The sequence below is a fragment of the Spea bombifrons genome, chromosome 2, assembly GCF_027358695.1.
Source record: "Spea bombifrons isolate aSpeBom1 chromosome 2, aSpeBom1.2.pri, whole genome shotgun sequence".
Classification (NCBI taxonomy): Eukaryota; Metazoa; Chordata; class Amphibia; order Anura; family Pelobatidae; genus Spea; species Spea bombifrons.
In genome coordinates, this window is record NC_071088.1 from 14,301,848 (window position 1) to 14,446,026 (window position 144,179).

Here is a 144,179-nt window from a genome sequence, read left to right on the forward strand (position 1 = left end):
CTCCCTTGACATTTGTAATAGTCACCAATGAATTGGTAGAGTTGATAGATGTTGACACAATCTGACAGCAAAATGTACTGCAATGCATCATGTATTCAAGGCCATTTTGGTTTGTAATTAACCAATATTCTGAAACAACATATCACAAATGCCTCTAATTTTATAAAAGCAGTTGACTATTTTAGTACTCATATACTGTGTGTATATATATATATATATATATATATATATATATATATATATATATATATATATATATATATACATATACATATACATATTGAAGTCGAGGTCTCGTGAGGCTATAATAAAAATTGGGGGCCTGGTACAAACATATCTTTTTCCACCCTATTATATTTTTTAACCTCCTGTGCATTTTAACAAACCGATCCAGTCTTTTCAGACTCCTGATCTGCATACTTTAAGTTTATTCCTTTGAGCATTTTTGGTTTGTCTCTCTCCGCAGTGTCCTCCTTTTGTCATATATTAAAAAAATATGTTCTGTAAGGATCATTTTCCGGGCATTGTGTTTGCCCTAGTGGCAGAAAAGATTTATATAGACAAATTGGCTGTGAGACTCTTGGAGGGAGGTTGCCTAGATTTGGACTAGCAATGTTTTATGTGCAGACCCTGCACCTTGCAGACTCACCACAGAAGGATTTAGAATTCCACCAGAATTCTGTTTGTTAGTAATCTAACAGATGACATTCATTCCTAGGGACTTTGTTGAATCCCTAGTATATATATTTTAATATGTCCATCATATCCACTTTTTTCTTTTTTTTTTTTTGCTATGACCTAGGTTAGTAGTCACTTTCCAGAATATCCAAATGGGGTGTCTCTTCAACCTAGTCTAGACCCAACAATGTGCGTTATAAATCGGAATCATTAAGTTTATCATGTTAATCATCCACTTTACATTTCTTGATACAGTATAACATTATACCTCCACCTTCAATTCAGGTAATTACCTTTAAACCAGGAATAGTCATTTATAAATCCTTTTCATTTGTTGGGGTTGTACAGCATTGTATCTGTAATACTTAACTACGTAACATCATATGGCTCATTTTTATTTTTTAGTCAGCTTCATATTTTTTTAATGACCCATCTAACAGGCCTTAAGAAAATGTATACTGATCCCAAAAGAAATAACGTATTTGCATAGAAACTAGTGTACATTTGTTGAATTTACCCGTGACAACTTTAGGAATTTAGGAACAAAAGGTACTTAACCCCTTAATGACAAGATGACAAGTGTTTTACTTGTAGTACACTTTGGGACAAAGGCTGTTTTAAAATGTTTGTGGCGTTGCTGTTGTCCTGCCCCTCAATGTCTTTCCTTACGCTAGGAGAGCAATTCTTGTTCTTTTGTTATAATATGGGGAGATTCCCAGTGCCTTCCTTGCCCTTCCTCTGCTACTGCAACTCAATCTCCTTCTCTATTTTGAGGGGTCAATTCTTTAAATATTTTTGGTGGAAATTCAGTGTCCTGTATTGTGGGACTGGATGTGTGTATCTGCCGGTATGTTTACTCAGTGCCCTACTACTGCTGCCTTATAACCTTCCTAATGTTTGAAGAAATACAGCCTCATAGCATGCTGCTGGATGTATGGATCCATTGGTGCAGTGGTGCTGTCAGAGATCTACCCCTTTGGAAACATCCCCCAAATATCATTCTGAATCAAAATAAGCCCCCAAATCCGAACAGAACCATTGGAAAACAAAGTTTATTGTCCAAAAACAAAACAAAATAGATAGTCCTCTCAATGAAAATAGAACTCTATTGTTTTCTTACGTTGGGGTTGTTCCTTTAGTGTTAGTTAAAAATCAGTGCTATAAAAAATAAAACGTTATATTAGTAATAGGATTTACAAGTTTTTACAAATCCATCTTCTACAGTACACAGGACAAAATTTGGTTCTATAGCATACACTGATACACCTTTAAGTCTAAGAACCTCTTTAGGCTATCGCCACATCTGCTACCCAATGAAGAATTCCTCATGTGAAGGATCTGAATTATTGCACAGATGGTTAATAATTATTCAGTACAACAATTCTCCCCCAAAAAAACATGTTGTCCCACAGGACTAGCCATAAATATTAATAAAAGTCTTTGTTGCAAGAAGCAGTGGCAAGATAAGAGAAAAAAAGATACAGGATATGTGTAGCAAAGCCTGCCTAAGGGGAAATTAGACAATCCAGGTCAGAAAAGATCATTGGTTTTGGGATGAAGGCTGAGAAAAAAAAAACTAATATCAAAAGCTAAGAAAAAAAATAGCTACTGCATTGTTTAAATTTGTTTTAACACTTAAACTAGAATGAAAGTGTGCAAAACAAAATGTTTTATGATAGAAATCATCACTCAGCGTGATGCTTCAAATCCTGCCATTCTTTGATTTGTGGTAGTTGAAAGTCCACCAAAGTTAATACGATTCAGGAATCACAGCAGAGATGCCTCTTTGTAAAATTTGCCAACAAATTAACAGATGCGTGTATGTTTATCTTAATTTAAGAACAATACAATTATATGAGCCAGGGAAAAAAAATACACACACATCAAAGTCTTAACATTTCTAATGCCAATAAAACATTGATGCTGTAATAAGCTACTAACTGAATAAACAAAGGAAACAAACAAACATAATTCCACTGGGGCTTTGGAGTGTGTGCAAACGTTTAATTGATAGTACCAGCTTTAGAGGGTTTACTAACCAACCTCATTGTCATTGTAAGGTTAAAATCACATGCCAGTTTGCTGTTCTTCTACAGAACTTGTTACAGGATGCTTTAGTGAAGCGTTCATAACAAGTGCTAGCAGGACATGCATCTCAATTAGGCTGTTGGTTTTAATTGCTAAATCAAGGAGACTCTCTGTAAAGAAAACTAAAGTTAACTATTGTTAGATATTGCAATTACCTGATGCCTGCGTGATAACAGGAGCATGTCAGCCAGTTGATCTATGGTGAGCAAACTGGCAAATTAACTCCTTAAGGACCAGGCTGAAAAATCTTTTACTCATCTAAAAAAAATGAATAAAAAACCTGCTGAATAGATTCTACTATTTGTCCTGAGTTTAGAAATACCCAAGGTTTTTTTTTTGCTTTTGCTTTTTGCTATCTCCCCCATGTACTATTTCAGGTATCTTTGAAGCCGGCCAATGACATTTACCCAAACCATATATTTTTGAAAACTAGACACTCCAATATATTTAAAATGCTGATATTTTAACCCTTTCCATGTAATTTATTTTGTGTTTTTTATCACACCCGTTGTACGTCAGGCATGGATTTACAGCTCCTGGTACACGTCACTGTCAAACAACCCCGATATGTGTTCAGCAACATCTCCTGAGTACAGTGATAACCCATATGCATGGGTTTGTCGGGTTGTTTGAGGGCTAAAAGGCCACATTTGGCATGTGGGCTTTTTCCCATTTTGGTCAGTCTGCGCCCACGCCCTATTTTTGGAAATGGCCACTCCAATTTACCCCATGAAACCATTAGTTTTTTTTTAAAGTAGACACCCCTTGGGTATTTGAAATGCTAGTATTTTAACTCTTTGTGTAACATATTTATACAAAGTGTTATTCCCAAATGTAACCCGTACATTTGCTTAGATTCCTATGCTACATACGCGTCCTTTGATCTTCTGTTTTCTGGAAGATTGTTTTTGTTTCTTCAAAACAAAAACTGATAACTAATTGACCAGCAACAGTAGGGTTTAGTACTTTGTAAGTGCTGACCAAGTATTTTTTTAATCTACTACACAAGGAAAATTTTAGGCTTATTGATTAAAGATTCTTTCAAACCACAAAGGTTAAAGTTGCAAAATGGAAGTTGGAAAACGTGTCTGACACTGATTAAATACAGTACAATATGGCCCTATTCAAGCCACTGATAACCAATATATTACTAAAACTGTCCAAAGGACAAAAAGACAAATTAAATCCATTAATCAAATATATCTTCTATAAACATTTGGTCCAAAGAGATGAACAAATGAAAAAATACTATTTTTCTTTTTTGCTGGCTTAGGCCGTAGTGGAAAATCAATTACAATAATCATGACATACACGTTTTTGTCTTTCGATATCTTGGTAAAGAACTAAAATCCAACTATTTGTGTGTGTGTGTGTGTGTGTGTGTGTGTGTATATACACGGTCGAAGCGGCACTAGCAAGGTGTACCTAATAAAGTGGCCAGTGAGTGTGTGTATATATATATATATATATATATATATATATATACACACACACACATACATACACACTGTATTCCTCAGAGATTTTGGTCCATATGAGCATGATGGCATCACGTAGTTGCACCACATCCTAGAGGTGCTCTATTGGATTGAGATTTGGTGACTGTGGAGGCCACTGGAGTTTAGTGAACTCACTGTCATGTTCAAGAAACCAGTTTGAGATGATGTGAGATTTGTGACAGGGTGGATTATCCTGCTGGAAGTAGCCATCAGAAGATGGGTACACTGTGGTCATAAAAGGGATGGACATGATCAGCAACAATACTCAGGTAGGCTGTCTTGTTTAAACGATGCTCAATTGGTACTAAATTGGCCCAAAGTTTGCCAAGAAAATGTCCCCCACACCATTACACCACCAGCCTGAACTGTTGATACAAGGCAGGCTGAATCCATGCTTTCATGTTGTTTACACCAAAGTCTGACCCTGCCATCTGAATGTCGCAGCTGGAATGGAGACTAATCAGACAGGCAACATTCTTCCAGTCTTCTATTGTCCAATTTTGTTGAGCCTGTGCGAATTGTAGCCTCAGTTTGCTGTTACTTTACTGCTAAAGTTAGCACTTTGAGAGACTGGGTTCTCTGAATTCGGAAGTGCGGGAATTAATTGACTTCAGAGAACACTCTATTAGAGGCGTTTCCAATTTGTAAAATGTTATTGGATGCCCCCCCTCGGAAGTAGAGATCACAATTCCTACCAAACTACTATTAGGTTCACCACATTCTACCATTCACCTGTTGCTAAGCAGCTAGCCTTCTGAGTTTCCAGAAATCTATGCGCTACAAAATTTGTTCTTGAGATGTAGCAGCAGTCACCCATTCCACCCTTCATACAATGCTCAGCCAGATGGCATATAAGGGGAACATGTTTGAGATAAGACTGTGTGCCTAAGCAGGACCAGACACCTAAGGGGACACCTAAGGAGAACCTAAACTAATTTGCTAAGCTGATAAAAGATCCACCCAAAGCAAAAAAAACATACCCAAGTATATTGGTTAATGGAAATATAAGAGTACAGGTGATTATAGCTCATATAAATCTTCTTTTAAAAGTTCTGGAACAATGATTAATAATTTATCTGTTGGAATTTAATTATACCTAAACAGGCTGGGTAAATTAAAGTTTAATTGCGTTACTTTCTTGCCATTGTTTCAGTCTCTTTCGATTGCTTATTATTCATGTAACATGCTACCATACATTGTAATGCGGTCTTATTTACGGGAAGAAATTGTAATCCTCTTTTCTGGCTTAGGTTAATTTCAATAAAATATTAAATCCATTTTCTAATCTAAATGAGTTCATTAGGGGAGACATGGCACCGAGAAAACCCAATTCCCACAGATATCAGCTTCATTACGTTACAGCGCTGAGCATTTCCAGGATGGCTGTACTACATTTATATGGATTTATCTTTTCTGATGTAAAGAAGCATCTGTACTAATGCAACGCTTTCTCTGCATGCAAAGCATGGATGTGCTAACCAGAAGAAGAAAAAATCTAATCCTGGAGTCCACAACATCATCCCCAGGATGGTTCCAGTTATGATTAAAGAAACGTATTTAAATCAGTACTCATTATGTATTCTAGAAATACAGAAGCTAAAGATCTTCGTCTGCACACAGAACAGATCTATAAATATGGACTTATTTACTTGTTTTATTGAATCAATGAATTACGTAATAAATTGGATTTAGTGCTTATTTGATTGATATCACTTAACATTTTTGAAAAAGCAGAAATAATTGCCTTTGCTTTGTTTACATTATATAACTTGTAAAGTTTGTCTTGTACTTTATTTAGGGTATTGTAAATTAATATATTTGTGGACGTTTCTATTGACTACTGCGTCTAACAATAAACTCGTAATGCAATCATGATCTACATACTGTTATTGGTATTTATTTAAAGCACCTAATCACACATTTTACAGTTCAGTGCCTTAAATATACATTTGTAAATTAAAATACCCAATATTTATGTATTATTTTTATTGTTAATAAATAAATAATAATAATATATTTAATTAATAAATCACCAACAAATTGTGCAGCACTTCTTACAATACATATATTCAGACAATGTCCTAACAGAGTAAGACAAACCGAGGGGCAAGTTTACAATTTAGAAAACAATTTAATGTGCATTTCCTTTTTTGCCAGGATTTGCATGATTATTACTTATTATTATTATTAACCTGCCCCCCAGATATGCCTTATACACCCCTATATGCCACTCTGCCTCCCTGATATTCATTTTAACCCCTAAAAAACAAATGAATGTGGGGTATTATTGTATTTGAGGATGCTGCCAAACATAAACCAGGATTTTTCAGCAGTGGCACACAATCTGTGAAATAAATCCTGAATACAATTGTAAACATTTTTCAATTTTTTTTCTCAACATTTTCTAACATTGTTTCTGCTAAATGATGGAAAGTACATGTAAAAATAAAATATGCATGTGTAGTAACACTGTATGTAAAGGGGGATCATCATGGTTACCAAACATATGGATAAAAAATATCCACCAAGATGTGAAAAGCCCTGGTCATGAAAGGATTAATGTAAGGGGGTGACATTAGTCTGTATCTGTGAATGAAATTTAACATTTCCTACTGTACATTAATTTTTTTACAGGTCCCAGCTGAAAAGACGTCAAACAGCCGCAGTGACTATCTCCAATCCTTAAGTGTTATCTTCTCCCTACAATTTTATTCTGTTCACATTATCTCAATTTTGCATCAAGGTTTAAGTTATTAAATAACACTCAAATGGTGTTTTAGTATTCAGTCCACAATAATAAATTTATGTTCTTAACTAAGAGACAAGAAATTATGTAAAGGATCTTGTTTCCTTCTGTTTGCGTGACATGAAGCGAAAATCCTAAAAAGCCAAGAGTATTACTTTTATTTTGTAGAGGTTGTTCTTAGTTCCACAAATAGTGCATAATGCCTTTTAGCCATAAGAAATACGCTCTGTGTTATACATGATGTCTCAAAAGAGAAATATGCATAATCCAATCATGATGCCATCTGGAGTATTTTCACTGAACTGCAGTTTAGAATATGCAGAGTGCTAGTGTTAACCTCTTCAATCCCAGGGGTTTTTGGCACCTCAAGTCCCAGAGCAATTTTGCCATTTTTGCGCTATGTTGGTTCAGCGATTATTCTCTTTTCCTGTGAATAGTGTACCCATGTAAACTATATATTGTTTTTTCAAGGAGAGATAGAGCTTTCTTTTGATACCATAGTTGGATGATTAGCTGGAAATTTAGAATGAGAAATTTAGTAAAAACTAGCGAAAATTAGAAAAAAAACCTAATTTTTTTTTTAATTTTCCCTCTGAATCCTCACAAAATTAGGTAAATTGATGGGAAATCCCATCCAAGTTTATCGATTCAGGTGTCCTGATTTCAGAAATACCTAATTTTTATAGATTTTCCATACTTTCCCAGCACCAGGGAGCATACTATAAGGTGTACATTTTTTGTACAATTTTTATGCCTATGATTTAACGGGTTTGGGGGTTGTGAACGGGGGCAGGAGGGTTATACTGGATAGATGTTATGCTAGGGCAATGGGATGTAAAGTGTTTTAATTTTTTTATTATTATATTTTTTATATATGTTTCACATTTTTTTATTACATTTTTTTATTTTTTTAATTAAATGTTTTAAATTTTTTGTAACAATGTCACAATGACATCACTTAGCTCACTTTATTATTTTTTTTTAAGTATTATTTATATTATTATTTTAATTATTTTTTATTATTATTTTTTAAATGAATAAACTTTTTTTTTTTCCTTTTTCTGTTTCAGGACGGGAGGGGGGTGAGAAACATGGTTTCTCACTCCCCTCCCAGTGATCCCCCTGCACCGATGACACTGTGATATCTATGCAGGTCCTCAAAGACGTGCATAGGGATTGCAGCATCTGTGTCTCATTGGAGGACAGGATATCCCCTACAGAGTGTGCTAGTTACAGCACCTAGCGTTACTTATGTGATGTTGAATAAAATGTTTATATATATATATATATATATATATATATATATATATATATATATATATATTGTAAATGTCTCTATGTATGTGGAAGCATAAAACATGGGCTATTGCTCTAAATCACTGTGATGTCACAATCCTATGTCATCGTGGTCACCACATAAACTAGGTATTTCTCTAGTGAAATGTCATTTGATGCTCCAGCTCTTAGAGATTTGGATTCAAAGAATTGAATTTTGACAAAAGGAGTAGGTAACAGCAAAATGAGGGTGTTTGATCTTCTTCCAACTGATGTGGAAATGGTGGATGCTGAACATTATTACAGGAGAGCCCTGAAACAACTCTGGCATGGAGAAGATGATGGCCTTGCTGTTACCAAAAAAAGAAAGATTGAAATCAGTGAGGAAAGCAGGAAAGCTATAAAGCGGCAGTTGGAAGGTGAAGAGGATGACAGTTTGACACCAAAAGGGAAGAAGGGAAAATATTTTGGAGAAGGCACGACTCCTGTGAAGCGGTCCAGGGATGGAGATGATGGGGACACTTTTACGGCAAAGTGGAGGAGAGTGTGCTAGTTACAGCGCCTAGCGCTACTTATGTGATGTTGAATAAAATGTTTGATTTAATTTAGTTCTCTTCTGTGAATGTGATATCTGATCCATGTGTACTTAGTATATATATATATATATATATATATATATATATATATATATATATATATACTTAATATGTATATAATAAATGAGAAACCATAACTAGAGATCTATTCATCCAAACTGGTCCACCTTTGAGAGGAATTCAGTCCCATAGCATGCTGCTGGGTGTGTGTGTCCATTAATGTAGTGCTGCTGTAAATGGTGATGGTCCTGCATGCAAACAAGTGTCTGGATGTCTTCCTTAAACTTGAGATGCTGCTTCTGTAAGTGAAAGGTGAGTCTAGATTTTTCACAGGGATCTCCCCTTTGGAAACGCCCCTGAGTTGTTGCAAAATCCAAAACGCCCTTAGAATTTAAACCATACTCTAGGTAACATTGTTTTGATTATATCTACTTTACTATGAAAATAAATGAAAGATTTTTTTAAAACACAAAATCTTTTACTCATTTACAAAAGCTAATGAAAAAGCCTGCTAATTAGATGCAATCTACATGCATTTAAAACAGGAATTACAGCTGAGCACAAATCTGGTAAAATGGCAAACATCTCCAGGCTTTAAGGAACAATATACCAAGAGAGAAAAAAGGTATTAAATTGATAAACTGGTTTTGACCAACCTAATATATATATATATATATATATATATATATATATATATATATATATATATATATATATATATATATATTGTAATATATATTGTAAATGTCTCTATGTATGTGGAAGCATAAAACATATGCCCCATAAATACCCCATTAACCATAGCTGTCCCTAAATTAATTCCATGTACTCCAGATAAATTACCTAATAAATTGGTATGGTTGATGGGGTCTTTAGTAATAATTCAGGGGTAGTTATGATTAATGGGGTGTTTAGGGTTAATTTTAGGGGCAGTTATGGTTGATGGGGTACTAAGGGTTAATTTAGTGCTGCAGACTGAGGGTTAATTTAATTAATTTAATAAAGTTAACTTAAGGTGCAGTTAGAGGTAAAGGAGGAATTTAAATCCTGGGGGCAGTGATGATTAATGTATTTATTTATAAAAGTATGATGATATTCTCTGAATGATTCGAATCCCTGTAAGATTCGAACGTTTGAACGATTCTCTGCCTTCAGTGACACCACTAGAGTAGGCAGGCAAAAGGGTTCATTGACTTTAATGGAAGAGGCGGGGCCAATCGTTAGTGTGCCTGCAGGGAGGGACTGGGAAACAGTAACTCCTGTGAGTTACATTGAGTGATCCGAAGATTCGGATTATGAATCGGATCATTTCAGTGAACAAGCCGAAATGATCCGATTCACTTTAATGATCCGAAATTCCCATCACTATGTGGCAGGGATCTCCCCTTTGGAAACGCCCCTGAGTTTTGTTGCAAAATCCAAAAAAAACTAGAATTTAAACCATACTCTTGGATAAAGAGATTCATTGTCTGAAAACGAATGAGGCAAAACGGAAAATTTCGTCCAAATCCATTTGTCTTGCTGTGCACAAGTCTACTAAACCACACAAATCCACATAAATGATATATTTTTGCTTTTTAGGGCAAGAAGGGCTTTCACTAGGTAACATTGTTTTGATCAAATCTACTTTACTATGAAAATAAATGAAATATTTTTTTTAAAAGCAAAATCTTTTACTCATCTACAAAAGCTAATGAAAAAGCCTGCTAACTACATGCAATCTACATGCATTTAAAACAGGAATTACAGCTGAGCACAAATCTGGTAAAATGGCAAACATCTCCAGGATTTAAGGAACAATATACCAAGAGAGAAAAGAGGGATTAAAATGATAAACTGGTTTTGACCATTATTATTATATATATATTGTAAATGTCTCTATGTATGTGGAAGCATAAAACATGGGCTATTGCTCTAAATCACTGTGATGTCACAATCCTATGTCATCGTGGTCACCACATAAACTAGGTATTTCTCTACTGAAATGTCACTTGATGCTCCAGCTCTTAGAGATTTGGATTCAAAGAATTTAATTTTGACAAAAGGAGTAGGTAGCAGCATAATGAGGGTGTTTGATCTTCTTCCAACTGATGTGGAAATGGTGGATGCTGAACGTTATTACAGGAGAGCCCTGAAACAACTCTGGCACGGAGAAGATGATGGCCTTGCTGTTACCAAAAAAAGAAAGATTGAAATCTGTGAGGAAAGCAGGAAAGCTATAAAGCGGCAGTTGGAAGGTGAAGTGGATGACAGTTTGACACCAAAAGGGAAGAAGGGAAAATATTTTGGAGAAGGCACGACTCCTGTGAAGCGGTCCAGGGATGGAGATGATGGGGACACTTTTACGGCAAAGTGGAGGAGAGTGTGCTAGTTACAGCGCCTTGCGCTACTTTTGTGATGTTGAATAAAATGTTTGATTTCATTTGGTTCTCTTCTGTGCATGTGATATCTGATCCATGTGTACTTAGTATGTATATATATATATATATATATATATATATATATATATATATATATATATATATATATATATACTTAATATGTATATAATAAATGAGAAACAATAACTAGATCTATTCATCCAAATTGGTCCAACTTTGAGAGGAATTCAGTCCCATAGCATGCTGCTGGGTGTGTGTGTCCATTAATGTAGTGCTGCTGGAAATGGTGATGGTCCTGCATGCAAACAAGTGTCTGGATGTCTTCCTTAAACTTGAGATGCTGCTTCTGTAAGTGAAAGGTGAGTCTAGAATGTGGCAGGGATCTCCCCTTTGGAAACGCCCCTGAGTTCTGTTGCAAAATCCAAAAAGCCCTTAGAATTTAAACCATACTCTTGGATAAAGAGATTCATTGTCTGAAAACGAATGAGGCAAAACGGAAAATTTCGTCCAAATCCATTTTTCTTGCTGTCCACAAGTCTACTAAACATCTTCACAGCTATTTTTTAATGTGCTACATCCCTCACAGTTTTATCAGGTTAGAATACATAAAATAAGGAACTATATATCTAGCCCATACAGGCAGTACACACTGTTCCTTTAATAATCATCCCCGTGTATGCTGAAAAAAACATAAAGAAGAGACTTGTGAGTTTAGCAGAAATTTAAAAAATGCCATTACATATAATCCAACGGACCAACTTATTCCTGCTTTGAGGGTTTTGTGGTTTAATAATTTTATTTTAAGATTTTTCTTTTTAAATTATCTTTAAACATTATTGTCAGAACTATAGTTTGCCTTATGTGAGATCTGCAGCAAGGCCAGGCTTGTGGAATCATTTTCCAATCCGATTATACATCTTTTCTGTTCTACCTTACCAAGGTTTGTGGAACAAACCAACAACAATCTATGACTTAATAGATGAGTGATAACAATTGGCAAGATTTATATATACTTGACTATGTACACATTTGGACACCATACTATTGGTTCATTTAGTGTATCGAAATATAAAATGTAGGATTTATGAAAAACCGACTTGCTCGTACTGTATGTTTCACTTACATGCAATGCATTGCAACAACAATACAAGACACATCTGTCTTACAAAGTCATTTTACATGGTTACTTATTAATCAGCTGGATCGAGAGCCGACGTTTGGAGACCAAAAATCCTTCACAAATACTCTGGGAAAAAGTTATTGATCCCAGCAACCACGATGTGACCGATGAGATCAACAAATTATACCCACATAATTGGTCTTTTGTATGACGGTCAGATTTTGCCCAAATTCTTCTTGTTTTCAATCTTTCTGTTGCATCGGTCTGACACTGACTGAGAGATGGCACTATAAACCCACAAATGCCTTGACTGCTTATCTGAGCAATAAAGAGCTAATCTTCCATTCTAGAACCTAGAATACATATAATATTAGATATGATATTCAAGGTCAGATTAAAATGATTTGTCTAAATATTAAATGCTGTTAATGGTGATAAAAAAAATGTATGGTTTACAACTATCTTGAAATTGAAATTAACCCCTTAATGACATTAAAATGCATTGTTTTCAATGGGTTTTGGGACCGCCCATTGTCCTTAAGGGGTTAAAATAGTAGAATCGAACGAACCTGGACGCCATACTTATAAGGCAACCTAATGCATACAAATCAATCACAGCTCTTTGATCCAGGGAGGTTAGCGTACATTCAGATTATAAAGACATTATTAATATATTATTGTTATACCACAAAAAGTTATATGTACAAGATATGTCAGAATCAAGGGCTCGGGACCGATTTTTGGATCTGGTAAAACTGCCTACATTAACTGAGGACCAAGTGTACCCATAGCACCAGAGAAAGTAAAATGCATCCTGGATACTTTAAAATTTAGTAAAGCCTATAGAATTACATAAGGTCCTTACTAATAACGTCCTTACTAATAACATGATTTAAGCGTAACATATGCAATTCCATATCCTCATCACAGAGATTACCCTCAGATTTCCCAATGGCATGCATAATTGTGCTACCAGAAGAAGGGAGAGACCCGCTTCTCCCCTCCTCATACCCATTTCTTTGCTGAATGCTGATTATGAGCTGTAGAATAAGATCCTTGCCGTCAGAGGAAAGTTGTGACTTGTGTGATCTCCTATCCATCCAGATAAAGCGATCGATCGAGTGGTGTGGTCCATAATTGTGCAAATAAATTGTGTTTCTGAATTACATGCACTTAATATACAACAACCCGCTGGCACTTATCTTGGTCAATAACTGGAATGTTTCAGTTTTCAACCTATAAAATGGGACAAGACAAGGGTGCTCACATTCACCTACTTTGCTTATTATAACACTGGAACCATTCCTGAGTTGCCGTTCACAGCAATAATAGGAGTCACAATTCATGAGGTAGAGATGAAAAGTAACATTTTCAGACAATATAGTCCTTTTTCTTGGAGAGTCCACTAAGAGTATACCCCCCCCGCCTTATTAAGTATTTTAGAGGAATTTTTTAGAGGTATCTGGGTTGTGAATTATGTGTCACTCTTGCTTATTGCAGCTGAGCACTTTACAAGTCAGCTGTCTTTCTTGTAGGCTCTATCACCCACTTGGGTATAATTTTATCACAAAACTCGGCTCAGATTTGGGATTGAAACATTCTGCCGATTTTCAGTTGTGGTCCCAATTACCACTTCCCTTCATTTGGGTAATTAACCTTATTAAAATGTTGTTTTTTTTGCCTTAGATACTTTATAAAAATCAAATGATCCCACTTCTATTAACCAACCAAGCCATTAATGCATTTAATAGGGTAATGTCAAGCGTTATTTGAAAGAAAAAGATGAAAAAAGTAATGCAACCAAGGTCAAAGGGAGGGATAGGCTTAACCTCAGGTGGTATAATATAACCAGTATACTCCTTGTAGCTGGAGATTTCACAGATAGCTAGATATACTGATTGATTGAGAAAGGGACTAACAATTTATTTCCTATTTAATGTTTCCTCACAGAACACTGTAATCGCAACCCATTGATATATTCCACTATACAAGTGTTTCAAAAGATGAGAGCATATCACTTCTGTAATAAATATTCATCTTTATTCTTTCCCTTCATAAAAAGCCTACTTTTCAGGATGCATCTGTGGACCCCTAGAATCTGCAAGGATTATTTTTACTTTTTTACTATGTATTTTTTTATCTCCTTTTATATTGGTAACATATTGTACTAATTGATTTCTGGGGTATATACAGGATATGTAATCGATACCAATTAAAGTAGTCATTTTTAGTGCACACAGTAACACATTTCAAGGGTAACAACATGGTAACAAGGTTCAAAAAGAGAGGATTTTAAGCAATTAATATACTTGTGCATTCGTCTTCGGGCGAACATGAAAACGAACACGAAGAGTGCGTTTTCGTGTTCGTTCCGAAGACACGCCGTAGAGAAGACGGCGGCGGTAAAACGTAGGCGAAGACGAAGACACACACCACGAAGATCTTCGTGATTGTCTTCGTCTAACCATCCCCCCCCCCTTCTAACTTACCTTGTCTTCGCTGCATCGCGGCTTCGCGGCAACGCGGCAGTTCCCGGAAGTGGAAATCCGCAGGTTCGCCATCACGGGTTACAGAGCAGTGAGAATGAGCCTATTGGTCGCCTACAGGGACCTCCTCTGGCATCAACCAATTGGTTGATGCCAGAGGAAGACCCTGCAGGTGACCAATAGGCTCACTCGCAAGGTCTTTGTAAGTTAACCCCTGACAGCGAACCTATGGATTTCCAGTGGCATCTGCAGGGTAAATTTCAGCATTGGGGTTTTAAAACCTCAATGCTGCAACTTACCCGGCACATCCCACTGGTCTCCCTCCCTGTTCAATTTGTTAAATGTCCGTACGAGCGACTTTATTGGTCGCTCGTACGGACATTTAACCCGGCACAGACTAACTAATTGAACAGGGAGGGAGACCAGTGGGATCTGCAGGGTCAGGTTTTAAAACCTCAATGCTGCAACTTACCCGGCACATCCCGCTTGATTCACTGCACCACAGCAATAAAATGTATACATCTTTTACATAGTAAATTACCACTGTATGCAAAGCAGCTGTACTATAACTGTGATGATCATGTTAAAGGTTTTAAATGTAAAGGTTGTGTCGATTTTGTTCCATTACATAAGTTATGGTGGGTAAAGGTGACAGTTAGGAGTATTATTAAACACTCATCTACAGACACCAGACAAGCCAGAAGGTTTGTTTTTCCCTCAGAAATCTCATGGTGCTGCCACAACCACAAGGGATTCTGGGTAGGCGCATGCAAATAAGGCCAATCCACTTTATACATACTTTGAAAGTATTTTCATGGAAGTTGAATCATTTACTGGTGTGTAACAAGTTAGTGAGCAATATTTCCCCTTTTGTTTTCTAAAGTCTAGATTTTAGACGGGTCATTGAATGAGGTCCCCAGAATGTGGCGCCACCATGTAAATGCCAAAAAGCTATGAAAGTAATATATAAAACCAACTAGTTTGCAATTAAAATTAGCTCATGTGTTTATTTTTTTTAATAATTAGATTAAAAAATATTTATCTCTGTGTTATCGCTGTATTTGCCTCGAAAAAAGAGCGCTTCAAAAGTTTGTCTTCAGCGGCATCCCATGTGTTTTGGTGTTTAAGATTAATGTGGTTGCAACATTATTTCCTTTATCATAAAAATTCTCTCTAGCCCTGAGATCAATAAAATAATTGATCTGTCCAGGAGGTGTAAAAAATAGTTCTATGTTTTGATGAATATGAATACAATATATATTGCCTTTTAAGCAGTAACAAATGTGTGATTCATTGTAATGTTCCAATTAATTTTCTTTCATCTCATCATATTAACTTTGAATGCATACAGTTATTCAAAGCTCAGATGGCTTGTCATTGTAGCGAGGAATATGTTTAATTCCTATCTGCTGTGAAGATTTGTGTCTTTATGCTGTACATAAAGTTTAAACATTAATGAGGATACCTTATTCTCTTGATATATAAACGAGATGAGAGTAAAATGTAATCAAAATAAATCCCCAGACATCACTAAGTTTGTACATCTCGGAAGAAATACATCACAAAACTTTTTGTTGTTGTTGTCACAAAACCTGGGATTTTCAAATGATTTAAAATATTTTAACCAAGTGTGAGTAATTTCACACATTTTCCATGTTTAATTGCAGGGTGTGCTTTTTTAAAGTCTTTTTTTTTTTACACTAGAAGTGTAATAGTTACTAGGTACCTGGGGGTAGTCAAGATTTTTCAATCTTTTTTTTTTAAAAATGTTTAATATAAAAGGGATTTTTTTTCAAATAGTATTAATGTTTCTATAAGCATATTGTGGTTTCTTATCTTGCTGTAGTGCCCAGAAGACGCAAAAGGGTTAATAGTGTGTTGAAGGCATGTTGGTGTAAGGGTTAATATGTGGTTTTTCAGCTGTTCTCTGTATAAAGTATAATAGGAAGTATTATAGGACGTTTGACGTCAAGATGATGTTATGTGAAATGTTCCAGTTTGGCTGAACCCCGTTGAATATGTCCTTGGACTAGGAATGCTGGGAGTTTGGGAACCTAGACTGACAGGTTAGGGATACCGCATGCGAATCCTTTTTCTTTTTTGATTAACCACAGAATTTATAAATAATAGTTAATGGGCACGATCACGTAGACAGATATTTACATAGAATTTCATGTATTACTAAGAATATAAAAGTGGGCCGCTTCCAGCAATGACGAGACACGGATGAGTGTATGATGTCTGGCGTTGGCCCTGCAGCGCTGCGAAGGAGTGTATAAACTTCGAGGGTCTCCCAGTGCGGGATGGGACGTAAGCGTTATTTATTCCATTCTTCTTTCATTGCTGATTATTATGCATGTATTTTTATTTGGTTAATAAACTATTTGCATAATTCCATCCAGTGAGCGAAAATGTCACCTCTGTAACCTCAAACCTGTTAACCCCTCCCTGTCCGCCTACTTTACATAAGAGTATCACGCGTTAATATTTCATCTACTGTGGAAAAACAACCTGTATATTAACAACACCCTTACCACTCATATTTACAAAGCCTTGTAAAGTTTGCTGGATTATCCTCAAAACAATGGTTTTCACGCCTGTATTTAATGAAGATGATATTTTTCTGGATCTCACTTTAGGTAGTAGAAGGTCCCATATAGACACAAAAGGGTTTCCTTAAACCAATTGATGGCAAAGAATAATCTTTGAAACTCAAATTTTGTAAAATTTGTATATGTTTAAAGATTATATTTTTATTTTATGAATTATTTTTTTATTGTTTTTTTGTTGATTTTAAGAAAGAATGTTAACAAGTTAAAAGCAAAAGCAATTAACATATAATTTTAAGATATTTTTCTTGTAAAAGTTAATTTTTTTTACAAATAAAAGTAAAAGGGTGATGCCTTTAAACAAAGGAATACACATCAGCTCATTTTGGTTTCTTAAATGACATGTCTTCCTCCCTGATAAATTACAGCTATATCTAAATTATAAAAGAAAATTGCTTCATTTTCATAAGTCAGAGGCAATGAACTTCATCATTTATACATTTATCACAGTATCCTTTTGATGAATGTTTGCTTGAAGTTAAAGATCAGTATTAATAATTCATTGGGTTTAAACAAATATTTGTGTTTGTGTTGTCTAAATTTGAGCTAATAATTGCATTGTTAAAATGCGATTATAAATATACAAAATATGAGGGTCCTAACCTCTTTCATTCAATTTTTTTAACAGGTCCTTGGCATTAAAAAAAAAACTAAAAATCTAATCATAGCAGTCCTAACAATTGCAAAAAAGCAATTTTCTCTTATAATTGTCTCATGTTTTCAAACAGTATTGTTATTAAATAAGTATGAATTATGGAAATATGCAAGGATTATATGACATAGCTAAATTTGCTAGAAATTGTGTTTATTATATTTCTTACTAATATTTATTCCGAAGCGGAACAGCATTACAAACAGATGATTTATTGAAATAGGTCAGAGTATAATTTCATAGGTTTAACATGTTATAAAACCATTTGTATTTCTTTTAACCCCTTAAGGACAATGGGCGGTCCCTAAACCCATTGAAAACAATGTATTTTGAGCCCGTACATGTACGGGCTTTGTCATTAAGGGGTTAAATATGTTAATAAAGCACATATATACAATGCATATTCAGTTATCCATCATTTCCAGGAAAAGGCTTTCGAAGACGTACTTCTTATACATATATAATGAACGTGATAGGATTCTCTTTCAACAGAGTTCCAGCTAATTTTTTCTCTGCTGCTATCACGCTACCACACAATACCGTAGTAATATTTATGTACAGCAAGCCTGGACTAAGGAGAATGATGATGCTCTGGTTGTAAATTAACCCTGGTCCTTAAGGGATAAAAAATTTAATTAGAGTTTCTGCTCATCATTAAAATCGTTTTTTTTTTTCGCTCTTCCTTTTCTCTCTCTCTATTACTCCTTATCTACAACATTGTCTATCAGCCCCTACCTCTCTACAACACTGTGGACCTCCTTCACGACTCATTATCCATCAATCCCTTTCCTGCCACTTATACAACACTGTACAGTAACCCTACCCAGTACACAACACTATCCAACAGTCCCTCTCCCTCCTACACATAACTCATCTTCCCTCCCTACATATAACATAGTTCTCCATTCCTGCACATCAGGGAAGACAGTTTCTGCACATGATCAGCCGGGTCTTCCTTTAATCTCACAAAAAGGTCCGCTCTACCTGTACACAACACAATCTGGCATATCCTCACCCCCTACACACAACACATCCTGCAAACTCTCCTTCCCTCTCTGCAAGCAACACAAACACATGGCCTCACTCCTTCCCTCTCTCCACACAACATGATCACGCAAGTCCTGGCATTTGAAATGTTGGAAGACATACATGTAGATTCCACACAATGCCAACACAGGTAACCGTTCACAACTTTGCAGGGTAAACACATAAAATGTGAATAAATGTCATAATTCTAGTAAACACATTCTATCTAAAAAAAAATATGTATTTCCACAAGCATGATACCTGTTTGACCCTCTGGTGCACACAATTTTGTGGACTACAAAACCCTCAAATATAATTAACCTATTTTTAATTAAATATAATCTAAAAAATATATTAGTTGATTTATATGGAAATCATTTTATAGGCAAACAAATATTACGGTACATTTGAAAGTAGACGCCATCAAAACAGGGGCATATCTTTATACAGGAAAATACAAAAAAAAATTTGATGTGGATTTCATTGTAGGAAAAATAGTTAATGTATGTCTCTTCAATTATAATTAACCTACTATCTTTGTCATACTACTTGTCATATTCAAAGATTAATTAAATCTATATTTAAGCAATTAGACTTTGGGTAAAAGTAATCTTAAAATATCATTAGAACTATAGTCGATGGTTATTACACAAGTAGAGGATTACAAATTAATACGGGCAAAATAATTGATTATACTAGAGTGCAAAATTATACAATTTTGGTCATTGTAGAATTAATGAAATTATGAGTGGAAAGAACAATAAATCCAATTTTAAAGGTAAGTGTCTGGTCACGGCAATTGGACTATTAAACTTGCTTTGCCTTTAATCCAGTAGATTTTATTACCGGAGGAAGATTAGACCAGAAATAGAATGCCAATCCTCCCATAGACTGCAGTGAAATAAAAATGAGATAAAATCCTGTGATAAATTTTAAGTCAGGTAATAGAATCTAGCAGAATATCTATTCCTTAAGTCCCTATTTATTTCATGTGGTGCTTTTTTACGTCTAAAACCTTATTTTTTCATGTCAGAAATGTTATATTCCAAAAAGAAATATGCCAAATTTATCTCATGAGTCAAATAAGAATTATTGATGAACCTATTCCTAGCAAAATATTGAAGGTTTAGATGCATGCTCTTTATAAAATAACAAGTCATGTTAAATGGGAAAAAAAGCTCTAAAACTAAACTGTTAAAATATATGGTTTTAGTCAGTCTAAAAGATCTTTATCTCCTAACCAGATGGGGACTTTATGAACTTTAGAAGGTAGGCTCATCATGGTCACTGTGAACGTGTGGTGCCTCCTAAAGTCAGCGTCGTACAGGAGATCTGTGCTTAATATAAAAAGTTCTAAGAACATGTCACTGTATGTACGTAACGTATGTGTCCACATGCATGTATTATACACACAACATACTGTATTTGGCGTTTGGAGCCATCTTTAACACAGGACAAATCGGGAAGCTGTTCTGGATTCAGGCTTCAGGTGGATCCCACCAGTAGCCACCGCAGTCTAGTGTAACAGTCAAAATGTGTTCCTTTTTGTTTTTTGGGAGGTAAATTGTGCCTTTTTGTGGATTCCACACGGTTTGCCTGGTAGGCCAAGTTTGGGTCCTGATAAAAGTTTCTATAAAGGGTTATAGGTCATCATTAGCAGCCAAGAACTTGCCCTGAAAGTCAAAAGCGATCGTTCATAAAAGAAAATTATAATAGTTCCCTCCTTTCCACCCGCTCTCTCTTTCTATATATTTTTTGTCAAGATTGTGTGCTTTCGCATTTAGTTTATTTTTTTTATTATTATAATTTATCTTCCCCTTTTTAACATCATTAACAACATTAAAAATGATGTACTAAATAGATTTACATACGGTAAGTAAGATGATATATGGTGTATATCAGCATCATGCATCTTAAGTGACCTCCTTCTTTTCCGAATAGATGAAGTGCTTTGCTGTTTTCTGTAGAAAGCTGTCAATCTGTTCCTTTGATGTTTATTTCCTGGACATGTATGATGAGATCAGGAGAAACTTTGACCTTGTATCTTAAACAATGTTATGCATTTTGCAAGCGAGAAACAAGTAATCAAAGAGCGCTCATATATCAATAGTCCAAGAATAAATAAATGCACGTTTCCCTTTCCTTGTATCATTTATATGAAAATAAATGACTCCTTATAAATCACTTGGAATGCAGAAGAAAACCGTCGAGTAGCCATGCAGCTGTATAAAAGAACTGTTCATTAAAAAAATAACCATAGCGCCAAATACAATTTGGTTGGAAATTCTAGGCATTGATTATATTTTCGTAATTATTATTCCCAGTCTATAAAATATTAAATTAGGGCCTAAGCGCATGTTCCTCATGTTGCCTATAGTTCATAGACCCGCCATTCTTGTCTTTAAGAGTATTATTTAGACTTATCATGGTAATTGTGTGAAATTCACATGCGCACATGAGACTTAAATATTCTTACTCTAGGTTTTCTGTAACTGAGTAGACTCAGTCCTGATTCAGCCCCTGGTCATGTACTCAGGGTTACCAAATGCCTATAGCATGCATATGTTAATAACCTGTTAGACTCATCAACCACCCTCTCAGTAAACTTCCTTATATTGCATGACATGTAAGCCTCGAAACCGATCAACAATTTTCAAGGCCATAAATCTGAGATCCCTTGGATTTCTGCAATGTGTTTAGAAACAGTGCGTATCATTAATCTTGTTTATATGCTTCCCTAAAATTTTTATATGAGTCTCCTTGGACATCTTTTTGGTTGTGCTGCATACTGATCTGTACCTTACACGGATGTATGAGTAGCTTAATAGGTCGTTTAGTGGAATAGTTTATATAACGTCACTTTAAAGATTTTTTTTAGAAAACATTGCAGCAATGGATGCTACTAAGGCTTTTTGTGTATGTTTCATATCTAAAAAAGCCATTGGCTGCACTCCACTTTTTTTTTCTTACTCCAAGTATTTGACACAGGGTATGCCATTGATTTGGACCTTTGGCATGAATTATTTTAGGCTCATGAAAATTAATGGGGAAAAACATTTTCTCTTTGCTATACACAGTAATGTAAATTAGAATTCATTAAAATCTGTTTTTATCTAATTTTGTTTTATGAAATGTCCTTTATCTGCAGTCGTGGAGGCGGCCATTGTTGCCAGTCAAGTGATATTTGGGTGACTTTCCCTACTCAAATGCCACACTGACTACATGGCAATGCCAACAAAGTCCTGCCCGCACAGTGAATTCCTTTTCACTACACACTTTCATTAGAGTGTCAGGTTGGGTGACTAAGACCTGGCCATTCTATTATTTACCAACTTTTTCTGTTTTTTTTTTCTTTTATCTGTTACTAATATTATTTTTGGTGTGGTTTCCACTGTAAATATCCATTATAGGTTATCATCTGCACACACCCATTCACATGTACTTCCATGAATCAAAAACAATGTTTTATTGAACATTAAAGCAATATTGCATTTTTTGTTAATCTGGGCAGTCTTTTAGAACTAACCTTGATTGAATTTACATAAACTGGGTTTCAAAGTCATCACAACAAAAGTGTAAAATTATATAATAGTTAAGAATTGTTGTTTAACTAGCTTTTATTGGTTGGAAAAACTCAGACTGTACTTGGTCTTTTGACCTTCTTCTTGTTCACAATAGCCTTGCCCATATCATATGAATTAGACAAGCGCACGGCAAGCAAAATCGATAAAAAAAAATATTTTCGTTTCAATTTTGCCATTTTTGTTTTCAGGCAATGAATTTTGTTTTCTGGTCGTTCATTTCAGATGAAATTTGGGGTTCTATTTTTAATCCAAATGGCATTCTGGGGGCGTTCCCAAAGGGGGAGCTCCCTGACATCTTCTGGACTTACCTTTCATTCTAGAAATTTAAAAAAAAACATTCCTAAACATTACTATTCATTATGAAGAGCCAACACTGGCATATTTTTCCAACAAGAAGGGCTGAGCTAGACCTGTATAATGTATAATTTAATGAATGACAAGATTGAAGAATTCTTACTGACTTCATTATACATTCTACAGGGCCAACCAAGCTCTTTCCACACCAGAAGCTCACTGGGGTTGAACCTTCATAACACATAGTGAAACAAAGGAGTTTAAATACAACTCTAATGCATACTCTACTCTCCCTTAAATGACTAGATCCCACCGTCATTCATTGTTTGGGCCATGCATTTTTTAATGAACACTGCTTAGTGATGTCACCAGATTTTCAACGTTTGTGTTTCAGTTGGTTTGTAGTGTTGTTCTCATAGGCAGAAAGATAGTCAAGACAAATCCAAATTTAGGGGCTTGTGACAGACATAATAATTAGGCAGACGGAAATCAAGAATTGTCCAATAAAGCAGGGTCAAACGCAGCAGATAAAGAGAAGCAGTGTCATGACTATCACCCAGGACTTTCTTCTGTGAATAGTGAACCAGTTCTGATTTGGTTTTGATTGAGGTTAAGATACTCAGAAGCACTGACCCCTGAGGGATTGTTGTGCTGAGTTGGCTTGCGGTGGGGTTAAGATTATTTTAGTGCATCGTCAAAGTGATAATTCACAGGTCAGTTGCAAGAACATCATTACTCTGGAGGATAACTTGGAGCTCTGCAAATAAAGACCATTTTGATCCTTGAAAGAAAACCTAGTTAATAACCTTATGTCTCCTTCTATGTACCCAGGGTCCTCATTGCCCCTCATTATCTTTCATGTCATTTGACCTTAATTGTTAACTGATTAATAATCCCATTATGAAACTGGAAATGTTTGCATTGTCAGCAAAAAAATAAATAAAATTGAATTGAAGCGGTGTCCTATTTCTTGAACAAAAAAATATCATGAAAATGAATATGCGAGAAAAAGCAAAAGATTAGGAGATGTCATCTGCATATCCTGCATTATTTTTTTTTTTTTTTTTTGAGAAATGTATTTGTTAAAAAGTGAAATTCTATTTGCATGTTTATATTCCATCAGCAGTTTTCAAGAGAACTGAAGCAGTAGCAGAAGCTTTATAGGATTAGAGAGGGGATTTGTGTTTTGTCTTTATAACTCTTCTGAAATATTTTGTCAAGTAGGTTACTTCCTAAGGGCTTAAAGCATAACGTCTTTAACTGCTCTCTCGCTGTCATCTGTGGTAATGTAATACTTCAACGCTCTGAATTTTAATTTCAGCCTAAAATTGTATAAATATATATAAAAAAGTAATTACATGCTATATATATATATACACTATGCAGTTTAAACAGATACTAATTACATTCCGATTGAGCCCCTTCATGATCATGGTTATTTAACACCCTAAAACTTAGGATTTTTTCACTTTTTCTTTTAATAATAATTTCCCTTTTTTGCATGTTTAGTGTACACAACGCAGGATCACAGTCTACAGATCTCACATTTACCGTGTTTGCTCGATTATAAGACAAATGTAATGGTATGATGAGGCAGGACCCCAGATGGCGGAGGTAGCCAGGCCAAACAGGAACCAGAAAGTCAGAGAACCAACCGGGTCAGACAGGTAATCAGGATAAGCCAAATCAGAATCCAGAGACGAGGTCAACAAGCCGAATCAATACCAGGTGAGCAGGAATCAGGAGCCGAATCAGGAGACAGGAACGAGGTCAACAAGCCAAGTCAAACCGGAGCAGTAGTCACAAGCAATGCACAAGCAAATAGCAAAATACACCAACCAAGGGTGATCCAGAAGAGGAATTCCGGGTTTAAATAGGGAGAGGAGGAGGCGTGTCCTGCATTAAGAGGTCAGCCAAGGTTATAAAAGCATGTTACAAATGTAACGTGCAATATTAACTGTTGTGGTACCCGTTTACCGCGTGGTCGGCCATGCGGTGAAGACGCCGACCAGGTAGCGGTGGTACTCGCTGCCCGGGAAGCCGCCTGAGGAAGCGTCGTGGGAGCAGCCATGGAGCGGGGCCGGAGAGGCAGGTAAGTCCTTACAGTACCCCCACTGGGTTTCCGGGGGTACCTGACATGAAACTGACGAACCAGACGAGGAGCGTGGACTTCAGAGGCGGGCACCCAGGCTCTTTCCTCCGGTCCGTATCCCTTCCAGTGTACAAGGTATTGGAGGGTACCCCGGAAGAAGCGTGAATCCAGGATGGAACGGATCTCATAATCATCCATGGAGGAGACTGAAACAGGACCAGGACTGGCCAGCGTCCGGGAAAAACGGTTAAATATCACCGGCTTCAGGAGGGAAACGTGAAATGTACGAGGAATACGGAGGTTGCGAGGCAAGTCCAGTTCATAGGTAACAGGGTTGATACGACGGCGGACGGAATAAGGTCCAATAAAGCAAGGAGCCAATTTTTTGGAGGGAGTACGTAGGCGTATATGTCGGGTTGATAGCCAGACTTTGTCCCCGGGCATGTAAGTGGGGGCTGGTAACCGTCTGCGATCATAGTACTTCTTTTGATCCTGAGAGGCAGCAATGGACGCAGAACGGACAGAGGACCAAACTGAAGTTAGCCGCTTAAGATGATCATCCAACGCAGGAACACTCGAATCAGGGGATACCGCAGGAAGTACAGTCGGGTGGAAACCATAGACACTGTAAAAAGGTGTATGCTGGGTAGAGCCTTGTACCGCATTGTTTAGGGCGAACTCCGCGAGTGGAAGAAGGTCAGCCCAATCGTTCTGGTTGTCATTAATGAAAGCCCGCAAATACTGCTCAAGGCGTTGATTGGATCGTTCAGCCGCTCCATTGGTTTGGGGGTGATAAGCCGTGGAAAAGGAAAGGGTGATACCCACAGCTTTGCAGAAGGCTCTCCAGGAACGGGAAACAAACTGGACTCCACGATCGGAGACAATCACCTGGGGAAGGCCGTGGAGTCGTACAACGTCTCTGATGAAGATGACTGCAAGCTCCTTAGCTGTCGGTAATTTGACGAGAGGCACGAAATGAACCATCCTGGAGAATCGGTCAACAACAGTAAGTATAGTGGTGTAGCGATGAGAGGAAGGTAGCTCCACTATGAAGTCCATGGCGATGTGGGTCCAGGGACGACTGGGTACTGGAAGGGGCAATAGCAGACCGGAAGGGGGAGTCCTGGGGGTCTTGGTCGTAGCACAAGTGTGGCAAGATTTAAGGAAGTCTGCAACGTCCTTTCTCCAGGAGGGCCACCAAAAACTACGGCCCAGAGCCTGACAGGTGCGCCGGAGACCAAGGTGGCCCGCAAACTTTGTGGTGTGGTGCAACTGGAGTATCTTCTCACGGTATACAGGGGGCACGAACAACTTGTCAGAAGGGGTCTGGGCTGGAGCAGTGGGTTGACTGGCTTGAATTCGTTGCAGAAGGGGAGAGGAAACGGCAAGAGTGACAGCAGAGATGATACGGTTAGTGGGTACGATGGGTTCCGGGTCAGGTTTCTCCTCAGAGGCAGTACAGAACATACGTGATAAAGCGTCGGCCTTGGTATTCTTGGACCCCGGACGATAGGAGATTATGTAATTGAAGCGGGATAAGAAAAGGGACCATCGTGCTTGTCGAGGCGTTAGTCGCTTGGCATCGCCAATATACTGGAGGTTCTTGTGATCCGTGAGGATGGTTACAGGAATACGGGAGCCCTCCAGAAGATGACGCCATTCAGAAAGGGCGAGAATCACTGCCAGTAGTTCACGATTGCCTATGTCATAGTTCCTCTCTGCAGGAGAGAATCGTTTAGAGAAGAAGCCACAGGGGTGTAGAGGCCCTTCGTACGTTTTGCGTTGGGACAATACTGCTCCGGCCCCGATTTCCGAAGCATCTACTTCGATTACGAAGGGTTGAGATACATCAGGATGTATGAGGATCGGAGCGGACACAAACAGGGTCTTTAGTGTATGGAACGCTTGGACTGCAGCGGTAGGCCAGTTATGGCAGTCAGCTCCCTTCTTGGTGAGATCGGTCAAAGGAGCTACCACTTTGGAAAAGTCCCGGATGAATCGGCGATAATAATTTGCAAAGCCGAGAAATCTCTGTAGGGCTTTAAGTCCCTGTGGTTGAGGCCATTGCAGAATGGACTGGAGCTTGTCAGGATCCATCTCGAACCCTGTACCGCTAATGACGTAACCTAAGAAGGATACACGGTTGACTTCAAATTCACATTTCTCTAGTTTTGCGTACAACCGGTTTTCACGAAGACGTGTCAGGACCTTCTTTACGTGAGTTCGATGTGAAAGCAGGTCAGGTGAATGGATTAGAATGTCATCAAGGTAGATGACAACGAATTGGTGCAGATAATCCCGAAAACAGTCATTTACAAAGTCCTGAAAAACAGCCGGGGCGTTACAGAGCCCGAATGGCATTACTGTATATTCGTAGTGACCAGAGCGGGTGTTAAAAGCTGTCTTCCACTCGTCGTTCTGACGGATACGAATGAGGTTGTACGCACCCCGTAGATCTAATTTCGTGAAAACTTTTGAGCCTTTTAGACGGTCAAACAACTCAGAGATGAGTGGCAAAGGGTAAGTGTTTTTTATGGTGATTCGATTAAGACCTCGATAGTCGATGCACGGACGTAGACCTCCATCCTTCTTGGAAACAAAGAAAAATCCCGCGCCGGCGGGAGACGTGGAGCGGCGGATAAAGCCTTTTAGGAGATTTTCACGGATATAGGTCTCCATAGCTTCGGTTTCAGCCGGGGATAACGGATACACCCTACCCCGTGGGGGTACGGTGCCAGGAAGCAGGTCGATGGGACAATCGTAAGGACGGTGCGGGGGCAAGGAGTCAGCTTCCTTTTTGTCGAATACATCAGCAAAGGTCTGATATTGTGGAGGTAAGATGGTGGTACCTAAGGAGGCAACCTTCAATACACAGGGTTGAGGTGAAACGCAAGTGGTACACCGCCAGGAGGTGATCTCACGGGTGGACCAATTGATGTCTGGGTTGTGTAGCTGCAGCCAAGGGTAGCCCAACACTATGGGAGCAGCCGGAGAAGATATTACGTGTAGAACCACAGTCTCTTTATGGAGAACCCCTATTTGGAGACGAAGCGGTGTAGTGTCATGGGTCACCGCTGCAGGTAGGAGAGGCCGCCCGTCGATTGCCTCCACAAAAACCGGAGAGGCTTTCTCCTGCAAGGGAATGTTGTGGAGCCTGCAGAAGTCGCGGTCGATAAAGTTTCCGGCGGCCCCAGAGTCAATAAGGGCCGGGGCTAGAATGGTTCTCTCCTGGACAGTGAGAGCAGCAGGCACAAACATACGCGATGTCCGGTCGTGGGGAAAAACAGCAGGAAGGCCTAGAGGAGACTCCCCAATCCTCCTTAGGCCCTGTAGTTTCCCGGCTTCACGGGGCAGGAGCGCACGTAATGACCTTGTTTGCCACAGTACATACAGAGGTCCTGTTGGCGCCGGAGGGTTCTCTCCTCCTCGGAGAGATGTGTGGAGCCGATCTGCATGGGCTCTTCAGGCGGAAGAGAAGCAGAGTCAGAAGCAGCGAGACGTGGCGCAAAACGCACTGGACCCCTTCTTTGGCGATCTCGCTGTACCTGGCGTTCCCGGAGGCGTAGATCAATGTGGCCAATGTAGGCGATGAGTTCTTCCAAGTCCGTGGGCAGGTCTCGGGCTGCTACTTCATCTTTCAGGCGGTCAGACAGGCCGTTAGTGAAGGCAGCAACCAAGGCGTCGTTGTTCCATGCCACTTCTGCAGCCAGGGTACGGAATTCAATGGCATAGTCCGATAAACTGCGTGTACCCTGACGCAATGAGAAGAGACTTGACGAGGCAATATGGCCGCGACCTGGCCTGTCAAACACTTGACGGAAAGTGGTTACAAAGTCATTATAATTGTTGACCACTGGAGAGTTGCGTTCCCAAAGAGGAGTTGCCCAGGCCAGAGCCCTGTCAGTGAGTAGAGAGATGACATACCCCACACGAGCTCTGTCGGAAGGAAACAAGTAGGGAGACATCTCGAAGTGAATGGAGCACTGATTGAGGAATCCACGACAGGTAGCAGGATCTCCTCCATATCTGGGAGGAGGAGGTAAACGGAGGGTATGAAGACCTGGGTCAGCAGGCGGTGGAACAGCAACAGGTGCAGCAGCGGGCACAGGAGGAGGACCACGTGCTGGATCAGTCCTCGCCAGGAGGGTTTGCAAAGCCTGAGCAAACTGGTCCATGCGATGATCCAGACTTTCAATACGGGCTTCACAGGTAGACATCTTCTGGCCATTCTCCGCGGGGTCCATGGTGACCCTTGGTACTGTAATGGTATGATGAGGCAGGACCCCAGATGGCGGAGGTAGCCAGGCCAAACAGGAACCAGAAAGTCAGAGAACCAACCGGGTCAGACAGGTAATCAGGATAAGCCAAATCAGAATCCAGAGACGAGGTCAACAAGCCGAATCAATACCAGGTGAGCAGGAATCAGGAGCCGAATCAGGAGACAGGAACGAGGTCAACAAGCCAAGTCAAACCGGAGCAGTAGTCACAAGCAATGCACAAGCAAATAGCAAAATACACCAACCAAGGGTGATCCAGAAGAGGAATTCCGGGTTTAAATAGGGAGAGGAGGAGGCGTGTCCTGCATTAAGAGGTCAGCCAAGGTTATAAAAGCATGTTACAAATGTAACGTGCAATATTAACTTTTGACCACACGGTGGCGCTGTGGTACCCGTTTACCGCGTGGTCGGCCATGCGGTGAAGACGCCGACCGGGTAGCGGTGGTACTCGCTGCCCGGGAAGCCGCCTGAGGAAGCGTCGTGGGAGCAGCCATGGAGCGGGGCCGGAGAGGCAGGTAAGTCCTTACAACAAGGTTTTTTTTAGAGCAAATGCCCATCGTCTTATAATCGGGGTCGTCTTATAATCAGACCTAAAATAGGTCTGACTATGAGACGACTAAGATCCAGATCCCCCGCAGCTGCAGGGGACCTGGATCTTCCTGTCCCCCCCCCGCCCCACTTACCGGTACTTCTGAGTCCCTGGTGTGCAGCTGGGGCAGCGTGTAGATGTCTTCGCGATTCGCGTAGACAATTTCCGCTGCAGCAGGAAGGAGGTGTGGCTAGCAGCGGGGGTTGTCTGCGTCCATCGCGCAGACCTTCCCCAGCTGTCAGAGATCAGATTTCCCCGCAACGGTGCCGGGAACTCTGATCTCTGACAGTCGGGGAAGGTCTGCGCGATGGACGCAGACAACCCCCGCTGCTAGTCACGCCTCCTTCCGGCTGCAGCGTAATTGCATGGGATCTACACGCTGCCCCGGCTACATGACAGGGAAGTCAGAAACACCGGTAAGTTTGGGGGGGGGTCGGGTGAGTGTTAAATGGGGGGCATAAGGCATTTCTGGAGGCAAAGTGCTCTGTGAAATGCCTTTTAACCCCCTTAATGCCACTCTGCCTCCAGAAATGCCTTTTTAACCCTCTATACGCCACTCTGCCTCCTGAATGCCTTAAACCTCCCTATATTCCACTCTTCCCCATAATATGCCTTTTAACCCTCTAAATGCCAGAGTGGCATATAGGGGTATAAGGCATTTCTGAAGGCAGAGTGGAACATAGGGGGGTCAAAAGGCATTTCATGGGGCACAGTGGCATTTAGAGGGTTAAAAGGCATATCATGGGGCACAGTGGCATATAGGGGGTATAAGGCATATCATGGGGCACAGTGGCATTTAGAGGGTTTAAAGGCATATCATGGGACACAGTGGCATTTAGAGGGTTAAAAGGCATATCATGGGGCACAGTGGCATATAGGGGGTATAAGGCATTTCTGGGGCAGATGTGCATAACTGGGGGGCAGGTTGGAAAATAGAAGGAAATAAAACCAAAATATTTTTCTCAATCATAGCTTTTATTAAAAAAAAATAGTTTAGATGAATTAACATTTACTGGTAAAACTTTTTTCCTATAGGGTCGTCTTATATTCAGGCTTTTTCTTTTTTTTCCTAAATTAATATTCAGATTTGGGGGGTCGTCTTATAATCGAGCAAATGCGGTAATTAACACACTAGAAAAATATGTTTGTATATATTTCGTAAAATAAAATAATAATATTGGACCTAGAATTAGAATTGTGGATATTTTCCTATGTCACCATTTTTCTATAGCCTATTGATGGACTATAAATTCATAGACAAAAGTGTTTGCATTTCCTAAATCTTTTAACTCTTTATTGGAAGGCATTAGCATTTCATTTTTTACTAAGCACTCTTGATGAAAAGTGTTGTTGCCAACTCTATGTAATGTTTTTTTTTTTCCTTTCTGTAATTGAAGGGGGAACACGATTGTAGAAACATCATCACATCAAATTTGACAGGTGCAAAACAATTTGTATGTAAATTTAAAAGCATTGAATGCTGTCAGGAAGCTAAAAAGGGATTTAAGAATGTAATTAGAAATGCAGTCAAAAAGCATATAGTAAAATGGCTTCAACACGTCAAGAGATAAACTATTGGGAATACACAAAGAGGAATTACAGTCCTTAAACATTGCTAGGAAGAAATTGCAAACACCATTCATTATATGCCTTTATGAATAGCTTTTTGTTTGTTTTAACACTTTATAAGCCAACCTAATATGTGATACGTTTTTTGGCAAGGTGGACCCCAGGAACCAAGAACATATCTCATGCTTGGTGGGACTGTAGGGTCTCAGCTCTGCAATCATGGAGTACAAGTTTCATAGTGCAGGGGAGGCTGCTGGTTGGCTCCTGAGCTGACCACCAGACCTCTTTCTGGGTTCACTAATTCATGTGATTGGATGCATGGTTTGCCATAGTATAGGCATCTTGTCCTGAAACAATACATAGGTTTCCCTTAAATAACAATACATTAGGTTAAAATGTAAGCTTTTTATATGGTTGTCACTTAAATCTAACTATAACAAAACTTGGCTCCGTCTCCCAAATAGAAAAATATCTCACAATCCCGTGATCTCAAAGGGTTAAATATACAAAGATATATTAATGTAATACTATTTTAATATTTCATTATTACAGCTATGAACATGTAGCTTACTTCTTTTGATTCCACTCTGTCTCATAAATATACTGTATTTTACTCTTTAAAAACGTATTTTTAGGAATAAAATATTTCATCTGATTCTAGTTTAATCAATGCTAGCGAACCACTGGAGTTAATACATCATTTTGCACTGGGGAAAAAAAACAGTTTTGTCTCTTTCATTGTAAATCCTATTGATAAATTTGCCTGAACAACAACAACAAAAAAACACACAAAACCATATTACATCTTTTGTAATACATTATTTGTTGCAAACTTTCCCAAACTCCAGCCCTGGGGACAGCCAACTGTGTACATCTGTTGAAGTATATGTGGATCAATATAGGTCTCTTTATTTGGATCCACCTGAGCTAGCTCTCATCCTTAAATTTCCACAGATGACTGGAACGGTGCACAAGCTTCTTTAGAACATCAAAGCATCATCAGTCTGCAACATCTAATTCAATATATAGCCACAGGAGAATCAATCAAATTAGCATTCTCACAAAAGCCTTCTTATTGTTGGGCAGGGAACAAATAGAAAGACAAAACTAAAACAACACTTTATTGAATGTTTTATGCTTTTTTACATACATGATAATCATTACATTCATCTGAGTCTAGTAACAGTTGAGCTATGTACCAGCAATGCACAACGTGGCTTAGATAGTTATTTTGTGCTTTATATTAATAAATTAGAGAAAAGTTTGAAAAAAATAAAAAAAAATGACTGTCAAAATAAAATGAAAAATAACAACCTTAAAAAAGAACCCTTTCTACTAGAAATATAAATAATAAAAAAACTCCACTGCTCTCAGCACAAAATTCAATAATAATAATAATTTTTAAAAAAATGTATGCTTCAAAACATTAAAATATGTAAAAGGGGTGTTACTGTTATTGCTGAACAAAAAAGTGCCACCTTACCTTAATCTTAGGTAAAAATGCAAGAAAAGCGTATTTTTTCAATGTTTCTATTTTTGTTTAAATATATTATTCATATAATAGTATATTATTCATATGAAATAATGGACTATATATTTGGTAACAAAACAATTTGGTAACAAAACAAAATGAAGATATTCCATTAAAAATCCAGCTACAATAAACATTTACAACATTAACAATCTCTACACTTCTGATCCCTTTGATGTTACTTGGACAGGGCAAAATTTGGTTTTCTTTCTAAATGACCCCAATCTTTTCAATGTGTATATGTACACACTATAATTTTGGAACCTTTCAATTAGATGTTTCTAAAGTATTTATTACATTGATTTCAAAAATCGATTTAATGAATGCGTGGAAGGCTTACACATGGTCAAAATGCAATTCCATTGTTTTCATGTGAGTCTACACCCGATGAAGTGAGCCAGCCTCACAAAAAGCGTAGGTCGGGAATATACAGGCCTGCTTTCACATGAAGCAAAGACCCAGTGTACCATGTCTTCGGCCGGCAGAAGCAAAGTAATGTACCGCAGTTCAAGGAACTGTGAGCAGCATCATAACTGGAATATTAATATGGATCTGCTCATTAAAGAGAGTGTTGGCAGGAGACTCTACAGGAGTCTTGTATTTTTAACTCCATAACTTCATTATGAAAGGCCACATTTGGTAATAAATATAATTTCTCCAGTTAGAAGGGCTGGCTTGGTCCATAATGCATTAATCAATGGATGATGAGGCTTTGAAGGAATCTCACTGATTTAACTATACATTATAAAGTTTCTGCCAAGCTCTACTGCAGCAAAAGCCAACAAACACTCCTGTCAACTTTTCCTTTAGTTAACAGATCACTTTATATCCAATAGAGCCTGGTGCAAGCTTCCTCCCATCCCTCCAGTAATGGAGTACTTAGTGGAGGTGACAGCGTCGCCACAGACCTCTCCACAAAAGGCTCTTCTGCACCAACAGGTGTTGTGCCATGGGGAAGGAAACGTTTGCATAGAAGTCTGTGCTGGCTGTTGCACAGACCTCCTGGTTATGTTGAATCTTAAGGGGGCCCAATTGACAGCTGCCAGGGGCCACTAAGGTAAGCCCGGTTTTGCTCCACATTAAAGTTGGCCCTGCACGACTCACATATAGAAGAAGTCAATGGTTGTCCATATCTTTGTTCCCTGATAACACCCAGAATTACCATACCGGTCACAGAGAATAATGTCCCACAAAAGTCTGTGATACCTTTACACAGGTCACCATGCACAGAGTATACCGTATTGGCTCGAATATAGGCCGCACTTTTTTCCTCCACTTTAAGTCTTTAAAGTGGGGGTGCGGCTTATATTCGGGGTCTAGCGCCCGACGCCCGGACATGCAGTTCCGGGCGCCGGGCAGGCAGCAGGGTTAGGATACAGATCCCCCGCAGCAGTGCAGGGGACCTGCATCCTACTCTCTGATACGCTCAGAAAGCCTCAGACAGGTTGTTTAAGCGCATCGTGCAGACGTTCACCGGCAGCAGCGATGCGCGTAAACAGCCTCCGCTGCCGGCACGTCTGCACGATGTGCTTTAACAATCTCCCTTGCCGGGAATTCCCACGGGGGGAGTCCCCGCAAGGGAGATTGTTAAAGCACATCGTGCAGACGTGCCGGCAGCGGAGGTTGTTTACGCGCATCGCCGCAGCCGGTGAACGTCCGCACGATGCGTTTTACCTCTGCCCCCCTGACTTACGAGAGAAGACTCCCAGGTGTCTTGCGCAGCACTCAGCGGTTGTGCCGGCACCGGAAGTTGTATACGCGTATTGCGTAGATGTCCCCCGCCGGCCCCACAAGACACCCGGGAGTCTGCTATGGTAAGTCGGGGGGGGGCAGAGTGGCAGCATATCTCGGGAGGGTGGACAGTGGCAGCATATCTCGGGGGGGGACAGAGTGGCAGCATGTCTATTAAAAAAACGTTTTCTTTAAAAAAGCACCAAACTTTTAGGGTGCGGCCTATATACGGGGGCGGCCTATATCCGAGCCAATACGGTATATAGAAGCCACATATATAGATACATAAGCACCTGGAAGCACCTTGGCTTCAAAACAGATTCATAGATATAGATCCTCTTTGCAAGACAAAAAGTTCTACAAACTGTCACATGGAAGGTAGCCCAATAGTTCGAAGGTGCAGCAACCTGAAAGATCAGGATCCCAGATGAGCACAAGATGTTAGCACTACCTAACCCAGACTGCTTATCGACAAGGGATCCCAGACCTTCATGGCACAAACATACACTGTGACCTCGATATCAGACCTCCAGATCATCTAACCATTTTGTATTCATGCAGCTATATTTTATAACACATTGGCAAGAAGAAAATATCTTACTACAGTGGTCGAAATGCAATAACCCGGGTTTAAGAACTTGTGTTCATAGCATTTTGTCGATGAACCCCCACAAAGTATTCTGCAAAAGGGACTTAGAACCCATTAGCAGATGTTTTAACACCGTGTTTCCTTCTCAATATTGTAGGGACACGAAGTATATTAATACTCATATTTTTGATCAGGGTGTTATTGTATTTGCTGTCAAAGCATTGAAATTGTTTGTTTTTTTGATATTATACAGTTGCAGGATCTATTGAACCTGGCAAATTATAGCATCCTATTGTGTGCTGTGGATAACAATTACTGTTCTATGCGGTAAGAACATTATTGATTCTGCTCACTTTTAAAAGTGAATGAACAACGTGGAAAATTAAGGTGGAAGGCAAGGACAAAAGTTTTATAAAAGCCAGTTGAATGACCTCAATTCCAAAGCATAAACATTTATGAAAGCATTGTTTTCCGAAAAGCTGCACTCACATTATGTCATCCACTTTGTGCCAACCTAATGCCCTAAGATACTTTTTTTTTGTCACAATGGTCATGAACCCTTGTCATAGCGATGTTCGATTTTAGTTTAAATAATATTTTGTGATGTGCATTAAACAGAAATAGCAACTACAAGGTCTGTGTGCCAGTACAATTATTGTTCTTATCATCATGCTGAAGTAGGAATTATTTACCGGTTTCTGGGAACATTACAGAGACACAGACATCTGGAATCTCATGGCAGATGATAACCATCTGGTCTGCCCATTTTTTTTCCTGTTGTTAAGACTCAAACCTCTATTTTACCTTGGTCTCATCTTACATTCAGGAAAGCCTTATGCCTATCCCATGCATGTTTACATGTTCTTATTGTATTAACTCATCTGTTACCGTCTGGTGGTAGGCTGCTCAAAGTATCTACCACTCTCTTAGCAAAGTAAAACTTATTTAATTGCATCTAATAAACATATTTGATAAGATATCTCAGTAAAGCGGTATTACCCTAAATGTGTTTTTTTTTGTAGTTCCTCAAACTGAAGTGTATCTTGTTTTTTATGGTAACCAGGAATGATGTAAAATTATAGATGTCCCACAGTGCCATGCTTGCCTCAAACAGCTTGTGAGTGCCACCTTTGCTACAAGAAGCTTATCAGTGTCATCCTAACCCCCAAAGAGCCAGGCTGTGCCATCTTTGCCCCTAAACTGTTTGTGTGTGCCATTATTGCCCCTTGCCCCCTACAACATACCCTCTGGTGCACGTATGTAAACATACTTATATACATTTACACATGATAACACACACTCATATTCACTAACAAACACGTACACACTTATTCTTACACACACTATCTCAAATCAGTTACATATACATGCTCACACACACTTACACATACGCATATATGCTCACACTAAACACACACATACACCTTCATGCTCACACACACTTATACATAGACAGACATGCTGCTGCTTTACACTTACACGTAGACATTCATGCCCATATAGACTTATACATAGACATTCATGCTCACATACATACATATGTAGGTACACATAAAAATAAGCTACAGCGTCCAGGTGTAATTAGGAGGTTTTTTTTTAGGAGATCACAGCTGTTTTAAGAAGCACTTTAAATGTAAAATGTTTATCCATTAAACAATGTGATGTGAGTTATGGGAAAATAAAATATCCCATATCCATTACCAAGCTCTTGCCCAGCATAATGCCCAGCATAATGCCCAGCTAAGGGTAAGAAGAAATCTTACTGCATTACCTTCACACTGTGAAGGGGCAACTTTCCTTGCATTAAAAGCCCTACTGATTTATGTGAAATGTTTCATATAACCTCATGTTGTCTACTGCTGTTTAATGTATAACCTCCAATTGTCTTGATGTTTTTCAATTGAAGCAGAAGCTGTTTGTGGAGCAGAAATTGATGTACACTTCTGTTTCACTGACTCTTTGTGTGCGGAGTGCATTTATATGATGTCACAAAATGTTTAAACCCTTTTAGTGTTCAGTCAGAGATGAAGTCCTACATGGGTGAATCTCATCAGATGTGATGTTAACCTCTTCAGTAAGGCATATTTGGGGAGCAGAGTGGCATATCTGGGATATAAGGCATATCAGAGGGCACTATGGCATATAGGGGGTATAAGGCATATCTGGGGGGGCAGAGTGGCATATCTGGGGGGCAGAGTGGCATATCTGGGGGGGCAGAGTGGCATATCTGGGGTATAAGGAATATCAGAGGGCACATTATTTTAAATAAATGAAACATTTACATTTATTTTTTTATCCGATTAATCGGGGGGAAAAAAACGGCCAAATAATCGTTAGTTGCAGCCCTATTCCTGTTAACTGTGTCTCAGCTAGTTCTTGGTGGAATACAAACTCTCCCAAAGAGCTATTTTACTTCTTCCATGACAGCAGGCAGCAGCAGAGCTTCCCCAGGACCCTTGAAGAAAGTTAGCCAGCGACGATGGTCAGAGCGTCCTCATTGTAATCCAGTTCCCATCACAAAAAAGAAATATAACAGGATTAAGAAACAAATACTTTTTGGATACATTTCTTATCATTGACCCTTTCATCTTGATAACAATTTATCTAAAAGTTACTAAAAACCATTGGTAACTTAGAGAATATCTTTAAGAGCTCCTAGGCTAGATAAAATGGGATTTTAAAGAAGAACATCTAAGACAGACAGGTATTCCATCTTTTCGTTACGATGATCCCATTACACTTTCATTTGGTTTCTGCTGTTGTAATCAGCATGGAATGTATTACGTTTAACCAACATTCTGAAGCTCCTGTAATGGAGGGCTTAATATGATCTCATTACCTGGGAAAGCTTATTGATGGTGGTATGGGGGGATTATACTGCCCTTGCATTTTCCGTACTAGTTGTTGCTACATAAGACAGCGAAGTAGAGTTGTAAGGTCATTGTTAATCCACAATAATAGTAGTAGTAGTCCAACCCTAATACCCTATGTTTTTAAATTTGTTCCCAGCTATTTAGTATGTGGCATTTGTGAAGCTTGATTACTAAGATTTAATCCAACTGTAGAAAACCAGCATACATTTGTGCTCCGCTTGTCTTTTAGTCACCTTTAAAGTATCCGGGTCCCTTTGCTCTTATTTAAAACAAATGCGAATATTAACCATTATTTTTTTATTTTATTTTTAATTTTTCTATGTATTTTAATTGTATAACTCTTTATAAGCCCCCTATTTTCTTAGCCTTAAAAAATGTGGTTCACAAAATGTTAAGTAATGTCAGACTTTGTTGTAAACAACTCTTAATTAAACATTCTCCCGTGTACGCCGAGTACAGCAGTGGAAACAAATAAGCATATCTTGATTAAAATGCAGTATAACAAAAAAAAAAAAAAAACATAATTACTTCCTATGGGAAAACTAAATTAGGCTAACTCATATTCTGCCATGGTTTTACTATTTATGAGTGGTGAGAATTGCCGTCTTCATTAAAATACATATTCAACACTATTACGTCTTTAAACCAAACTAAAGCCACTGATCTTTTAATGCCTTAAATTTAGACACTTACTGTATAGTGTACAATAAAAGGCCACTTTTTATTCTAGTATCCAACCAACGGTATCAAACCTTGACATTGTCTACAGGGAAATTCAACATTTTCTTTATTGTGTTTTTTTTTTTATTTATTTTTTATTTTTTTGCACTTGATTCTTGAGTTATGGGTTTCTTAGTTCTAAGGCAGCACTTCAAGGTTGTCACTTTATCGCTCTCTAATTTGCATTTTAAGCTCTTCAACAGTTTATTTCTATAAATAATGCATTAAACTCCCATAAGATGACCGGCGGTATATGTGAAGAAGCAAATTAAAATCCAAGTAGTGCTTGGAAAAAAAAAAAAAAAAAAAAAAGCATGTTACCCAGGATCTTAAAATCAAATGAAATGTGTTATTCCATTATCTGTATATCTGGGAATTTTCATATTACTGTTTCATTACTGTTTTTTTTCTTGTAATATTTAAATGACTTAAAATCACAGCCTTGTGATTTGTTATTAAGTAATGAAATGTAAATCAGACACAATTTTCAAGCGTGAAAATCCCTTGGTATCTTGATACGAATATATATGAAATGAGTTATTTTGCAGCACGTTAATATAGTATGTTTAAATGATGCTTTGGAAGAGATAAACAAAAGTAAAATGTGCCCATAAAATATACTATAGTTGCAGAACATGAGAAATTGGATTTTCGTGTACTTGTAAAACACAATATTCTGTGTATTCTGGTGTTCTCCCATTTTGGTTATTTCTGTATAACACGACTTTGTATAATTATAAGTACTGAGGCTTAATTACTAATCATAATGTAATAATAACAATTTTTTTAAACTCAAGACCGCAATCTAACTTGGTTGTTGGCCATGTCTTAGACTCTTCTGCTGGAAGGGCATTTAATGTATCCACGACCTTCAGCACATCTTGACCTCTGACCCTCTAGTTTTAGACTATAACTTATTCTCTTTATGTATGTATAACCCTATACATAAAGTAAAAACGTGCATGACAAAATGTCATCGCAAAACACTAGCTCACACAAAGTTTCATAGGTAAAACAGAAAGAATAAAGGGAAAAATGAGATAAAATAACGAATAATTCCTTTAGATTGTAAACTCTCGAGTGGGGCCCTCATAAACCCACCAGTCCTGTATTAATTAAACAATGATTGAAACATTTTTTTTCTTAAAACCAAGTAGAGGAAGAGTTCAGGATAGATATCTGCTATGTTTTGTGTTAAACAGTAGTCAAGACAGATATGCATATCTAAGCAGCGGCGGCAGCGTGCCAACCGCTTTGAAATTAACATTATTCCTGCATAAAAGTTTAAAAAGTGGAAAAAAAAAATCAACATCAACAAAACAAAATCCCAGGAATAAATGAAAATGTGAAATTAAATCACCGTTGCATATTTTGAAATATTTGTGCTGTTCTACATCTTCGATAATAAATAAATGTAACATGAACATTGCTATAAAACATTCTAAAATAAAGGCCAAGAGACTAAGTAAAGTACATTAGTATTTAAATCCTTTTTCACCGTGTACATACGCTGGAAAAAGCTTCTTTAATCTTCCCAAGAGTGATTAACTTACGCCGCCATTTGGTATTGGCAAAATATTCTCTCTGCCTCCGGAAATGATTTTACCCCGGCCCTCGTAAAACATGTTTTAGCTGATCTGAGAAATCAAAGTAAATTAAAGTAGAAGTGTGTAGTTTCTTTTTAAAATGCATATTTAAAGGACAGGGACAAGAACCAAAGCCTAGGTTTCCATTACAGGCAATCCTAATACATATAAACCGTCCAAGGGACTGCCAACTAAAGCGAAGAAGAAAGCAAATATAGTACTGTGCAAAAGTTTTAGGCAGGCGTGGAAAAATGCTGTTAAGAAAGAATGCTTTCAAAAATAGACATGCTAATAGTTTATTTTTGTCATTTAACAAAATGGCTGTTTCTCACCCAGCTTTATTCCTCCTACACAGCTGTTTCACTTAATGATGGTGCTTCAACCTACATATTAAATCGATGATCATTAGAGCCTGCCTTGGATCAAACACCTATTTATATACCTACACAATCACCGACTTTGTGCAAGTCTACCTAAAAGAATTGAAGATTGAATCGATTTAGATTTTTCTTCTGTTCACTTACTGTATATTTGTGAAATACTTGTGAAAGTATTCTTAATTTACAGAATTTTTGCATACCTGCCGTATTGTATAGAAAATGAACCCAGATTGTAAAAAACAAAACAAAGATAAACACAAACCTCCGAGGGTCACATCAACCTGCCATTAATCATTCATTCATGGTTTAGTTAATCAGTACCCAATTCATGGGGCGCTTTTTTTTAATTTATCTGATCAGGTTCTATAATGCATTAGAAATGATATTCGCTCATCAATTGGAGACTCTCCAGCTTTTAACTATTTAAAGTCTTAAGAACATTTGTGTTATTCCACTGATGAGATCCTAATCAAGGCTGTCATTGAGTCACGCCAATTTGCATCCCACTGCGATACTAGATGACACTATTTATACAGAAATTATTTTGTCTACATAACGCTGTGCTGGGTGTTTTATGAGGTGAGTTGGGAAGTCTCTGGGTTTCGCCTGGCGACTCCGGGTGAAGCGCTGTATGGGGATACATGTATTAAAAATCTACCTCATGTAACATGGAAGCAGCCATCTTTCTGCTTTTAGGAGCTAAACAATTATTCCTTCCCATTTTCCACACCCCACTTTGAAGGTACTCATTGTATTAGGGGTCCGAAGATGCAACATCCCTGACGCCCAAAAAAAATATTTTGGTACACAATATGCTGCCGTACAGATGCAGCCATCTGGCACACCAAGCAAATGCACTATGGCCTGATGGCCGACGGTGCCGCATACCCCCCCGGTGCTGATCGGGTGCTACATTATGTGGTCACCAAGTGGACATGCCTGGCACGGCACCGCACGTTCTGACTTAAAGTGCCTGGGGGGTTCTTCATCGCCAGTCTGGAGTCTGGCACTCCAGTGTCACATTTTATGACCATCTGACCAGAGGTTTATTTAATACGTAGACATTAGTGTTTCTACATTCACCTTGCGCTCAACTTTTATTTTTCACTTATTTACGTTAAGTTTGCTCGATATTTTGTATGATATTCCATGAAGCCATGAACACTTTTGGCTTCCAATCTTTAATACAAATATATTCTGTTTGATTTGCTAGCCTTTAAGAATTCATTATATCCACATTTTCTAGGACTTTCAAACTATCTGGCCTTCGATAACAGAATTTTATTTTCTGTTTCATGGTTAAACAGGAGATTAAGCTTTGATGTTAATTGCATAAATTGACTTTTCAGCTGTACATTCGTACTTAGTTTATGATTTTATTCAAGTTGTTGGATTTTAGAAATGAGATCAGCAATTCCTTTCATCATGTTTTAGGCACCTATTTAATTACGATGCTCAGGAGATATACATTCATACAGATCCCCGTGGGAGATGCCAAATGATTCATTTTCAGCTAAATGAAGTTTAATCAGTTTAGGGATTTTAGCTCATATTTCTTTTAATAGATTCTCATTTAGTTTTAAAGGATCGGTGTGAAGATTATTACATGGTTCAATATGGTTCAATAAGTGCTGTTTGGGAAAGAAAAAAAGTGCAGGCGCTTAATCGATAGAATTTTTCCATAAAGAATGGGCTTGAACTAAGTGTTCTGAAGTTCCTGTTAAAAGATTTTTTTGGGAGCATTGGTGACGTGGTTAGCAAGGCTACCGAGTCCACATATTCTGCTATGTACATACGATGATGGAAAATCACGCTTGTCCAATAGGAATCACGCAAAACTTAATTAAAAAGCCTTTGTATTATCATAAGGCCAATGCTTTTAGCTTATCTGCTATTTCTAAAAGTACATAACACGACTGCATATGTAGTGAATATAAGTAAGGGAAATCTGGCTTTATATACTTAGCAAAGTATATACTTCCATTAGACACGTGCAAATGGGCCAAAATGTTTTGGATTCATTTTTAGTTTGTTTTAGGCCCATTCTTTTTAAGACAACAAATTGTGTATCCTGCCAGTTCGTTTTTGGATGAAAAACGAGGGTCATTTTAAATTTAGGAAATAAATTTGCTGTCTTAGACTCTCGCTCTCTCACACTCTAATTTGCATTTAGTCTCTCTTTCTCTCTGAATGTCTCCCTTCCTTCTTTGTCGACCAATTACGTGTCTTGCAGCTCCACTCCTGTGTCTTGCATCTTCTTGTTCTCCTTTCTCTCCTATTTTTCGCTCTTCTTTCTTCAGCCGAAATTTCAGTGAGGTTATCTCCGCAGACATACCCTCACTGAAATTTCCACCAAAATGGCAATCCTCCAATTGCAGGAGAGGAAGTCAGCAGAAGCTCAGCCATTTTAGTCAAAGCTCACACCAAGTTATTGTAGCACAAACCCACTTCCACTTACTGGCAGGACCTTACCTGGTCTGTAGCTCATGGAGTAGAATCACAAGTAATTTTAGCGGCCGCAATCTGCAGTCATTCACCGATAGTGATCTATAGAGTCGAGCCAGTACTGGAGTTACAGAGTAGCGCAATGCTAGAGGGAGATCAGGCATGTGGTGGTTAACGGAACACAATGTGACCCTTACTCCCTGACTCATGTAGGGTAACCCAACCCCATGCATTAAGAAACACAAAGAAAGAAAACACAGTGTACATAAACAAACACACACACATATATATATTTGATAGATTACAAAAATGCTCAATACGATGCAAAACAAATATTGATAAGGGTCTCAGAAACCGGAGTAGAAGTTTAAATGATAACTGATACCCGATCTCCTTTTAGATGCAATCATTCACGCTACTGGAGTCACATATCACACTTAATATAATACATATCCAATAGGTGAATATGATGATCGATATACGGCTTACCTTTTTAATGGAAATTTAAAGAAAAGTGATAAAATAAAATAAAAATCTCAGTGACTCCGTAAATCAAAAGCGTTCCTTGCTTCCTTAATAAAACTGATTGTTCTTCAGGATCATTGTAAAGTTTTATATGCTTGGCAGAAGTATTTGCAAATGTTTTCCTAGTGGTTTAAATCATTTGATTTTTAAGTAGAACATTGAATATTTGATGTTGTTTTATTGTGATTAAACAGTGTTATACTGACAACGGCTTTGTACGATTGTATATTATCAATTGTTAATTAAAAAATGAGTTGCACAGAATGAGCTCAAAACAATATTTATTAAATGTCACCCCGGAGGAAGTCATTTGTAAACCTCCATCTACTTAGTTTAACTTTGCAATAAATGACAAACTTGTGTATGGGTTTGTTGCTTTAGCCTTTTGAGGGGTCTTATTTGAGACTTCTTCGATGTTCTAATGCAAAAAAAACAAGTTGGACCACGCATAAAAAACTGGTAGAATACCTAGATCTTCATCACTCTGATTTAACTATACCTTATGCAGGGTAAGTCAGCCCTCTGTGCTTAATAATCTTATTTTAGGTTGCCACAGGGGAAGAGTAGCAATGTGGATGTCCAGCGGCAAGCCTAGGACAATGGCTCATAGGAGCCCAAAAACAGACAACATGTGTACATTAAGGAACCTACCCCATACGCATTTATCAACGTAGACTGCAGAGAAAACCAAAGCAAGACCCTTAGAAGGGACCCAGCCATGGTACAAATATTATCTAAATATCTTTTAACTCTATACACTTTGATGGTTTTTAAGAAGAAACAAGCTTGTAGAAGTGGCCCAAAATCTTCAGATAAGAACAGCCTGGGGAGCTGCCCCCTGCCTTCCTTGCCAGCCCTACCCTGGGTTGCCCAACTAAATAAATTGTGAAGTAAAAACTTTAAGTTTCATGTCGACTATTGTTCAGGCTGCTTTCTTAAACTTTCATAAGACACAACAGCGATATTCTAGAACGATAAATATTTCCACTCACAGCGGGTACAACATAAAAGTGTTCATTGACCTTAAACAAAATTAATTATCTTGTTTGGGATTTGGATTGATGCTGCAGTCGTTTGATCAATACAACCACACCAGTCTTATTTACTTATAATAATGATTTTGAGTAAATACCAACAAAGCAATGAAGACAGAAGACCACAAAACCCGAATATGCGGCATAACAAATAAAGAAATATAAAAGTCAACTTTATACTAGAAACACACATTTTTCTCCATGTAAAAGCCCTGATGGTTTTGTTTAAAAAAAAAATGGACATAATGGTTATTAAGGGGTTATGCTTTTGCGCATCTGAGTTTGATCTGTAGTACATTTATAGATCATTTATACTGTATATACTTAAAAAAGAGAATACATTCGATTCAAAAGGAATCTAAATATAACAATCAACTGGAAATTGATATAGGAACAGAATTTGATGGCAGATAACAACCATTCAATCATAATCAGCGCTTGGTATTATATTCAGGATATTTTTTGCTTATTCCATGCAAGTTTAACATCTACCATTGCTGATGGGAGGCTGTTCCATTCATCTATCACCCACTCTGTAAAGTAAAACTTCCTTATATTACATTTACGCATCCGACATTCTAATGTTAGAATTTTTTATGGCCTCTTGTTCTAACATTTCTCATCTTTTGAAATAATCTTCCCTCCTGTACTGTTTTAAATCTCCTCTCTCATATATATATATAAATATATATAATATATAAGACTATATATTTGTAGTGATTTTATTTTTTTCAGCTGTATGACTTTTTGGATCATTTGTAACAAAGTATCGGGCAAGTGCAATAGAAAGTTTTATTACCTCCCGAGGAAGCTGACTTTTTGGACGTTTGAGGACTCCTTTATCTTTCACTTCTATCATGAAATATTAAATGTGTGAATCTCTACACACCCCAATGCACTGCTCATATTTTAAGCTTTATTATACTACTTGTTTGTTGTGTCATTTTGTTCACAATTATATGCACCCATTTGGGTATTTGGAGGAATACTTTGACAGTTTTTTTTCCTCGTGGTAGTGATTATATAAGTTGTGTGTGAAAATTTAGAGAAGTTTTAGCAGTTAGGAACTATTTAATTTTAATTGAAAATCGATTTATATAGGACCAACATATTCTGCTGCATACCACTGGAAATCTACTTTCTCCTTGTTTAGAACCATACCTACAAACTATCTGCATTGGTTCTAGGTATTACTCTGGGTAGGCGAAGGGGCCTTGGCACCGTCCATTTGTAACATACTGATGCTGGCTAAGGTACGCAGGGTTTGCCATGCTTCCTTAACCAAGTTTCTTTCCTCCTACCTCCCAAAAGTAGCTGGCGGGGGAGAGCTCCAGGTGAGGAATCGAAGGTCAGCTACCAGGTATGCTTATCACAGATAATGTTTCCAGAATTATTATATTTTTCGTGTATTTATAGATCCATACACACACACCATAGAAGTTTAATGCTTTTTGTTGAAGCTCTAAATATGGAACATACTAACACTCCTTCTAATACCTTATATTAAATAGATTAAGACTTGCAACCCAAGGTAGCCACATGAGATCTAAGATGGGCTCTTAAAAAATGATTTTTCAGCTTCATTAATGAAAATTAGAGTTATTTTCTTTGGCTTTTGGCAGGATGCCTATTTCATAAATAAGCAGTGACGGATACTTGGATGTATTGATTCAGCTGGAGGCGCAGAAATGTGACGCACACAGCAGAAGTAGAACTGTTGTTTTAAAATTAAGTGGCCCTTTAAATATTTTATTTCATGTTTTCCTGAATCAAAGAACAAACTCATCTTGTTTGTCTTTGCAAGGCTCTACAGCTTCTGAAAATCTAATAAGATGTTCTTGCCTATTTCACCTTCAATATTTGTCAAGTTGAGCTGTAAGACGACAATTAACAAAAATGGGGGGGAAAAAAGGATGATGCAGTTGATAAAACTTCAAAAAGAAGAAAAGCCGTATGTCTAAAATGAAGACTCCAAAAGAAATAAAAGATGTATAACAAATAACAGAGCCTATAGGCTATGTGATAATTCATTTCATTTATATTCATTTTCATGCATTGTTGTATGGTCAATTTGTAGTGCCATATCCTAGGTTTTTTGGGGGTTTTTCCTCGTGGCAGCAAAATATTTCAAGCCTGTAAACTTTACGATCAGTTTCAGACTCAGGTTCTCTTCGATCTGTGTTTTGTTTCACAATGTTCCCATAAGCAATGTTTCTCTGCAGATCTGTAAGTACTGTAGGTCAAAAAGGTTTCTGAGCACATTGAAATGCAGAAAATTGATGCACATTTGGTGGTTGTTACACAAAAAAAAACCCCAAAAAACAATCAAATCGCCAATACAACTGATTTATCTTTCAACCCATTAATATTGTTGGTCAGGGCAGGATAATATCAAAGAAAATGTATTTGTTTTGATGTTGATTTGAATTTTTTTTCTTCTGTAATCACTTATACATAGATCTTTTTTTTTTTTTTTGATCAAGCATGCCAGCTCTCTCCTGGAAGCACACCTCTACTTATTTTTCCAAATATTTTTTTTTTGACCAAAAGCACCTCCTAATTATTGAGATAGGGTTTTTCAACCACACCAATTGCTAACAGCTGTATAAAATCAAGTGCATACGCGGCCAGTTCCATTGTCACCTTTGCCGCAAGCCAGTTAGTGAAATTTCTGCCCTGCTAGATCTGTCCTGATCTGCTGTGAGTGCTGTTATTGTGAAGTGGAAGCGTCTGAGTGACAGCAGGCGTGTACAATCACAGAGTGGGCTGCGGAGTGGAGCGTGTAAAAATTGCCTGCCTTCTGTAGCAACAAACACTTTCCTTCCGGAGCTTCATGAAATGGTTTTCCATGGCCGAGCAGCTGCACACAAGCCGAAGATTCACTCAGATTCACTGACGGGAATCCGGGTTTGGCGGACGTCAGGACAACGCTGCCGGAATGCCTAGAGCCTACTGTAACACTTGGTAGAAGAGGGATAATGTCTGCGGCTGTGTTACAAGGTTTGGGCCCCTTCGCTCGTGTGAAGGGTAATGTTAATGCTACAGCATACAAAGACATTTTGGACAGTTTGGGGAAGGGTCCTTTACTATTCCAGCTTTCAGAAACTATAAACAAACTAAAAACAAGTAAAATAGGAGCAAATGCAAAGCTAAGCTTAGGGAGGTAAAGCTCATTGTTAGACATTTAAGAGCAAGAGGGTCACTTTGGGCGTTATACAGTAAAATAGTGGCCTTCAAAATCTTTCTCAGGATGTAAAGTGGTTATAGCCACAAAATACTTTATAAAATATATTGAAACCGATTTTAACAACGAGGTGCAAGAAGAGCATGGCTGGCCCTGTATAATGTGTAGTTAAATCAGTACATTCTCCAAAGTTTCCTCGCCCATTTGATTACACATTATACAGGGCCACCTCAGCCCTTCTAGCTGGCAGAACCTGCCAGTGTTAGCCCTTTGTAATAAAAAAGCGAAGTGGGGGATTTGAAACCAAAACTCTCTTGCAAACTATGATTTCTTTTTTCAGAGGGTACTCTGGGGTTGCCATATTAGTCTTTAATAATACAACAGCAATGATTTCTACATGCCAGTCTACAGACTCAGCTCAGTGTCAGTGTCAGTTCAGTGAATTGGATGGCAAGTTCTGTATATAAAGGATGTTTATTGGAACAAAACAAAATAAAACCTACCACTACTAAATTTAATGAATTTAAAGAAAATTTTTTTTTTCAATGAGACTTCCTTTTTTTTTTTTGTTAGTCAGAGGGTCACCCTGGTGATTTAGACCTGAGGAATTCTATTTTTCACAGCAAGTCAGCAAGATATGTACAGGATACAAGAAAACTACAGTAAAGACGGTGTGCAAGAGCTTGTTTATCTTAAGAAAGGCCCACAAACACAGGTTGGTTGTTTCAGTATGTAGACTCTCTTGGCCTTCACCCTAAAGAATTCTGGAATAAAGAGAATAAAACAACGGCTTGGATTTTGATAGAGTTTATATTGAGAACATTTAGGTTATAATCAATCCCCTTACAATATGGTGCATCAGGGTATAAATGGGGGTTTATGGGGTGTTTGCAAACATTTTGGTTTCTGTTTTGTCTGGTCGAGGAGGTTTTCACCATACATTTGATACACAATCAGCTTCACACTAACTGTCCAAAACGATACATATATATATATATATATATATATATATATATATATATATATATATATATATATATATATATGTCTATATATGTCTATATATAAAAACACATACAGGTAGCTCATGTTTCATATTTTCTTTTATTACGATTCAATAAAGTAACACTGCTTTGCTTAATATAGAGATTTGCTTTTTTATAATTTAGAAAATACTTTTTATAATTGCAAGGAAATATATTAAACTTCTAAATGGTGGTCCTTTGCTTATTTCTCAAAAAAAATAAATCAAAGGTCTAAAATAAAAACAAATAAAAAAAAAATAAAACAAACTGATTCCAGTTTTTACCAATGGCTCGATCGAACTAATAAACATAATTCCTGGCCACGAATTAGACAAAAAAAATTCAAAAACAAGATTTTCCACACGACTTAAGTAAACTTAAATGTCACAAACTGAAAGTTAACATTTTCAGTTGCCAGCTATATTGCTAATGTTTTATGTCCCCACTGACTTGTTAGACAAGTTACATAATTATAAAACGCTGGTGATACGGTGCAGCTGGAACACCCATCAAAATGAAAGAGTTGTACGTTACAATGAAGCTAAATTAATCAGTTATTTTTTGAACACGGCTATTACACGCATAGGAAACACGAACAGTACCAGCCGGTGTGATGCTATGGATTAAAAGTGCATATTTAGTAGGTTGCTATTGACATCGGAAACAGGCAGCTGATTACAATCCAGTTTCATTGGATCTGCGCAAGAATTCTGACAAAATTAAAGTGTCACCAACATCGCACTTACTGAAAGCCATTTAAAGCGTGAAGTACTGGAAACTAAAGAAAAACCTGTAAGTATCTGCGTCATTCGGTATCCTGGAGCTCCAAGAACCTATATGAAAATACAGCATGAATCTCCCATGGACTGTACCAATAAACTGTTATTAAATATGTCTAACGATTATCACTGATGCATTTAATATTCTATATAATAAATGTCTTTCTTTCCCAGTAAGTGAAATATATATATTCTACTATTCCTGTTTTACCATGCTCAAAGCATTGCTACATATTGCATAGGCATAGGCCTTATAATTACATTAGAAACAATATCATATATCTTGAGTTTTGATTAAATATTAATTTGACTTTTTTCTGGGCATTTTACCAACATCTGAACAACAGTATTTATGTTACAATTAAAGATAGAGAAACGGGTTCAATTTGCGGAAAAGACTGTTACAATTAACTTGGATTAGGGAGTTTCAATTTAAGAATAAACTATTGTAATAAGTTCTGCTGAAGTTAATGGCGCTTAACAGGAAAAAACCTATATGTTTCCATCTTTTTTTCTTTGTTTCCTTGCAAATGGCTTTTAGTTAGTGGGATATTGTCCTATTACGGTTCTAATGCAATCAAAATACTGTGAACAATCTTGAACAGCTAGAATGAACAGCTAGAATGAAATGTGGAGTAAGAAATGTTCTACTTCAAAAATAACTTCACACTCATTTCGAATGGAGACGGGACTTCAGTCCTTAGGCACTGTCCACATTTTGAAGAATAAAAGCCACTCTGCATGGAATGTAAACCTAAAATACAGAGAAAACAATGAATTTCAAAGCACATTGACACATATAGTTCAAAATTCACAGTACTCTATGCAGCTCCAAAACATGTACATGCTATAGTGTGAAGTTTTAAAGATCTGCCACTAGAGGGCAGTAAATGATTTATAACATTTATTAAAAAGTTCTTAAAATCTTTTTTTTCCCCAGCATTGCCAGGTTATAAGTACAGCACTTGCTACAACGTTAAAGCATTTGGCACTATTAACTGCGATAGCCCAGTTATTTGAAGATATGAAAAAGAAAAAACTAAATTATAAAGAATATAACAGCTAGTCGAAAGATTGGTACAAATATTTGAATGAATCAAGATTATGTTTGCCATTTTTTTAGGACCAGCATACTGGTTTGTTTTCTTGCTCAATAAGGAAGAAAGAAAGATGAATCCATTGCAAACATTCCCTATATAATTGTAAACCATAAAAAATAATAAAGCAAGCAGAATTTCTAAAATTCCGAATCGCGATGTAAAACTATGGAGGGTGGCCATGAGGAGTGACCTCTAAATATAAATCCAGTTGTGATTGAGTAAATGATTATAAGGAGACAAAGTAAAAGGATAAGACTGTTTTTGACAGTTCTGGGTAGAATCCAGCAATAAATCACTAATATATGTTAGCTGATTAAACAAGACACCGGAAGAGAAGGCAGGGGCGAAAAGAAGATTGCTGGACAGACAAAAGAAAGATTAAAGAGCTAAGCCAACCAGACTACAAAACAGGTAAATGAACCTTTACAAGAATCCTACTGACCCATCAAGCATACTGTTTAACACTAATGATGGCAACATATATTTCAGCTGCTGGGAACAAGCATTATATACTAAGAATCATTAAATAGCACATAGCATCAATCCCATCTGCTACAGCAAAAACCCTAGAAACACAGTCACATATTTCCAAGTCTCTGGGCAATACACTCTTTCTTGACATTATGGTCAAATTAAATGCAGAAGTAGCAATTAAGGCAGCCACATAACAGAATATTTTGGTGAGATGTATCTGCTGATCACAGCCAGGATGTGGTATTTTAACGATGGCATATCTTCATTTTATTGGGATCAATGAGCTGGACGTTTAATTATGTTGGTCTCCATTTATTTTCATCCATTCCCCGATGAGCACCAGCAGAGGCTCTTTTTCCCCCCAAACCGACTCTCGTTATAAATACTGGGGTAACGGGCGTCACTGATTAGATTTCCTTTAGGAGGAATGGGGGAAAAAAACCTTTTTGTCCACCATTAAAAAGCTTTTGATGACATGCATAAAAAAGATGTAATTTCAAATATTTAACTGTACAACACCAGTAAAAATACTGCCTTCTGTGAGATTCAAAGTGAATGTGGAAGCTGGTGAGGAAAAACGAGGGGTGGGAGAATACAGAATCTGCAAAGGGTGAAGGGAGAAGGCTAAAGGAAAATGAATTAAATTGTCCTGGGGAATTCTCCCTACACCATTTGAAAATAATTACTTTAAATAAAAGTCCAACAGGTGAAGGAAAAACGAGCAAAGAAACAAACAAACAAAAACTTACCAAGAGCGAGTAAGCACGATTATTGTAGGGAATATTCTCTGTAAAGAACTCCGTGGTGTGGCTTATTCTTTGGTGCCCACCGTATTCTGCAGCATCAGTATCCAGAACTATCATATACTTACAATTTAAAGATTAAGGACCATATGTTTGTAAGGTGGATGACACAGCCAATACAAATTAGAAAATAAAACGAGACCAATTGTGTGTTCAGTAAAATAAATGATCAAATGTAATAATTTTGAGTTAGGAAAATATCATGTACAGTCTTTATCATGTTGCTTAATAAACTTCACAAACGGACTATCCCAATCCCTTTCCAACTATGAATCATGGACCACCCAGTGCTTCACAGGATCTTCATATTGGTTTCTGTCTTGATGAAGCACAATACTGAGTAACTAAGCAGGACTGTGCAAAAGTGCAAAAGAGTAAGACATGTTAATAGTTTATTTTAATAATTTAACAAAAATTGAGTGAAAAGGAGAAAAATCTAGATCAAAATGAATATTTGGTGTGAGCACCCATTGCCTTCCAAAAAGCATCAGTCCTTTTTACACTTGCACAAAGTAATGGATTTTGTAGCCACATATTTAGGTTCATGATAAAGCAATTATACCAAACAGGTGCTACTGCACATCAATTTAATATGTAGGTTGAAACACAATCATTAAATGAAACAGAAACAGCTGTGTAGGAGGAATAAAACTGGGTGGAGAACAGCAACAAGACATAAGGTAGTTACACTGTATCTGCAAGGTCTCTCCCAAGCAGAAACTTCAAGGCAGACGAGTTTCTAGCACAAAGGAACGGGCAATGTTGAGAACCGAGTGCAGAAAACTAAAAATTTGTAATATTGAGTTTGGTCGCTGAAGGTCTGCGGACAGTAAAGTATGGTGTAGGTTCCTTACAGGTTTGGGGCTGCATTTCTGCAAATATAGTTGGGGATTTGGTCTTAATTGATGGTCTCCTCACTGCTTATCCATCGTGCAACACCATCAGGGGGGTATCTGACTGGCCTCAAACTTATTCTGCAGCATGACAACGACCCCAAACATACAGCCAAAGTCATTAAGAAATATCTTTGGAGTAAAGAAGAACGAGGAGTCCTGGAGGTCATGGTACGTCCCCCACAGAGCCCTGATCTCAACATCAAGTCTGTGTGGTGTAACAAGAAGAGAGAAGCAACTCAGGCTGCCTAAATCTACAGAAGAGCTGCAGTTAGTTCTCCAACATGTTTGGAACAATCTACCAGCCGAGTTCCTTAAAAAACAAAACAGTGCACGAGTTTACCTAAAAGAATTGATGCAAAGGGAGGCCACACCAAATAATGACATTTGATTTAGATTTTTCTTCTGCTGACTCACTTTGCATTTTGTTAAATGATAAAATGTAACTATTAACTTTTGCACAGTACTGTGCTCTATTTCACAACAAGAAAGGAAATCTTACCTTAATTAAACATATTTCATTTCACTTGATACGGGTTATAATGCTGTATACATTCTGGGTTTCCTTGGAAATATATTATTATATTTTGAAACAACAGTATAATCTGTCTATAATTTGTCAAGTCTTCTTGTGCGTTAAAGATCATTTATCAACAATAAATCAAGTGGAATGTCACCTGATACTTTGGGTTTCTAAAAAGTTAATAAAAAGGAAACAATTTGGTATTTTTGTAACTCAGAAGCATGTGAATCCCTGGAATATACATGATACATACAATATGCGTTAATAATGGAAAACTCACATTAACTCCAGTAACTCAAGTCTCCTGAAACATGACCTTACGAGTTTGGTTTCCATTGCAATCAATGGGGCCGTAACTCGCCTCAACCAACAGATCTCACTTATCTCAGCATGTCTCCTGTAAGCTTCATAGACTAGTAAACACTTCTGCGTCTTTAAATCTGTCTCAACAGTCCACGTGTTCATCCAAGTACTGAAAACAGCATTTGTAACGTAAAGAAAAGTTGGGTAATCAGCTGAAAATACACGACTAGTTTAAACCTGAAAATAAACGTTATTCTAAAAGTGTCAATTAATCCAAAATAACAGAAAGTCAGTGCTTACAGCAACCAAACGAGTCAACAACTTTCAAGAGCATTAAAAAGGTAAGCAAAATCAATTAAACCTTATCTTTGTATACCATGCTTTCATCGATAGTGGCCATATCAATACGATGTTAAGATGCTTCAAGGCAACTATGTTTTCACAGCATGATGCCCATAGCAAAAATACAAATAAAGTACAACTTTCCTTGACCCCCATGAAGCTGGCAAAAAAGTTTGAGAAAAACAGGATTACTGAATATTTTTCAGATCTAGGGATTTTATTTTAATTACACGATACGTGTCCAGCAAAGCGATTGGCTACAGACTTCGTACTCTCTTTGTACTTTGTACAGACTTAGCACTTGTCCAGTTTAAGGTATCATGGCCACTTTTATATATGTATCTAGCGGACCATGTATTACAGACCTATCGGATACGGGATATTGTTACTTGAGGCTCAATGAACAGCAGTAAAGAAATTATTCTCCCATTCTACCAAACAGACCATGGTGCCTTTATTCTGTTAATATATGTTAAAGAAAAACTCACTGCTTTACCTTTTTCATTGTATTTTACTTTTTCCAAAGTACTTTAATTAGCATTCCTCTTTGACGAGGCTGTGACATGAATCTGCCCCTTTAACTATAATCAAGCCTGCATGAACACCACTCAAAAATGATGTTTGGCTGAGTACACTATGTTCAGTGACATTTGTATTGCCCAGGAACATACCCTATATATCCCGACACATCCCTAAAAACATATTTTCAACAGCTTAGTCAAGCATAACCACACACATGGATCTCCCCAGCATAATTCAAACACAGCAACTCTTACCAACGAAGCACAGCGCACCCAAAACCTACAGGATTCAAACACGCATTACACATCAGGCAAAGTGCGATGCAGCGGCTTAACCAAGGACATAAAGCATTGGTGTGTTCTCACTAACAGTACACCTGAAACAAATCATCATACAGAACACAAAAAATTCATAATCATCACATCCTACTGTAAAAAAACCAACAAAACATTTAACAGGGGCGGAGAAATAGTGGCCTTCCGTTGAATGGAAAGGGATATGACAAAAGTCCAAGAGGGGGTCAGGAAAGCGAGGACTGGGGTTAATCCTCCTCATCGGGAATGCCAATGATGGCGTAACTCCGAGCAAGCCGAGGATCAGCCTGTGACCGTCGTTATTTAAAAAGCCTTGAAGCAGGTTTAAGCGCATGTACATCACATCATCTTCTCTGTTATGGTTGATAGCTATTAATATTGTAACTGAGACATGCTTTAAAGGGGATGACAACTACAATATTAAGTGTGCATTTACTATAAAATGTATATATACTTACCTGTCGGCTCTGCTACAGAATGCACTGCAAACAGCACTCAGTAAAACAAACATGAGCATTGTGGGTACTTGCGTCCCACCTGGTTGCCATATTTTGCAGCTTTTTCTTTACCTCCGTAGTTTTGAATATGTCATAACGGGGAGACGTCAGCCAAGTGCTGCTATGACCAATAACGCAGGCAAGATATCTCAACCAATAAAGCTAAGCTCAGTCTTTCACTTAAACTATGGATACTTTGAATAAATTGTTATATTAATGTAGTTCTGCACAGAAAATCCTACTATATGGCATTTATATTTCCAAATGTTAAAAATATCATGGGCTATAAGGTCAGAAATTATTGAGAATACATTCTTACAGAGAGATGTTAGAGAGGATAATTAACGCTTAGACTGGGCTTGGTACTGATCGAGTAGTAAAACGCTATAAAATTACACAGCATTATGGAATATGACGGCGCTGGATAAATCAATAAGTAATAATTGACTGGTTATGCATCCCATATTACATATATGTATTTATTATATAAGGGTGGGTGCTTATATAATAAATACATATGTAATATGGGATACAGTATGTATGTGCATATGGGGTCCCTCTAGCCAGAATGCAGCTGATTTTAAATGTAACAAATTTCAAGCGGGTATATTGACAATATAAAAAAAACTGTAATCATTAACATCAATATGTGCAAGATATAGACCCCCTTCTTTTAACAACTTCCTTAGGTCTAAACCACACAAAATGAATACCCGAATAAACACTTTTTTTGGACTAAAGTCCAACATATATATAAAGTTCCCATAAATTCCATAAATTATCTACTTATAATAATATGGGGAGATTGGTTTACCGCTACGTGGCAGAATAGTACATGTCAATATGTCTAGGTGTTTATGGCTCACATAAAGACAGGAGTCCAATGGAAAATTGAAACAAGATCCTTCCCCCATTCACAACTAAATGAGACGAACCCAAGGACCTAATATTACAATGGGTAGAAAAATGGGCAGATTAGACAGGACGAGCAGAATTATTCCATGTTTCCATGTGTGCTAGGGACAGTACAGCCCAGAGGAAACAATATGATTCTTGTTTGAGATCAAATGAGATAGTATGGATGGCATTATCCATAAGGTTAATTACTTATTGAAGACTATTGCTTATTCAGACAATCTGAATACTAATGTTCAAACCAAATGATACATTGTACACAAGGAATGCGTAATGAAACCTACAGCTTCACTAGAACGGAATGCAAATGATATTACGCGGATCAATTTTGCTTTTTAACTCAATTAACTGAGAACCATAGAAAATCTAGAATGGTTTAAAGTTTATGTAGGTTATTAACTGGCATAGTTAAAATGCAATTTGCCTCTTTGCTACAAAAGTCTACGATATAATGCAGAGTGATGCATCAAAGCTCTATTCAGCAGTAATAGGATGACCTTGCAGGGCTAATGATATAGCCGTGCAAAGAGGGATGTTTGTTCTGTCTTGGAAAACCTGCTAACATTAAACCTTTCAAAATTGCAACAAAAAAACAAAACATTGAATTTGTTATCCTTTATTTTAGAACAGATCAAGCTTACCTGCTACATATGACCGAAATACCTAAAGGATTTAGCAAAGGCAACCAACTGGTCCTATTCCTAAGCCAATGTTATACAATATAGATGGCCACTACAATGGTGGAGAGGTAGAGGTTAAAAAAAATATCAGGTATGACTAGAGAATTTAAACATATACAGTTTGATGAAAAGTCAAGAGGACATACTCTTTGATTTGCCCATTACTTGGGTCTTTTCTAAGTTGTCATCACTTCTTCACACTCAATACCATCAACCCAAATCCTGAAAACAAACAATCTGTTTTGCCCACCTTTGGGATCTCCCCACCAATGACTCCTCCAAATCACCCTCACTACAATCAAGTCATGCTCGCCCAAGCCTCCCCTTATCTCGTCTCCATCCTTCTCAACCCATTCATAGATTGTAAGCTCAAAAGAGCAAGGTCTTCTCCGCCGGAATCGGCCAGCGCTTTATAAATAAATGTAATGTAATGTAATGTTCTTTACAAGTAAGTCAACTTATGTTAATGTAATTGTCAATTTTCCGTTTTTTTTTTAATTGATGCAATGTTGTTAATTTTCACTCTATTGTAATGACTCTATAGAACCTAATAAATAAAATGTGGAGATTTCATACAAGGGGAAATGTTTAGAGGAAGAGGTCAAAGATTAGAACTACAGATTCACAGATCTAGATGTAACGTTAGACAAAATAATTATTAACTGGTGGTAGATTTGTGTAAAGTCTGAGGTCTTACTCTAGGTAGAAAAAAAAATGAATCGGCTAGAACAATGTACTAACAGCCATAGTTTATTAAAATTCTTCCTAAGAATTCTTAGGAAGGCAATCCTCCATTTTTATCTTAGTAACCGTTTCCTTTTGGATGAGAATGTTAAAGTAAGTGTTTAATAGATTAAGTGCTGAAAATGCAAGAAGCTGAGCACTTAGTACACAAAAATCCTTTACTGTGATTACATACTTTAGAAAAAAGTTGCACTTGAAGGAACAGTCTTAGTCCCTGGTTGTCTCTACTGAAAGCAGGAACCATCAGTATGCAGACGTCTTGCACATACTCAGTAAACTCCAACTGCATTCACATGTATGCTAGCAAAACATCAGTGTTCAGATAGCATAAACATACTTGGCTGCTTCCGCTGCCACTGACTAGAATGGGAGTTCTACTGAGCATGTGAAAGATGCATACTATATAGTACACTTTCGGTAGAGGCAGCTGAAGCGGAGTTAAATGAGGCAAAAGAATACCCGAGGACTGTATGCACCTGCGACATGCATTAACAGGAAAACCGGGCTATAGTGCCCTGGGTACATTTTCCCTGTCCATGAGAGTTCTAAGTACCTTTAAAGCACCAATCTTGCTTGTCAACACCCATGTTAATCATGTAAAAGTTTGCATGTTTTTATTTTTTTATGGAAACATGTTACACGATGACAGTTGCCATTAGAAAATAGTTTTGTTTTTTAATCTTAAAACGTGTGTTTTCATGTGATTAAACATTCAGAGGAATGAACAGCATATTCGAGAGTGCAAATAATGTCTTGTGTAATTGGAAAAAGACAGTGTTATCCCATGAAACTCTGACTGAGCAGGCTATTACAAATGTAAAGTATCTGGTCTGGAGTTTTTAAAGCAGGAAAAAATGGGTCGCCAGATTCTTTGTGTGAGACAAGAAAGAAAATTAAGCAAAATGGTATCAAACTGTGTTGTTGAGGGTCAGAACTTGGAAATGGGTTTCTAGATAAATATATCATCTTAATCAGATTAAAAAAGGAAAAATCTAGATTCTTAAGTGTTAAATACTAGGACTGTGCTGTGTGTCAATTAGCAGGTCTGTTTATAAAAATAAAATAAAAATACTTCATCATATGAAGGTTAATAATAGCACCCGTTCCCGAAATGAGAAGGGATGGGAGATTTAATGGCCAGATGAATAAAAGAGAATATATGCATTCACAAACATCAGCGTTTTATTGCTAATAAAAAAAAAAAAAAAACAAACACATTTTTCTAAGTGAATAGTAAAGCCTATAATATGAAACAAGAGCCTTTAACGAATGTAATATTATATACATAAAGGTCTCTCACAGCGGCAGGGCCAGATCCATTCCTATGTACAGGTATTAGCGGGAGAACGATCCAATCAGAATCAGCCACTCTCGCTGAATAGGAATGCTCTCTGGCACAGAGAGAGATAAGATGATGATGGATGAATGCGAGTGTTGTGTGAGTATGTTTGAATGTGTGTCATTTGATTCAGAATACTGTGAGCAACAGTTTGGCTGAGAGTGGTTAGTTTGTGTCTTTGTTGGGTGGCCTCTACCGCATGTTTTTGGCCACTATTTTTTTTTTTATGTATACCATTTATGATCTTCTTATGGGAAAGGGAGTACTTTAAGACCTGTTCCATTTAAAAATGATAGAACAGAGACTACTTAAAAGAAAATGTAATGGGTTAGAAAAAGAAGGAACAAAAAAAATAGTTTTTGATTTAGGTATTGTGATGAAAATATATTCACAGCCACATGAATGCAGAATAAACCCACTGTTACATATAATATGACAGGTATAGAATACCGATTGGGATGCACTACGCCTTTGTATAAAAAAGGACATACATTGTTAACAGACACTGACAGTTACATAACCGTACTTCAAAACAGTCTAGAAGTCAACATACTACAAAGCAGCATCTATGCCTCGAGCAATCACACTCCAGTGACTTGCTTAAATGACCTTATTCCCTCATTAGAAGATCTGGGGACAAGATGAAAATGTCATCGAGGGAAAATGTACACTTAAAATGCACACTCCTGAAACATCTGAATATCACATGGACAAATCCATTTGCTACCTGACCATTCTTAAAACCAAGTGCCGTTAATAATAAATTACTTAACATATAAGCAAGTAAAGTTTCATATGCATAGACACACTCCATAGCGTACCAGATGTAGATAGAAGGCTAATAACAACCAGCATTTAGCTTTTTTTATATTAAAAAAAATAACACTTTAAACCAGCACTTTGCTTTATGCACAGAGTCTCCAATAGCGAACATCTGAAAACTATAAAAACTAAAAAAAACTATATTAACTACCTAGTGAGCCAAGATGCATGCAATCCTCTGCATTTATCACCCTACGATATCTGCATAAACAAACCATGCTGTACACTCTCAAGGATTAACAGCACACAAGGTGGTCGGTCACGTATTTATTTATGTTTGAAGTATCCTACTCAATACCCACACCTCCGTCCCTCCTATACAAAACTGAAGGCTCAATACCACCTCCCCTCTCGCCGACATAAGGACTGGAATGGGGTCAGGAGGTCTATCACCCTCAAGGTTGTTCTGGTTGAAATGAAATTGACCTAAACTGGCAATCAACTGTAGAGTAACAATGGCCATTGAACTAGAATCTAACCATGATCTTCATGAAAAGAAACCTGTTGCTGCTCCAGCTAAGCCTGAAAAGAAGTTTGGGGATTACATCCAACAGCTTATACAATACTCAGTATGTTATCATGATCAAAATTCATTTTTGTTGTTTTTAAGTAAAGCTTTAAACATTATAAAAATATTCATGTGTTAATATTTATGAAAGGATATTTCCCCGGTGAGTTTACAGCCACTCTGTACCCAGTGAAACTTTTGTTTGGATGGAAATTAAAGATGAAAAGGAGATTTGCCCTCTCAAACACAATAATCTTATCATCTTCATGTTTTGCACTGACATAAGCCTAGGAGAAAAAAAAGAAGACTGAAATTAGTTACAAAATTCAATTGCTTTCTGTGATACATGGTGAAACAATAACAAATGTGTGAACCAATATATATATATTTATATATAGATATATATAAGTATTTTGACAAAGTTCTGATCTGTTGGTAATATCAAAAGGTTAAAGGGGAAGTTATACCTAAGTATTTGGACATACAATTTTCCAGATTATAACTTGCATTCCATAAAAAAAACACTAAATGGTTATAAGCAAACATATAGGAAAATAATAAACAATGTTTATTTTCTTAAAAAAAAAAAAAAACAACAAAAAAACCACATAGAATTTAATGATAGACAAGAACCATTTGATCTGACCATTTTCCCCACTGTAAATACTGAAAACTTAATTAGTCTTTGGTTCCTTCTTATAGTCAGATTAGTTTTATGCCTATCCCATGCATATTTAAATCAGTTACTGTATTAACATCTACCACTTAAGCTTGGAGGCGATTTCTCTTATCTACAACCTTACCAGTAAAGTAGAACTTCCTTATATAACATCTAAGCCTCTAGTTTTAGATTATGACCTCTTGTCCGAATATTTTTCCTCCTTTGAAATAAAATTCCCCTCTTGTACTTTGTTAAATCTGTTTACTTATCTAAGAGCTTCTATTATATTTCCTCCTCCAAGATATACATATTGAGATCCCTTAATCTTTCCTGGCATTCTTTTATCCTGCAAACCATTCACCATTTTAATAGCCCTTCTCTGAACTCTCTCCAGAATACAGAATGAACACGGTATGCCACTGGTACCCCAGATAGCACATTTTCCTTTTAATCCTGCACTTAAATGAATGTAGGAGGAAAGGTAGAAGGCACAATTTAAAATTAATAGGTGCCTAATGAACTGCTTCTTGGAATATAAAAGTATTCAGAATTTAAATGGTCAACAACCAGAACGTGTGCTGGTGAACATAAGCATAAAAGGCCCTTTTGACTTGTTCTAGAATGTAATTAGTTTACAAACATATATAAATTATAATAAATTAATAAAGGGTTTCATGCAATCATCATGGCCTTCAAATAAAATACATAAGGTTAAAAGTCGTGTATACAGTTGTGTGAAAAAGAAGGTATTCTGAATTTATTGGCTTAACATATCAGAATAACAACAATCGTCCTTGTCAGGTCTAAAGATGTTTTATTTTTAACAAAAATAAAGCCAAAATGGAGAAGCCATGTGCAAAAAACCAAGTACACCTTAGGATTTAATAGCTTGTAGAACCACCTTTAGCAGCAATAACTTGAAGTAATCATTTTCTGTAGGACTTTATCAGTCTCTCACATCATTGTGCAGGAATTTTGGCCCACTCTTCATTACAATGTTGCTTCAGTTCATTAAGGTTTGCGGACATTTGTTAAGCACGGCTCTTAATGTGCCGCTACAGCATTTCAATCAGGTTGAGGTCTGTACCCTTACTGGGCCATTGCAACAGTTTATGGTCGACTACATTATTGAAAGGTTCTCAGGTCCTGTGTCCTGGCTGCAAAACAAGCCCAAATCATAACCCCTAGTATATGGTGTTTGGCATGAACCAAACACAGCATATCAGCACAAACATTTACACTTTGGTCTTGTCTGTCCAAAGGACATTGTTCCAGATGCACCTATGGAAACCTAAGCCATTCTGCCATATTTTAGAGAGAAGAGGCTTTCTCCTGGCAACCCTTCCAAAGAAACTATACTTGTTCAGTTTTTTACTAATTGTACTGTCATGAACTTTAACATTTGACATGCTAATTGGGGCCTGTAGAGTCTGAGATGTAACTATTGGTTTTGTTTTGCAATTTCCCTGAGCATTGCACGGTCTGACCTTGGGGTGAATTTGCTGGGACATCCACTCCTGGGAAAATTAGCAAATGTCTTGAATGTTTTCCACTTTCAAATATTCTTTCTCATTGTAAAATGATGGACTTTAAATTGTTTGGAAATGGTCCTATAACCCTTCCCAGATTGGTGGGCAGCAACAATCACTTCTCAGAGATCATTGCTGATGTATTTTCTCTTTGGCATTGTGTTAACATACACCTGAATGCTCCAGACTACAAACTGCTAAAACTTCGGCTTTTATAGCGGTGGTCACACTTGGTGATGATCAATTAATCAAGGGCATTTGATTAGGATCACCTGTCTGCTACTTAGCATCTTAATTCCTATGGAAGCAGTAAGGGTGTACTTAGTTTTTCACACATGGCTTCTCCATTTATGGCTTTATTTTTGTTGAATACACAGTGTAATAAGTAATGTGTTGTTGTTCGTCTGAGGTTGTTTTTACCTAATTGTCACACCTGCTGAACAGGAACAGATGAGTGTTATTATGTTCTGATATGTAAAAACATAGAATTCAAAGAGGGTGTATTTTCTTTTTCACACAATTGTAAATCTGCATGTAAGTCACTTTCAGATTGGTCCTCAAGAAAATGCCAATAGCATTGCATGTTTCACCTGCTCTCTTGGGACTTAATTACATGGTAAACATTTTCTCCCAAACCAAATGTTATGAAGAGGAAGAGATGTGTATAAATAATCACATAATTAAATATACTAAACCAAGATATTAAAATAATAAGCATACTTATTATTTATGACCACCGGATATAGAATTAAAAAAAAAAAATCAGTATACAAAAATAATCACATCCCAATGCCAAATCAATAGATTATCTATTATAATGAATCTTATATGTTTTGCGAAAATTTGCTGAAGGGAAGTGGGGGGGTTCAGGACTTCATTTACAGTTTATGGAGTAAAGTAGTTTGTAATCCATCTAAAATGTGGGGGAATAAGCCTTGTGCATTTATATTCATAAATATAATTATTAAACTGCACATTTTTACAAACATTTAATTTAAGTATTTTTTTCCTTCTAAAAAGCTTGTCTGTTACAGACAGTTTCAATTAAGTTGGGCTTCACATTGACATTTCAATAAAAAGCGGTGCTTCCTAGTTTAGGATTACAAAAAATCCCTGAGAATAAAATAGGGATGATCCACTGGTCCCTCCTCTTAATCGACTTCTGTTCTCATTTCTCTTACAATTTACACAACCTGATGCAGTAAAGACAGCCATTAGTAGAAGTATTTTCTGCTAAAATGAATTATCAGAAATTGTGATTTGCTTAATAGAAGAAGAAGAAAAAAGATTTTTGTATTTAACACTGTGCAAATCCAAAGCCAACCTGTCAATGCTATAAAATATTCCAGCAAAATAAAACATTGGAGTGGGAACGAAAAGATATGTATTTTGTGCATACGTACTACCATTTTTAATGCACACAACAGTTTTAACACTTAGCATTTCGGCCTTCTTTCCTAAATTCTACATTTTACAGATCTATATACTGAAGAAAAAACAAACAAACGTATAATGGTGTTTACATATTAAACCACAAGCTACAGGTGGTGTCATAACATTCATTTACTGTGACAGCTGTGACCGCTGTTAGCCTTTACACAGAAGGGAGAGAACAAGAGAAAAAGAAAGAAAGAAGGTCTGAATCTTCATTCTTTTGTTAAAACTAATGATTTTTTTTACTCCTTTAATAAAAACAGGATGTAATACTGACAATAAATTACTTAATCCCTCCCACACTACAGCTTGAAGAACTGTAAATGAAATGGGATATATATATATATACATACATACATATATACACACATATATACACACACACACAAATATATATTTATATTCCTCGACTGTGACCTACCTGAGGTGCTGCAAGCCAGCCCAAACGCTCCTCTAATTTATTCATGGCTCTGTCAAAATCATAAAGGTATCTGTAGCGCAGCATTTGATCATCAGCCAAATGAAACTGTCTCCTAGCATAATGGTAACTTTCGTTGTTTCCTTTCCTCGGAAAATCAAGCCATTCTGGGTGCCCAAATTCATTACCTGTATTTAAAAAAACAGACGCTTATTTGTTATTATCTGTAACAATAAAAACACACAATGACAAGAACAAAAATTCTTGACATGACTTTTTTTTTTCCAACCGTGTTCTGACTTTTACAAAAGTCAAGAGAAAGAAGCTTAAACAAAACAAAACTAATTTACAGACAGCTTTTATCGGTTATTTCCGTGGTACTTAAAACACGTAGTTTGAAACACTTGAAGGCTCTAAAGTTGTAGGTTTTTTTTTTTTTTTTTTTTTTTTTTTTTTATAAAGAGGCCACTAATACCACTGATAATATTATTTATGGATCCTATTCTGCTTGGCTTCTTTCTTACACTCATGTAAGGAAGTGAACATAGCTACCAACAGTCCCAAAATTGAAGGGATTTCATTTGTGACATTTGTCAAGAACTTTTAAGCATTTTAACAGGTTCCGTGACTGTATGACAATGACGAGTCGTTTGAGTGTACTGATTATTAGGTCTAAATCGGGTATAAACTACTGAGCCAACCAGAGCACGTAATAACCGTCTTAGCAAAGATGTAGGAAATTAAAAAAAGTTTACATCAGCAGCTATTAGTTTTTACAAAAAACAGACTCCACTGTGTGTGTTATTTCCCTTCAGATTGAAATCATTTATTAAACTTTATCTTATTTGCCTCTAGCGGTTTTTATTTTTATTAAAGGGACATTCATCTCTTTTTGGGGATCAGTGATACAAACTGTTCCTGTAACACATGAGAAGGAGCAGATCTTCACCTGTCCTACACTTCTCCCTCTGGCACAACAGTTGGGTCTCTGCGCATGTACACACCTCTGTGGCCAGTTGTGGCTTCTGGCCTTCTAGATAGGTGGACATATTGGATTATAGAAGTGGCAGCAGAGTGTTCACGTAGAGCATTTTTGGAGCCATAAGAGCCAATTATTACAAGAAACCCCTCTAATTTAACAAAATACTTTAAATAAATTACAACACTCCAAAAATGTGTTTAGAAATTAAATTGCGTAACTTCTTCTACACATCTATCATTGTGACAAAGTCCCATAAAAGTCCCACTAAATCCTCCTAGACATACCCCAAAAGCAAAAGTCTTACTGTTTGGGCAGCTGAAATGTTAGTAGACATCTCAGTATTTCTAAAGCAATCAAAGTTTTCACAAGTAGATATTTCAAACAAAAAAAAACAAACAAAAACTTGCAGTTCTTTTTAGTTACGAGTCATTAGCAATGCATGTTTTTTACATTTGAACATTTCTTAAGTTTAATTATACTCGGTCCACAGATACCAAAATCACACAGATTGAAAACAATTGAAAAGATAATTAAGTAACTCCATAGAGAAATATGGATATGTCTAATGCTCTCATTGTCTCCATAAACATCAACAGTGATGCATGGATAATCGTAGAAACATCTGAATGGATATACCACGGAGGTTCTGCTTGCGGTAATTAATTTTAAGTTGTTTCTTGTAAAACTCCAAACTCTATAATGACAAGAAGTAAGAAGAGCAAGCTATGCAAGTTAAAAACACTAGGGTGCTAATTGAATTGGAAAATAAATTAATAAATAAAAATCATTAGTTTGTCCAGAGTTTGCGCATCCAAGATTCATAGTTTGCTTCTGTCAGTTTTCTTGTTTAATTGGATTTTCCGGCCGTATTGTTTAGTGCTGTTTGCCAACTTATGAGTTCCACGAGCCAATTAATTTAAAATTCAGTGATAAATTTAGTTGTCACTTTCATTTTATTGTAAGCCATCTGCCAAAAGAAATATCTATTAAATATATAAAACAACAGGCAAACATACACATCTGTTTACCTATAGAATGTATAGGCGGTTATTCGGCTGGAATCAGACGTTAATTACCCATTCTGCAGCTTCTCAAATATCATCATGATTTCCATGAAGAAAGCGGTGTTTTGTCTAATTAGTAATCACTGGCAAAGCTCTGAGACGGACACTTGTAAAAAGGGCAAGTGTGAGATGTTTTCTCGTGGTCTTCTTCAAGAAGTCTGCTGATTATGAAAGCCTGCTTTCTGAAACAAAGCAACTGCTTAAATAACTAGTCTATAGTTCTAATGAAAAGGGAAGCTCTTTAATGAATTAATTTGATGATGATAAAGGTTCTGTATAATTCTTAATTTAAGAACTATTACATTCTATGTTTTCAAGCCATTTGTACATATTTTAGGATGTTGTTTGGTCCACAACATGTTTAGATGCCCTTCATCTAATCTGTATTATGATGTCTTAATTATCAGAGTTATTAAACAGTTACATTTGAAAGGACCGCTAGTCTGTTGGAATTAACTGGAATACAGGCGATCACACAGGGCTGGGCTTAGTATCAGACATCTCAGTCCAACTGTCAAGACCTTATTTCCAAGGTGTTTTCATACTCCACAAATGGTTTATAATTCCATGAGATGGACACTTAATAGAAACTGACCATTTTTCCGGATGTAAATCCCCTCACTGCATTAGTCACTTCCACTTTTGGTAGCGGCTGTTCCACTTGTCTACCACATCTTTGATAATGTTATCAGACTCCGCATTATCATGGCTGCCACCCTCACAACGTGCAAGGAGGACTTAAGCCAGACAGAAAATAAATACGCAAGGGATCACCAGTGATGGATGGAGTTCTCCAGCTTTCATATTTAGGGGGAGGCACATGGGGGGACAGGGACCAAAGTAGGGGGGGGCAATTATAAAATGCTACATATACACTATATATATATAATATATATATATATATATATATATATATATATATGCATTTGCTCTGAAAAAAACCCTTATCTTATAATCGATAAAATCGATTCAACTAATTGATAATGAAATTTGTTGGCAACGATTTTCATTATGGATTATTATTGATTTTATCGATTAGTTGTTGCAGCCCTAAATAAGTTATATAGATTGTAAGCTTGTGAGCCGGGTCCTCTTGACCCAATTTATCGGTTTGTCTTAGTCCATCAGTTCTAGTTTTGTCAGACCCTTTGAATGTAGGGACTGCAAGAAGCGCTGCGTGGATTGTTGGCACCATATAATAATATTCCAGTTATGTTTGCAGTTTATTTATACCCACAGATTAATCATTGGGTAACTAGCGCTATTAGCTTATTCAGCAAAATTATATTATGTATTGTTTTATGAGGCACCATCATTTTCCGCTGCGCTGTAAAATGGGTAATCAGGACGTAACAATTAGTATATAACATTACAATTCGACTTACAGAAACAACAGCACTGCTCAAAGGAGCTTACAATTTAAATGTTCAAACATGTCACTGTTGTAGATTTTCCAAAGACTAACGTGTGTGTGTGTGTGTGTGTGTGTGTGTGTGTGTGTGTGTGTGTGTGTGTGTGTGTGTGTTCGTTCAACGGGGTGGCACAGCATGATGTAAGGGGGGGGCATGGAGTTCCATCTAGTTTAAGACAGTCTCAACAATCTGTGTCATAGATTAGCCCAGTGCTCGATAATACAGTAGTAGCTTTTCTATGTCGTTAAGTGTTCATGAGTTTAACATTGACAATTTTCTATGTTTTAATATAATTATAGCATGCAGTAACCTTGTTCTCCAAAGGTCAAGCCAGAGACAGTAATGATAAACAAATGGCACCCAAGAGTGCATTTTATTAATGCCCTTGGAGTTTTATCCTCACTTAAGTGCAAAATGATGAGTTCCCGAAGAAATTCAGAGAATACTAAACTCTGCTGGTGTTATCAATATTTGAAGATAGACATCGGGCAGATAAGCAGATGCTAAAAAATCAATTGACTTGACAGCTACAATCACTGATCTGAACAAATCCATTTTTGTAGAGCACGCATTGGTTTGTCTCCTCCTAAGATCAGACTTATCTGCAGTTTCTAGATCACTTACAGCAGGAAAATATGGGCAAACTACATGGACCGAATGGCTCTTACCTGCTGTCTAGGTCTGTGTGTCTGTTTCATTTGAGCCAAGTGTAATAAATGATAATTTAGGAAATTAATGTATTGTTATAAACATAAGGTAGAGGATTATATTTAGTATTTGTCCAAATCTATCATGATTCTGTGCGGTAAAATCATTCTGTACCTACAAAGGGCAGAATGTATAGATCAGTATCCCTGCTAAAAGGGTTTAAAGCGCCCCTTAATTAAAAAAAAGTATTTACAGAGTAAACGTTGCCGCTGTCTTTCGTTACACTGGTCAACTTAAACTCAGGACCCTTGTCACCTTTTGTTTCCGTCCAAACAGCTATCGGATGTACCACTCAGCTTGTTTGCCTGCTGAACAGCGCTGCAGAATAATACACTAACTAGCACTCACACACGCAAACATATTGTCCATAATACGTTGTCCATCTCAGTTATTATTTGAGACTACGGAGCGAAAAACTACAAGATCTGCACCAACAAATCTGCTAAATCCTAAAGTGTCACAGAATTCAGCGGGATGTATAAGTTTGCTAATGATTTTTCAAGTCCATACATGGGAGCCTAGAGGTCCCTTTCCTCGCCATAGGACTGTGTCCTGTGAGATCTAGAAGCTGCATGGGGCACAACCAGCCACAACTGGGAAGGAGAAAGGGATACCAACTGGGAAGGTAAGAATCCTTAGATATCAAGTTACTTTATAAGTGAACCAAGGCAGGTTAGCAAAATAGTGAACGGTCTGGATGATAACAAATATCAGGAAAGACTATAATATCCCGATATGTATAGTTTGGAGGAAGGAAGAGCCATTTAAATACTTAAAGGGCTTTAACAAAGCACAGGAGGGAAGTTTATTTCAAAGGTTGCGAAACATTAGAATAAGTGGTCATCGTCTAAAACTAAAGGGTCGGAGGATTAGATGTGATGAAACCGATTTGTGATTGAATGCGGTGGTAGAAATGGTAGAGACTATTAGAGTAAGGGTATGTAAACATGTATGGGATAGGCATACGGCTATCCTTAATCTAAGACAAGATCAAGGACTGAATCAGACTGGATGGTTATTATCTGCCGTCACAATGTTAATCAGGTTTAAACAATCTGAAGGGCAAACCAATTAACTATCCGGCTACAGTATTTCCTGAAACTTAGCCTAAGTGGGACAGGCAGGGACAAGAAGATTCTAGTTGGGGCAGAACACAAAAGAAGCCCTAAGTATCTGAGAGGGTGCTTGTAGGGACCCAAACCAGAAAATCCCAATTTTATCCAGCGCATGCTTCATGCAGAATTAACTTGTGGATTTTGTTAAAAATTGGATTAAACAGAGAGTTGATGGCTCTGACTGGTCGGGTTCTTTAATAGTTACTGGGCAGCAGTTTACACTGAAACGCAGACAGCGAGGCCAATATGTTTACGGAGCATCAGTAAAAATGGATATTGAGGTCACTTTGATTCCTAGAGAAAAAAAAAAATGGTTTAACGTTACTGGTCTCTGGAGCTCCTTGGATGAGATGATCCATAAACATGATGTTATGGACAGCTCTCTGTCAGAAAAGTGATTACTCTATACACTGAGCTGGACCAGGCTGAGCGTCTCCCGAGCTTGACGCTGTAACAGCGCAGTGAAAGTTTATCTCACGTTGTGTTCATTACTTTAAGCCGGTATCTACAATTATAAATCTGAGAGACTCTATCATCAATATGACTCTATATGTAAGATCATCAAACAAGGGAACGTCTTTAAAATCCCCCACACAAGCCATGCTATAAAGAGACATATATTCTTCTACTTAAAAGCCCTTTTGCTATGCACAACATGAAGAATAAATGTTCCCTTGTTCTAAAAATATTTTAAGATTTCCCAATTAAAAAATCGTTTCAAATTTAGATTGCGTTAAGCTCACAAAGATTATAAAGCAAAAGTCGGATGCCCATGGCTATATGGTTAGCAATAAAAGCAGCTGGCATACAGTAAGGTAAATGTCATTACTCTCTGAAGAACAGAGTTTCCATGTAAACATTATTAATTGGCGGTGTTAGACCATATAACAATAAAATATTACCTACAGCCTTTGGCAATACAAAATAATATGTTACAAACCATTTTGAAGTGATTCCCATACTTCTACTTTCATGGCAGATGTTGCCATCGAATACAGAATGGGAGACCACTAAACAAACACAACACTCCCAACACTTCTGTTTTAGGGCTTGTGGTCCCAGTAAAGCCCAGGGGAGAAGGGTTTTATTCTGGTTTCATGGGACTTTGTGACCTACTGATGTCACTGAGTAAAACAGAAGACCGATGTATTATATTTATACAATTTAGTTTATAAACCCATAAATCCATCCTTTTCATGCAAAAACAAAAAACTCTTGGAAATCAGGAGAATAAGAGGAATTTAGGTTGTAAATAGAGACTGTCCCGCATAAAACAGGGGCACTTGGGAGGTATTCAACATGGCCAGGTTACATGGATCCAGTAAACGGCATCTGTCAGAACATTGATGTACGGAGTTCATGCACACCATTAATTTCTATTAATGTTAAAAGTGCACGTTCTCATAATTACTCATTATGTACAAGCTGCAGATCTATTAAGAGGCCTATATCAATATGATCCTTATGCAGATAGGCCATACAGAGATGAAGGTTCTCCAAGGCATTTATAGAAATAATATATTTGCTACCAAGAGAAATTGTACGGTCTTCTTTCCAAGTAAAAAAAAAGCCTTGAAAAATACATGATGATCTTGCATTCCTTTAGTAGTCCTTCAAGAGGAGAGATCTTAGAGACACAAGAGGACCCAGGTGCTCTACTAAAAGATTTTTCACTCACCTATGAAATTAAGATATCCTTCCCCTCCCAGAGAATGCGTTATCAGGCGCAGCATTTTATGAAGCTGAATCCCACGGTCAACAACAGCAGTTAAAGGGGACAGCACACTCATATTAGAATACATTTCAGCATCCATCAGCCAAAACGCTAGAGTCTTGTCTCCAACTAGAGCCTAAAAAAAGAAAAAGCACTTGTTAAAGATTCATCCTGTGAGTATCATTCCGGTATTAATGTTCCCTAACAGTTTGAATACATGATTGTGGATCATTCCCTTAACGAAGCTTGTGGCCTAATTTTCAATAAGAAAAATAAACGAATGGTAAAAGGAAAAAAAAACACCATGATTATCATCATTCATTTGTGGCACCACCTCGGCCGCATGCATGGCCCATCAGCTTCAAAGGGGGTGAAGACAGGTGGTTCTGCAGGGTGTTTCACATGGAAAGAGTCTGCTTAGCCCAAGGGAGTCTATTCAAAAGGGAGAGTTGACTGGAGAGTTGTGCTTGCAGCCCCTTGACTTTACCATTTATTATGAAATCTCAAACCCAGTGAGCTTCTACATCAGGGACAGCATGGCTGTATAATGTACAGATAAGTCATCAAGATTCTTGCTGATTTAACTATTTCATTAGTTTCTTTATAATAGGCATTTTTATTACTGACTTCCAGCCCCACATAAACACACGCTCGCATATTACCTGGTCGTGGCTCTCAGAATAGGCAATGCATTTTTCATTATGTCTCCTATTGATGAGCGTGTGCACTATATCACCCATGTTCCAGTCTTCATCCTTCATCTCTTTCAAAATCTGCATAAAAAGAAAAGTACTCCTCAAAATAATTATATATCAAACATGTCTGCTTTCTTTCATTTATGTCGAGTAGTTCTGGAACTTTAAGTATGTATTACCGGATTTCTGAGTATTGTACCAAACGCCTTTATCCCTCAGAACTATAAATGAACATGTCTAGTTCGTACTGTGTTCTTATACACCATCACATTAAACGTGAGTGAAAAAGCTGATATATGGACCACTTTAAACTTAGTAGCATAGAAACTCATTCATCCACTTGCACACTATGGGTCCCGCAATATCGCAAGCACAGAATTTCTTAAAATGGCAACAGTACGGAGCTAAAAACTTTTTTGCTAGGGCACTGCTGGACCATAGCTGGAATGATGAAATAAACCTTGATACAAGTCCTGACATTATCTATTTAATAGGAAATTAACCTCACCAAGCTAAAGACTAGTGATCTGCTAGAATGGCAGACTGGGAAGGGAAAGACACAGAGATTAGAAATGTAACTTAATACTGATGGAATATAGTTTACTCTAATTCATAACCTAAACAAACAATGGGGTTATGTGCTTATTATCGAGGTAATCATTATCATAAATACAAAGAAACTTCTGTCAAAGAAAGCAGATTTTAAATAGTACTTTAGGTTTTTTTTCTTCTTGTTTGTAGTATAGCTATGTAGTCAAGAAGTGTACAAGGCAGAAGGCGAAGCAGTGAAAAGGAGAAAAGATTGAAGCGGACCATTGGTAGGTAAGCACTGGCGTTAAATGTAAACTTAAGTAAAATTAAGTTATCCCGAGGGTTGAAAATGAAGTGTTACCATATTTCCCCAGGTATAGGACGCACCCCTATGTTTGGGGGCTGAAATAAAAAAAAAATATTTGATAAAGTTATTGTACTGGCTGCCTGGGCATGTTGTGAGTGTGATTGATGTTGGCTGCTAGCAACTGTTAGCAATCACACTCCTATCATGCTCAGGCAGCCAGTACATGCACATCACTTTCAGCCTCCCTGTTCCCCCTACAAACGGATCCATGCTAACACACACATATACATACATACATTTACTCCCCCACCTTACCTGAACTGCAGATCTTCTGCTGCCGCTCGCTGACTTCCATGGGGGCCGCTGTTTCCCAGGAGCAGGAACAGGAACTGAGCGGAGTCATGTGATGTGATGTGCATTCACGTGACTCCACTGGGTTCCTGTGCAGCCGCGGTGGATCAAGGTAAGCAGCAGGTCTACCACCACTGTATAAGACGCACCAAATTTCTAGACCCCAATTTTTTCTAAAAAAGGTGTGTCTTATACATGGGAAAATACGGTAAGTATATATTGATTACATATGGAATGTTATGTTAAACAATGATGAGCAGAGGGGTGGGAGATACCCTTTAAAAAGGTGGTGTTCATAAAGACACAATATCATGGTAAATGGTGTATATAGAGCTATACTACACGTTGGCTAACCTTTATCCATTTATCAGGCACAGCCATTGCTAGACGATAATCAAATCCTCCGCCACCTTGTTCCGTCGGGCAGCAGAGAGCCGGCATTCCTGACACATCCTGAATAAAGAAAAAATAAGATGTTTAAAAATGGCGTGGAACTGCATAGCTATCCTGGAAAATGTCATACAATTATTTCCATTATAAGTGGATTTGAAAATAAGAAATGAAGGCGATGGAAAACCTTTAATCATTTACTTTTGCATCACAAAAGGTGCTTAGCAACGAGAACGGCATTATTCATACTCTATATAGGAGTGTAATATTTCATTTTGGTTTTACATTACAAGGTACTACAGTCTATTAATCTATATTTGGCCTATGACTATGATAAAATGAAAATCATATTTTCGGGGACACTAAGCAAAACTTTTTTAAAATTGTTGTCATTTAACACAATAACATTTACAGAAGAAAACGTATAATCTATAAAAATGCACGCTAAGGATAATCTTAGAAGACTACTGCAGATTTCAATATTTTCTTTTTGTATTTCAGATGTGATGTATAGTCGTCTTCTAACACATATAGAAGAAGAAAAAAAAATTACTCATTCCTCTGTGTACATTTAACAATAAATGAGTAATATGTTTCCTGCTTGTAACATCTCGGAATAAATTCAGTTTTCAGCTTTGCAAACGTATTTGTTCAAAATCATATACTGGTAATTTTCCCCAAAAGGCTAGTTTTCAGAAAATTAACACTGCCTGCTTGCACAGCAAGAACATCCTAATGCTTTCCAAATGTGCGTTAAGCCTTAGCAGTAGGACGCAAGGTTATTTCAATGACCATTGCCTTCAGACATAACATTGTATCCGGCGCAGCATGTTGAAATGTAACCTTCTCATTCATAAATGTAAACAGCATCCTAATTCCTACTCTCACATTGTTTTATGTCAGCGACGCATTTGGCCAATCAATTTAACATCCACTTGTCTGCAGAAACACAATAATCATCCAGCTTCTTTTTAGCTAGAGTAGTCACAATAAAACGGCTGAAAGGCTGAGAGCCGCAGGTTTGGGAAGGTGGTGGTAGCCTGCAAATAGGGTGGGATGTGTTGTGGAGGGCACGGCAGGGCTGTTGGACGGCGATGTGATGGGATCTCATGGAGCTTAGGAAAAAGTGAGCTAAAACAAGGCAAGGGAGCCGCAATATAGAGCTGGTTCCGACCTTCACTCTGCTGCCATGGGTCAGACCCTATCATGAGTTAAGACAGAAGAAGTGGCTTATCTGCAATGTTCAGGGTTTGGAGTGGAAGGGGGGGGGTGTTACTTATTATTTCTTTCTTATTTATAGAGTGCTAGTGGATTCCATGGCAATTGTACTAAACAACCTCTTACAGAAAAGTTTAGGCAAAAAGTGTGTTTGAAGGACATAACGGTATAATAAAAAATGAAAAAACTGCATCATCAACTATGATAAAAACTATGAACTCGAAAAACAAATATACGGAAACATTTTTTATATTTTTTCTCTAGTCCATATATCTTCGAGAACTGGCAGCCAGAACATTTTCTGCAGAGCTCTTCCCAGAAATTATACAAATTAATAACATGCACATATTAAATATGCCGGAACTTTCAGTGTGACCTTTCTAGATCTCTCTTTTCTAGGATTCACATAGAATCCAATATTTATCCCATTAATTTATTGAAGAGTCACATATTACGCTGACAATATGATTTTGGATCTCTTTTTCATGCTGTCAGGCTAGAGGCATGGTGGCTGGATGACTTCTGATCTGTCCCCGTTGGCTAAGCATTTGCATGAAAGCAGTACACATTGAAACATATGCCTGCCTCTGGGCTTTAAAACAGTGAGGGAATTTAAACACGCATGGGGTGGGCATATGGGCATATATATATCCTGAAGATCCTGAAGAAAAGGCCAAGGACTGAATAAGGTCTGAAACGTCACATCAGGAAAAATTGGGAGACTAGATAAGTCAAAGGGTTCTTACCATTAAACTCAGTTTCTATTTACTACAGGAAGAGTCGGGAGGAGAGTTTGGAGAATAAATGTGTTTTATTATTTCTTTGGTTTCTCCAGCATTTAGGATTGAGTTGGCCATGCATGGGTAAGTAGATTAAGGAAACGCTCAGATTTAACTATACATTATGCAGGGCTTTCCAAACACTTCCCACAGTAGAAGATTGTCACTTGGTCGGTCCTTCAAAATTAATAGCGTTTACTACTTGAGAGTTTAGAGAAGAAATGTTTGTTTTTTTTTTTTTTATTTCACCGTTCATTGTGAATGACGAACAATGGCATGTTTGTCCACCATTTTGGGTTGTGCTGTGCCTTCTATGGGTAAGGAGACTAAAAAAAATGATGGAAAGCCCCCACCGAATAGAGTAAATAAAAGCAAAAGAAATGTACTTGTGCCAATACAGGCATAAAAGCAAAGTTCCCAAAGCGTTTTATAAACGTTATGCCAACAATAGGCGTATTCTATAAAGACGTGATTGAACACACTACCTCTGCTATTGTAATGGAATTTGGATAAAAAGAGTGGGTCATGTGATTTGCCAGCATGATGTACACAATGGAGTCTTCATCCACTTGTAATCCAAAATATTCACTGTAATCACCAGAGAATCCACATCCTGAAACACAAGAGAAAAAGGTTATTACGGTCATCTAGCATGCATAAAGGACAGCCATATACCTTCATAGAATTTACTGTGTCAATCTATGAGACATGTTTCTTCGATAGCATTTTTACCTATTCCGTGATGGTGATACAGCATGGATGTGACTCCATCAAAACGAAAACCATCAAAGCCATATTCTTCGATCCACCACCGTAAGTTTGATAGAAGGAATCGCAGAACTTCCCAGCTGTAAGGAAAATACCAGTGTTGCTATAAACACGTTTAAAACACCTTTTTATCTGTAGGGAGAATAGATATCTGAATAATGTCTCACACGTCACTAACCCTGTTGAAATTGTTCATAATCGTTATAATTAGGCATGCTAATTCCAGAACGGTCATGATCTGCAAAGATAACCTTAATTTTATAATGTCCCTTAACTCTACTAAAGAATACCTTCCTATAAGGCACATCCTGTAAGCCATTTACTCTCCCTAGACAGGTTTTAAAGCAAAGAGCAAATGGCAAAGTAAGGAAAGGTTAAATCTCTTGAGTGCCCCTGCTATATGTAGCGTGTACTTAAATTCACCTAGAGCTTAAGACAAACTTTATATTTTAGTATTTAATCAGTTCAACACAATGACCTCTTCGAAAGGTACACTTGTATTTATTTATTTATTTTTTTTGGTAATATTTCCCACCTAACGAAGAAGTCACATTTATTGGGTTTGCTGTGTATTTGATGCTTTGAAACCTTGAGGATGACCTTAGCCTTTCCATGTTAACAAATTTAATTTATTTCCCTGGCTTAGTGTTTTGATCCCAGCTCGACTTTGACTGTGAGTATGTCTGGACACCATGGCTACATTGCTTGAGTATTACTCAGCGATCCTAAATTATCCGCCCAGAGTACAAGTCCACTTGTCTTTACATTTGGTGTCCAAGAACTTTCTCAATAAGTATGTTGTAGGCAGCAGTCCTGGCAGCAACTGAGCACCCAGAGGCCCAACCAAAGGGGATAAAGGGGAATGTTGAAGTTAAACCCCACTGCTTGCAATCTAATCCTAGAGTCCTTTGAGAAGTTCAAATCTTAACAAATAAATATCATAAAAACACATTATATATTTATATGTATATACATACACACACACATATATATATATATATATATATATATATATATACATAAATACAGTGGCAAGAAAAGGTTGGATTTGCCTGGTTTTCTGCACTAATGGTTCATAAAATGTGATCTGATCTACATCTAAGTCAGCTGGTATAGACAAATACAGTGTGCTTAAGCTTTGCCTTCTTTTGGATCAACGGCAAGCAATTAACAGATATAGGAAAGGCTCAACTTGATGGACACATGTCTTTTTTTAAGCCTAAGTAACTATGTAATAAGTGAAGCCTCAGATTTAGTAACTAATCAAACCTCCTTGGCAGCAATAACCTCAAGCAAGGGTGAACCAGGTTCCCAGTACCGTTGTGGAGCGTCAAGGTGCTCGTTGGCAAACTTTAGGAAAACAGCAACGTTAAATTGGAGAGCAGCTGCCTCATCCGTCATCTCCTGTAGTGCATATGGTAGACTCATGAACAGAGTTAACCTTTTCCATGATTTAGTGTTGTTTTTTCACCTCATTGAAATGTGACTTTGAAATCATCATGGCTGGGCGCCCACTTCTAGGGAAAGTAGACACTACTTTATAAATAGTGTCCATTTATAAACAATTTGTCTGGCTGTGGACTGATGAATATGCAAACTCTTTGAGATTACTTTGCAACCCTTTCCAGATTTATGCAAGTCAACAGTTCTTGATTGTAGGTTTTTTTTTCGTGAGGCAGGGTTCACATCAACAGATGCTTCTTGAGGTTAGCAAACTCAAAATTTGAGTCTTTATTTTTATGTCAAAGTAGCTCTAACACACATCTGCAATCCCATTTCACTGATTGGACTCCAGGTTTGCCAACTCTTGACTCCAATTAGCTTTTATTGAAGTGACGAGCCTAGGGGTTCACATATCTCCAACACGCACAGTGATTGTTTGAATGACGCAATCACAGGGTTTGTTCATTATTTTAAGTAAGATGAAGATCATATATTTTAAGACAAGCTTATACAAAAGCAAGCATACCACTTACGTTTTATTGCCACTGTGTGTCATTATATATATATATATATATATATATATATATATATATATATATATATATATAAAACATTTTCTCTCTGAAGCCAGAGTGAAAGATAAGATCATTACATATTGTCCTAGAACTCTCTGCAATTTCTTTCCTCTGGCCCACTTCTCCTTTTACTCCAGAAACTAACTTTTCTCTTCCATTTTGCTCCTATTATTAACCAGAGTAAATTAATGTTCATCCTGGCATTTCCAACCTTGACAGCTTCTCTGAAGTTTTCTCTTTCATTTCCCAAATGTCATTGTACTATGTGAGGTGTACTGTGAAATGTGTGGGCATATGGTTGCTTGAAAGATACTTCTTATAAAACAATTAAATTTTTTTATGTAAGCGCCTAGCCAATCAGCACACAGAATCATATTGCCATGGGCTTAAAACTCGAGATAATCATTTAAAGTGAAAAAGTTAAAAGGCACATCTTGAACAGGCTGTGCATTGAAAAAAAAAAAGAGAGAAAAGAATATTAGGTTTAATATAGCAATAATCTGGTTTCAAAATCTTTTCCCCACCAGCGATTAAGAAGTCTTTTCTAGAATATTAATTAGCATTAAAAAATGAAAAAAATGCAAGGTGACTTTGAGAATAACTGAATAGTGCTATGCCAACGTGCGACACTTACAATGTACATATTTGCTGCGCTGAATATGTAATAACTGTACTAAGTTATCCGTTTTACCATTCATTTTAAGCCTTCGCACAAAGCTTTACGCTTAAAAGAAAACCCCAAAACATGTTTGCAGTGTCGCGCTGACCGTTGTATAGCAGATACAAACCTATTAATTGTTATACGTAATGTATCATTTGCTGCTGTACTATTTTTGGGGACACTTCTCTCAGGCAGGATAATTGAATTAACAGATTAATTGCTGTGGCTTTAGTTCTGGGTGGGTACGGTACATTGCCGATGGTGAAACTACAGGAGTCAGGGTTTGGGCTCATATGGAGTAGCTTTAGTTTAACTCCTCCATCCTATGTTAATTTCACCTTTTCTAATCGTTGGACACACGTAAGCCGGAACGATGAAGTGGAGGCAAAATTTTCCCTAGAACATAGAACACAACCTGCAAATGACACCCATGCTTAACAAAGTATGTTTTGTGTTATTACATACTACTCGTCCTCAACATAGATATTCCAATTATATGGAAAGGCACCCAAGCCTGTCACCATGAAATTAAGAGAACTACCCGCAACAGGAGGCAGATTGCTGATGCAACTAAAAAGTCAAGCAGTTACTCTAATAATGGATACTAAACATATTAAATATTAAATGAATGAATGTCTGTTGGGTGCAGGGAGTAATTGACAAACCTTGGCACGTTGGAAAATTTAGAAGAGAAACTCTAAAACTTGGTGGCTGAACTCAATGGGCCCTGCGTATACAGCCTCATAGTTTGGTTGTCGACCCTAAGTGCTTTCCTTGACAGTCAAAACATTATCAGCATTTATATAATAACCAAGTTACGCAGTGCTTTACACAATACATACATTCAAGGGGTCTGACTAAACCAGAACTGACAGACTAAGATGCACTGATACATTAGGTAAAGAGGGCCCTGCTCGCAAGCTTACTATCTAGAAGTAGTCCACATTCCATAAATATGTAACAAGTACACATACGGTTATAAATCTGAATTAATGGGGGAATAAAGAGCATTGGAAGTTATGGAAATGTGCAAAGGCAGCGGAGAATATACCATCAGGAGCCACTTTATGAACACACTTAAACAGAATGAATGCAACCTATTATTGTAAGTAAGTAGGCGATCAGGCGTCTCATAAAAGATATTAAAAGTGGAACATATTCACTTAGGTACACTGTACTCACTGATTCCAAAGTAAACACAACACATTTTCACAAGAGGACCAAATGGAGTAAGGAACTTCAACCTGTCCTTCACTTAGACTGTGGAGGACAAATAAATTAAACTGTGTATGCATGTATCCGACTATGAAGGCCAATAGGGGATCAATAAGAAGTCCCAGGGATGCACATGTAGGGCTTTTGTTATATACACGTTTATGATTTGGGGAATCAGAGACACCCATGCCGTATTATGATATAGATTGATATATCATCAGAACAGTGGCTTCTCTAATTTAGAGCTAAATGGAAACAGGAATGATTTACACATTAAAGGTAATAAAAAACATGAAACACGTTTTAATTCACTTGTATGTATTTGATATAAAGTCAAAGTTAAGTCTCCACTGTGGATCATACACCTTGCACTGTTTAAAGTCGGTAGTGTTTGTGGAATATCACATTTAAACAAGCTGAATTGCTGAAGCCAAAATAGCAGCACCGTTATTAATTAGGACTTTAGGCAGAGTTGCTTTAATAAACAGAACTCGGAACACATAATATTTTTTTACATTTTCAGGGCTTTTAAATGGACCATCACAACCACCCACTAAAGCCCAGAAATGTAAATGGGACATTGACTATCAAAATATCCCACTAGAGTAAATAAAAAGTGTGTTTAAAGAACCAACACCAATTATACGATGTTCACCTACACCCCCAGAGGATACGCTGGAGTACCACATCGCTCACCTCTGTTCTAGCACCAAGACTTGAATCAACATAAAAGGCCTTCTGGGATTTAATTAAGGTACGAAGCGTTTTTACTGCATTTTGCTTTGACGCCGTATAAATAAACATTACCATCTGGGAGTTGAAACATGCTTACATGTGAAAAGAATATTATTTTTAGGGTTTTTTTTACCTGCCGCATGTTGCTATTATATCTCCTTTCAAAATGAGTTTAAGTGCTGAATAAAATATGAGGGAACCACGCAGAACTACTGCAAACTTATAGTGAAATGTATGCATGTCTAATCCTGTTAGTTTCTATACATGACAATTACTTCTTTTAACTGCTCTATGATGTCAAAACAAAAAAGGGCCCATTAACGGTTTCACTTTAAACACATCCAGAGTTCAGAAATGGAAACGCGTTATATACGGTAACCCTCTGAACTTAGTTTGGCTTTTTACACTTCATTTCAAGCCACTTTCTAATGAAGTGAAGGTTGTAAAAAGGGGCAAACAGTGTTTCTCGATCTTCCAAAAATACTTATTTTTATTATTATTTTTAAATAGTTAAAAAAATAAAACAGACCGGTAATGTCACCATGATATCATAAGGAGTACTGTCCAGTTCCAAGAGAGATCCCCTAGGGATCCCCAATTAAAAAAAGTGTACAAAGTAAAATGATGAAGAAAGAGAAGATAAAAGATAGAAGAAGAGGAAGCGGTCGGCAGAAGCGGAAGTTGTCGTCTAAGAGGGCAGGGAAACATTTAGAGAGTGTGAGAGAGAGAGAGAGAGAGCAAACAAGAATGAAAGAGTTTGCGTGAGAGAGGGTGAATGTGGGCACTGGGCAATTAATTTCGTTCCCTAATTAAAAATTTTCAGCGGAACCGAATGAGCAGTGAATTAAATTCTGAACCGTTTTTGTCCCATTTGCACGTGTCTAATACACAGTACATATATAATATAATATAGTATAATGGAAACTGTATGAAGTCCTTATTGTAATTTGGCAAGTCCTCTAGCAAATATAAAACAATGTGTTCAGGGAACTCCAGAGATCAGCAACAGAAGGAAAGGACCTACTCAGCCCAACTCTGCATTTAGCTACAGTTTCTTTCCATTAAAAAAAGTCTATATTCTTCACATAGAAAGTTTCTCCCTAGGACTCTTAAAAGCTACAGAGCTAAGACTGGTGACTTGGTTTCAATTCAAAGATAAATATCTGCGAACCCATTACACTAATTACAAAACAAAAGCTACAAGCTACACGTAGGTTTAATAAATGAATTTACTTATGCTAAACATTTTGACGATGACAATTTGCTCTTCAAATACTAATCCAAATTAAAGGTGGTAGAGTAATTTGCAATTGCTAAGCAACTTGATGTTGTTCTTGTTTTACAAATAAGTATATTAAGCGTACTTCTACGCGCTTCACATTCTGTAGAATTATGTTTCAAATGTGGCTAATGCCATCATCGAGTTGCCTTCAATGTTCAGTAACATACACACTAGCAAATTATATTGATACAGATCCTGCGGATTTGTTAAACCGGAATGGCAGGGGGCTAGCGCTGACTGGGTGGATTGCAAGTATTTTAATAAATAGGAAAACAGCAGGTCTGCTACTATTGCACTGTTAGTAGATTGCTTGACATTTTACAGGGATTATAATTTGCTCTTCAAGAGCAAACCGGGATACAGGTCATGCCATTTCAGCTGTCGATATGACGGAGATGGGATGTGCTTTAATTAGAATTTATAGAGCAAAATATTTTAATGCAAAGTCAGGCTTAAAATGAAAATCTTCCCAAAAGCTATAGTCTACATTTTCTCTGTTTAAATTGCTTAACAAAACGCATTTCACTATGACAAATAAAACAGAACATTAAGTGATAAAGAAAAGCATAGATCTATGTTCTAGATTTTGGCATTTAGAATACAGAGGCTGATTTACACCTATGACATCACAAGTTGTTGTGCGAAATTCCCATGTACAGGTATCCAGGGAGCTCCAACCCGCAGTGAATTCTGGATTGTGAAAATTGCACAGTGAAATTCTGAATTATTACAAAAGCTATTTGGACTTTGGTTTATTTTAATTTTTTTATTTATTTTTATTTTACACCTTCCTGTAGTGAGTTGATATTTTGATACGCAGCAAATGCTCAGACATAAGTGCTCTATAGCAAATACTGCAGAATCTGTTCAGGATAAAGCAATGCTATTCTGCCTCTCGAAAAAACTAAAAACTGTTGATGTTGGGCTTATAACTTGATCTTAAGAACCACAACAACAAACCATACGTTAGGAGTTACGAAATGCTGTTACCTTAAAGTAAAACGGATATCAGTGTGAGACACTAACTCCTCGGGGAAATTGCAGAAATGCTAGCACAATACCACAATATAAATTATTTTTACATTTCCTTTTTATATCGAGGGAGGCGAGTGTCATGCCTTTACGTGACCCCACTGGAAGCCTCACGGCACCCCTATACCATGCCCCCGCAGGAAAGCATAACCCTTAGGCGCCGGGAAGGGGTTTGTTGAACCCTGGCCTATCTGATCTTTTTTTACTCACGCTTTAACCATAACGTTTAACCATAAACACAAGGTTTTCCTCTTTATCTGCTGGCAAGGTAGAAGAAGGCTGCTGGTCAGTTTACAAGTCGATCAGTGACCTTCTCTGGGTCACACAAAAAGATAGGACAAGCCAAAGTTGCACACATACAGAGCTGTAAAAAAGTATCTGCCCTTTCCCGATTTATTTTTCCACATTTGTCACCCTTAAGTGTTTCAGATCATCAAGCTAATTTTATTATAAAAGACAAAGATAACCCGAGTAAACATAAAATGCAGTTTTTAAATGATGATAACAGATATACAGATGATGTGAAAAAGCGCAAACGATATGTAACCAAATAAATAAACTTTGTTGTGCTACTAAACACTATAACTACATTCCAACCACTAAAACGGAAGCAAAAAACAAGAAGTCGATAACCCACAGAGGTGTTGAGCACCAAGTGAAATTAAACAAATTTTATAAATAGGGTACTTTCCCTTTAAAAAGTTTGAGAAGGGAACTGTCCCTTAACAGTCCTTTAAGTGTTAATTGGGAGATTCGTTATAATTCCCGTTAGAGAGTACACTATACACTACGGTAGTCATCTACATTAACCACGTCTTCATCCACGGACCCCTGAGTATTCACAGCCATGCTCTGGCTAAAAATATCTACGAACTTCCACGTCCCTGCCTGTGGATTGTTATATGCCGAAGATTTTTCTACAGCTCCTGTGCAGTTAAGTCCCCGTGGCAGCCGATTAATCTAAAGCCCAACCCTAGGGCAAGCAGCTTCCTCCGGTGAAGGATCAACCACCCACATTAGACTACCTAAATTTGGATCTGCTTCTCAACGGAGTTATAAAACAGATTTAGTGATAACACCTACAAGAGAAAACTGTTTGCAGAGCGGTGGAACACACATGGAAAACCACACAATTTGAATATGTGATGACCTAACATACACTTCACTCAATGGCTACATTTTTCATGGCAAACATTTCTAATACAATAAAAAGGCACTTTTGGATAGCAGTTTTACTAATTCTAAGATTGTTGGGTTCCATGATCCAGTAACCAGAGTTACCCATTTGTTCTACACTCTAATCTTGCTGATGGAGTATAAAAGACACACCAACTAAAATAACTCAGGAGATGTTGTGCGTGGGAATTGTTTGATGCTAATGCACAATGAACCATAATGGCTGAAAGTCCGACTGGCACCTTTGAGCCATTTAACATATGAACGTCACTTAGGTGACACTTTGCTAAAAGAACATTGTGTCTCGCAGGTTTATTGCCGAGATATTATATACAGCGTGAATGTGTTAACAAAACTCAGGTTATTCTAAGAAATGAGAAACCAGACTATATTTAATTGCATTATATCAGATACGTTCACGCAAAGAAAAACACACAGGGTGGACAGTTGGTGGAAAAGTAAAAGTTTGGAATTTTGCATTAGTCGATTAGCTGTTTTGTTAGTACTGGATCTGTCTACTCGGAAACGTTTTACGGTTAGCACAAAAGGAAAGAAAGTATCTGGTTAAGGACATATAAAGTCTTTTGTGGCACTAAATTAAGGGAGGGAATCAAAGGAAAAGAAAGAAAGAAACGTAAGGATGGAAAAGAAGATAAGCGTAAAGGAATTTAAATACATAGATATTAATAGATATGAAACATATTGATTTATATAGCACCATCATATACTGCAGAGATGTATAATGTGTAAGCAGGACATAATAAGTAGTGTATCACATAATTGACTTACAGAAACAAAAAGGTAAGCTCAAACAAGCTTAAAATCTAGAAGGATGCGGGCATATAGTATACAAGAGGTGAAAGTCCTAAAGTCTTAGGTGGGCCTCTTGGTGGTAACGTATCTGGACATAAACATAAATACGCTTTTTAAGTAAAATATGTTTCTTAAATAAATAACCTACTATAAAGAGATTGGAGTTAATCTGTCAGATAATAGGCTTCCCTGAAGAACAGGTCTTAAGAAAAGATAGTCTAATAAGGTGGTGCAGGGCATTCCATAGGACAGGGAGATCCCTTGGAAAATTATTTATACAAGCATGAGAGGTAGAGATAAAAGCAGAGTACAGGCAAAGAAGATAAGAGCAGGGGGAGCACCTACTTGTGTGGAGATAAGTGAAAAAATGTAGTTAAGAGGACGGCTATGAAGAGCGGCCAGCAAAGATGAGAGTGGAAAGGATGAAGATGATGGGTGTTGTGGAGAGAGGAGGGAAGAAGAGCAGAAATCTCCTATTCAGTGACTCTAGAGCGTAAAAACCACATCCCAAAGAAGGGTTTTAAGACTGAATTCTTTAGCAATGTTGGTAGTTATAGCTAGAAACTGGAGGCAAAAAAAGATAATTTCCTGGACAGATGTTAAAAACCAGATTCTTAATCAAAAGAATATGGAATATGGTTACTATAGAGCTAATGGACTTATGCATAAATATTGGGAAATATGGGGAAGACTTACCCTATAAATACTTACAAACTAGAGGAGAAGAGGATCAACACACTTTGGAAATCTCTATCTGAAAATATCTTACAGATACCATATACTATATTAATGTTCATAATGTTGTCTATATTTGTAATGTGCATGCATAGATAATTTGTAACCAGACTGAATTTAGAAGATCACATAGACCTCTATACATAAAGAAACCTATAGATGATCAGCAATAATCAATATCTCATGCTGCTATTGTATTGTAAGTTATTGTCCTTTTTTGTTTTTTGTAAGATTTATGTATTAAAATAAAAAAAATAAAAAAAAGACTGAATACTTGGAAACATACAACTTGACAGCGCATAAGAACCATTATGCCCATCTATTCCACCCATTTGTGTTGGTTTAATAACTCAAACCTTAATCAGTCCTTGGTCTTGTCTAAGATTCAGGATAGTCTTACGCTTACCCCATGCATGATTAAATTCCCTCACTGCATTAGTCTCCACAACTTCTGCTGGGAGGCCAAGTAAGATCACACCCTCTCAGTAAAGTAAGATGTCCTTACATTGCTTCTAAGCCTCAGACAGTTCATCTATGATTATGACCTATTATTGTAAAACTCGTTCTTCTTTCTAAAGTAAAAATATTTATGTTGCTTCCCATATAACATCTAAGAGATATAGACCGTTACATTTCGTTATACTGCTTCCTAGAAGGACCAAAACAATTAAAGAAAAGACTTAAAAGATTAAAAGTCTTAAAATACTCTACGTGCTGTACAAGAGATCATCTCCTTACTTTTAATGCATTTATAAGAAGTAATCGTATTAGGTGTGCTCAGCCACTCGCATGCGCTTTAGCGAAAGATATTACCTGTTACATTATTCTTTCCCCTCAAACAATATGTTATAAACAGTAACATATAATAGAAAAAGTGTCTATAAACTATGGACATTTTTATAGACATTTTTCTGCTCCATATTTCTGGTTTGTAAAGGTCATTAGCAGAATAAAGTATTCAATAAAAAATACTTTTTTCACATTTCATGTGTTTTTTCACAAAGTATGTTAAAACTACAAAAGTACTTCATATGAAAATCAGGAAACCTTAATAAAACATAGAGAACAATAAGCATTCCGGCTTGATTTAATATACTGTACTGTATAAAGCTATATATATATTGTATATAGATACAATATTTTACAATGTATATTTGGTTGGATTTTTTTTATTATTATAAATTGCTTTAAATGATGCTAAATGCTATAATTGGAAATACCTATAGCTTGCTGAATTGTTTTAGAAGTGTACCTAAAACCTAAGCTAAGAACAAACTGTTGGACACTTACTTGGAATAATCGAAGAGTCTGCTGTCCCAGAGGTCATGATTTCCTCTCGATCCATCATGGAAAAAACAGGAGCTGGTGCCATCAAAATTGTTGAGTCCATCTTCCGTGTTTTTGGATGCGTGACTATGTACAACATCAAGCAAAACTTGGATTCCCATGGAATGGGCAACATCAACGAGTTCTTTAAGATCCTCTGGCGTCCCGTAACGACTGAATGTTAAAACACATAATATCTCAAAGAATATTCCGAGTACACACACTGCTTTTGATAGTAACCATGGGCATGTTGCATTTTAAATTACCTTGAAGCAGCAAAGAAGCTGGTGATTTGATAACCAAAAGATGCATAATATGCATGTTCCATGATAGCCATCAGCTGTATGCAGTTATAGCCTAATAAATACATAAAAAGAGTCAACATTTTCCTGTAATATCACACAGATTATCTTTACAGATTGTTAAAGTTGCATTTCAGGTTACCATGGTATTTAGCAGGTACTTATATTTTTCATACGCATTTTGAATGAGAATGCATAGATAATCATTAGAACAATGCCTATAACAGAAACCGGATTTAATGTCTCAATGCGATCAACCTTCTAGCAAATAACGTGAAGGTCACAATTATTTCATTTTTTTCCTTAATGTAGACATTAGTGATATGCAAATGGAGGCCCCGTTTGACTCTTGAATATTAACTTTGTCCATCTGCATCTCCAGAACTTAACTCGCACTTTTGATATTTACAACGTAGAGCATCAAAGCAATTAGAGCCAACATATTGATTGTACCATACAATGTCCTTAACTATAGCTGTTTTAGAAATTTATTTCAAACACACTGTACTTCTATCTCTAATCATTACATATTCCTTATCACATTCCGTTCCCTGAAGGAACCTCTTAAAGTACAAGCATAAAATCAATCTGCATTGCTTTGAGAAGTAGAAACAACAAAAGATAAAAATGATACTTTTTGTGTAATTTTTTTCACTCTGTTCAAACGGTTGCTCTGTGATAGGGAATGTAGGAAATCTAACGGGAAAAGTGATGAATCCACAGAGGTTGGAAGAATCCTTCTTAATAAAAACTTTCATGTCAGTGAAAACACAATACTTAAAACGACCAAAAAATGATCATCAGTAAAGAATGACCTTCAGGTTAATGAGAGCAGACTAAGAAGTCCCTAGTTTTTCTTTCTGAATTCTTAATATACTTTATATTTCTAATAGACACCGGAATTTTATAACACAATCATTTACATTGCTGTTCCAAAAACAGTAAGGCGACTGGAGCGAATATTTTTATTCTAAGCACTCATACATATATGAAATGACCGGACTGAAATCTAAAGCGTACCTTCTTTTGTAAGACGCTTGTGGAAAATATTACATAGCGGGATATCAGAGGAGTAAGTCAGCATGAAACTCACAGAATAATTTATTTCATAATATTTTTATCTTATATTCATAGCTTAACCCCGTAACAATAAGACTGTTTTAGCATTTTTGCGGTGTTGCTGTTTAGCTGTATTTTTTTTTCTCTCGTATATATTGTTTATTTTTTTTAATTTATCAGGAGATATCATTATTTTTATCATATCATCTAAGTAACTACAAAGAAAAAATAAAATATACAGTGACTTTCTCTGACTTTAATTGGAAAAATCTTTTACTCATCTGCAAAAACAGCTAAATAGATTCTAATATTTGCCATGAGTTTAGAAATATCCAATGTTTTTATGTTTTGGTTTTTTTTATACGACATATAGGGCAATAAGGCAGTAGGGCAACGAATGCATTCCACTGTGAGTCTGTACATGTACGGGCTTTGTCATGAAAGGGTTAAAAGAGCTTTCAACCAATTATATAAGATCAACAGTTTTATAAAGTAACATACTATGTTATCTAGACAATACTACAACTTACCGAGATCCTTTATCCTCGGCAGTACATTGTAAGTGAAGTTCTTGTAAGTGGCGATCTTTCCTTCATGTGATGCAATGCCTACATGAGCTTCGTATATACGAACACTAGTTGGCCTCTTTGGACGGTCATGTTTAAGCTTTACAAAATAACAAAAACCTGTTAATACTTTGCTTAGGAATGACATTTTTCTAACATGAATATAAATTGTTACTAGACTTAAAATATGCATCTCGCCATAATTACCATACATAACGCTTTTGATCAAGAGGTAACAAGCTTACGGCAAAACCCTGTAAGAACAAACTGGGAGATACAGTACTGTGCAAAAGTTTTAGGCAGGAATTAAAAAATGCTGTAAAGTAAGAATTCTTTTAACAATAGACATGTTAATAGTTTAATTTTATTAGTGAACTGGAATGGTAAAACAGTATTTTATCTAATGAACAGGAATACACTGGATCTGGCGCTACAATGCAGTATACATACTGACTCTGGCACTATACATTTACACACATGACTCCAGCACTATACATATACACACTCACATACACTACTCCCCCGCCTCGCTGCCGCCTATCTTATCGTGAATCCGGCACACTATGCTTTCCTGCGGGTGAACAGTGGAGAGGGTGACGTGACGCACCTAGCTGGTCACGTAGCATGTATTATGCGACCTCGCTTGGCACCTCACTGCACTGGCTACGCCGGATTCATGATGGCAGCCCTGCAAAACCTTGGGTGCCAGGAAGTGGTTTCTGTGTTATATAATTGCAAGACAGAGAGAAATCGATTTGACAAATTATTTTTATTAATTAAACAATCTGCACCATGTAATAATACCCCAAGCTGTGGGTGGTATACTTTTGTGATGATGATGCTATTGTGTATGCTGATGGTTTATGAGTATATTTGCTGATCTTCTGTGGCTTTGACAATACTAAGTCAATGTTATGATTATTTTATTTCTAGGCAATATAATCATGTTACCATGGAAGGTTACTGCACATAAACTCATGAAAACATTTTGGAAGACTATTACTTGTGACATACTCTATTGAATATAAGTAGGTCACATCATAACAATGCAATAACATACGTAATTACAAAAGTATCTTATATTAAGTATCTTGCAGTTAAACATTTTAAACGCAAACCATTTTATGAAGCATGATTTTTCTGAAAGTGACAGTGAAGTGTAAGTGTTGTTCTTACAAACTTTACCCTAAACCCTTCCCTTAACAAAATCATTGCATTCATAGGGCGAAATTTACGGTTTGTGCTTGGCTTTCTTAACCTCAACCTGTTTACCAGGCTTCCATATTTATGGTACGGGCTTATATTCAGATACTCGGAGACAGGGAAAGTGAAGCAAGCATAGACTGCTTCACTGTTTCCCTGAAAAGGGAGGACTGTCTCTTTGTCCATCATCTGCAGGGCTGGACTAATACCATACATAAGAAGTCGCAGCAGATATTTTAGGAGCCAAGAAGGATTGTATCCATTAGCATCGATGCATGATAGCACCAAAGCCGTGAGTAGTTAAAAAATGATATGATCAGTAAGCAGTTAAGCGGCATGGCTACCCACGTCCTGGGAATATCCCAACCTTACTTCTGTATAATATAATTACATCATAGGATCATCATAAAAATACATTCTAAAGTTAACTATTGATGAGCCGGTTTGTTAAGAGTAAGTTCTACATATAGAAATGTCCTTGTTTTTTGAAGGAACCACACATTTTGTCCATTAAAATAACATGTAATGGATTAGAAATCAAGCGCAGACCGTGTTGATGCTGTAAATAACTATTGTAGCCGGTAACATGTTTTAATGGAGTGTCTTCGCTCCTGTGTTCCAGTAGCACATTGTGTTTGGTAATCAACGTTAGCCTTTTAAATGTTAATTGATTATTAGAAAGCCCTTTTGCAATTATTTTAGCGCAGCTAGGAATGTCCTTGCTTTCCATGAAAACAGCTAAGTGACCCCAAGCTTTTGTACGTTTTAAATGTGCACACGCCATATCAAAAAAATGGAAGCTTACTTTATAAGGCTGCGATGGTTCCCAATGGACCCAGTCATAGATGATGCTCTTCTCCTCCTGAACCACGTATTTCGCCCAGGGAGATATGCGATACAGTGTTTCTCCAGATTTACTTTTAATTACAACCTAGAAAATAAATTTTTTTCTTTAAAAACACAGGTTTGTAACTTTTTTCTCTTTTACTTCTTATAAGCTTAAACTTGCTAGGTGTCCTACATAAAAAAAAACAACATTTGGTCTGGTTTCATTTAACTCATACTGTTCTATTTGTGATTACGGTGCAAAGTAATCTTATTGCATTAATAAGCCATGGAATGGTCCACTGAGATATGGTAATAAAACTTTTCAAATATGGCACCACAATCAGTTTTGTGTTTTTTTAAAGACATAATGTCCTATGTATCCTTAAAATACGCTTTATTAGACCCAGCGTCGTTCACAACAATAGCAATATTTTGTAGCGCTTTGTTTTAGCGCATTTATGACTGTTCTGCATGCAAGCACTTATAATATCCATATAGATCAACAAGTTATAGGACTACAAGTCTGAATGTGTCTTAACTTAAATCCCATAATCAACATTTACGATATTGTCTCAACACAGAGTTGCTATTTCTTGAATCTTCAATTTCCTTGTTGGCTCAAGTAACCTCTACCCTATCCTTGCAGACCTAACCCTAGCCATCAATTTTCACTGGGGTTTCTTTCTGCAACATTGAAGAAAGTTTTAAAAAGGTAAAAAAATAAAACATGGTATATCTGTTGTACTCAATAACAAGACATGCTGGTTCAAGGTTACTCGTGGCCTCAAGCTCCCATGCAAGCAGGCCTTCATATTTCACTTTTCATTGCCAGATACAGTATGTAAAAAAAAGTTGCTTTAGATTTAAAGTATAGGCAGTCTGCTGCCTCAAGCAGGCACTTTTATCAGTCTATCATTTTAGAACTCAAGATGAATGGACTGGTCAGTAGAGATTTATAGCTCTTAGCCCTTAGCCTCAAAAAAATGATTTCAGGGAATATTGTACCATTTTAGAATACAAAAAAAGCTATAATTTGAGAAACCTGAAAATTGAAAAAGGAACCAGCAATAAAAATAAAATAAAAATAAGTGCAGTCACTGTCTAAAGAGATGCAAAAATATCAACAATTAGATCATGAGCATAAATTTTGGTGGGAAAGGGTGTTTTTTTTTTGTTATTTTAGGGTATTTTAGTTTTTGCCAGCCAGTGTTGTGCTATTCACAAACAGGTATTGTTTGTTACATGATTTTGTTGAAGTTTGAAAAATGTTATTGTTCGCAGTTTGTTAGGACCAGTTTCTGAGTTCTGTACATTTTCCCATGTAAGCTTAATACAGTTTGTTTTGTTTGTTTGTTTTTTTTAACTAGTGCCAAAAACATGAAGCATTTGTATATATCAGTGTCCAAAGTCTCTGAATACACATTTTTTTACCAAAATGTTTTTCTTCATAAAGATGAGTACCGTACGGTACATGTTATACCTCAAACAGTTGATACTAATGCTATAATGAACGGGAAAAACTAGGCTCCCAAAAATCATTTTCAATGCACATTGGAGTCCGTTGAGGCCAATAGATTTCATGGCACACAAATCTTTCCATGGGTCTGTAAGATATGGACGTTGGGTTTCTATCGTTGCTGCTTCTGCTGAAAGCCATGTCTTAAGAATGCATTAATCAAATACATGAAAACAGGTCTGCAGCGCTCCTTTAAGCACAAGGAATCTAGAATGGTAAGTGTATAATAGACTGTAAGCCGCTCAATAACGGATACTGGACTGCCATTTGGGGATCTGCTTTACCACCTAGGAGAACAAAACAAGACTTCCCATCTACCATGCAAATCGTGTTAAACGTGTGCAGTCTTATAAAAGGAAGACTTAACGTGTTTAGGAATCAAGACTAGTTTTCTAGTCCGCAACAACGCTTCAGACATTAATGTATTCCCGTATTTTAGCAAAGTATTCCCAAACCCACCCATTCATGACAGCAGTTATCACCTGTTATGTTTTCCAACCGCTAACTTATTCGAAAACAGATTTTTACATAAAAATAGGTGTCAAGTTTCATACTACTAATTGTATGTAGTCACAAACTGCGTGTGTGATCACTCCTCGCACAACAGGACACCGGCAGCATCTGCTTGATGATACATAGAAGAGTTCCCAACTCACTTAAGTACAAATATTCTGCCAAAGCTTAGCCTCAATACAAAATCTTGTGTCTCATATTGTAGCAGACAGGAAGACAACAACGGTTGCAGAATTATTTCGAAAGCTAGCACAAAACACCGAGAAAAGTCATCCCTGAAATGCTTCACAAAATTTACGCGCACGCTCGTTTCCTTGTGGAAGGAACTCAATGCTGTAAAGGCAATGCAGTGCTTTCTTCACAGATTAAAGAAAAGCTCTTGAACGTTATGCTAAAGGGCAATATTCAGACCAGTGACTGGCATTAACTGGTTAATGAGCGACTGTCAGGATTGAACGTGAAACACGGGGTCCTGATTTCATATATTGGGATGATATGAAGGCTGAGGTTGTGGTGGTCCACACTACACACTAACCTTTTTGCCGTTGACTGCAGCTCCCATGATAAACAGTCGGCCATTACCGGTTGAACATGACAGGAATTGTAGACCGGGGCAGTTGTGGCTAATGTTTACCACCCCAGCTAAGACTAACGTTATCATGTTGTGCAGGTACTTGCTGGTCTGGTAGCTACTACTACCATGCTCATATACGTTTTCCTATGAATGGGTAACTAACCTTTACTTTCCACCAGGAAACCCCTTCTCCTGACCCCCTAGGAAAAATGCCGCAGACACTCAACCCAAAGTTCTATATTGTTTTATATAGTCCCATCAAATTCTGTAGTGCTGTACAATGGGAAGACAGGACATAACAACTAGCATATATAACGTAACAGTATGACTTACAGAAACAACAGGCGAGGAGGCCCTGCTCTAATGTCGGGATAATATGAGTATATTACATTTACTTTTGGAAATGACCTATTATGTATGTGTGTGAGATTATATTATATATGCACATACACATATATACACACACAGTGTTGCAACGACTAATATTATAGCTTTGGAGGCATCAGCATTCTGTCAGGTGCCATTTTACCTGCCAACATACCTGAGAACTTCCCGAAGTAGACTACCCAGAGTTGTCCCCCTTCTGGGCTTTATGTGAAGGCAGAGCTATCCGTGCGAGGGACAGGACTAGCTATGCATAGAGGCAGGGCTACCTCCAGACCACCTTAAATTAGCAGAGGGTGGAAAGGAAAGTGGGAATGGCCAAATGCCCCTCTTCTGCCCAGAGAAAGAGGAAACCGACCTGGAGACCAGGGGACGTAGTGCTTCACCCAGAGACTCCATATCAAACCTGGAGAGTGTTGAGGCATGGGTAGCACACAACTTTTGATATTATCATAGAGGTTAATTGCCAATCCTTATAAATATGTCATAACTACATTTTACTTTGAATAACCTGCATTTGTAAAATTTTGCCATAAGTATTTATCATCTCAATCAGACTCCTAAGTGCACATACCTTTAGTTTTGAACCATGCCATATCGATGGGGATTTATCTTCTTTTGGCAGAATATAGAGCTCCCACTTTCCAAAATCCAGTTTTTTATATGGGTGCGAAAAAGGGTTCCAGCCATCTGAAATAACACGCAGAATTCTATTACATTAACGCTAAAGATGCACTATAAGCCGACTACGTAAAATGTTGCCTTTTTCATATATTTTTAAAGAGAATAAATAATCATGTGACACAATAGCAGGCATTGACAGGTTGCTGCTGGAAAATCTAAAAATCATTCTGAAACATTTCTAAAGCGATTGTTGTGAAGAGATTAAAACCTTGCTAAACTTTAATCGCTTAATGTACTACAGAGAGGAGTTTAAGCTTGGTCCAAATAGAAAAGATAGCAGAGAGGTCCGAGTTACAAATTGGGCATTTATTTATTTTGTGTTTTTTTAATTCTAAGCATCATTAAATCTATTAAAATTATAGTTAACCAAATTCTAATAATTTTTATTATAACAAAGGCCCTTTAATAAAATCTGCAGTCAAAAATACAAATAACTGCAGATTCACATCATTAAATTATTGTAAATTTGGGGGGGGCACTAGTTATTCTAGTATAGCAAATGTTTGTCAATACTTGATGCAAATGACAATGTACAGGTGTCACGCCATGATTTAAATTCCTCTGCTGAAGAGAAACAGGAAAGTACCCATAGTGAGTAAGGAAATGGTAAAGGGAGCCATAATCTATATGAAACAGGGAGCCATAATCTATATGAAACAGGGAGCCATAATCTATATGAAACAGGGAGCCATAATCTATATGCAACAGGGAGCCATAACCTATATGAAACAGGGAGCCATAACCTATATGCAACAGGGAACAATAATCTTTATGCAACAGGGAGAAAACAGCATCATTTTTTACTGCTCTGCCAGCAGGTTTCAGAGTAAAAGTGATGGGTTCCCTGCAGGAAACATGCCCACCACGCTGGAATCCAGAGACAGAGGGTTGATAGATATTTTTTTCCCCACTGAAATGATGAAAATAATATTTCAAAATATTATTTTTTACATCCAAATGTAGCTGCAACACAAAAGATTAAATTATATATATACATACACAAATGTTCTTCTAAACAGCTGGTAGAAGGTAAGATTTTGTTTGTTACTGTGTGACTAAATAAAGATGGCCCTCTTCAAGAGTGCCGCTATTAGAATTTAAATATTAGGTCACTGTAATAATTGTTAATTATGCTGGGCGAAGCTAAAAGTGAAGGACCAATCAGAGTGCAGGTGCTTAATGTTAAGCCCAATGTGACCAGCAATTGCTATGATGAGCTGTGGAGGTTCTTAATGCGGTGGTGGACGGTGGAGATGGGAGGCTAAGTATGCTGTATAAAAGCGACACACTGTGCGGTGGAGGTCGATTGGGTGCAAGGAGGTTGGAGTATGCTGTGTGCGCTGGGGACAGCTTGGGGTGCCGAGGGGCTGAGTATGTTGCGTACAGTGGGGGTAAGTTGCGGGGCAGGAGGCTGGCAATGCTGTGCGCAGTGGGGTGCAATGGGACTGCCAAACAGTAGCACGTGCAGTGGGTAAGGTGGTTGGGGAGGCAGAAGAAGAGAGGAAAGAGAACAAAGAGGGAGGGAATTAGTTGAGGGGAGATGTTAAGAGAGAACAAGGAGGAAACATGTCAGGCAGTTTAGTAACGAGGTATGTCATACCCAGCACAGGCCATAGCTGGAGAGAAAAGTAGGACAAATACATAGGGGGATTCAGATGTACATCTACATGCAAGGTGAACAATGTTTATCTTTTCATAGAGCCAATAACATTTAACCCCTTAAGGACCGGGCTCATTTTTCGTTTTCTACCCTGTGGGACCGAGGCTGTTTTGACACTTTTGTGGTGCTTGTGTTCAGGTGTAATTTTCTCCTCACCCATTTAGTGTACCCACATAAGTTATATATTGTTTTTTTCAGGACAAGATGGGCTTTCTTCAGATACCATTATTTTGATCGTATCATCTTATTTACTATAAAAAAAATAAAAAAAACATGGTGAAAAATTGAAAAAAAACACATTTTATGACTTTTATTTGAAAAATCTTTTACTCACCTAAAAAAGCAAGTAAAAAAACTAGCTAAATAGATTCTAATACTTGTCCTGAGTTTAGAAATACCCAATGTTTTTATGTTTTTTTGCTGTTTTTTGGAAGTTATAGGGCAATAAGTACAAGCAGCGTTTTATGATTTCCAAATCTTTTTTAACAAATCTGGTCAGTCTGCCTCCATCTCCTCTTTGGAACATCTTTGAAGCTGGTTAACTCAATTTAACCCATTGAAACCATATATTTTTGAAAACTAGACACCCCAGGGTATTCCAAATGCTGTTATTTTAACCCTTTCCATGCACCAATTATACAACTACACTTTGTCAAACTTTGTAATAGTAATTTTTTTTATTTTTTTTTTCCACACAAATTGTAATTTAGTTATAAATATAAAGGTCCTGGTATACGTCACTGTCAAACAACACCCCAATATGTGTTCAGCAACATCTCCTGAGTACAGCGATACCCCACATGCACGGGTTTGTCAGATTGTTTGGCTGGTAAAAGGCTACTTTTGGGGCATGCGTAATTCAGGTGGTCATTTGGTCATTCTGCCTCCCTCTCCTCTTTGGAATATCTTTGAAGCCGGTTAACTCAATTTAACCCATTCAAACCATATATTTTTGAAAACTAGACACCCCAGGGTATTCCAAATGCTGTTATTTTAACCCTTTCCATGCACCAATTATAGAACTACACTTTGTCAAACTTTGTAATAGTATTTTTTTTTATTTTTTTTTCACACAAATTGTACTTTAGTTATAGATATACAGGTTCTGGTATGTGTCACTGTCAAACAACACCCCAATGTGTGTTCAGGAACATCTCCTGAGTGCAGTGATACCCGACATGCATGGGTTTGTCGGGTTGTTTCAGATTTAAAATGCCACATTTGGGAAGTGCGCTTTTTTTCTCCATTTTGGTCAGTCTGTACCTATGCCCTATCTTTAAGCTAGGCCACTCCAATTTACCCCATCAGCCATTTTTTTTTATATATAAGACACCCCTTGGGTATTTGAAGTGCTTTTATTTTAACTCTTTGTTGAGATTTTTGAGAAATTTTAGCACTTGCTCAAAATAATAAACTTTATTTTTTAATTTTATTTTATTTTTTAATACTTTTTTTATATTTTTTTTACACATTTTGCTGGTACTGGATGGTTCATCTAGTGACATCACTGCATAATTATTTTTAAATGTTAGCACATTTTTTTTTTTTTTTTCCATTTTTTATTTTTTTTTTTTGAATATTTTACTAATCACATAGTGATTAGAAAGCTGGGCTCCATTGACTTGCATGGTTGAATGCAGTACCTGTATTCAACCAGCAAGTGGAGCCAGTTCTCTAGAGGGTCTGGAGACCCTCTAGCGAACTTTTGCGTCTTTATTGTTTTAGTTCCCGGGCCGCCGCCATCTTGCTTGATGGCGAAGATCACCGGCAGCGGCGGCTGTGACCGCTCTCCGGAGCGGTCACAGCCCACCCAGAGGTAAGTGTTTGGTGTCGCTGGATGCCTCCCGATCGAGGCATTCCAGCGACACCATTTAAGTTTAGGAGGCGATCGTTGATCGCCTCCTAAACGCTTTTAAAACGGGCGTCCGTCGCCATACAATGTATGGCGGCTGTTGACGCCCCGGGGAGGGGCCAGACATGGCCCCCGATGCCGATCTCGGCCTTGCTGAATGCCTCGACATCGAGGCATTGCAGCAAGGCCGTTTAAGCGAAGAAAGTGATCCTTGATCACTTTCTAAGCTTATTTAATTTTTTGACGGTTCAGGACCGTCAAAGGTCATTTAGTGACCTTCTTGTTATGACGGTCCTGAACCGGCAAAGGTCGCGAAGGGGTTAAAGAAGGAAAGGGGAATACGGTACAATAATAAAAAGCACTAATCTACAAACCAGCTTGAAGATGTCGACAATGGCAGGAAAATACACATTTTAAGAAGTGGGTTTTCAAAGCAATATTAGTGACAATTCTTATTCATGTTTCAATTAAAGGGACAGGTTGTATTTCAACAAGAAACGTTTGTTGGTTATTAATCAGTGCCGGGTGCCAAAAGAGGAACCATCACAGCTTTTAGGAAATTTTTAGTTTAAAAGTTTACCTCATGGAAGCTGAAATCTGGGCTATAAGGTGGCTAAAGTTTTCTACGCACCAAGACTCTACAAAGTCTGCCTAAACCAATTAACAATCAGCAAAGAGGTAAGTTATTAAGGAAGAATAGGCATGTTCCTCACATGCTATACACATAAGCTGGGATTCCAATACATGTATTTTGCTTATTTTAGTCAACGGTTAATAACTACTAGACAGTAAAAAATAGTATTTGGGAAAAATGACAGATCACCCGAGTGCCCTGGCATACTTATCACATTTATAAAATGAGTAAAAATACCCTATAAATCATAAACTTAATAAAAAAATAAAAAAAAACACAAGAAAAAAAAAACCAAGGGACCTTATTAAAAGAGACTGCTTTCCGAGGACAATCTTGTAATGATTCATGAATATTGATGAGAGTAATTGACTCAATATGCCCAAAGCTAATATCGACAGCCAATGCTGCTTTGCAGGCTTTCTCAAGAATTAAGTACAAAAATGTTTGCCTTTTTTCTCAGTCTGCAAAACAGTTTTAATTTAAGGCAAACAGAGAAATTGGTACAAAAACACCGTGTGAATATGAATGTAATTTAACAATATCTGTATTTGCTTCCCTAATTGAACAAAATATTTCAACTGATTGCAATTGAACTTTTTGGAGATTGCAACACAGCCAGAGATAACGGCATTAGCCACAAAGCATAACAGAACAGTAAAAACAGATAGTGAATACATAAAATACCCTACGCATACACGTTTTAATTCTTATTATCTTTTATTTATAGTGCAAACAACTTGTGTCGTAGGACTAACTGGATGGGTTAGGTAAAGAGGGCCATGCTCACAATGAACAAATATGAATGAGATTTACAGGAACAGTTTAGTTATGTTTTTCAATTTAACCACGCTATCCTACCATGACAGAAACATTATGAAGAGCGTGTTAAACCGTCCTTCTTGCCGTCTCATACCCTAACAGGTTGGGTTGGATTAGGGATGAAAAAGCATGTGAAGGTTTCCTGCAGTGTCTGTCCAGACCCTGCCGAGATCTCTCATGACCTCTCCATATCCGATCACAAACACTGTGATCAGGAAAGCAGAAAGAACGGGAACGTGGCGAGAACTTCCACAAAGTCCAAGGTAAGTGCAAAAAGGTGGTGATCGCATTTAATCATAGGCTGTAATGTGCTGACATTAAACTCGGGTATAAAAAGCACAATTTTTGCTCTTGCCTTGGACTTTGTGGAAGTTCTCGACGCATTCTTTTTTTCCACCTTTGGTGTTGCTCAATGAGTGAGGTTGCTCAGTGTTGATAAGAAGGTTTCCTGCACCTTAATCAACTAGCCAAGTGAGTCTCTGCTTTCCAAATAATGGACATTACCCTTGTAGGTGTACAATAACTTTGGTCCTCAAGGACCATCTAGACTCAAGTTTTATAATCACAATCCACTTTTGCAGGGTGTTCCAATGTCTGTGCAGATTCCTGGGGTCTCAGATCAACTGGCATCAGCCACAGAGCAGAGCCTTTCTGCGACATTCTGCTCCGACTGCAATTTGCTTTATTGATTTATGTTATTGCATTTTTAATTAATAACTTAAGCAATAACCACTTGTTACAGCGTTTGCCTCATAAGAGAATTTAACATCATCAAAAATATTTTTTGAGTGACATAATAAAGAGAGCTTTTTAACCGGCAGCATCTAAGGGCCAGGACTAGAAGAGTTTCTCATTACTAGAAATTACGGCATTTATGGTACGTGCACACAGGTTATACATAAACTAAACATACACTACCATTTCAAAGGTTTGGGGTCACTTAAAAATGTCCTGGTTTTTGAAAGAAAAGCTAATTTTGTCCACTAAAATAACATTAAAGGGATCAGAAATACAGCTTAGATGTTGTTAATGTTATAAATGACTATTGTAGCTGGAAACAGTTGATCTTTAATGGAATATCTTTATAAGTGTATGGAGGGCCTCTAATACTTGCATCACCTGTGTTCCAATGTAATGTTGTGTTCGCTAATCCAAGTTTATATATTTAGAAGGCTAACTGACCATTAGAAAACCCTTTTACAATTAAGTTACAGCTAGAACAGTCCTTGCTTTCCATGAAAACAGCCAAGTGATCCCAAACCTTTAAGCAGGGAAGAAAAACAAAATGGAAGAAGTAAAAACTTACTGAAGTCCCCAGTAAGGAAAACCGCCTCTGCTCCAGGAGCCCATTCTTTACAATATATGCCATGGTCTGGAAGGACGTGGATTCCAAAAGTCTGGTAACCTCTTGAAAACTTCTCTAGACCACCTTCGTTCCCTTCAATACTCTTCAAACGCTGATCAAACAAAGCATACCTTCCAAGACAAAAGGTTATATATGAACCTACGGCAGTGTTCATGGCCAGGCTGAAAATTAAGACATTAATCTACACGTTTTCCATTGAATTTCTTTCCCCACAAGACATTACTAGAGATGGAACTGGAACAAATGGAACCTCTAAGCACAAGCTATGGGCAGATGAGAAATACGGCGCAGATGTTGTTAATGCTGTAAATGACTATTGTAGCTGAAAATGGCAGATTTTTCATTGAATATTTGTAAAGGGGTACAGAGGCCCTTTATCACTCCCATCACTCCTGTGTTCCAACGGCACGTTGTGTTCGCTGATCGAAGTTTAAGTTTAAAAGGCTAACCGATCCTTATTATGTTACAGCTAAAAATGTCTTAGTTTTCCATGAAAACAGCTAAATGACCCCAAACGTTTGAGCGGCAGCGTATACTAATTGCCGCATTTTTCTTAGGGTTGAGTTTACTTATTGCTACCAAAATGTCTGTACAAAAAAAAAATTACAAGAAAAATGCATTCTTAAAGTTATAAAGTACTATTCCTTTAAATGCTGCTTTGTAAAGCTGCACCTACAGGCATTCAAGGACAACATTTCTGAGATTAAGCAATAACAATAAGCAGCATACGGAGAAAGAAACAAAAATCACCAAATCTGCTACAAATCGCTGCAAGAAGAGGTTACATTTTATGCATCATATAACAGAAGATGATGACAAAAGGAAATGCTATATTTAAATTCAGAAATCAATTAAATTATGTGTGTATTTATGTTTTCTATGTTTAGGTGAATCTGTTATCTACAGCGAAAGCTACTTTGGAGTTCTGTCAAGAACCTAAATGTCTTTGGATGACCGCGTCAAAGCCTAGACTTCCGTTTGATTTACAATGTGGGCCAAGACCCGGAAATTATGGATTCCATGAGTCTTCTTGTAATGTCGGAACCGGACTAATAATGTCTAATAGAATAGGGAGGATCCAGACGTGCAAAGCTGATGGATACTTCCAAAAGGTCTCACTGGTGTACCTCCTGCCAACGACTTTTATATCAAGTATTATAATGTATTGTTTTATATAGCGCCATCATATTCTGTAGCGCTTTCCAATGGGTAAAAAGGACATAACAAGTAGTATAAAACATAACAATTTGACTTACAGAAACAACAGGTAAGGAGGGCCCTGCTCAAAGGAGCTTACAATCTAGAAAGAGTTAATGTGCATTATACAAGAGGCAAACGTGCAGGAAAGGAGAGCTAAAGGAACATGGGAGGAAAGTGTTTTAACGCATACGTTCATAGGCGTCCTTTAAGAAGCGGGTGTTGAGGGATTTTTTTTATAGGACAGAAGGCGGGGAGAAAGACTGATAAGTCGGTGGAGGGCATTCCAGACGACAGGGGCAGCCCTCGAGAAATCTTGCAAGTGTGCGTGAGAATAATAAAAATTGTTTAAAAAATTCACAATAACATGCATGACATCTTTAAAGTGTCCCAGGCACGCGTATATACTTTGCACCATATACCATGTATGTTTAAAGGGACCACTCACCTATCGTATACATTAAAGTGCATATCATGGCTGGCTGTCCCTCATATGCCGCATAAGAACTTAAAATGTTTGTGCTTCTATATCCTAGAATCATTAAGGTGCTTTGAAAATATTGCAAGGTTGAAATGCAGCAGGGTATTAGTTTTCGGACTATTTAAATGTTTGTAAGAAGTACCATTTGTTGAGCCCCCCTTCCTCTACACAGACTACGAGGATCTGAAATTGGTGGATTTTAAAGACGGCTTATGTACATGACAGCACCAAAAATATAAGACCAGTAAGTGACATACCGTCCCAAGGCCCACACAAAATGATAAAGCTCTGATTGAAACAGAAAGCTTTGCGAGAACAAACTTGCAGCGATTAATGAATACTGATGATGTCTGAATAAAAATGCAGCAGAGCAATCCACGGAGCAATGCAAGGAGTATCCAGAATGTTCTTTATCTTCCCACCATGAAGCCCCGTCACTTTTTTTTCTAGCGTACCGCGCGTTACCCAGGACAAACAAGAAAGCCTCCTTACAAATCAAAAGCACGGGGAGTGGGAAGGGGAAAGATGGTGCCGCCACGTCACGAAGCAGTTAGACTTCACACGTTAGTTTCTCTTATAATCTTTGAACAGATACACTGGAGTTTATGCATTGTCTGTGATGAGAGTTGGGGGCCAGTGATTCTCCTTCCAGGACCTCACAGAAATGAAAACGTCCCTGGATACGTCTAGATTACCCGTAAATTACTCTAGCTCTTTCACGATCCGCACTGCGGCCAAGAACTCAATCCACAGAAGATAAATACCGTTTTACGCAAGGCTGCAAAATTTGATTACAAAAGCACATTATTGCTGGAGCAGCTATTATTCTTCTTATTATTATCGTCATCTTATATTTATATACGTCTAACGAGATCTTCTTACCAGGAGTCTCCAGTTATCTCCAGCATGTATTAGTATAGCATTTATTGCTTACAGAATAATATCAATCAACGTAATGAAGCAGTAACTCGGACTGCGAATCAGCCAAAATTAAATCTTGACCATTAAGATAGCTTTTAATTGAAGAAATGATGAATATGACTGGCCGGCGCCAATTCAAAAATACAGATTCTAACCCGACAAAATGTAGCTTTCCTTCCATATTCAGATTTAATTCTTCCCGGGATCACCTCTACCAAAGAAACATGCCAATAATCTAGCAGGGCTCTAGCAATCTAGAATACAAAGAGCAGGGCTAGCAAAGCATGTATCTGTTAAATATACCCAAAAGCACAGAGCCTCAAAATTATAAATTGTTAAAATAAAAGTGGATATAGCTGTATTAGCTCAAGATACAAGTTGTTAGTTGAAGTTAATACTTTTTCTTTGGCTGACATAGAAAAATATGTATCCTCAGGAACCTCAGAGGTCTCTTCTCCTGGTGTAATGAAGCAAGCCATTAAACAGGTTTGGAGCTCAGAGGTTAGTGTTGCCTCTCCCAGCTTCAAAGTTATAAAAACCTACAAGGATAAAATATTTACACTTGGCTTGAAGGTTAGTTTCAGATACACGTGTGAACTCATTCCATCCATGCATGCATGCATGTATATATGTATGTATATATATTATAGCCCAAAATTATATGAAACGGCATTACATAGGAACCAACAACTACATAAGAGAAAAGAGAAAATAACTAAAAGGAGAAAAGGTAATAAAAAAACAAACAAAAAAATGCAATAGAAAGGCCAAAGTTTGCAATATAAAAAAATTGAAAGCACTAATCACTAATGGAATTTTACTTCAACAATTCAGTGCTTCAAACAAAGAGAACTAATAAATATTTGGAAGGATATAGTGTAAAACAGATCTTAATTTGAGCAGAGAAAATGGAATATTAAGTGAGAATTCAGGCAACAAGGGGCCGTTAGCTGGTGTTTCATATTACACAGGAGAAAAGAAATGGAAAGGTCAGCGGAGCGGTTACAGCGGTGCCCTTTTCCAAGGTAATCAGCAGAGCATGCAGCAGAGACGTGGCCAGAAACACGCCGGGTAACACCGTTAAAGAGGCAGTATCGCATGATCGTGCTTTCATAGGATTTTATTCTTCGCACCATTCTCTCAGGAACAAACAGCATGTAAGCAGCGAGAAAGAAACATTTATTCCAGGTTTATATCCCGAAAGGTGCGAAGGCAATGAGAAAAGTAGGAAAACTTTGCAGTCTGCCCGGGATCCGGTAACGGCTTTTCTAGCAAACTCTATATTCCTAAACATCAGTGTCCAAAAAAAGCAGAAACTGAACATAAATCAGGGGGTCGACAAATTTGCTTTGGCTCTAAGAGACCGCCTAAAAATTTAAGAAGCAGCTACTTTTTCTTCCCCAATCCCCCAAAAATGTGTTTTTCATTTATTACCCCTTGTCTGCAGTTAAAGGATGTTCACTGGGGCAATACCACATAAACACCCCTTTCTTAAGTCCTCCACCACTTCGTACAATACCCCAGTTAACCCTTTCATGACAAGGGGTATTTGACACTATAAAGACCCAAGCTTGTATGTGTATCCATTATTCTTACACTTACACACACCATCCAGTGACATACACACGCTAATATCTTATGCTCACAAAACACTAACACCTTACAAGAACATTCTACGTTCACGTACACACATGCTAACACCATACACCAACACACACACTATATGCTGACATACACACTCATGCTAATGCCATACTGTAACATGAACACCACCACATTCTTATTAACACACACACTATCCAACATCATACATTCACACACACGCACTGGCTAACACTATATAAAATTACACACTAACACTATACATTTACACAGACACACTGACTCTGACACTACAGCGCACACACACACACAGACTCCAGCACTCTACATATTCGCACATACCCACTGACACTCCAGCATATACACACACACACATTCACTACTCACCCCCTCTCACCTTGTGGAGACCTGCCATGTCGCTGCCTATCTCCTGCCATGGTGAATCCAGCACCCTGCGCTTTCCTGCGGCATTACGAGCCCTTTTTCCAGACCCCTGACAGCACGCACAGGATAGTGAAGGCTGCTGGATTTACAATGGTAACCCTGGCCAGTTTTTACCCCTCTTCTCCTGCAAACCCTGGGCACCTACAAGCATGTTTCTTTTTTGTTTTGTTTTGTTTTTTAGAATGAATCTTCTTTACAAAAGCCTCATGGAAAAATTACCGAATACCAACTTTCTTCTGACTAACCCAATTCACAAACGTAGGAAGTTAAGTTATTATTCCTAAGCGAAATTCCAAAGCATCTGATGCAATTCAAATTGTGAAATCTATTTCCATTTTGTTGTTGATGCAGTTTGACGTCACCGTGTACATAGTACATGCAGAAGCAGCCGCAAGGTCATTTGTAACCGGAATGTGTCTGGTCACTGATCTTGACAGAGGTCAGAGGTAATTATGAGCGGTAGCGGGAGGTATGCAAGAAGACAATATTTTTAGAACAGTTACAGGCTGGTTTTGTCATCTTCCATTCACACAAGGAGACTTGACGTGCACCAGCCAACAGCCTGACCTTTTGCCAAATGATTTTACTGGCAGCTTATACAAGAAACGAGAACTCTAACTGTATGTTCAAATTCAGTTAAAGGTATAATAATGAATACTGTATATACACACGTGTTCTTTCTAAGATGTGTTATGTGGTCATTTACAGCGCAGATCCACACAGTAGAGTCAGTTCTCAGGTTTATTGTTAAATATATTAAAGTGCCTTGCACATGGTTTGTGTTTGTTTTACGGACAGACCTTTGAAAGTTAAATATACATAAAATGATATTTTATATGAATGCGTCTCTAGAAAATCTGATTTCAACATAAAATAATACATTTCTAAATTCTTGATTAGGGGCATATTAAAAAAAACACTTATGTTCTATGCACAATGTGCATTGTAGCGCTGTGGAATATGATTTATAAATCAATAATAATAATTATATGGATTAATATATAAATAATATATCAACTGGGGGGTAAAAACAGGAAGGGCCTCTTTACTCAGAGAACAGTAGATCATTCACTACCTGCAGCCGTAGTGCAACGTGAGATACACTTAGGAAGAGGCTGCATGCGTTTTCAGCAGAGATAAATTTAGAGAATTCAAAGATAAATGTGATCCCCAGTCTTACGTCCCCAACAGCCCACTAAAGAATAATGCATTCTATAGTAGCCCGCGAGTGCTTTAACTCGCATTCTTCCGAAGATCTGATGTAGTAGCTGCTGCCCTCCTCCTGAGTGGCCTGATGATTCTTGCCACTGATTGGCCACTTCAAACAGCCAATCAGTGGCAGGAAAGCACTCCAATTGATGTGAGCACTATTCAGATCTAGTCGGCCCGATTTTCCTTCACATCTTGATGGGTCCTTGGTCTCGTCTTAGATTCAGGACAGCTTCACACCTATCCCATGCATGTTTAAATTCCTGTATTAGCCTCTACCATCTCTGCTGGGAGGCTCTTCTATTTATCTACCGCCTTCTCATTTGGCAACGCGATACTGAAAACGCCAATTATAGCTGGTCCTGCTGCACACAATGGTGACCAAAACTGTTCAAACAGTCACTCTTGTGAAAAAAGAAAATCAAGGGAGGGTAGGCTACAGAAAGTGGAGCGATTCAGCCGCTATACAACATTTCTAATAAAAGCACTGTACAGAACTGTATAGAACACTTTCCTTCTATACACCGGATACATAACACAAAGTTACAGGGCTGTAGTTTCCATGTAACTTATTAGGACTCGGATCATCATCAGATCGGTAATCAGATCAGGTTCATCTCCATTTCACTTACGACATCATTGTAACAGTAAACAGGCAATTACACAATGGGTGGAAAAGATAAGTTTTTTAGCAAAAGACCGGCGGTGTCAATGACCAGTGATTTACAGCCGTGTGATGAAAACCGAATGATGCAACTTGTGAGCCAGAACTGCAAAATCATCGCGTTTCTCCGTTTATGTTTCGCCTCTTAATATTTCATAGTCAGCGCCATAACTACACTGTTCATGTAGCAGGAACCTTCACCCCGAGACGTTACAGGAAACGTAACAAGAGGTTCAGCATGCCGGGCAGGGCTCGGGGGGGTTAGAGCGTCAGCACACGCGCACAATATACATTCTACAGCGTCCCAAACACAGGGGAAAAATATCAGGACAACCGCAATAGAGAGGCGAAACTGGGACTGTCCCGCGGCGAGCGAACCTCCAGAGATATTCCACGCTGTCCGAAGCAACTAGATATTGGACCAGGCTGCAGTTTAATGTAGTGAGAGCGCATTGGTGGAGAAAAACAAAATGTTAACTAGCGTAAAACAGAACTAGGGATGATCTAAAATACCTCACAGATCCATTATTATTCTTTATCGATTTATATAGCACCAGCACATTCTGGAGTGCAGTACAACGAGTAACCAGGACAAACCAGGTAGTGACAATTTGACTTACAGAAGCAAAAGGTAAGGTGGGGCGTATCCTATGATATTATTATACTTTTATATCCGGAACCCTGATGTATGGATCAAAAAACTTTGCTTCTATGGGATTGGGATGTGCGCCCAAGTCCTACCATGCAATGCAGCCCAGTATATGGGTACACTGGTCCAAGCGGCAACTCTCATGACACTTGGCCAGCAAGGCCTGTTGATATAATGTTGGAAATTATGCACATTTTTGCTGAGCCTCTTAATAAACATTATTTGAAGGAGTACAGGGTACAGGAGTGATGGGAAGCGCTGATGTGTAGCGAGTTTTATGGAAGTTATGTATAAACTATAATATTATTATGTAATATACTATTATGTATAAACCGATACATGGGGGTTAGAATGAAGCTCTTTACATGAGTTCCAGATTAAAGCTACCGACAATCAGCCGTCATGGAGGGGGCGTGTTACAGAGAGGCCCGGCTGCATGCATACATTCATAAACACACGGAGTCATACGAACGCTGTAAGTACGCCATGCAATGAATGAGTCCTGCCTGCACCCCACCGGTCTGTCAGCGGCAAGCAGGCGGGATGCAGCTAGCAGGGGAGGGGGCGCGGCTGCCGCCACCGGCCGCTTTACCTCCTCTGGAAGTCCTTCTTGTACGGTTTGAGGTACGGGTCCTGCTCCAGCAGCTGGTGTAGCCCAGGTACGTGCACCGAGTCCGCTGCGTCAGCCATCTTTCCCAGCAGCCCAAATCAATGGATGACAGATAAACAGACGGCGCGATGCAGCTACGACCCGACCTGTGCGCTCGACTCCGCGGGAATCTGGTACTTGGGGCTCAACCTGTCACATGTCACCGCCTGTCAGACGGCTGGGGACACGCCCACAGAGTGACCCTCGTGTGTCTGTGTACTGCGCTCCTTCACTGCTGCTGCGCTGGGTGTCATTGAACACGCTGGGGCGAACACTAAGTGCCCTCACTAGCACGTTACTCGCTTTACTCTCCGCTCTGCGTTTCGTTATAGAAAAGAACACTATTAAAAGGACGCTGTAGCCATACTATGCTCTATGGTACATGTAATACATGATACATATGATAGGAGCACTCCTGAGAACTCTCTGGGTTTCGCTGGAGACTCGGAGCCCCACTCCCAGCCCACTTCTCCATTAACAATAGCGTGTGTCCAGCGGGACCTCCTACCCGCATGCAGCAATGGGGGGCTCGGGGTAGTGGAAGCCAGAAAGTTCTCAGGTATGGATAGGGAGAGCCCTTTAAGTTTCCATTAAGTCCCTTTTGCAGGTGAGTGGAGTGATCATACAGAACCCCCCATTATTTTTGGCTCGGTGGCCTCTGTGGGCAGTGCTGTATTCAGACCCGTAGGCGCAGAAAGTGCTCCTATAGATTTCTGACGCTGTTTCGGACCACGGGGGGAGGATAGCTGTGGCTTACATCAGGTAAATCTTTTGCTTCCCGTTTTGGAGGAATGCAAAGTGTCCACGGAGTACTTTTACATGCGTCCCTCCATAATGGGGCTGTCAGGACACTAAACTGTCCTTAATAATTTTTTTCAGTTTATATGGTAATAAACTTTCAGAGCCTGCTTCTGAGTTTATGAGAAAACACGCAAAAATGCAAAGTCCTTTGGTTAAAGAATTATTCCTGGGAAGGAGTTCCTGACAGCCCTGCTAAAGAAGAATGCACGAGTGAGTGAATGAGCACAAAATAACAATATCAATCTGTGAGCAAAAGAGAGATTTTTTTATCACCAATAAATATCTAAAAAAAATAATAAATGGATGTGATCCAAGCCCATAGGAACGATGTGTGAGTCTGTCGCCAGTAATTTGCAACAAATTGCTCACCTGTCCCATATCAGGATGGGATTGGGATAATCCGCTCTGGAGAACCTCCGTTGTGTTAAAGTAAAAGACACTCGATGGTCCCATAATCCCGCTTCAGGATGGCTTTGCAGCAAACATCCGCAATAATGGTGTTAACGTTAGTACAGCACAATGTGTTTCGCCTAGCAATGGCTTCCTCAAGGTACATATTCACAAGGGATCCTCCTCACCTTTTTATATACTGGAAGTGGGCAATGGCCAGTCAGTCCCATTAGAGTATTTAACTCATTAAGTCCTTATAGAAACATACATGTTCACTGTTCCTGGCTAAAAAGGAGCCATTTTTTGATCAAAACAATTGAGTAATAAAACATCAATGTAATTATGCCAAATATATAAAAAAAAATATATATACTTATATTAATCAAGAAATAATACATAGTTATATATCCTCCACTCTCTACCTTCTCCACTTGGCAAATATATAACACAACTATGAAATACAAATATATATGAAAAATTACAAAAAAAAAAGTAATTTAATGTGGGATCATTTTGTCTGTATTTGATTTATACACGATAAACAGATTGCGCTATGGATTTTTTTCATATATCTGTGTGTATATATATATATATATATATATATATATATATATATATATATATATATATATATATATATATGTATATATACACACACACATACATCTTTGGAAGTAACTACCGTGTTTCCCCGAAAGTAAGACAGTGTCTTACTTTCTTTTTATCCCTAAAAGCCCCACTATGTCTTACTTTCGGGGTATGTCTTATATTGGGAAAAAATTGTCCAATTTTTTTTTTAACCATAAAATTAACATATACACCAATCCACACGTATACACAAATCCACACACATATACACTAATCCACACACATATACACTAATCCACACACATATACACCAATCCACTCTCACTTAATGCTTTCCTACCTTTCCTTTCTTCTTTCAGCTTCTTTTCCTCCTCTTCGCTCCTCTTCTTCAGTTCTTGTCTCCTTCCGGGTCAGAGGGCACGGACAGTGGTGGGCGCGGCTTCAGTGTTGTGCGCCGGGATCTGACAAGAAACCACGGCGCACAACAGCTGTTGCCGCGGGGATCACAAGGGAGCGGTATCGGAGGTCATTAACAGACCTCCGGCTCCCTTGAGTGATCTTAAGCCGGGTTGAACCCGGCTTAAAATCACTCAAGGGAGCCGGAGGTCTGTTAAAGACCTCCGATACCGCTCCCTTGCGAGCCTGCTCCTCCAGCGGCGGACATTACTGTCCGTCTCTGGAGGGGTGCCGGGTGCCGCAGGTTGGCACCCCCTGGAGTGTGGCGCCCTGTGCGGTCGCACACCCCAAAGGTCGGCCCTGCTCTAAGGGGCCGGCCTTAGGGGTCTGCGGCCGCACAGGGTTTAAATAAAAACATCGGGGGTTTTTTTCAACTTTATTTAACATCCTCCATGTTAAATAAAGTTAAAAAAAACTTTATTTAACATCCTCCATGCCCTGCGTTAATGCGGCCGTAGGCCGTAGGCAAATCCCCCGTGTTTCCCCGAAAGTAAGACATATGTCTTACTTTCGGGGTACGGCTTATATTAGCCGACCCCTCTGAAACTCCCGATACGTCTTACAATCGGGGGTGTCTTACTATCGGGGAAACACGGTATGTAATCTCAAAAAGAATTGGAATATATATACATACAGCACTATGGAATTTGATGGCGCTATACAAAAAAATAAATAATAATAATAATAATACTGTTTTTGATTTAAAAAATATTTTATTCACAGATTTATATTATTACCTGAGATGACCATTGCTGCCCTCCGTCTCCGTGGTCCAAAAAACTCTTGCCACTGATTGGATGCTTGAAATGAATGGGAGCATTAATATTTATGAGTACGGGGGTCCGGTTCAGTGAAACATGTCCGGCATGAAGAATTCTGCAGAATCCCCCTATGTATTTGCAAGGAAGACACCATGACAATTTAAAGGGACCACACAGCAATCACATGCATCAAAGTGCACATGATAGCTGGAGTATCCTTTAACTATGCTTTGTGCAGGGCCAGCTCAGCCCTTCTTGAACAGCAACCTTGCCAGGGTTGGCTCATGTTAATGTATAGTCAATAAACCAGAGCTAAAACTCTCCTGCAACCTACCCCATAATGTATTATCTAGTACTGACTATAATCCCAAAAATTCCAATAAACATACATTTAAAAAAATCTAAATTTTCATTAAGAACTAAATGTTTTGTTGTGACATGCAATACTTGTCTGAATCCAGTGTAGGACCAAAATGTAGTTGTGTTTAATATGTATTTTATTACTATAGAATTTAGTGCAGATGAAAGTGCAGGCAGGTCACCACGACGTGGTTTGTCACTCAGAGATGCGTGTTGAGATTGGAGGCAATGTTATTATAATAGACAGTGGTGTCCTTATATAGGCCAAAACCATTGACCTAGCATGGCCCTTCTAAATCAGCTCTGATGCCTCTAGACCTATGGTCTATTTAGTCATGACTTACTATTGAATTGTAACAGCTGGGTCTAGGGCTGCCAAGCGGCTAGTATTTATTGGGTTTGACCATGTTTTAAATGACCATGCCAGTTGAACACCCTGACCAGTTGCATAAAGAGCTGTATTCTACCAGCATTATCAGACAGACACACAGAGCACTGTAACATTTAAAAGGAACACAAGCAGCCCCTCCTCTGTTAGCGGAACGATACAGTATAATTGATACATTACAAACTAACCAAATACAATTACAGTATAACAAATACCCTAGTTGTTGGCATACAAAACATTGTGTATAGCACACTTAAAAAATGGACACTCCAGCCATCATAATGTACATCAATGCATATGATAGTTGAGTGGTTCCTTAACATTTTTGTGTTGTCTGTTTTGCAAATGCACGGGGTATTCTGCAAGAACCATCCCATATGTATTTGCCGCTTTTCACACACCCCAGCCAAATGCCCCGGCTAAACACATCATCCTGCAGGTGATACATTCACCTCCGGTCAGATCCAGTACAGGCTGCGTGAACGGAGTGAGGGCACATTCCTGTCACTGATTGAGTGGCAAGAAATGTTGGGTCATTGAGTAGGAGGACACCTGCTGCAGCAGGTGGGCAACTTCTAGGTCTGACGTTTTGGAAGCAGGCATATTAAAGTAGTCACAGAGTACTTTAATATACGTTCTTCTAAAGTGGAGTCAGGACACTAAACTGTCCCTTTAATACTGGAGTACAAACTGTTTGCCAGTCCTAGCTGGGACTTTATGTGCTATCATGTTTTGGTTCTAGACTTTAATTCAATAAGTAGTCACTTTGTTGACTAATTAAATTATAGATAAGTGGTTAATATATAACCTCAAGATTTTTGTTTTTCCACTAAGGTCATGCAAAAATGAATCCTCAACATTTCAAGTGTTGCATAATGTAATTTCATGTGTATTTCACGTAAAACCATTCTGACTTAATTAAATTTATATTTTAACACTAGCACCACTGTGAAAAACTATTACAATAACTTTTGGCTGCTTTGTTAATAAAGATAAATGACTTTAATAGACTAGGCTTTAATATGAATAGTTGCATTAATTAAAACAATTATTATAGTAGCATTCAATAATGCTTATGTATCGTACAGATTAAAAACACAAAGGTCGAGAATGCTGCCTTCAGTGGGTGAATGAAATTACGCTATCAAACTCCTGGAAAATCAAAAGTCTAGATCAATTAACTAAGCAGGGGTTGCATCTAATAATAGTATTTCAATATTCTACACAGAATGCTGAGAGACTAGCAAATAATTAAAAGGGAGAAAAGTGAACAATGAACCAAACTTAAAATAGCTATAGGTTCCTGCATGTTGTTACCTGGCAAGTATTTAGAAGTCTGGCCTAGGCTGATTAGGTCTAGGGCAAAAGTCGTAAGAGCAGGAAGTCCCTCTACAATTTAAAAGGGAGAGGATTCTCCTGTTGGCCAATCAGGCACCCTCACTGCTCCATGGGCTGGGGAGATCAGAGATCTCCCTTGTAACCTGCCCATATACACTATGGAGCACTGGACCTAGCCAGCACAGCTATCATATTGAATTTATGCAGTGCACTCGGACATGACATATATCTCTGCTCCTGTCATTGATTAACGTGCATAACTCTCTGAGTTTGACCCAGAGTCTCTACATGCTTTTTCACACATTGCTTGTCCATTTTGGCTTTATTTTTGTTGAATACATCATGACACACTGTAATATGTCATGTGTTGTTTATCGTAGCTTGTATTTACCTAAGAACCTACAACCTACAGCACCCATGTTCAAATGTCCTGCTATTATCAACTGAATGAGGAATCTGCACACACCAAAGGAACTCAGGTGCTTAACTGTGCCAGGAAGGGCCAGCTCCCCAGTAGATCAAAAATAAATAAAGGCTCCAGGCACTCAAGGGTTCCAGCTCAGAGTTATTAAAGGAAGACAGCAACAACGTTTCAACCTCACAATGAGGTCTTTATCAAGTGATTGATCGGTATGCGTGTGTGCTTTGTTTAAGATATAAATCTAAGCAGACATAGAAGCCGTAGTTGCATCTGATCTTTGGTCATGGAGACATTTAGTCAAAACAAATATCTAACGCTGAATAAAATAAATATATATCTGAATAACAACGAAGAACAATAACACATCAGAAATGTTATATTTACAATAAATTCATGTACATGGGTATCTTCACTTTGCTCTTTGTTTCGAAAGCCCTTATTCCCAGTGGTAATTATGATGTGTCTGTGTGCGTGTGGATGTTTGCTTTGTGTATTATGTAATGAAAGATTTCTGCTTTATAGCTCTGTGTTCACTGATGGGCCAAAGCTTTTTTTTCCTGAAATCTCCTCCACACTTGACAGAAGCTCAATATGTTTACTTCAACATCCGTGATACATTCTAAAAGTGGAACAAATGTCCTAAAAACCCTGTAAATATTTAGCATGTGTACATCTTCTTTAACATGAAATGGTTTTGAAAGCTACGTTGGTTGACATGATTACAAAAGTCAATCCAAGATCTGTGATGTAAGTGATGTTTCTTTATGTCAATGCATACAATTATGGTTCATGATTCATATTACAGAGCAAGAGATACACTTTCTAGAACGTACAGTGATAGAAGCTAAGGGCACTGTGTGATAAAATCTTACCTTTTTTTTATTTCTGTGTAGATTTTTATATAGGAAAGTATATCTTTGTAAGTACTTTGCTCGCTTTCTGTTCAGATTCCATTTTTAGATTGCTGCACAGATTGCAATCAGGGAGTTTTTCAGACGGTTTAGAGGAGGGTCAATTCCAGATCCTTGCCATCTGTTCATGCCCTACATCACATATAGTTTTCAGTGTCTATAATAACATTGTTTATATACCATTAACATATTTTGTGATGTTGTGTTTACATATTAAAGAGACACTCCAGTGTCCCAGTCAGCTTTTTGAGCAATGAATGTCTATTAACACCTCCACTACACATGAGATTTAAACGCAGGGCGTACTAGGACCTCCACGGTGGGAACTGCAGGGCTTAATGTTACATCATGCATTTAAATCCCCAGAGCTGCACTCCCATGGCGGTCATCTGCAGGGCGGCTAATACTAGCATTGGAGGTTACCAGACAGGAGGATCCAGGTCCCCTGCAGCGCTGTGGGGGAACTGGATCTTAGCCTCATAGTCAGACCTCTATTTGAGGTCTGATTATAAGACAACCCTGATTATAAGACGAGGGGTATTTTTCAGAGCACTTGCTCTGAAAAAACCTTGTCTTAAAATCGAGCAAATATGGTATTTTTTTTCCAGAAACATTGGCATTCATAGTTTGTTAATGCAGGAGCCGGACCACCATATATTTAGCATGGTACCCACGTTGCCGCATTGTCTCCTGCATAAATTACTAGTGTTTGGATATATCTCGGCCAGTTTGGTAGGAACAAGGTACCATCTCATGAGGACTTTCATTTGGGTTTCCATACGAGTAGAACGACGAGTGGCACCCCAGGAATCTTTCATTAATTTTAGCCATTGTTCCCCAGAAATGGGAATGTCGACAAACCCCAACTAATTATATAAGATCATTTATCTGTGTTTGATGTAGAAGAATGTGAAGAAATAAGTAGGTTTGTAGCAGACTGTTAGCTCTTTATATATATAGTGTATATGTAGTGTTTTATAACTGCCCCCCTACTTTGGTCCCTGTCCCCCCATGTGGCCCCCCTACGTATGAAAGCTGGAGACCCCACTGTGTCTAACCATTGTACAGCACTACAGAATATGAAGGAGCTATATAACACATAATATATATATATATATATATCAGTGGTGTTTTATAAATAAATTAGGGGAATAATTTGTTTTGAAAATGATACGTATGAATCGCTGTCTTGGTCTGTTCAATATCATTGAATAGAAAGCCATGTGTTTATATTTAATATATATAGCAAAATCTAACATGCCTGTCGGATAAAAAATTAAAATTGCTGCCTACAAAGCTGTGAAAAGAATGAAACCAATCATCTATTGCAAAGAACTATAAGGGCATTTCTAAAGTTCAATAGGCTCCTCAAAGGGGAAAATGAGCATAATCTTCATAAGAAATGTCATTTTACTTTTGCCTTAGCATTCAAAACATAAGACTGCTTAAGGAATTTCCACTTTATACATTGCAACAACGGGACCAATAATTTATGGAAAAGGTCAACGTCTTGACTAAATATAATAGACTCCGTAAAATAGGCTTTCGTTTTAACCAGTGAGAGTCGCAATAACAAAAGGGTTAATTTGTAAGACTATTAGTTCTGCATCACAACAGAAGCAAATAGGGTATCGCAGGGGGATTGCCACCTTCATATATTTAAGTGAATTTATTGATTAAAACTACCTATAGATTGTACTTCCTGCCTGAGCTATCCTCACACTTAAGCTGTGCACTAGGATATGATGTCATAACCTGGTTTTCTGCTTCACTATGTAGCAAGGTGGAAAGCTAAGTACACAGTCTTTGCCCTGGCCATGATTCTAACTACAAGACTACATCTAGCCAGGCCCCACAATGAAGTTGTCCCAGGTTTGGCCACCTATTATATCCCAATGTCTCCTGCCCAGGTGATAGAGGTCAAAGTCACCACTCCACGTTAGGTCAGTTTGCATATATCTTCTGATCAAGTGGCCCCTGCATGGAACCTGAAAGGCATAAGGAGCCGAAGCCTAAAGTACCCAAAAGATAATCTGACTCTGACTTGCTATCTATGTTTGCTGCAGGTCTTTCACTTCATCTTTTAGCAACACTCGATAAAAACTATAATACAAAATGGTTGAATGGTTGAATTCACAGTTAAGGGACATTAAGGAGGTTTTACTTGGGACAGTCCTTAGGTTCTAAATATTGGCAAACAGAATTGCATACAATTTCAATTTAAAATCCAATATACAGTTTAATAACCCTTATTTAAAATTCATACTTCTGTAATCCTAATGTCATAAACAATTTGTCAGGCAAAAATTGATAACACCCTTTTGATTATAGCTTATTTTGCTTATCATATGCATTACATATGGTACATTACTCCACCTGACGCGTTTCGCTTGTGGCTTCCTCAGAGATAAGTGTAAAAACGTTTGTGTATAGGTGTTTCTTCTCCCAATATTAAGCTGTACTTTATTAGGGGTTCCGTGAGCGGAACTATTTCACGCACTTGGTTCTATAGTTGGTGCATCCTTTTTTTGTATCCTTTTTTGGATAAAACTCTAGGATGCTTATTTGTTAAATGAAAGATGTTTTACGAAGATCTTTCCTGTGGACTGATGTGGAGATGCTTGTTATCCAGAGGAAGAAAAAAACCCACAAAATATTTATATTTTTGGTTTTTTTAAAAACCTAAAAGTTAACCTGACTCTGAATTATTGTTCATTCCAGCTTTCAGCAACACTTGATAAAAACTACAGTCCATTTAGTTAAAAATGCATCCAGCTTAATAAAAGGAAATAAATGAAAGACTTTTTATTTTATTTTATTTTTTACTGTCAACAGCTGTCGTATTCTTGGTTTGGTTTAATTTGTTAACCTTTGGATAAATGATTTAGCTACAAATCTTTACTACCGTAATCAAAGAATAAAAACATAGTGTTGACCTGTGCAAAAATAAAAATAAAAAAAATAATCGTCGGTGTGCATGTCTCTACTCAGTGAATTGAAGAGAGAACTCTAGGTTTTCCGAGGATACTTGCCGGATAAAACCACGAGAACGTGTTGTGCAGAATAAAAACAGCTCTTGGCTGTGTTTATGATCTGCCAGAAACATTACGGCGCATTTATGAATGTTCTCTGTTTTGTTGACGACTGTTGTACCATTATTGTAACTTTATATCTCCTTGTTTTTATGAACTTGCTTTTTTTTTTGTAATCATCATCAACAGAGACTGAAATCTTTAAACATTTATAACCCCGTGGCTAATTGGTGGCCTCGTTATTTCACTTCTCAAAAAGCAATGTTGCTGTATTTAAAGTATTCTCCAATATTAAAAGGATATTTGACATAGGAAAAGTATTGTGGTTAACAATCATAAAAAAACCCCACAAATTTAATCAATTTTGTTCTGTAGGAGGGGGCTGAGCGTGATGCTGATAGAAAACTATTTAGAATCATTTCTCTTGTATTCAATAATATCTACTTTTTTGCAGAAATTTATGGATGCCAGTGCAGCTATAGCTCAATAAAATGCAATCGGATCTCCCTTAAGAAGGGACTGGATGAAATCCATTCTGACCCAGAGGTCAGACTACTACTACTCTGTAGGCTTACAAGGTTTAGAGAAACTAGCACTTTCTCCTGTGATGTCAACATTGAATGTATACATTATATTGCCATGGAAGATGTTATTCCATCAGTGACCAGACTTATAGGTGCCATTCCATCAACTTTGCTAAATTGACCTTATGAGGATTAACTGTCCAATATACTAAAGAGCTCAATAAATGTTTTGTAAAAACAAGAACTTTAACAACTAGAGTGCTATTGATGTAGCAGATATGTAGCAAACAAACTAGGCTCATGACTGCTACAGTATGTATCTCAATAGCTGTCAATCAATTGTTATAAGCAAGGCCAGAACAGGAAAGAAAAGTGGCCTGTGGCACTTTAAGGCCCGCATCCAGATGCTACACTTGTTCTTGCGGCATGCAGTTGTATGTATCCAATATGCCCCAGGGCAGAAAAGGTAGGTGTGCAGCAGTCCCAGGCACCTATAAATAACTGATAAAATGTCCTTTCTGTGTAATGGAGCTGCTGATCAGCATCTTCCCCTTTTCTGATGGAAGTTTCATGTGTTTAACTGTAAAAAAACTGTAAACTGTAAAAAAAAACTGATCAAGCAGCTGAAAATACAAAATGGTCTGGTACTCACTTTAGCACTGTTCTATGCCTCTCTCTGCCTCACCATCAGACTGAGGCAGAAAGAAGAAGAGACCACTGCCAAGACCAACGTATACTGACATTAACCTTGGCAACATGCATGTGATCCTCTAGCAATCACATGCATGGAAATAGCTCATATTGGCTGCTGCTGGTCTGCCTGGGTTTCTGGTCAACCAGCAGCACCAGTCCTGCCACCGATCACAGGTGCATAATATTACATCCATGCGCTTAAATACCAGTTTGACAGGGACTTAATTATACGTCCTCTGTCATTAAGGAGTTAAAATTAAATGGTGAGGAGGCTGAGTACTGACACTCATCCCTTTCAGTGTGATGGCCTGTTAGCCTGCTTTGTGTACAGGCCTGGTGATGTCAGGGACCAATCCTGTACCCTGCCACTAGGGCTAAAGCACAGCATGTAAACACCACTCCAATGCCTGTTTGCCTTACTGATGTTGGAAAGATGGTCATTACTCTCCCTGGGATTGCGGATAATTTAATGATAGGGAATAGGGAGTACTTACAAAAGAAAAATCAAATACTTGGAAAAAAATCAGTTACTAGATAAACATCTCTGAGAAACACATACATATCCCAAACAGTGTTTATACATTACATTAATCTAAAACAGCCATTCTAAATATTATTGTTCAAAATCATCAATAGAAAAAAAATCATCAATAGAAAAAAATATTTCCTTTCCAAAATGAATATGTTTTTCTTTTTTATCACTAGTACGAACACTTTAAACAAACTTCTTGAGAAGAAGTGAAAAATGTCTAATAACTATGTATAACTAGGTCAAAAATGCCACATTTTTCACATTGCTATTCTTGCCTACATCTATGGGGCACTTAAAGGTTAAACTTAACCAAGAGTTAAGGTTCTGTGTAGCATTAACTGTATGTTAAATTTAGACCAAAAAGAACAATCCTTTTCTCTAACTTGAAATATGTTGGAAAAAATGAGACTTGTGTGTTTATAGAAAATCCTTAAACCTCCTTCTGCTTGGTTTGCCAAAGAGGTGAATGGCGTATCAGATTTGTTATTTTTAACAGGTAAAGGTGTTTTTACTCTTATGTCTTTTGTTCTTGTTTGGTTTATGTAACTTCATGAAAGTTTCTGATCTGAACTCTATGGTTAAATGTTAAAGAACATAACCTGATCGATTAAACCCCATTTTGCCCCAAGCTTATAACAAACCAACAGCTTTGATCCCTGGTTTTCATTGAGGTCAGTTCAAAAAATTAAATTCTGTAGAAAAATCTAAAACCATCTGACCAGTCTCCCAGGTGGGGAGTTGCTAGGTTGCAGCTGAGCCTGCTATCAAGATACTTCCAATTAAACTTCCAGTAGAATGCATGTTCAAGAAGTTACACATAACTAACTGAAATCAGTAGGTTAAATATGAGACAGAGATAGTATTATGGGGTCATAGCATTTCTAGCGCCCCCACTGGCCGACAAGGGAACAACTGCTGCTGCTTTGCTACAGAAATATATGATATATTTGAGCAGCTTGGCCCCTTTCCCTAACTGACAAACACTTCCCAGGGAAAGGCAATGGAATACTTCCAGAAACAATTTCAACAGACATTAATAATCAACTAAAAGTCCCATAAAATTACTATATACCCATTTTTTTAAAAAAAACAATTTTAACCACTTCACAGGAGGATTCTGCCTCCTGGCTTCTCCAAAAAGTCCATGCAGGAGTGGAGTGTGGAGGCCTATTTGCAGCGAGGGACTGGTGTCAAGTAGACCCAGATCATGTGAATTTGCAATCTTATGTTTGTAATTTATATAAATTTGTATGTCATTGGTTGTCCTATCCATGATATGCAAAAACAATTGATAATATTTGTAGTGCAGGGGCAGGCTGCAAAATATCACATATTACATCACACATATATAGTATTGGCTATATTTTCTTATTCTATACACAACTGTATTTAAAGGCCCTGTAAAGCATGTTTTTTCATTAGCATTCGTGAATCATACAGCGTTAATTGAAAAACACCCCTCATTTAAATTCCGTGTGGCTGCTGCTGACTTCTGCCAGACAGCACCATTGAGTCTGCTGGGTATTCACAGGCACTAGAAGCACACATTTGTGTGTCAGCATGAATGTCTTAGTGTGAATGTGTTAACATGTATGAGTGTATATTTTTGTGTCAGCATGAGTGTGGGTGTTTGTGTTAGCATGAGTGTGTATGTGTACGTCTGTGTAAGTGTGAAAGTGTAGATGTGTGTACGCTAGTTTGTACGTTGTGTATGTTACTGGAGGGGCTCAAGCTGCCAGGGGGGCACTTGGCTTTCTGGCACCCACTGTCCTCCACTGTGTGCCACCAATCAAAAATGCCTGTGCCAAGAGGCTTTACAACTTGTATATTGAGAGGCACGAGAAGCACATTCACGCAAAAAGTCACGCACTTCAAGCATTTTCTTCAAGTGGCAAGGTTAATAACTCATCAATGCATATTAGAATGTTAGCCTGCTGGACAGTACTGTGGGGCTGTGTCAAGAGCCTTTACACAGACTCTGAACAGCATGGGAAAGCAAGGATAGCAATATTTACTGCAAAACAACTTTTCTTTAAGGATCTCCTATCATGTTCCTGGTGAGTTAGTACATCATTCCAGATACTTATTAAAAAACAGAACTTTAAACCTTGAGAGACTGGATGTTATAAGCATAGTTATATGTATCATCAATCAAGGCCACTGGTCACAGAACCCTGCATCCATAAATTAATGTATACTCAACAAATGCAATTGATTAATATGGCACGCCGGGTGCCAACAGTTCAAGTCATAAATCGTGCCTACTTGTAAATTCACTAGAGCTGCTAGATTCTGCAGATAAGCGTTTGACTCTACTTAAGAATTTAAATTATTACTTAGAAGTCTTCATGGTTACTCAGTTGTATGACAGAATGTCAATCACAATACCACACAAGTGATCTATGAATGAAATGAGTCAATTTTCTGTTCCAAAAATGACATAATCAGAGTTCTTTCTTATCATCTTGTAGGTGTTCTAAGAGTACTTGAATTATCCTATCACTTCAAGAAAAAAAAAAGAGAATCATAAAATAGCCTTGAATTAATTAGACTGGGCCCTTTTTTTATAGAAATGACGGAAATCATTATCAGCAAGTCTTTTCCTTGTTACATTAAATAGATAAAGACATTTATGATCAAGATTCCTGACCTGTAGTGAAATGTTACCTTATGCTAATCCAAATCAATCAGCATCTCTAGCAACACCATAGCAATTTCTACGAGCACAGAATGTTAATTGGCTTCCAGGCACAAATGCCAGTGTCCAATTGTTCTTTTGTGTCAAACAGTAATTGAACTATACCAACAAATGTTGAATTCACACTACTTTATCTAATGAATGTCAATTGCAAACTTGATATTCAACATGAATTGTAAATTAAATACTGACATCTTTGTTGAATTTTCTTTTTGTATCATATTTATGTTTTAATTTTCAGATAGACAGTGGTCTGTAATAATAAAGCAGACATGTGTCTTGTCAAGAGCCAAGCAACGGTCAATTATATAGTACTTAGCTCGGGTCTACAAGGAAGGTTAAGAGGACTCAGGAGCCCCTATACAAACAGTTTAAGAATAAAGCACATAATATGGTCCAATCAGTCCATAAACATAGGTAAAAACGAGTAAAAAAAAACTGTATGAACTCCCACACCCAATTAACCCAACACATAGAACCGATGCCCATGATGAAATGACTACATTATGAAACATGAATAGCAGCACTGCCGCACAGCAGTCTGAACTAGCTGTATTAGCGCTATGTCATTTTGTTCTGTTATGGTGAGCTGGCTTATCTGGTTGGCGCAGCAGTGTTAAGATGTACGTGGCTAGAGAACACGTGGAGGCTTAAGGGACCCAGATGGGGTTTTCAAGCCTGTTTTACATCAAATAAATAAAGTGTGTTACCGTTTACACTATCGATATCATTCTTCTTCCTTTCCAGACCAGTAGGCACAATAACATCAATGGAGTCGAAGCAGATACATAGTTACTCAAGATGAAAAAAGGACATAAAGTACATCAAAGTTTTCTGACCTTCAAAGTACCATTATCTTGACCCAGAAGAAATAATAATAAAAAAAAGTAGACCTTTATTTCATAATCAGGTTTTACCCTGAATCAACAGAACCTATGCTGAAGTTAAATGTTATAACCCTGAATTCTTTTGCCACTAATACATTTTGATATCTTACACTTTTTTTGCAATCATTTTCTCGTTCTCTACAATAGTTAACCTGATTCTATTTTATTTATTTCATATGTTTCTTCTCTGGAAGAGTGTCTCTATCTCTGTCCATTCTGACTTAAAAAAATTAAAAGCCAGCTTTTTGTTTTTATTGTATTATATCTTTTTTAAACTACATTGGTTTACATGTATTTATTTTGACTTAGTTTCCCAAAGAGATATGGTTACCAGCCAACTCATCCAAAAGTATTTTAAGGATGTCTAGTTTTCTTCTGTGCTTTTACCTAATATGATCAAAATGAATACAGTTTAGCTAAGACCTTAGTAAATAAAATTTAGCCTTCACATTAAATTTTATAGCGTAATAAAGTGGAAGCATCCACGCATGTCGTTAGACCACACACACAGAGCTGGGCTGCTGAGTGCTGAAGCATCGAGTGCGTAAAAATCTTCTGTCCTGTGTAGCCATGCTCAATATAGAGTTCTGCCACTGAAAGCAACATCAACACAAGCACTGTGCGCCAGGAGCTTTAATAAAATGGGTTTCCATAGCCCAGCAGCTGCACACAAGCAAAATATGTGCTGGAGTGGTATAAAACACACCGCCACTGAACCCGGGAGCACTGGAAACGTGTTTTCTGGGTTGACAAAACCCACTTCACTTCCTGAAGGTCTGATGGACGAATCTGTGTTTGATGGATGACAGGAGAACGCCACCTACCTGGACTGCAAAGTGTCTGCTGTAAAGTCGGGTGGAGGACGAATAATGGTCTGGGGCTGTTTTTCAGGGTTTGGACCTCTTAGTGCCAATGAAGGTTAATGTTAATGCTACAGCATACCAATACATTTCAGACAATTGTATGTTTCCAACTTCATGGCACCAGTTTAGGGAAGACCCTTTCTTGTCCCAGCATGTCTTTGCCCCTCCATACACAAAACAAGATCCATAAAAACATGGTTTGATTAGTTTGATAAGGAGGAATTTGAATTACCGTATTTGCTCGATTATAAGACGAGGTTTTTTTCAGAGCAAATGCTCTGAAAAATACCCCTCGTCTTATAATCGGGGTCGTCTTCTAATCAGACCTCAAATGGAGGTCTGATTAGTAGACTAAGATCCAGATCCCCCGCACCGCTGCAGGGGACCTGGATCCTCCTGTCGTCGCCCCCCCCCTCCCCACACACACACACTTACCGGTGCTTCCGGAGGTGAAGTTGGCAGCGGGGGTTTGTATGCGTCCGTCGCAAATACCTTCCCCGACTGTCAGAGATTAGAGTTCCAGAGTTCCTGATCTCTGACAGCCGGGGAAGGTATTTGCGACGGACGCATACAAACCCCCGCTGCCAACTCCACCTCCTTCCGGCTGCCGCGGAATGAGACGTCAACCCGCTGCCCCGGCAATGCAGCAGGAGATTGGAAGCACCGGTAAGTGTGTGTGTGTGTGTGTGTGTGTGTAATGCCTTACACCCCTATATGCCACTCTGGCACTTAGGGGGTTAAAAGGCATATTATGGGGCAGAGTGGCATATAGGGAGGTATAAGGCATTTCAGGAGGCAGAGTGGCGTTAAGGGGGCATTTAATAGAGCACTCTGCCTCCTGAAATGCCTTATACCTCCCTATATGCCACTCTGCCCCATAATATGCCTTTTAACCCCCTAAATGCCAGAGTGGCATATAGGGGTATAAGGCATTTCTGGAGGCAGAGTGCTCTATATAATGCCTTTTAACTCCCTTAATGCCACTCTGCCTCCTGGAATGCCTTATACCTCCCTATATGCCACTCTGCCCCATAATATGCATTTTAACCCCCTAAATGCCAGAATGGGATATAGGGGTATAAGGCATTTCTGGAGGCAGAGTGGCACATAGGGGGTCAAAAGGCATACCATGGGGCACAGTGGCATATAGAGGGTTAAAAGGCATATCATGGGCCACAGTGCCATATTGGTGCGGCAAGCCTGGGGGCAGATGTGCGTAACTGGGGGACAGGTTGGAAAATACAAGAAATAAAAACAAAAAAAAAATATTTTTCTCAATCATAGCTTTTATTAAAAAAAATTGTTTACATGAATTAACATTTACTGGTAAAACTTTTTTCCTTTAGGGTCGTCTTATATTCAGGCTTTTTCTTTTTTTCCTAAGTTAATATTCAGATTTTGGGGGGTCGTCTTATAATCAGGGTCGTCTTATAATCGAGCAAATACAGTACTTCCACAGAACTTTACCCCATTGGACACCTTAAGGGATGAACTGGAACAGAGACTTCGAGCCAGGCCTTCTCATCCAACGTCAATGAGAAGGGGGTGTGGGGGCACAACTTCTTATTAATTCAGATGCTACTCTAGGTGTCATGGCCAGGTGTCCATATACTTTTGGCCATATTATGTATGTATGTATGTATGTATGTATGTGTATACACACACACACACACACACTGGTCCTTTTAGGATGATATATTAGAAAAGGTATCTCTTTCATACTGGTTTAAGATCCAAAATGTTGCAACTGAAATAGTCCTGAATTCAGGAATAGTCCTGAAAGTGGTACACAACAGAAGTAAAGAAATCCAGATTAAAGATTCTTTGACATCCATTAGTAAATTATGTCTTTTACCAGAAAACTCTCCAAATCCCCCTTCAGTATCTTGCACAGAACAATAATTGTTTATTGATCTAAATGCTAGCAATGTATCACTCGTACTTCAATAAGACATAGAACGTGACTCCAGAGCAGAAGGTGCCTTAGTGAGGCTTGTCCATTTGTACAATATATGCTTAGTCTCTTCCACCTTCCACAACACAATTACAGACTAATCAGTCAAGGTTACATTGTAAAGTCAATCTCTCAAAGAAAATATTTCTGCATTTATGTGTTTATCTTTAAAACTATTTTCTGATATAATAGATGGATTATTATGTTTCAACCGAGTATACCACTTCAGAATTTTTTTTGACAATTTGGCTTATCATTATTCACATATTATAACAATGTTTACAGTATTTGCCTAGGGTATCGATTTCCAAACATCTTTCAACTCTTTCAGTACCAACTACATGAGACATGTATGGCAAAGTGGACCTAGGATGCCAACCATGTACAGTGCTGTGATACAGTGTTTGCCCTTTTCCATTTTCCTCTATTTGTTTTTGCTTATTTGTCATTTTACAGTATAACATTTTTTTATTGTTTTTCATAAACAATTACATTACATTATTACAGAAAAATGAGACATGAGCATTATATCTAGTCAATTCAACAAACAATACCCCAATGGTTCAATGAGCAGGTCTATGAGGACAAGATGTATTCAGACATTGCAAGACCAGCCATTGACGCCCGAGACGCCCCTCGATGCTTTGGTTTGGTGATAATCACACTGACTTGGGGCAGCACCTCGTGGTGGACTCCAGAGGTGTATCATTCTAACTAAAAATGTTAATAAACATCATTAAACCACAACTGAACCTGGATGGTTTCTATGTTAATGTCACGGGAAGGGGAGCTTTTCTATAGCATGAGTGGCAGAGAACCAGATTAATAAATAAAATATGCCAGAACATGGTAACAGACAGATATATCAGGGGTCAGTCCAATCAATGGTAAAGGCAGGCAGCAGAGATGCAGGGTCAAAAAAAGAAAGCCAAGGGTCAAAAACCAGGGAATCTAATGATATGGGAAAGGTAACAGGAGCGGGGAATAAAGATTACAGTGTTTTGTCTCTGTGTACAAGGCAGCAGAATAACCCAGGATAAAAACAAGGAGCAGGCTGGGCTTTAAAGCCCACAGGAGCAAGGAACATTAGACGCGGGCATGAGTGCGAGCCGGGGGTTAGTACGGGGTTAACGCGGTAACGATACACAGCAGCTTTGACGCCGGGATTTTAAAGATCCGTAAGAGTGACTCTATTGGTCGCCAACAGGGGTCTCCTCTTGCATCAACCAATGAAGGGCAGCTGCTCTTCCTTGGTTGAAGCCAGACAAGCCCCCTGGTGGCGACCAATAGAGTCACTCTTACGGAATCCGAATGCACAAGTCTAATCATTAGCACCTGTTTGGTATAATTGATTAATTTATTGTATTATTGTTTCGTAAATATTTTTTTTTTTAATTTAGATTCTTGTGAAGGTGACAAGTTTGCTTTAAAACTACGTGTGACTGTATAACTGTTACAAGTTATGTTACACACATACTGCAAATTTAGATAAAATGTGTACCATTGTTGAAACGTTGCAGACATTTTTCATTTATGCAATGATAAATCATGTATTTATGGCTTCAAAGTGTTTATTGAATAAATCAATTTCAACATTGATGCCTTTAGGTTGTTATATGAATTCTGTCAAGCACAACAAAGAAAAAAAAAGTACGTTCGGTCTATTACTGTGATGAGGACATTTCTGCCTGGTGATGAAATGTTAATGCTATGCCATGATAGCTTTTGTCTCACTATACGTAATAAGAATTATGTTTGTGCAGTGAGGCCGTGACATAAATTTCATATGAATATGAATAATAGTCATAGCGTTGCAATCTCCGTCTGGACTTTACGGTGGTGTCTATTAATCGAATTACCCCTCCCCCTACAAAGTATCCAACTGAGTCATTAAGGAAATTGTTGTACGTATTAAACCAATAAAATATGGGTATTATGTGCTAGGAATAATGAACAGGAGGAATTCAATAAGGAAATGACATAATATTAATTTCAATATATATTTATACCAAGGGAGTGAGAGAATTTAGTAAAAAATATATGCCATGACATGGTGACTTTTAATAAAGCAGGCTATTTAAACAGGTATTAAACTTTTTTTTTACCTGATGTAACCGTACTCTACCGCTCTTAAAACTAGCTTTTTTATCGATTGTATGCAATCAATACCTCAATCGATGCAATAAGTTTGGGGAAGCTGGTGCACAAGAGTATAGCAACAAACTTCTGTGCTGCGGTGGTTATTTAGCTGCCGTTGGGCATGGATTCAAATTTGTATGCATCGTTTTCATCTTCCTAATCTTTTTTTTAATCTTTGCTATGGATGGACCCTTTACTTGTGTTGAAAATAGAGACTCCGTGGGTTTCAAGAGTATTGTTGTATGAGAGAAAAGGTAAGAAACAATGGACCTCATACCCCCGCATTGGGTACACATAGGTAAGAGGTAAACAGTAATTCTTTTTTTAATTGTACCTAATTTCTTTATAGGAATATACAGTGGATCTACAATAAAAAGACATGCTTTTTTGACCAGAACATGTGAGTTATCACATTGTGTGTCAACTATGATGTCTGTGCTCAAGACGCAGTCACTGGTGCCCATTGTGGGTACAGCTTGTTGCTTTAGCACATTTTATAATACAGCAATACCAATACGATACGTTATGAGTTGTTTTAAACACACTATTCCCCACTATTCCAATGTCTTTATGTTCTTATCTCACCATTAGAATATCACCCTACTTGATCTTAGACAGTTCATAGCATGTGAAAGAGTTGTCAAAATATTCTTTTTCAATAGGCAAACTCAAAGAAATGTGAAACCTCAAAGTATGTTACCACTGTTTATAAATACATAGTTTGATGGGTCCTATGTTTTTCACTAGGGATATTTAAAATAAAAATGCACATAAAATTACAATGTATACTGTAGGGAACAGCTCACGCATGGGGCGGCAATGACAGTTTCACACAGGTTTCCAACGTAAAAGCGCGTTTATTTAGATGTTGTAGTCACAGAGCACCTTGTAAACAAAACAAACTATAAGCCTGTCCGGCTCTAACTAAACAGCAGGATACCTCTCTAGCAGCCTAAGGTCTGTCACAAAGCAAAGTAACCAGTTCTGTATGGGGTAAAGCTTCATACCTGGTGGGCTGCAGCGCTGGCTGTAGCTGCTCCTTCATTCAGGTTCTCCCTCTCCTTTCAAACCTAACAGCCCTCTCTTTTAAGGCTTCCTCCCCAGTAACGAGCTTAGGAAGCCTCACCTGAGAGCACCTGGGTTTGCTACCATGCCTGGCTGAGGTAACCAGGTGAGATATATATCCCATCAACCACTCTCCCATACACTTTACCACATATCCCCCCCGTCGACTCCAGACCAGAGGTCTGGACAGCATCAGCAACCATACAGTACACCCTGGACAACGCATCCGCATTCCCATGTAACTTCCCTGGTCTATGCTCCACTGTAAATCTAAAATTTTGCAAGGAGAGAAACCATCTCGTCACTCTTGCATTCCTCTCCTTATTCTGTTTCATCCATGCCAGAGGAGCATGGTCAGTTACCAACACGAATTCCCTGCCCAGGAGATAATATCTCAGAGACTCCAACGCCCACTTGATGGCGAGACACTCCCTTTCCACTATGGCATAATTTTCCTCGGCTGGGGTCAGTTTCCTACTCAAGAACAGCACTGGGTGTTCTTCCCCATTAACCACTTGTGACAAAACTGCCCCCAAACCTCTAGCAGACGCGTCTGTCTGAACCAGAAACGGTTTCCTAAAATCAGGGGAAACGAGCACTGGCTGGTCACACAGGGCAGACTTCAGACTCTGAAAAGCCCTTTCTGCCTCGGGGTTCCACTTTACCATCACTGACTTACCACCCTTTGTTAAGTCTGTCAATGGTGTGGCCATGGAGGCAAAATTGGGCACGAACCGACGGTAGTACCCGGTTATGCCAAGGAAAGCCCTCACTTGTTTCTTTGTTACTGGCCTAGGCCAGTTCTGTATCGCCTCAATCTTATTGATCTGGGGTTTAACCAGCCCCCTACCAATGATATAACCCAGGTATCTTGCTTCCTCCAGACCCACTGCACATTTTTCAGGGTTTATGGTTAGGCCTGCATCACTAATGGAGTCTAACACGCCCTGTACCTTACCGAGGTGACTTTTCCAGTCAGACGAAAAAATTACCACATCGTCCAGGTAAGCAGCGGCATAATCACGATGTGGTCTCAAAATCAGATCCATCAGCCTCTGGAAGGTAGCAGGGGCCCCATGTAACCCAAATGGCATCACAACATACTGGAACAGGCCCTCTGGAGTGGAAAAGGCAGTCTTCTCTTTAGCCTCCTCAGTCAACGGTATCTGCCAATAGCCCTTTGTAAGGTCAAGTGTTGTAATGTACCTTGCCTTCCCAAGCCTCTCAACCAGTTCATCCACTCGGGGCATGGGGTACGCATCAAACTTTGAGACCTCATTTAATCTCCTGAAGTCATTACAGAACCTCCACGTCCCGTTGGGCTTTGGGATTAGCACTATGGGGCTTGACCATTCACTAGTAGATTCCTCAATAACACCTAATTCACGCATGCGCCTGACCTCCGTGGATACCGCCTCTCTACGGGCTTCTGGTATCCTGTATGGCTTCAGGTTCACTTTACTGTGAGGCTCAGTTTTAATATGGTGTTTTATGAGGTGGGTACGGCCCGGTAGGCCCGAAAACTTGCGTCTGTTTTCCTGCAGGAACTCCCTCACCTCCTGCTTCTGGGGCACTGACAGTGCCTCTCCTATTGTTACTGGGGGAACGGGTTGCCCCACTTCTTTGACCCCTGCCTGGGTCGCCCCCAAAGACTCCCGCTCTTTCCATGGCTTGATCAGGTTTACGTGGTAAACCTGGAAGGGTTTTCTCCTGCCCGGTTGATGGACCTTGTAGTTCACCTCACTCATCTTCTCTACAACCTCATAGGGACCCTGCCACTTGGCTAAAAACTTACTTTCGACGGTGGGCACTAAAACCAGGACCCTGTCCCCAGGATTAAAGGCCCTCAACCTGGCAGATCTGTTATAAATTCTGCTCTGGGCCTCCTGCGCTCTTTGCAGATGCGTTTTAACTATAGGCATCACCGTCGCTATTCGCTCCTGCATCTGAGCCACATGTTCAATAACACTCTTATATGGGGTGGCCTCGGTCTCCCAAGTTTCTTTGGCAATATCTAACAAACCCCGTGGATGTCGGCCATAGACTAACTCAAAGGGGGAAAACCCTGTAGACGCTTGGGGCACCTCCCGGATAGAGAACATGAGGTAGGGTAATAGACAGTCCCAATCCCGACCATCCCTTTCTACCACCTTTTTTAGCATATGCTTTAGGGTTTTGTTAAACCTCTCCACTAACCCGTCTGTTTGAGGGTGGTACACTGAGGTACGGAGGTGAGTGATTTTAAACAACTTACACAGGTCTTTCATGACCCGTGACATAAAGGGCGTACCCTGGTCAGTAAGAATTTCTTTAGGGATCCCCGTGCGAGAGAACATGTAAAACAACTCCCTAGCAATATTTTTGGAGGCCATGTTTCTTAAGGGTACCGCCTCTGGGTACCGGGTAGCATAATCCAAGACAACCAAAATGTATTGGTGTCCCCTAGCAGATTTGACAATGGGCCCTACCAAATCCATGGCAACTCTCTCAAATGGTACTTCAATGATGGGAAGTGGCACCAAGGGGCTACGGAAGTGTGGTGTTGGGGCACTCTTCTGGCATGTGGGGCATGACTCACAATACCTTTTTACTTCTTCATATACCCCAGGCCAATAAAACCTTTGGAGGACCCTCTCTTGTGTTTTATTAGTCCCCAAGTGCCCCCCAAACACATGGTTATGGGCTATGTCCAGCACCAGGTGTCGGTATGGTTTTGGCACCAGAAGCTGTTCCACAATTTCCTTGTTAACTTTGGTGACCCGGTACACTAGATCCCCATTCATGGCAAAATGCGGAAATTTCTGGTCAGCTTCGGGTTCCTGTGGTACCCCATTTACTACCGTGACATTTGCCCGTGCAGTTCCCAGAGTGGGGTCTCTCACTTGCTCGGTCCCGAAGTTACCCCGAGACATTTCTAAATCTAAGACCTGTTGGCCGGGTAGGGAAGTTTCTTCTTCTTCCTCCCCAGCTAACACCTGCAAGGGGAAAGAATCTTCACTATACATTTCAGGTAGGCCTAGATCCTTTTCATCATGCCCCTTACTGGTATCATTGTTCCCAATGGCCGTCTCACCTGACCCATTATTTACAGGGAGGGTTACAGACTCTGCCGGAGTTTGTTCCCCAGCTGCAGAAACGTTCCCCCTTCTCCACAACTCCCAGAACAAGGGGAAATTGCGGCCTAAAATAACCGCATGCATAAGTCTTTTTACAACTCCGACTTCGTAGGTCACAGTTCCAGATGGGGTCACCAACTTAATGGGGGCCACAGGGTAAGCTACAATATCCCCGTGGATGCATAGCACTCTTATGTGCTTGTTCGGCACGTAGTCCATAGTCACAAGGCCAGCCCGAACCAAAGTCACCAGGCTACCCGAGTCCAAAAGTGCCTTCACGGAGCAGTCACCTATCTTCACCATACAAAAATGCGGCTCAGTCTCTGATTCTGGAATGGCTGCACAAACAGGTTCTGCAAACAGGGACTGACGCCGACTAGTGTCACACACCATGGGCTCTGAGTTAAGAGGGCAATAGGCGGCTATGTGTCCCCACTCATGGCACCTCCAGCACTGGGGGGTCCCTGGCCTCCTTAGTAGGGAGCCCTTTCTAGGATTGTGGGGTCCCAGGGGTTCAGGATCAGTCTTTTGCCCTTGCCCAAACTCTAGAGCCCTGCTCTCTCTCACATTTTTCCATACACCTCCAGCTGGAACTCTCTTACCCAAAGATGTCGCGGGTCTGACAGTCTTGGAAGGTGTTGGTGCCGCAGGGACCTCACGGAGGAAGTCCTCGGTTGCTATGAACCTTTCCACCATGTTGACAAGCTGCTCAGCAGTTCTGGGGTCTCCATGCCCAACCCACCGTTGTAGCTCCGCCGGGAGGGCGCGGAGGTAGTGGTCCACTACCACCTTTTCCACAATCTGGGCTGGTGTAGTGGATTCTGGTTCCAGCCACTTGCGTACAAGATGAATCAGATCATACATCTGGGACCTGGCAGGCTTGTCCATGGTGTATTTCCAACAGTGGACTCTCTTGGCCCGAACAGCGGGCGTAACACCCAGGCGAGCAAGGATCTCCATTTTTAGTTTTGTAAAGTCCCGGACATCCTGCTCCCCGAGGTCATAGTAGGCCTTTTGCGGTTCACCAGTCAGGAAGGGTGCAATCACTTCTGCCCACTCTGCAACTGGCAGTCTCTCTCTCTCCGCCACTCTCTCAAATACGGTGAGGTATGCCTCAACGTCGTCGTCGGGTGTCATTTTTTGTAAGCCCCGCTGAACGGCCCTCCTCACGTTAACAGTCTCAAGGGGGCTTGCCTCCACTTGTTGGGGCTGAGCCACAACAGTCTCTCTGAGCGCAGCAATCTGCTCCATTAACAGGCGATTCGTTTCCTGTTGTTGGGCCATAGTCTGCTGTTGCGCATGTTGCTGGGCGTGAAAAGCCTCTGCATGAAACTTCCGTTGCTGTTCCAAGGCCTGCTCATGTCTCAGGTTAGCCTGTATCAGCTGCTTTATCACTTCCTCCATTGTGCCGGATGGGCCTTACAGTGCTGCAGCCTTCACTCAGGACATATGCTTCCGGCCCTTTAAATGTCCACAAAATTCAGATGCTGTGTTTTGTCCTGCCGTTGCTCCTAGCACCACTGTGCCCGCATTCTCCACCAATTGTAGGGGACAGCTCACGCATGGGGCGGCAATGACAGTTTCACACAGGTTTCCAACGTAAAAGCGCGTTTATTTAGATGTTGTAGTCACAGAGCACCTTGTAAACAAAACAAACTATAAGCCTGTCCGGCTCTAACTAAACAGCAGGATACCTCTCTAGCAGCCTAAGGTCTGTCACAAAGCAAAGTAACCAGTTCTGTATGGGGTAAAGCTTCATACCTGGTGAGCTGCAGCGCTGGCTGTAGCTGCTCCTTCATTCAGGTTCTCCCTCTCCTTTCAAACCTAACAGCCCTCTCTTTTAAGGCTTCCTCCCCAGTAACGAGCTTAGGAAGCCTCACCTGAGAGCACCTGGGTTTGCTACCATGCCTGGCTGAGGTAACCAGGTGAGATATATATCCCATCAACCACTCTCCCATACACTTTACCACAATACATAGAAACAAAGAATTTGATTACATATAAGAACCATTTGGCCCATCTAGTCTGCCCATTTTCCCATATGAAGAAACTCAGACTTGAATCAGTCCTTGGTCTTATCTCAGATTCACATACATGTTAAAATTCCTTCTCTGTATTAGACTCAACCCTTTCTTATAGAAGCTGTTCCATTCATCTACCACCCTCTTGGTAAAGTATTCTTTTTACTCTAGAACCCAGAGAAGTTATTTATGCACTTGATGAATTCAAATGTCCTGGCCATTAAACACGTTATATAGAAATACACATTTCTAAAAAAAAATGTAAAAATGATGGTTTATATGAACAAAATGCATAATTAATGGGTTTTACAGGTATGTAATTGGAAATAGTGGAATCGGTTATCATACAACAATGTGTAAATCATTGTGGACACAAACTAAAAATAATACTAATGGACACAGAAGAAACTAAATTAAAAATACAAATCTAATTCTAGATCAGATGTAAAATATGTGCTCTAATCAATGCTATCACCAGAAGACTTCTGGCAATTGTTTGATTAAATGTTCTTTTTTAAAATAAGAGAATAAGTAACAAGCATAAAAAAGTCTTTTGTCTCTTGACTGCCTTTAACTTTGCATTAAAACTCGAGAAGACAGCAGCAGATTAAAAAGATTACTTTCTTTGCAGTAATTATCGTATAGGAAATTAAAGCTTTTAAATAAATTAATTGTAATAAAATGCACTTGATTAGGTTTTATCTTTATATAATGAGTCCCTGGGGCTTAAAGCAAATTTCAAAGAATTTTTTAAGCGTATATTTAAAATCAAATGACATTGTTCCCTGTACCTTGTTTTCTTCGTGACAAAACTCATATTGTTGTTTCATTGCCCTTGAACAAAATTACGTATTTTAATTACTGTGTATCCAGAATAAAAGCCATTGTCAGCTATTTTACCCCCAGAGTTCATCTGTTTTGATAGCTTTTCAATTATAGATCTTTAGCAAGGGAATACTGTTTAAGTCAATTTAATCAACACACTTATCTATCTATCTATCTATCTATCTATCTATCTATCTATCTATCTATCTATCTATCTATCTATCTGTCTATCTATCGAATACATCCTTCCATGTATTCCATCTAGCTTTTATCATTGTAGTGGTGGTATTTGCTCATCGACCATCATCCATATGTCTCTGTATTTCTTGCATTCTATTCTGTGTAGCTCTATTTTGGTTCACTTTTGACCCATTCATTTTGGGGCAAAGAATTTTGTTCCCTGCCTATTTGGTTCGGACAAAAATTGGGGGCATTTTTAATTCAGGAATTAAATCTGTTGCCCGGTGCCCAGATTAACTCTCATTCACTCTCTCACACTCTCATTCTCATTCACTCTCTCATGCTTTCATTTGGGTCGATTCAATAACCAGACTAAAGTGTAATTTGTGACAATGTTAAAAAACCACTGTAAGCAATTCAATTAACAGGCTAAACTACATACAAGGATCATGTATTTAAGAGTATGAATGCACAGAACATGCTACATTCAAACCATTGAAAACTCTGCCCTGAAAGTGATTCACTGATAAGTGCCGTTTGCACTAAAATGGATATATTTTTGCAGGTGCATTTCAGATCACAAAATCTTTAATCTAACCTCCACTACACCTGACTAACCTCAATGTAGATACCGTACAACAAACGATAGAACTCACAGCAAATGCTCAGTCAAGCAAAAATAAACTGGATCAAGGACATTTAACCCTCTCAATGCTGGTACTTTAACTATTGCAGGTTCTGTGAATAATACATTTCAATAAACACTTAAATATATATTAGCCCCCCAAAAAGATGGAGTCTTTAGCCAAAGACAAAAGAGTTTGGGCCATCACAGAAAAATATGTAAGGTTCAATTGTTTTCAGAAGGTCTCTTCCTTAGACTGAAATCCAAAAATCTGTTTCTAGCTAAAGAAGAAACATCTAGGGTTTTGAAAGCTAATGCAACTTTTTGACATGTGCACGGCAAGCAAAATACGTTGAAGAATAATAGATGATAGATGAACTTCTGGGCTCCCGAAACCTGGAACCTTCCCTTGCCGGACGCGGCCAGGACTGGGCTCTGACGTCAGAGAGCGGTCCCGTGACTTTGGTGGGAGTTCATCCCCATTTAAAGGGAAAATTGGCGGGGAGTGGGGTGTGTCAAGACCCCACGACCAGGAGGATTCGAGTCTTGACCCGGAGAACCAGAGAAGTGGTGCTTCACCCAGCAATCTCCAGGTCAAATCCAGAAAGTTCCCAGGTATGGTGATGCCCCCTGTAATTGCATGGAAGGATTCTGCAGCATTCCTCCGTATGCATTTGCTCCTTTGCCTACCCCCATGCATTGCCCATGTTCGGCTGACATACTTACCACCAGTAAGCTCCAGCTCTAGCGCAGCGAATATTGTGTGAGGCTATCGAGACCCCCTTGTGGGCAAGAGTAGCAATCAGTAGCAATCCCGCAATCAGTAGCGGGAATAGTCAGACCATAGAGGGGGCAGGTAGCTCCAGCACCCAAGCTGCAGATTCTACCTCAAATATTTTTAATTTTTTTATTGTTCTTTTGTGAGGCTGCCAGGGACTGTAAGTGAAGAAGGCTGCCCAGCGGTATAAATGAGTAATAGGTGACTTATATGCATTTACTATAGGGTTGTTGGGTTTTTTTTGTATTTAAGCACCGATTTATTTAGTATGCTAAATTGCAAAATTAATATTTGAATTACAAAAAAAGTTGATATTTCGTATGTTACTTAAAAATCAAGCAAGCAGCACAACTCACTATGCAAAAATAAACACATCTATCAATAGAACATGAAAGGATAACATAACCTTAAAACGCCATTACTTCTGTCTGTAAAGAAAGGAATAGGAGAGATGAAAGAATCCACTCGAGTAACTCGGCTAATTTACACATATTTCCTTGTAGCTATTTGCATATTCACGTAGAGATGAATATTTTGGAACGTCATTCCTCACTTATATTGCCCCAAAATATCTCCACATAAAAAGCTCAAACCTCTCACAAATTAGGCTCTTGTGTGTTGGCAATGTCTGCTTGAAATACGGCGTGATTATGTTTTCTTTTCTTATATTGAGGGGTTTATGAAAAAATCATATAATGCGCTAGTTATAACAATTTCCTTAAAAACAATAAAGATGCGATTATACTTCAATACAGAAATCGCCTCTGTATACTCTTCTTCATTTTATAAAAACAGTACATCATAGAGCTAGTTTTTACTTCATTGGGATGGTGGTAGAAAGGGGGAATAGCCTCCCAGCAGAAGCAGTACAGGCTAATACAGTGAGAGAATTTAAACATGCATGGGATAGACATAAAACTACCTTCAGTCTAAGATGAGACCAAAAACTAACATTTAAGGGTTTTTACATCAGGAAGTAGTAGTAGGGCCTAATAGTTCTTATCTGACAGTAAATTCCATGTTTCTGTGTCATAAAATGTCCTTTCGGTGCAGTAGATATGAAACATATCTATAAATAAAATATATAAAATCGTGCAAAGGTTTGGGTAAAATAAGCCCAAGCACCGTTTGACAGCCAACGCGCCGTGGACTCAATCACAAGACCTGTCCAAAAACATTCTCCAAAAAAGACTGCATAAGACGATTATAAAAAGAACACAGAAACAATTCATATTTCAACAAACCGATGGAGATATAAAGATTTAGAAATTAAACATCCATAAAAAGAAAAAAAAAAGATAAAAACTTCTTGGATAGCCCAATATCTTGGAATCAGTAAAACCCAGGTGGCAATCTTTTAACCCTTTCCATCTCCCTTTGAAATGAATGTGCTGATTTGGATTATTTGGCATCTAACATTTGCTTGGCATAAGATCCTCTACCAGTCAAATGCAAACTAGATGAACTTTTTACCAGAGCAAGAAGTGTGCGGTGGAGATCTGTAATAACAACTGTGGCATTAACTTGTTGCAAGCCCTCGCTTATACAAGATTATACAGACAATGTTATTATACTTAAGTGCTCGCTCTACAAGGCTAACGCTTATTTTACAGATATACTGTGAATTTAACAAAAACATTAATAATAAAAGTAAATGTAATACATTTAATAACACTGGCATTGTTAAAAAATATAGCTAAACTTCATTTGTATGATTGCGTTATGTTTCCAATGGGTAGTTCAGGGAATGAAGACAGGTTCATGTAGGCAACGGTGACTTGTGGGTAAGGAAAGTAAGCAACTGTAGAGTTGATAACCCGGCTGGTGGGACAGTGCTTGGCTTTGCATGGACATGAGGGAAAGTCATATAGATTCTTACAAGGACCAAAATTCTCAATGAAAGAGGTGGTTTAAGAAGACGTGGCTGTCAAGCCAGTTGAGGCAATGCCAGCTTACCCAGCTATTCCGGATATGTCACATATGCCATCGTGATGTGGTACACATATGGTGTAATTACATGGGATAGGGCTCAATGTGTGCCAGGAAACACAGGAATGGTAGAGAAAGGCATGATCAGGCTACAAATGGAGAGAGCTGGAGAGTACGAGAAGGCTGGGATGCATTTCTTTATTTATATTTAGTAAAAATCTTTACATTGAAAATCTGGCCAGCAAAATATCTGATCATTTGACTTCTAGTAGTCATGAGATAGGAGCACGTAGACCTAAGCCCATCTATTGCTGATCTGGAACAAAAAAGAACTGTAAAAATCCTTATTGTTAATTCAATGCAATGAAGTCCTCTTTTCCAGGGGTCATCATTCTGTAGGTTCTTAAGGTATTCTTCCATAACTGCGTCCCCTTTTGTTGTGAAGAATAACTGATCGTCACTTGAATGCATCTGTTGTATTTTGTAAAACAACCATTTTCCTCACTGTCATAGCCCATGCTTTGTAGTAGGCAAAACCTCGTTGTCTTTTATTCTTAAAGAATGCCCTTTTTTAACAGCACGTGGTGTGATCAGCTCTAGAACAACTTCACATCTATTTATATAATTTAATCATATTAATATTCCGATGTCTCTTTTTTCAAACCGACAATCCAAATGTTTTGACAGATACATTACATTCTTAACATGACTCTTGTCTTTTTAATTTCCATGATAATTTTTATTTATTTGCTCTGAAAACTAACTCACAATCAACTGTATATTTCAGAACTTTTAGTTTAAGAAGATACAAGCAACAAAACACATATCTCCCCATGTTAATTTGTTCCAGTTAATATAGAATATTTTAATATAAGTACTAGGCACACAAGACAACAAGCGTTAATGCAATTCTGTAATTAAAATATCTTAGAACCTACTTAGAGCCTTTCGAAAAAGAAAAAGGCATTTTTTTTCTTAACAGATAAATGGAAACTTTTCTAGTTAAATATGCTTTAATATGAACGGTAATATCTCTTTCTGTTTAAACAGATATCAATGAAATAGGTTGGGACAATTTATATGTATTTAATAATGTTGTTAAGCAATATATGGTGTATGGTTTTCTCCGATGCAAAAATTTGGCAGAACTGGTCTAGATTACATAATAATTGGTAATAATTCCTGATGAGTACTTTCTGCATTAACATTAACCTGTTAGTGTCCCATTTAATGTAAGCTTCATTTGCGTACATTCTAGAATGTATAGAAAAGCATTATCAGCACAAATAGCAAACCCTTCGAATAGTGTGACAGGTGCTGGGAAAAGGACAGCAAAATCATTCAAAGCATAGTGAGGATTTTTTTAAATATCCCTTTTTTCAAATTTGATCCTTGATATCCTGTATCAATGGGAGCGTCTTCAGACCCCTGCCCCAAGTGCTCCCTGAGCGACTGCTGGATCTGTGACTAGAGCACAAGCAGGGAGATATGTTCAGCCACAATTACAATTTTACCCCTGGTTTCTGGCTGTTCTGTTTTTAAAATGCTTTTTAAAAGTTATTTTAAAAAATCATTAAAATCAGTAAAATCATTAAAATGGGCAAATCAATCTCATGAAGTGAACACACAGACGCCATCAAGAACAATTCCACAATTTCATATACAGTTCAGTGTACTTTATTATAGTTAAATTCCAGGCAAACTTAATCTAAGTGTCTTATTTATTCTTGTTTAATTTGTCTAAAAGTAATAAAACTTTTTGCTGATTGATGTAACATAAAAGCAGTTTGGAATTTTTTTCCCCCATGTAAATAAACGTTTTCAATGGCACATGGCTTAAATTAAAAAAAATGAAACCGATATAGAGAATTAAGTAATCAATGGGAAAAAAAAGTAAAGTTTTACTGCGTTTGCTTCGTAAAAATACTTTATGTGTATCGCTCTGTCACTGGCAACCTAACAAGTGACATCTGAAAACATGATCACCTGGTACCTGCTATGGAATACATTAAGCTGTCTATTTTCATTGCTACCAAATGTTTATTGCATTCATCATTTGGAGATACTGGGTAGGTTTGAATGTAGCACTTAGCCGTAAAAATTGCGAGCGATTATGTGAATTCCTTTGACATTCATTTGATTTGTAAGTCAATTGATAAATTACATAGAGTCAAATATCCTTTCAGATCATGTGAAATAGTATTATAATATACAGTTCATCTGTATGCCCTTTGTCATCTTTCCAAATGGATATTTGCAGCACAAACAGATGGCTTGTTGTACAATTGCTCAGTGGCTGGAGCCCTCTTTCGCATGCAAGCAGGGCGATACGCTTCAGTGTTTATGGAGGTTGCAGACATTGGCATTTTACTTCTTCCGATCTGCCAATAATTTCCAAATTAAAGTTTCACTGTCACTTTCATTAAAAAAAAAACTCCAAACACAAGCATCTACGTGGCAGGCATGAATAGCTCAAAGTAAATATTGTGGATATTTTGTTTCCCATAACCTTAGGTAATGTTTTCTTCTTTTTATGTGATAACAAAAAAAATTGGCTTTGTGCATCGCTTTTAATTGTTTAATAATGCCATAAAGAACAGATCGGAACACAGGTGCACTTTAAAGCCAAAATAATGTAAAAATCAAAAAAACGAAATTCAACACTTTTGTGTAAAGTCAGAAACAGATAATCACGAATGCGATAAAGCTAGAATACACATTTAGCTAGGAAATAATTGATCTTCCTTGAATCAAATGAACACAACTGTTAGATATTTGTCTGTATTAAATATCTAAACTTTTCTGTGACCAAAGAACAATCAAGACCACAGCTTCTAAGTCTTAAATAGGTTTATTTGTTAGAATAAAGTAGTAAACATACAGCACTAGTTGAAGACAGAAAGTTGTAGGTGCTGTAGGCTTTGTATTCTTTAACCCCTTAACGACAATCCCCGTACATGTAGAGGAGAGATAACGATAATGCCCGTACATGCCGTTAAATAGCTGCATTGCTGCGATCGGCGGCTTTGCAGCATCCACGGAAGCCTCCCAAGTGAGGCTGACCGTGGATCCGGGGAGGGCAGCCCTTGGCAGCCCTCCCCGGAAGAAAAATGGCCGCCGCCGCATCGATCATGAAAGATCGCGGCGGCGCCCGGCTAAAACAGCTTAGGAAGCAATCTGAATCGCTTCCTAAGCATAAACGGTGTTACTGACATGCCTCGATATCGAGGCATGTCAGTAACACTACCCCCCTACCCCGATCACCTTGTGATTGCTCCGAAGAGCAACCACAAGTGCCATCCTGTAAATGACGTTGCCGTCATTCACAGGATGGCATCAACAATAGATATGAGTTCATAGAGGGTCTATCCAGACCCTCTTGTGAACTCTCGAGCTCCTCCTGCAGGTTGAATGCAGGTACTGCATCCAACCATGCAAGGTCAATGGAGCCCAGCTCACTAATGAGTGATTAGTAAAAAAAAAAAAAAAAAAAAATTAAAAAACAATTTAAAAAAAAAAATTAAAAAAATGTTTAAAAAAAAAATAAATAATATGGTAACATATAAAAATCCCCACTGTCACCAAAAAAAAAAAAAAAAAAAAATTAATAAGCAAGTCCTAAAATTCTTTATCTTTACAAAAATTCCAGCATGGAAAGAGTTAAAATATTGGCATTACAAATGCCCATAGGGTGTCTCGTATTAAAAAATGCATGAGTGGATGGGATAAATTGAATTGGCCGGGTTCAAAGGTGTCCCAAATATGGGACATGGGGGTAGTAGGATCAGATGTCAAAATAGCCTAAAAATACACACCTCACAAAGGCGGCCTTTTACCTCCCAAATAACCCAACAAACCCATGCATGTGGGGTATCACTGCGCTCAGGAGATGTTACTGAACACATATTGGGGTGTTGTTTGACAGGGACATACACCAGGAGCGATAAATTTATACCTGAAGTACAACGTGTGTGAAAAAAATACAAAAAAATGTACTACCATAAAGTTTCACAAAGGCTGGTGGTAAAATTAGTGCATGGAAAGGGTTAAATTACCAGCATGTGAAATACCTTGGGGTGTCTAGTTTTTAAAAATATATGACTTGATGGGGTAAATTGCATTGGCCGGCTTCAAAGATACCCGAAATGGCACATGGGGGGAAGAATTACCAGATTTGGAAAAAAAGGTTTTGAAATAGCAAAACGCTACCTGTACTTATTGCCCCATAACGTGCAGAAAAAAGCAAAAAAACATAAAAACATTGGGTATTTCTAAACTCAGGACAAATAGTAGAATCTATTTAGCAGGTTTTTTCAT

The 144,179-nt window shown here is 38.2% G+C and overlaps 1 protein-coding gene across 1 annotated transcript; it reads right to left on the reverse strand.

Moving 5' to 3' along the window:
- Positions 1 to 50,597: 50,597 nt before the first annotated feature.
- On the reverse strand, positions 50,598 to 109,687 carry GBE1 (1,4-alpha-glucan branching enzyme 1). Its single transcript, XM_053456890.1, has 16 exons — positions 109,531 to 109,687; positions 101,712 to 101,881; positions 95,331 to 95,446; positions 91,747 to 91,872; positions 89,703 to 89,838; positions 88,078 to 88,168; positions 87,776 to 87,985; positions 76,783 to 76,898; positions 76,536 to 76,663; positions 74,018 to 74,116; positions 72,442 to 72,552; positions 71,744 to 71,915; positions 64,788 to 64,972; positions 60,899 to 61,029; positions 52,287 to 52,404; positions 50,598 to 50,717 (listed from the first exon to the last, which is right to left on the reverse strand). The coding sequence occupies exons 1-16, from the start codon at positions 109,626 to 109,628 to the stop codon at positions 50,664 to 50,666; spliced, it is 2,061 nt and encodes a 686-aa protein (XP_053312865.1). The 5' UTR covers positions 109,629 to 109,687; the 3' UTR covers positions 50,598 to 50,663.
- Between the last annotated feature and the right edge of the window lie 34,492 nt (positions 109,688 to 144,179).

What these genes read in the sequence shown, in the direction of transcription:
- GBE1 (XM_053456890.1), bottom strand. Translation starts at nt 109,628, where the DNA reads ATGGCTGACGCAGCGGACTCGGTGCACGTACCTGGGCTACACCAGCTG. An exon ending in AACCATCGCAGCCTTATAAA is followed by an intron (nt 89,839 to 91,746) that starts GTAAGCTTCCAT and finishes TATTTTGTAAAG; the next exon opens with CTTAAACATGACCGTCCAAA. An exon ending in GTATCACCATCACGGAATAG is followed by an intron (nt 76,664 to 76,782) that starts GTAAAAATGCTA and finishes CTTGTGTTTCAG; the next exon opens with GATGTGGATTCTCTGGTGAT.